The 111,468-nt window shown below is 39.8% G+C and overlaps 3 protein-coding genes across 3 annotated transcripts; 2 read left to right on the forward strand and 1 right to left on the reverse strand.

Moving 5' to 3' along the window:
- The first annotated feature begins 23,502 nt into the window (after positions 1-23,502).
- srrm4 (serine/arginine repetitive matrix 4) lies at positions 23,503-89,759 on the forward strand. Its single transcript, XM_039803028.1, has 13 exons — positions 23,503-24,358; positions 64,507-64,641; positions 76,101-76,187; positions 76,326-76,406; positions 76,503-76,529; positions 76,828-76,878; positions 78,899-78,982; positions 80,476-80,641; positions 85,071-85,387; positions 85,574-85,768; positions 87,298-87,399; positions 87,522-87,677; positions 89,014-89,759. Exons 1-13 carry the CDS (start codon positions 24,156-24,158, stop codon positions 89,270-89,272), a joined length of 1,863 nt encoding a protein of 620 aa, XP_039658962.1. The 5' UTR covers positions 23,503-24,155; the 3' UTR covers positions 89,273-89,759.
- Positions 89,760-92,303: 2,544 nt separating this feature from the next.
- On the forward strand, positions 92,304-103,559 carry hspb8 (heat shock protein b8). Its single transcript, XM_039803030.1, has 3 exons — positions 92,304-92,996; positions 96,756-96,819; positions 102,249-103,559. The coding sequence occupies exons 1-3, from the start codon at positions 92,570-92,572 to the stop codon at positions 102,421-102,423; spliced, it is 666 nt and encodes a 221-aa protein (XP_039658964.1). The 5' UTR covers positions 92,304-92,569; the 3' UTR covers positions 102,424-103,559.
- A 464-nt stretch (positions 103,560-104,023) lies between these two features.
- On the reverse strand, positions 104,024-106,997 carry si:dkey-1k23.3 (heat shock protein 67B1). Its single transcript, XM_039803940.1, has 5 exons — positions 106,927-106,997; positions 106,437-106,835; positions 106,051-106,114; positions 105,664-105,784; positions 104,024-104,722 (listed from the first exon to the last, which is right to left on the reverse strand). The coding sequence occupies exons 2-5, from the start codon at positions 106,801-106,803 to the stop codon at positions 104,192-104,194; spliced, it is 1,083 nt and encodes a 360-aa protein (XP_039659874.1). The 5' UTR covers positions 106,804-106,835; positions 106,927-106,997; the 3' UTR covers positions 104,024-104,191.
- Between the last annotated feature and the right edge of the window lie 4,471 nt (positions 106,998-111,468).

Below are 111,468 nucleotides of genomic sequence, written 5' to 3' on the forward strand. Positions count from 1 at the left end.
ACACACATCTAAAGTTAGTAAATGTTAGAACCATTTCCTTCTTTTCACATCCAATATTCAACTAAAAATATGTGATTTATTAGCAGGGAAAACAGGTAATGGCTATACAATAATATATAAATAACAAAGAGAGTGAGAGTGCATGTCGGAGAATAGGACGACACGCTTCACACCGCGACCGGGCCGATCACGTGCAAATCGCCCAATTCGGCAGGTCACCAGCCGGTCAATCGGTGCATCTCTAGTACAGAGCTGCTGCTACAGCGTGACGGGTGACGATAGGTACTTACAGCCTATTGTGTGCTGCACATTGTACACCAAATGAGCTTTGCACAAGCAGACCTATAGTTTTGGTTTGGTTTCACCCGATCCAAATTTGGTGTCGCGAAATGACGTCAAACCCCTAAGTATTTTTATTATTTTTTTACATTTTAGTAAATGTATATGCTTGTAGTACATCAGCAGCTTTAGCTACTGAAATTCTAATCTCGGAGAACTTAATCAATAAAAAGTCAATCCAGGTGTGTAATATGTGTGGAAATCTCCTACCTCTGAATGAACTCCAACGACCATGCAGCATAGTCCTGGTATTGCAGGTTAAAGTTGTAGAAAGTTGACATTAGAACAGCAAGCCCCAGCACAAAGGACACCCTCACTGACAACCTAGCCCTCCACGCTCACAAACCACCGCTGAGCAAAGCTGGACCTGAAAAAAATATGAATAGTTAATAGAAATGGCAACAATATGATTTCACTGTTCAAATTAATTTGATCTGAATTTATTTATATCCACACAATTTGATTGTATGTCTTCATATGTATGGCCAGGGGTTCAATTGCGATTTGTTATGTGAGGGTGCTCTCCCTAGGGGGGTCCGGGGGTATGCCGAGAAATTGAGTCTTACATGATATGTGCAAAACTGTAATGTTAAGAGCCTATACTATACTCTGCATTGTTGTAGTATCAACAGGTATTAGGGCATTTAGCATTTACATTACTGTTAATCAGTCATCACTAATGATTACACACTGTATTACCTTGTTATGATATAAGAAGTGACCCATACAATGTGCCAAACATAATGTGCCACATGAAGAGACAGTGCAGCATATGACAGTAGCAACAGCTGAGAAAAAAGGAGAAGGCATTTTATCTGTTAATCCTACCAACGTAGACACGTTGGCGTTATGTAGTTGACCCGCAGTGGTGAATTGTCTGCAGTTCTGGGCAGCAATATCATGTTGTCAAAAGCATCACTTTCATCAAATTGTATGTGACATATTTAGATGGTATGTGCCGCGGCTGAGCCCCGGATCCCGCCCGCAATGTAACCCCCGCGTATGGCTGTGGTAGAATTAGACTTTGGTGACTAGAAATATAAAACAAAATATTAGGCATTGTGGCTTTATCCAACAAATACAAAAAAGAAGAAAAAATGCCTGTTAACTAAAGTTAGTTTTAGATGGGAAAAGGAGCAAATATGAAGCCACTGAGTTTACAATAGAACAGTTTCAAATGTTCGTTAACAAAAAAGTCCGCCAAATGTGTTTTTGAAAAAAAATTACAAATATGAAGCCACAAAATTGACAATAAAACCGTTTGAGAATAGATAACACGTCAATATTATATCTTCGTTTGCACAAAAAAAGTCTGTAATCTAAAGTTATAGCTAGTTTTAGAAGTAAAACTAAGCAAATATGACTAAACAATGTTCATTAGCAAAAAAAGTCCGCCTAAAGTATAAAAAAAATTACAAAGATGAAGCCACAAAATTGACAATGAAACCGTCCGAAAATAGATAGAGACACGTCAATATTATAACGTCCTCTTCTTTTGCACAAAAAGTCCGTTATCTAGCTAAAGTTATAGTTTTAGGAGTAAATATGAGAACACAAAAAAGTCTGTAAGGTTACAGTAACTTTAGTTTAAGAAGAAAAAAAGAGCAAATATGAGATTCAGCAGGGTTGAGGATTTTTTTGTTTTATTTTTAAAGATCACGCTCCAAAATGTCTGTACAGTCTAACGTTAGGCTCCTTGATTAAATCTTCTAACGATAACTAATTGTGTTAGCTAGTGGTAACGTTAGTGACCGTGACCTGTCAGCTAACGTTAGCTAACATTAACTGATGCTTAACTTTACTGGCTAGCTAGCTAGCTTAACGTTAATGTTACTGAGTGATCTGCTGCCATATCTGACAACAAATAAATCGATAAAACTATCCTTAATAACATTTCAAGGCATGCAGGCAAATAAAAAGATTTTGAAACTTACATGAATGTTGAAAAATCGCGTCCTCTTGATGCAGCTGCCACTGTCCATGCGTTTTCCCTTCAGAGACTGAATGATGATACGCATCACCGAACCGAAGTCCGGCCAGTCACCGTGAGAAAAAGTTCTTCCCCTCCCCTCCCACACGAATACACATACAAATAATAGACACACTCTTTGCCGTAAGATATAGTCCTGTTATATAAATATATTTCTCACTAATTATTAGCTGCTAATCACACTTTTTTCCCTTAAAGCATAATTTGGAAAGAGTAGCAACAGTGAAATGTGCTGCATGTCTTAAAATAGACTGGTCAGAAAAATAAATATGTTCAAATTCAAAGTGTAATTCCCGCTTTTTTCTTTATTTTCCCGAGATGCACTGCGATTAACAGTAAATCCCTGTAATCTGCAACATTCTGGTGATGGTGCTGTAATATCATTATTTTCTCCCAGAATGCATTGCCACTTACAGTATGATCCTGTATAACATTAAAACAGTAATTTTAGCTGTAAATTTACATCAAAGGGTTACAGTGTAAAGCTAAACTCTGCTCAGGTCTTACTCTTAATAAAATGGCCATTTCTTTTCAAAGAACATAATACAAAGATTTGAGCATAATATTCTATAGTTTGAGATTCAAACTATGTTCGTTAGTGTTTTTTTTTTATCCTTGTGACTCCATGGATATAGTTGTGCCAAACCCAAAAATTAACAAAATACAGTGTTTAATTTCCAGATTAGAAACTTCATATCAAATCCATCATACTCAGATTTTTATATTCAGTATATGATCTTATTGACAACACAATTACAACTCATTAATGAAAAAAATATATAAAAAAAACTTGATATAAATCAAATTTTAATGTGCATGTGAATGCACCCTGTGTTAGTATATCCAATTTATAAATGTCAGATTGGCTGGAGGCACTAGCTAGCTGACTTGTGTTTGATCTAAATGATCTCTTTAAAGATCAGATTCCTTGTTAGTGTCATCTCGGATGAATTTTGAAACCGATAGAGGCTTGAATCATGTTGGGTCGTGGCTGTTTAATAAAAATATATTTATTATAAGTCGCATGTTAGAACTTCAAATCCTGAAAACAGCAAAATACATTAAAAAAAATTTAATTTATCAGGCTATAGTTGTGATGCTGTTGATACAACGTTACACATTGAGCCTAAACTGTTGTTTTTAATTATTATGATGATTGTTGTTTTAATAAAAGTAAATAATTCCCTCTGTCATTTTACACTGTTTTTGTATTGGCAACTATTTCTTAATTTTTCACCACAGTCATTTTTTTTTAAATTGGTGAAACAGCGCCCCCCTTGATTCTAGCGGTTAGTAAAGGTCAGTTTGTGTGGTCAAATATGGTATTGCGCTCCCACAGGAAGCTCACGTCTACCGAGTGAAGCTGACATCTTCTGATTAAACAACAATGAGTAGATGTCATGCTACGGCCAGACCGTAAATAGTAAAGTTAAGCTCGCTGCTATAATGGCCTCAAAGCTAGAAAATTAGAAACATCATGAAATAACCGAGATAGTTAGCTTTTTTTTTTTGACAAGTTAGCTAACGTTAGCTTAGTAGCGTTGGAAAGTGGAAAGTGGAAAGCACCAACAGCAACAAGTGCAGTGATATACAGTATGTGACCTGGATATTGACCACTTCACCTCCACCAATGAAGTAATGGAATCTAGAAATTGGGTGAGTAAAATACATTTTTGCCTGGCTATTTATCTGTCTTTGCGGCATATTTCTTATGCTGTAATATATAACAGTTAACTTGATGTCGTGGACAATATATTGCTTAAATGTGCTTGGTTTGATTGGACACTGAGTGATTTTTGTGTTATGTGTATGTGAGTATGAGTTTTGGGCGTGTTAAATTTGAAGTTACACAATTTTGCGTTACTTACTAGCAAGTAATCCAACGTTACTCACCGTGTGTGATATGAATGTTGTGTAGTCTGTGCAGAAAGTAGTTGTTTGTTGCTTTTGTTTTTAGGCAAGGCAAGGCAGCTTTATTTGTATAGCACATTTCATCAAGAAGGCAATTCAAAGTGCAAAAAGTTTAAAAACATTAAAAATAAAAATAGAAAAACAGATAAAATACAATAAGAAAAGTTACAGTGCAATAGGCTATAAGAAATGCACAATTATTTAAAACAAGGCAGCATCAAAACAAAGTAATGAGCTTAAAAACGCCTTTTGTATGCCAAGTAAAGTAAATCATATTGGATACATGCATTAACGTTTATAGTATTTACTCTGTACTATAAGCCTAATATAATCTTTACAAAACAGTTTAACCCATCTGTAAATATATATGAATGTGTGTCTATATGCAAATATATATATATATATATATATATATATATATATATATATATATATATATATATATATATATATTATCAATCTGTTGTCTCAATGTAATCCTGTGGTTTATTAATGTTAGATGTTTCAACATTCAAAGATGCTAAAAATTCAAATATGTTATACTTCATTTTTTGATGGCACATCTCACTTAGCTCAATGGCACAATGTTTCCCTGAATCACACCATGCTAAAATGAGTGTAAAGTTTAAGGGTTATTTTAACTGGCACCTCTAAAAGAACTGTTGGCCCCATTCTGGCCCATGTGGTTTAAATTGTCCAGAACTGCCACTGTCAAACTCTCCAAATGGTGATGGCAGCTGTGGTTAGCTGGAATCTATGCTTCAAATGGATTTGTTGCATGGTAAACAGAACAACACTTGAAGCATAATCCTCTTCTCTGAATTGGTACTATTATTATTTATTCATGAAACATATAATGCATATACAACCAAACACCTATAATATTTAGAATAAATGAGTACTGCATGCACTGGACCTACTCATTGTGTGCTGTTTGGAATTCATATGAACAGTTTTCACTTAAAGTGGGCGGAGGTATGTTTAGTTAGTAATTTGAATCCATTTTTCTCCCATATCTTTCATGTGGGCTCAGTGGTATTCTTACAGAGTTGTCTTTTATGGCAGCACGTCTCTGGGACGATAAGTGCCAGAAAGTAAAAGGACTGACTCATCATTTTCTGCCTTGCTGTGTGAGGACATATGGGGCCAGAAAACAGTGTCATAAACAGGTGTTTGATACGTAGCAGGAGTTCCTGTAAGACTAAACACCTTTCACGGTTGATTTGTGTATTGTTGGCAAGACAAGGGTTAGGATCCAGGCTAATTTTCATATTCGGAATCTTAAGAAACTCAGGATGTGAAAAGAAGACAGCATAAAGATGTCTTTCAAGTGACAATGCTTTTTTCCTCCAAATGTTCAGTTTTTATCTCTGTGTGAAGCGGGAACAATTACTGGAAACACTTCAAAGTCATTTTGGGGACCACAGTTGGAGGGGCTCGCTTCAGGGAGGCGCTATATACCTCTACCTGTGCTACATGAAAAACAGAGACCATTAAGGTTTCCAATCTTCAACATTGCAATGTTTCCAAATAGAAGCCCTGTTTTGCTCTCACTCCATGAAATAATAGCAGGTTTCTAAGACATTTTAATGGAAAATATTGCAGGCAGGTAGCAACATTTGCTTTTTTCTACTACACCTGCATCCAGCTGGCTCAACCCAAAGGCACTGCCATCGTTCTAGTTAAAGACTTTCTTAACTGCAATAGTTTTAAAAACTAAAGGCTATATAGTATTCAAAACCTGCTATAAATTTTGTTTCAGTCTAGAGACCGATCTTCTCAGCTCTTCCTCCCCCTCTCCCGTTTGAACTTCTCTTGATGATAAAAATCACTTATTTTGCATTGCCTGTCTAGTTTTAGTCTTTTTCCATTTGTCTATTGTATTCTGTGGGTCGTAAAATTCATTTCAAAAAAAAAATTCAAGTCATTTTAGCTATGTTTCTAGTTTGGCAGTATAAAATCATAAAAGTTTGACTTTGATGCCTGACGGTCTCTGACTGAAGTGTGTTGCAAATTTAATGCTGACAGTGTGCGAGGATTTAACGCTTTCTTTGCATTATTTCATTTTCATATGCATCTTTCCAACCAGTTGTGCATTAGACAGCAGTTAGAGTCTAGAAACAACCAAACAAAGTGTTTGTTGATCTTTACATTTAACCGTTTACCTTTTGGCATTCCATCAATTTTACACATGAAGTTAGGTTTAGTTGTAAATTTGAGTTGTAAATGTTACAGTTGATTATTCCACAATATTATTTTTCACAAAACATTCTTTACAGTCATTTACTGGTGATTAACATGCCAGTATGATCCAATTTCATTTGCTCATTCTTTAAATGGGCAGTTAGTATCATTTTTCTACCATGAAGAGGTGGGCTTACATTTTTGTCGAAATAAAAACAAAGCAATATATTGCATTTTTGTCACAGTATTTGCATTGAGCTGCATTACTACTAGTACTTTCCGTTGAATATTTGCTGTGTTTAGCCAATTTAATTGCATCTAACGAAAATGTCCTTTAATTGTTGGTACTAATTATAACCCACTGTAAATCAAGAAGGGGGAAGAAGAGGTGAAGAAGATGCCGGAGACGTATTGTTGTAGTTTATTCAACTCGCAGATTAATAGGATAGGAGTTATAGATCATTTAATGCCCCTTTAATTACACAATAAATTATACAATGGATTTTCTTCTTGGTTCTGCAGAGTAGTACCAACAATTTACTACAATTTGCAACCACAAACATCATAGCTTTTGTTGTATGTGCTTTTACTTCCCCCTCAGCCCATTCTCTGTAAATGTGCTGAGCGCCTGGGACAAGAATATTTTAATGCACACCGTTATTATCCATGAGAATAATAGGCACCCTGCTAGCCTTCTGTATCTGTATTTAGACCTCAAGTCGTGCAATTATCCATGCAGATTGGAATAAGCCGAGCAGGCAGGAGATCTGGCTTTCTTTCTTTTTAAAAGCTTCTAAGGCACTGAGGGAGGTGGAAATTATATGTGCACATTGGAATTATTTTAAATGTTTTGGATGATTGATTGATAAACGTCTACCGTCTGCCAGTACTGGCCAATCTGTGTCATAATTGTCTATAGCTACCCCTTCAGACTTCAATTGCTGTAACCTGCATGATCTAGCAAGTGCAAGAGGGAGGCAAAGGTGTCAAGTGTTGTATTAGGAATGAGACAATACTTTGTGAAATCATGTTCCTTGGTAGAGGTATTTCTGTAAACAGGGAAGTGCACATAGCTTAATAAAACCCATTAACCTCGGCCCAGTAGCATTTTTTTGTTATGGAGTCACTGTTTCACCCAAGGGGTGCAATAAACAATACTGGGGGAAAAAAAATATGAATACTCTACACAATAAATAATAGGATTTATTAAAAATAATATGGATCAAAAATAGGGTAATCAAGTATACCCCTTTGTTTAAACAGGGTTTAACTGCGACACTGATAAACATTTAAATCAGTATTTTGCTTAAGGTCAGCTTATGAGAACTTCATTATTCATCTGTATCTAGAAACCCAGAAACCCTGTTGCTGACATTGCTACATTGATGTGATACATAAAATTACTTTGTCATTTTTCTTATCATTACATGTAAAAGTGGAATTATATTTAGTGGTGAATGAAGTTGTCTGCTTGAGGTAATAGTGACCAACATGTGGAAAGTGTCGTCTAACAAAGCTGAAAATATCCGCTATCTAAATTGATCCTACTGATAGCTCTCAGGCTCCTAATTAGCTGCTGAGCTAATGTTAGCAAACAACATAAATGCACAGACAAACAAGCTGCTGCTCTGCTCTGAATGTCCAAGTATCCGGATTATGATTTGTATATTTCTAAGTATAACTAAGGGATTCTGATCTGCTAGTGTCAGCTGTCGGTCAGTACTCGACTGCTATAGCTACACCATACTGAGCTGGATTATGGCAGTCAGCTATTGTTAGGAGTCGTCACTGTGGGATTGTTTAAAACAATCTGTACAGCTGTGATGATCTTATACACACACATTTTTCTAGCCATTCTTCTTCCGTCCCTATGTATCATAGATGTAGCGAGGTATCTAATGAGTTTTTATCTAGGAGGATGAAGTACCCATTCTTAATCTTAAAGGTCCCATTACATGGTGCATTTTGGATGCTTTTATATAGATTATATATATCTATATATATATATAAATATATATATATATATATATATCTATATCTATATATCTATATATATATCTATTATATATATATATAGATATATATAATCTATATTAAAGCATCCAAAATGCACCATGTAATGGTATCTATCTATACTATTTAGACCTTAGTGGTCCCCTAATACTGTATCTGAAGTCTCTTTCCTGAAATTCAGCCTTGGTGCAGAATTACAGCCACTAGAGCCAGTCCCACAATGAGCTTTCCTTAGGATGTGCCATTTCTGTGTCTGTAGCTACTGAGGAGGAGAGAGGGGGGGGCAAGGTGGAGGGTGGGGGTGTGGCCTTGACCAACTGCCACTTTGCTCGTTTGAAAGCCATGATGTCTCTCTCTCATGGGTGGGCCAAATTCTCTGGGCGGGCAAAGCAGAGAAAGGGGAGGTAACCTTGCTCCTTATGACCTCATAAGGAGCAGATTCCAGATTGGCCCATCTGAGCTTTCATTTTCTCAAAGGCAGAGCAGGATACCCAGGGCTTGTCGCCATTTCTAGCCACTGGGGGACCATAGGCAGGCTGGGGGAATGCATATTAATGTTAAAAAAAACTCATAAAGTGAAATTGTCATGCCATAGGACCTTTAATTTTGATCAAATCTGATGGTCAGCATCTGGAGGTGGTTTCTGGAGGTGGTTTCATCTGTTATTGCACATCTGCTGTGCCTCATCTGTCCGTTAGCTGCCATTGCATCCTGTTTATCACCTAATCCAATCAGGTGCCTGCAGTGACAGTCACTACGCTGCTTTTCACTTTCCCCACCCAGATTTATCCTGCCGGTCCAGGGGATTGAACCGACAACCTTCCGGTCCACAAGCTCAACTCTTTAACCTTTTAGAAACCTTCTTTCCATTAAAGAGCCAGTACTATCAAGTCAAACAATCCATTTTCTTTTTTTTTTCTAAGTCTCATAAATGTCAAATCCAGTGCCCACTAAAGTTTTTACTGTCCTTCTCAGCCTACCAGCTGTAAACAAAAGTTGCTTATTGGTGCTAGCAATCAAATACTCCAAACTCAGTTACCGTATCGATTAGTTTTATTTCATTTATTTATTTTTATTATAATGTATTGATATAATCAATAATCAATCACACTACTAATACAGACAATAGTAGATATAACATATTTAATTCTTCTGTTTTTTCTTCTTTTGTTCTTTATGGAGTCTAATGATGAATATATTAACATGATACTTTATACAGTGTAGCTATTTTTCTTCTTTTCATACTGCCCTTCCACATCTGAAAACCTATGCATGCTTCTTGAACCAAATGACAGCTATGTATCACTGTATTACAGATTATAAGTGTGAGGTAGAAGAGGCTTTCATGGATATATGCTTTGACAAGCAATAGCCTTCTGTACATACTGTAGATTCTTGACTGTAATATGTTTTTACAGCACTGCAAGCTCATCTACTCTGACAGTCTAGCATATCGTGTACCACAGTCTGAAGTCTGTGAGGAAGAGGCTGTGCTTATAATAATTTGTATTACTTTGCTTGAAAGAAAGTGGCTTCTGTGTCATCCTGAGTCACTGTTGGCATATATTTGTGACATTAAACCTACTGTTTATTGTGCATTTGTTGCAACACCTGCTATATATTATATTTATATTGTTTCTTTGCATGCAAGCCTCATGAAAAGCAGTTAACACCAAAGCTATCCATCAATGAAAAAAAACTGCAAAGCTGCTCGAAAACACTCCAATTCCTTCACGCCCTCAGAGAACAGAGAGGCAATCTAAAGCTAATTATAATGAACAGCGTGCAACAATAGCAGTGTTTTTTTTTTTTTTTTTTTTCACGGAGCTACAGCATATCATTAATCCCACGGCAACTGATGCAGCTTCAATGTGAGGCTCAGCAGGTCCCCATTTGTGCCTCTGAACCAATCACTACACAACAGTTGAACTCAAGTAAATCCCTTCCCGGCACAACAAGCAAGTAAAATTAAGTTTCTTCTCTTCACACATACAGTACAATACTGTCTGTAACTCTGGAATATTTTAACATTGGGCCTCATGCAAGTTTCAAGTTTTGTTTTTTTTAAGCTATGTACTGTTTCAGTTTTTCCCCTATATGCATTCAAAAGCCATGCAGCGCCACTTCTATAATAAAAATCTCCACGTGCACTTGATTGAGACTGTGCGCACAGACACACATACAAGCACATACTGTACGCACTCATGCCTCAGGCCAAGGGACCCATCAATTAGAGTGGGTTCAGTCCAGTCATCATCTTCCTCTTTTCTTTTTTCTACCTCAGTGCACAGAAGTGGCACAATATGGACTCTCAGCCCCTCTGAGCGCTTTAAATCTGGAGCACTTGCATAAGAGTCTATTTTATAGGCATGTAAGCGAAAATAAATCCCAGATTTTTTATGTCAAGGAGGGAAGGTGTGAAAGTCAGAAGGGTATTTTGGGTAGCAGAGATTGGCAGAATGAAGCTGAGGCCATCAGATCGTGTTTGTCTGCTGGTTTGTGTTTTGCTTTGTACCTCTGCTGTTCACTGTCCTCTAGACGAAGGCTGTCGTGCTCGTCAAGGAGCTACATTTACCTTGTGCTGTCAGATGTCATCTCAGGATGATGTTGGGCACAACACACACAAACACACACACACATAGGGCTGTCTTTGATTTCAAGTCCTATTCACTATACAAGCTGTACCACTGTGATGTGCAACTAGAGGAAATTACCAAGATATATTGTTGTTGTGTACCCTGATGTTGCAATTAAATGGCTTTAAACTCAAAAAAGTTAAAGCTGCACTAAGCTAGTGGTGGGGCTCTGCGGCAATGTCTGTCAGTCCAACCACTTTGTTCAAAATTTTCCGAAAAAAATCAGCAAACGTTTTATGATGAAAGAAATGCATTCAACGCATTTGTTTGATGTCAAGGATACACACAATGTGTTTTGTGAATAACAGTGGATGTAAATATCATTTCTGTTTACAAGAAAACTCAACAGGGCACCTTTGACATTGTCAAATTGCTGATGTTAGCATTTAGCTCAAAGCTATGCTGTATAGCCTCACAGAGCCGCTGGCGTGGCTGTGGATTCCTATTCTTGTTTAAATATCAAAATGTATTTGCCTTAGCAGCCTAAATAATAATGTAGAGTGCACATTCAACATCTAGTTTCCCTTTCTTTACTCCCAGTAATGTATGTTTACAACTGGTTTTGTAAGTGAATACACTGATGGACTCCTCTGGCCCGGGGTCAGGGCAGCGGCCATATTGATTTTGCTGTTTACAAAGACAGTAGCAAACAGGGCAGACTCTGAATGCCAACAGGAGTGACTTGAAAAAGGCATAGCCTGGAGGTATTTCTGTTTTTCCCGTCTCTGCCTTACTCTCTGTTTACCTTGAATGCATTTTACGCTCTCTGTGTTCTCACCATCACTGCCACTCTTCTGTCTGTGTGTGTATGTGTGTGTGTGTCTCTCTCTCTCTCTCTCTCTCTCTCTCTCTCTCTCTCTCTCTCTCTCTCTCTCTCTTTATCTCCCATCCACATATTCTAATCTGCATGGATGAGTCATTTTTCAATAAGATAAATAAGAATTGATCTGACAAACACAGCTGTTATGAAACTGAGGTCCATAAGAGACAGTGTTTGTTGTGGAGAAATTCTTTGCTGTCCAGCTATGGATTTCTCTGACAAGTTGATAAGTAATGCAATTAAATGGACTGCATGCCGCAGAACAGGGATTATTTATTCACGGCTAAAGCTAATTAAGTTTTAGTTACAAAAGCTTCCTCTGGGTATTTTTATGGCATGTGTGTTGCGTTTTATCTCATTTCTGTGAGTTCCTGAGGATTATTGGCAGTGTGTAAATTATTGCATGCTGACTATCGTGTATTATATGTTTCAGGCTCTGATTTGAAAGGAGGTTAGATTAACACAGAATAGATGCAACAAAACTTGCTTCCAAAAACACAAAAGAAACATAAGCAACCTATCTACTCGGGCTGTGTATGTATCTACCTGTCTATTTGAAACGTACGTGTGAAAGATACACAGTCCACAATCTGAATCTGCAGCTACCCCCTCATTTTTCCGCAACAGCAGGTAGCTGTTTTTTTAGTGAAAAAGCTGTAAAAACCCTCTGTACACTACTGTACTGTCGGTGCACATGTCGCCTTGTTATATGAGTAGTTTGAGGTTTGTGGTGCCACCGGCATATTTTATTATACCACTGCACATTATGAAGACTGCTTATGCGCTGTGCTGTATATATGTCAGACAGCGGTGGACACAGCGGTCCCCACATTGCTTTAAGTTGTAGATGTCTTGAAGAAGGGTGTGTGAGGGGCGTGTTAAAACACACACACACACACACACACACACACACACACACACACACACACACACACACACACACACACACACACACAAACACTGGAGGCACAGGAGTACAGATAAAGCAGATAAAGGAAAGATGCTTTTTTGACAGCTGGATAGAATAATTACTTGACCTGTAATTGATTGACTGAATCCCTCTTATATATCTAATTAACTATATCAGCAAGAATGAATGACAAAAACATTAGTAGTATTTAAGTATTTCTAATACCCTGTTAAAGCTCTAGAAAATGTAATAGAATATGAAATAATAAGTAGGCTAATTTTCTGTAAATATGATTTTGTTTCTTGGTTGCAAAGAAAAAACTGTTTATAATCAGCCTGCCACTTTCCTCCAATACATAATAGAAATACTGACGCTGAGAGTGACAGAGCCTTGGCCTGTGTTAAAGTGGGTCCTCTTGGGGCAGCAGAAAGTCTCGCTCTGCGAATGAACATCAGACATGTGGCATCACCTTCCACCTTTTCGTAATTGCCAACGGTATTTAAAGACAGAGGACTCAGCCATGAGGTGCTGGGGGGCAGAGCTGCAGATTTTTGCCATCTGTCAAGGGGGCTATTTTTCAGAGCACTTTTGGGGCCATGCTGAGTAGGACGTGTAAATAAAGGTAAAGAAACCACAACAAAATGTATCCAATACCTTATTAATTTGGCTCCGGCAACCGGCAAGCATGTATTTTTTATGTATTAATTAAGTATCAATGCATGCATCAACAGGAACAATAAAACAAGACTGCAGCAGTTTTGGGTGAGTCACCAATCGTCGTAAAGTAGGGATTCAACTACTGCGAATCATTACTGGGCCATTAAAAAGCAGCTGTTGAAACTTCCAGAATTATTTTTTACCATACAGAGACACAAATAGTTTTCTCCCTTTTGTGCCAGAGGTTAGTAAATTGTGGGTGAACCTCACAACATGACCGCTGTCCTCTCAGATGACAGCTGACGAGGTGACCCTCAGCTTATCTTTAGGGGCTCTGCGTAATGTTCCGCGGCCTGGCACGCAATCACCACGGATGAGCGTTATTCTGTATCCTCGGGCCCCGGGAAAAGCAGATCTGCTACACAGAGTCGTCACCCCCAACCCTACGGTTTATTTACCCTGATGGAGACTCGTGATTTAATTTGGCAAGATGGGAGTGTCCTCTTACCCTTGCCCTGTGCAGCTGGGACTCTCCTTCACATGGCCCTCCCTGGCTGCCTCTTCACCTGCCTGGCTTGCTTACATTGTGCCGAGTCACAAAGTAAAATAATCTGCATCAGTCTGTTATGTAATGGTAGGAGCCAGAGAGGGACTTGCAGATGTTTGTTACCCCTGTTTAGTTCTCTCTCCTTTCACCGTCCCATTTGACTAAGACCTAAATCTGACAGATATTACATTTTTTGCTTATGATGTATATCTTAGTGTAAGTAATGTTGCGATATGCATTTTCTGTGTACAACACTATCACTTTTTTAAAAGCCTAATGTAAAGGAGTCAAATGAAATGAGCGGTTACTATTAATACTGTAATTGTTGCAAACTAAAGGTAACTGCAAACTCCTGGGAGAGGAGACTAAATAGGCTAAATAATTTGAATTGCAGCCCAGAAATCTTGTGGTCTGTCATTGCCAGGTTTACATGGACTTTCAGTTGGTTTTCATGGACTTTCAGTTGGTTGTCATGGACTTTCAGTTGGTTGTCATGGAATTTCAGTTTGTTTTCCCATTCACAGTCATCAGCACTCATCATTCACACCTGCACTTCATCATGCCACGTCATCAGTTCACCACCTGCGCCTCATCAGTCCACCATCAGCAGAGGCACATTCACTCTTTATCTGGTCTTGTGTTTGTGTCACGACACTTAGACTCGCTCTCATTAACTACTTGTTGTACCTGTCGGTGTTCTGCCTGTTGACCTGCTCCCTGTTCCTCCTGTTGGATTGTGTTAATAAAGTTCAGCTTCACTTACCTCCATTCTGACTCCTGTGCATTCCGTGACAGTCATCAGTGAAGTGAAAATGTACACTAATGTTTTTAATTTTGGGAGGTGGCACAATCATTTTAGCAGTGCATGTGTTTATCTAAAGAATAAGTGCAATGTCATTACTGTATCTTGGCAAGCACAGGACCAAATAGTGCTGCTCGATTATGGAAAAAAATCACGATTAGATTTCGATTTATTGCACAGCCCTAGGACCAAATATTGGTCTTTTTTTGCAGAATGCTGCGGGGAAAACATCTAGATAGTTTTTTTTTTTTTAAACATTTTAAGACTGACTGCACTTAATGCACAATCATCGTTGTGTAGATTATACAGACTTTTTGCTTTTCCTCAAAACTTGTAATACAGTTTGGTATGATGGTTGTGATTTAAGTAACCAAAAACATGAAAGTTTTTTTGATAGTAGTAGAGATGGGACGTGAAAGGTCCGACACCAACCTCGGTCACTCTGCACAGCCATCCATCCACTCCTGCGCTATACTGTAAAAACATCACACTACCTTTGCATCAGAGAAAAGTCAGTTATTTGCTCTCATCAGAGTTGAAATGCCAGCTTCAACAAAATTAACTAAATAAATTATTACTGCTGCAAACGTGCTTGGTTAGGACATAGAGCTGCCGTACAGCTGGTGAATATTAGATACACATAGGCCTGCACGATTCGGGGAAAAAAATGAATCACGATTTTTTTGCTTAGAATTGATATCACGATTCTCAGATTTTTCTCATGAAGTGTAATGTTTATTGCACACATGAACCATGACAAAACAAAACAAATTGGCAGTACCAAACATAGATTTTTTTGGCACCTATGTCATATTGCGCATCACCACAAGCCTGTAAACATAGAGGCTTCAATGAATAAAGAAAATAAAGTACATACTGGCCATTTAAGTACAGTAGGCTACCAAACATAGTGACATACAACACATTGAACTAAATATGGCTCTATCTGAACTCCTTAAACATGTCTTTACATAATTAAAACATGTCAATCAACATTCTGCAGCTACAGCTTCAGTCTCCAGAGAAATTGAGTTTGTCAATGGCCAATTTAAGTACAGTATCAAAAACATAATGATTTCTTAGCACACTCTTTAAATGCTCGCCTTTTATGTCTTCAGCTGTACTATCAAAATAAAGGCTGAAAATGCCCCCCCCAAAAAAAAAAGAAAAGAAAATTAAATCGCGAACAAGGTTGAATCGAGATCACAATTTCATAACGATTTATCGTGCAGGCCTAGATACACAGTATGTAAAAATCATTCCAAAGCCATGCGCTTGCTGTCATTGGTACTGAGGAAATGTGCTTTTAAAGATTACTAACGGTCATGTAATTTGAATGGCTGCAGTGAGTCTTTCAATGTGTTTACCTGGACAGCAATCTTTGCTTATCAGGGAAAAAACATGTAGTGATTACTGATAGCGTGTGCAGATGTGAGTCAGAGGACGAATATGTAGGATACTAAAAATCTTAATAGGCAAACCTTTTTATAGATCACCATCCCGGTTTTGTCTTTTGGTTTGTTTTAGTTTTGTCGTTCTTTATATAAAGTAACTTTTCATTCAAAGCCCATAACAACTATAATTCTTTTGTTTAGTAAAAGTAAATCTGAGTAATTTTCACATCTGTTATCATAAACAAAGAACAACCTTTTAACTTTTCACTCTGTTATTTGCTCTTTGGTTAAAGTACCGATTAAATTGGACAATTTCACATTCTTAATAACTTTAACATGTATTAAGCTCCGAGTTTCTATGGTGACAACCAGCACTGCGATGCAGAGTTAAGCTGTGTCTGAGGGATTATCTTTATTTTATCTCGTCATGCACCTAGGGGGAAAAAGAGGAGCTTCGGCATGATGGGTAATTACACTGCTAGATTGACTGCTTTACTGGTTTTATTAAATCTCTCTAAAGCTGAGACACTTTTGCACATGTATCCGACCCTCTGTCTGTGACAGTGCTGATAGGAGGATAGAACTGGGATGAGAATCCATTTATATTCAATTCTAATAGAAATATTCAGTATAATTCAACGGATCCTATTACATTTCCAGTCAGTCTGCACTGATCATTGTTATAGCAGTGCTGCTATTTATCTGTTTGGATGCTGCAGTACCCTGTTCAGTTTAACAAACATACCAACAGTATTATCTCCCCGAGATGCTGTATTCATTGTGCGGCAGTGTCAGAGTTTGTAACTCCCCTTATTTGTTATTTCTACTTTTATCGGCCATCCTCCTCACACCTTGGCCCCCCCAGTGCCATGTCACACAATAGAGTCAGACCAGGTCTATTTACTTCCCAAAATTGCAGTTGCCTGAAAATTAAATATCTTATCATGTTTGAGCAGCCTGAGCCGAAGCACCAAGAATTTAGGGTTTACATGTTAATGAGGGGATTCTGAGTTAAACCTATCGAAGAGCCTGTGTCTTTGTTGGAAGCCGCCCTAAAACACAGTAACAGTGCGTGTCTGGGTTTAATCTGTAATGTGTTTGTCCTACTTTTAAACGTAATTTCTAGTTTATAATTGAAAGAGGAGCCTCAAAGTTTTACTAGAAGAAGATTAATTTTAGTCCTGTCAAATATTTCAGAACTCTGTCGGTGTCACCTGGAGGTGATGGACCACCTTTTTAAATGTGTATGCATTTATTACCCGAGTGGACAGTTACATTATCATGGAGGTACCAATTTGGATAGATACAGCTGCTGTGATCAAACCAGTAAAAAATATGTTAAAAATGGTCTGAAGCATTCGATTAATCATTCCGACAACAACATGAAAAACACACATTTTTGTTTAGAAACCAGAAATTGTCAGAAATGGAAAACTGCACATATTTTATGGCGCTTAACGCTAGTACCAGCTCTGCTCGGCTTGGCTCGGCTCGGCTCGACTCGGCCGCGCTGCCCCGTCCTCCATTTTCCATTGCAGATTTAGTACCACCTCATGTGTGAGGCGAGCGTGCCTGGTCGTCATAGCGACGCCACAGGAAACTGCCGTGACCTAACACGACACACACACATAACGTCGAAGGTGTGTTGTTTTTGATTCTCCGCATGTGAAGACAAATTTTGTTTCAAAAGAAGCTGGAGGCAGCAAAAAATACACTGCTGGCTAAACTATTTAAAAAAAAAATTCAGGACACCCCCGTCTGTCGCTAGCAATGATGACGCAGTGATTAGTGACAATTCTCTCTGACCAATCGGTAGTCTGCAGGTTTTCATGTCACCTTTTGGTATCGCCTCAGCTCGCTTGGAACCTCGAAGGAGGTGATACTAAAAAAAAGTACCTGTTAGCAGGTACCAGGGACTTTTTTCATAATGGAAAAAAAAATGAGGCAAGTCGAGCAGGTACCAGGTATGTAATGGAAAAATGCCATTAGTTCCACATTTCTTTTGGTTTTCAGGGCTCATTAGCTAAACTATAAAGTTTACAACTACATCCTAAACTTATAACTAAACATACAGTAACACTACAGACAAAAAGGTAGAGCCAAGAACTGTTATTACTGTCATACCTCTTCAAAACTTAAAAAAATAAAAATAAAAAAGTAAGCTTGGCTCTCCTGAAAGCTGTGGTGACAGCTTATCCCCAGATAATACCAGCGGTTGATTTCTCTTGAAGTTATGTGGAGGTGTGCACACTGAAAGTGAAAATGAAAACAAAAAGACAATGCTATGAAAAGAAAATACTGCCCAGCGAGTAGCTTTACTGTTTGTTTTTTTATTCATGTGTAACCAGAACAAAAATAACTTTCACATTTTTCATCAGTGGCAGAAGTTGCGCAGAAAGAAAAGTATTGACTTGAACTCTGATTGGTGAAGAGATAGGAACATTGCACTGCTGAACAATTTGCCTCTTCCTTTTCTTGTTGAATATATTCAGACTTTAAAAAAAAATCTATTTGGATAAATCCATCTGCGCTAACAACTGCAATTACTGTCGGCTTGAGATCCGACAGTGCAAAGCCATTTGAGCCTTTCCAATAACATTATATATTTCCTTTGCTTCTTTTTAAAACATTCAACAGATTAGTGATGCTCTTTGAATGGATGCACTTGCTGTGGCTGTGTATCAGCTAACCCAAACAATTGATTCAGTTGCCTTGTTAATAGGCTTGAAGTTGCTGATGAAGTCTAGAGCTAGATTTCTCAATTACAAATTATTTTAGCATTTTGATGTCATATTGATGTGATGTCTTTACCTTAGAAACATTTATAGCACCAATTACGATGAATAGTAGTAAGTCTCTTATACTGTATGTGATACTATGTAACACTTCAAAATCCAGTTACTATCACTAGTTGCAATTATCTCCGTGAAAACACCAAGGCTAAAACATGAAATTGTCCCTCAATAGTTTGGAGATTTTTCCCACAACAGCTTCTGTCTCCTTCAGCTCAACTTCCCATATGAAACCACTGCTAGCGAGAGCACTTCATAAAAACACTCAGCAGGTGGAAGCCCACCCCATTGCCCTCAGCACAGCCCTCCAATATAACCTGGACTTCATCTCACCGCATAAAACAGCTGTTTGATATTCCCCACCATAAATGAAACCTACTCTGTGTTTTTGCAAAACCGGCTCGTCTCTGCCCTCTGGTTTGATTCGAGAGCCTCTGCTCCATCTTTATGCAAGGCACACTGATGAAGCAGCCACTTATCATTAGGTTGCTGCCATTGTTATACATCAAGGTTTCATGTTATCAGCTAATATATGCATTATTAATCCAGACGAGGTACTGCGCTATGTCTTTATGCATACCGATTAGAGGTGGGGATATATTAATTCCTTCCCACGTCTGGGTCTGTAGCAATTATTACATAATCGCCTGATCACGATTATTTGAGCTGACAGTGATCATTTTGCAAAATCGTTTGATTCCACGATCAATGGAATTTAAAGGCAACGTTACAAAATGTGGTGAAAAATAGAAAGTGAATTAGGTTCGTATTCATTCGTTGGGTAAATAAAATGTCTACCTGAGCACAAGGTTCCAATGTCAGTAAAACAAAAAACATGGACGGGGCGGCCTCTAGCTCACCCAATGGGAGCGTTCGCTCCATGTTGGCTGAGTCCTTCAGCGGCGCAGGTTCAAGTCCGGCCTGCTCCCCTTTGCTGCGTGTTGTCCCCCATCTCTCTCTCCCCTATTCCAGTCTATCCACTGTCACTGTATATTAGGGGGAAAAGCCCCAAAAAATAATCTTAAAAAAAAAAAGATGGGCTGTCTAGATCTAACTGCTGTTGGACAGGTTCTTCTGTTTCAGCTCATATGAGACCATATTTGTTGCTTTCCAACTAAGGAATATGATGACAGAGAGTTGCCAATACAGGTCACTTGATTCATCAGAGAGTCTCTCCTACAGGTGCAGCAGTGTGTTTGACAGCTCTGGAGAAAGTTGTGCTGGAATTAACGCTAACCATCCATCTTTTTTTCACATAAAATGTTCAAATGGAAGCATGGTGTTATAAGCGTAGCATGGGTCAGCTTAGAGCAGAGAAGTGTTGGTGATCAGAGAAGAGAATAAATCAGCATTAAGTTGTCTTGTAGTAGTAAAAACTCTGTGTAACCTCAAAGTGAACATGAACCGCCCAAACTCGGTTAATGGAACGGTTAACACAGGCTTTGTATGTTGTTTGTAGTACGCTGTCTACAGAATATCATAACGTTTTAGATGAAAGCTTTGGCATCACGTCATATGACTCTGATGTAGAAATGTATTCATAGTTCTTCGCCAGATTTCAGCCACTGATTGCTGTAGTACCATCACATCACTTGACAAATTTGTGCTCTATACAGTAATTATATTCCCACAGTGGTAGCAGAAATATTCAGATATTTTACTTAAAGGTCCCATGGCATGAAAAATTCACTTTATGAGTTTTTTTTAACATTAATATACCTTCCCCCAGCCTGCCTATGGTCCCCCAGTGACTAGAAATGATGATAGGTGTAAACCGAGCCCTGGGTATCCTGCTCTGCCTTTGAGAAAATGAAAGCTCAGATGGGCCGATCTGGAATCTTCTCCTTATGAGGTCATAAGGAGCAAGGTTACCTCCCCTTTCTCTGCTTTGCCCGCCCAGAGAATTTGGCCCACCCATGAGAGAGAGACATCATGGCTTTCAAACGAGCAAAGTGGCAGTTGGTCAAGGCCACACCCCCACCCTCCACCTTGCCCCCCCCCCCTCTTTCCTCCTCAGTAGCTACAGACACAGAAATGGCACATCCTAAGGAAAGCTCATTGTGGGACTGGCTCTAGTGGCTGTAATTTTGCACCAAGGCTGAATTTCGGGAAAGAGACTTCAGAAACAGTATTAGGGGACCACTAGGGTCTATATAAAAGCAACCAAAGAGCACCATGTCATGGGACCTTTAAGTACGTAGAAGTAGCAATACCTCAGTGTAGAAATACTCTGTTACGAGTAAAATTGCTTAATTCAAAAAGTTACTTAAGTTTAAGCACAAAAGTATTATCATAAAAATAAACTCAAAGTACCAAAAGTAAAAGTACTTATTATGCAGAATGGGCCATATCAGAATAATGTACATTATGTTAATGCGTTATAATTATCAATCTGTTATATGAACATTACTTTTTTCTTTCTTGTTTGCTTGTGAATTTCACCAAGGGATCAATCAAGTCTCATCTTTATCCAAATGAATAGACCGTGATTTATTTGGTGATTACATTTCGTATTATTAATATGAATCTGAAAAGTAACCAGTAACTAATGTTGTCACGTAAATGTAAAAGGAGTACAACGTTGCGTTGTGTGAAAGGCTGCAAGCAATTCCAAAAGTCTATAAATAGTATTTATCCTTTAAAGTATTACACAGGCTGTCTGTTGTAGCCTTTAAACAGGGTGGCATCCCTTTAGTAGTCAATAATCCCTCCCAAGATTTCAAGGCAGAGTCCCGCATATTACAGCAATGGCAGGCAGCAGCTGATTCGCTGCATTAGAGACAGAGTGAAGAAGAGAAAAGGGGAGGAAGGCAGGGAGCGAGGGTTGGGGTGGAGATTGTTGAGCTGTTGCTCCGTGTTATGTGTCGTGTAGAAGCAGACTGGAGGGAAGAGGAGGAGGTATCCGACAGCAGAGAAAAGCTGAAAACCCCCGGGGGCAGGTTTGTGTCAGCCACATGCTCCGGCCGGTCCTCACTGAGCAAGGCCTTTTGTTATGCTGATTTACTCAGCCTTTTGTCCAAGACACTGATGGAGTGTGTGTGTGTGTGTGTGTGTGTGTGTGTGTGTGTGTGTGTGTGAGAGAGAGAGAGAGAGAGAGAGAGAGAGAGAGAGAGAGAGAGAGAGAGAGAGAACAGGACAAGAAAGAGAGACTCAGAGTTTACAACATATGTGTAGAGTAGACAAACCAAAATTCACATTCAGGGCATAGCATCACCTTACAATATCTTACAATCCTATACAATACTTACTCAATAAATACAACCCATTCACAAAACTGAAATTATAATGTGGGGGCTTTTCCCTTTATTTGAAAGTGGATAGATATGAAAGGGGGAGAGAGATGGGGGATGACACGCAGCAAAGGGCAGCAGGTCGGATTTGAACCCTGCGCCGCTGCAGGACTCGGCCAACATGGGGTTGAACTCGCTTACTTGGTGAGCTAGAGGACGCCCCTTTCTACGGTTATTCAATGTGCGTTAACTTTGCAGATGCAGGTGTTAAGAGACGTGTCGTCATGATGATCACATTTATTGTTCCAGCTGAAAGACTTGTTCAAATCAGTCCTGGCGGTGGTGGTCACTGACAGTAGGTTCAGTATAATAGACAAAAAAGGCAGCAACATAACACATTACAGAAAGGTTCACTGGAAGATGCAATGTTTGGGAAATGCTGGAGGTAGCTGAAAGGTCTGACTCGCAAAGAAAATAAGGAGGCTTAAAACATGCTAATTTCTGTCCAAACATTTTTGAATGGTTATTTTGTCTTTACTTTATGTAAAGAAAATGCTAAACAAATCAAATAAAGCAACAGGTTTCAATTTTGTATAATAAAATATATTGAGAACAGCTAAAAAAACTTTCAATTTCATTCAGGTAAGCATTATTTATAATATATAGGGCTGCAAGTAACGATAAAATGAAAATAATTTTATTATTGATTAATCATTTAATTGTTTGGCCTTTAAATGTCAGAAAATAGCACAACAATACACATCGCAGTTTCCCAGAACGGACGGTAACATCTATAAATGTCTAAAACCCAAATTTACAAATGATTGAAAAACAGAGGAAAGCCGCAAATCCTCACATTGGAGAAGCTGGAACCAGAGATTGTTTGGAGCTCAAAAAATGACAAACAAATCAACTGTTGTAGCTCTAGTATTTACTCAAAATATAGAAATGATGAAAGGAAAGAATTACAGAAGGGACAAAGGGAAAGAAGGACAGAAGAGGAAGGAAGGAAGGAAGGAAGGGTGGAAACAAGAAACAGACAAAGAATGAAAGAAACATAAAGAAAGAAAGAGAGAGAAACTGATGCTGCCACAGGATGCTGCCAAGATGAGAAGTGAACCTAATCAAGATTATAGTAGAGTGAGAGTGTAACAGAGAGAGAGAGAGAGAGAGAGAGAGAGAGAGAGGGGATGACAGAAGGTGTCCCTCTCCCCATTGTCCATCCCCCAACTTTGACGTCACAGGCTGAGGACACACAAAACAAGCGGCTCTCAGCTGAGCTCCTCACTTGATTTCCACTTGCACACTCTCCAACGCAAAATCACGCCTGTCCTCAGACGCGTCGCGACACTTGCCTTCACACCCGCTCAGCCCTGAGCCGGTGTGCGTAGGCGTGCAATCATCTCTACACCAAAACATTGCACTCCAGCAACAAGAAAACCACTTGGTGGCTCACTCCTCTGGACCTGAAACAGGCTCCGTCCTCTTGTGAGTGATGCCTAACTCCGTGTGAGGCTTCCCGACGGGAGCAAACGGAAGAAAAAGGAGCGCTCCGACTCCCAACCCCGAACTCAGACCCACGTCCTAAAAAAGCAGCAGATGTGACAAAAGAGGAGAGGCGGAGAAAGAGAAACACAATCTCCCCCTCCCACCCCACCCCTCCTTCCCTCATCTGAAGAACAATACCCAGCCTCCAGTTGGAGAGGGTCAGCTTTTGTCCCTCTCCCCACGATCCCGTTGGAGAGAGCGAGCAGACACGCTGACACATTGACCTGCTGCTGTGAGAGGAGAACACGGTGCGGAACAGTTGCTACGCTCGGCACAGTTTTAATTCAGTACTTGGACAGCTCCTGAGAGACGACCGGCGCAAGTGTGCGTTTCCATGAGCGAGTAGACTCTACTGTTTTGGTTCGGAGACCAAGAACCACAGATGCAGCCCCCGTGTGCGCTCCAGCTCGGCCCCCGCGGCCCCTCTCCATCCCTGGGATCGCAGAGCGGCACCGTCGGCTTCCATCAGCTGGAAGAGAAGCAGCTCTTTGAGAAGTTTTGGAAGGGGACTTTCAAGGCCGTGGCCACCCCGAGACCGGAGAGCGTCATCGTGGCCAGCATCACCGCCCACAGGAGGGTGACCAAGTGAGTTCTCTACTTCCAAAAAAACAACCAACCCCCCAGTGGTTATGTAGTGATTGCCAAGAGGGACAATGTGTTTTACTGACGCCAGAACGACTACAACTTTTTGTGTCAAATACAGTATGTGTCCTTGTGTGCACGTTCCCAAAGGTTCTAGCATCTATCTCGCACACTCCGTCTAGCCATGTTGGTAATTTACAGAAAAGCTAGTTCTCCAGTTGAAAAAAGTAATATTAGATGTCTTAGGTGGCATACAGCTATGTTTCAGCAGCTTTTCTGTGACTATTCTTTAACACGTTCGCTTTGATATAGACACCTTGACATATTTTGATCCGCACATCTGTGCTTTCTGACTCAAATAACTCAAAATATGTCTTTTGGTGTTGATTTATCACCAAACATTTGTCAACATTTGTATATATTCTCGCTTCGCCTTTTACGGAAAAACACAGCTGGCACGAAGAGTGTGGCGTTCAGTTAATTGTCCCCTTTAAAGGTCACATGGCAGCATCTTCATGCCTCTAATTTCACTGTCGTGTCCTCTCTTTTCGCTTGTGACATGGCTTTGGGCCAGAATCCGTTGAAGGAGCAACATGTCACGTGTTTGTTCCTCCACTTTCATCCCTCTGACCAAAGGTTAGCTGCAGCACTTACAGCCTAAGAGGGGAGGAGAGGCAAGGATGAATATCTGTTGCCCTTTCTCCTCCTTATCCATTCTTTTTATCCCATCTTTGCTCCCGTGTGTGCGATCTTGAACTTTATCTATTGTATCATGCACTGCTCTGCCTGCTGTGTCGATTCGCCGAACACTGCACAACAGAGGCAATGACACTGCTTTGCCTTTGAGAAACGCTTACAGTATATGAAACAGAACACGTAATGAATGTTCAAAGATTTAGAACATTTACACAACCACACTTGCAGAAATACACATTTGCGCATGCATACTTGCCTTGCAAATGATGTTGCATGCTTGGATGACCTTTGAATGGTTTTGACACCCACTATCAACTTTCTCTTATGTGAAATTAGCTATGTTAATGAGGATTAGAATGGCCCATTTCATCCTACATCGGCACAAGCAGCGCAACACACTGAACCAGATAATGTGTCTTTAATGGGTTCTATTAGAGCAGGACTGTAATGCTGCACATGGCCTGGTTATAAAAGATTTCATTAGCTTGTAGGATATGACAAAAATAACACTTTATTGCAAGAATAGGACCAAATATGCCTTTTTTCGTTGTGCCCCAGCTCAGTGATCTAAACAAATAACTGCAGCCCTAATTTATCCGTCAATCAACCACAACCTGTAACAGACGATAGATTCCAAACTATTTGGGGAAGCTTTTAAGAAACGGAGCAAATTAACCCACAAAAAAAAATAACTCGCTGCCATGAATTGAGCAACCTTTTTTGAAATAGCCGTAGACTCTGGAGCGGGGCCCAGCTGTCTGTTCAGCTTTAGCTTTTCTAGGAAGGAAGCTCTCCTCAAGTGGCTTTGCCCCTCCACGGGCTCCGGGTGACAGTGACGATGATGGCAGCATGGCAGGGGCAGTCGAGAACGAACGTCCACAGAGAGCAGACATAATGTTGCTAATTCGCCCGGGTCTGTTAGTCAAGGAAGACAGCAGGATCTCAGTCGTCCACCGTCTCTGTGTATATTTGCAGGAGGATGAAATGCAGAGGGACTTTTGGGTGATACAGATTGTAAATAATGAGTAAAACACAACAAAACAAACACAACACCCAGAGAATATGAATGCATGAGGAGGGCCAGGCGTCCTTCCTCCCTCCCTCCTTGCTGCACTGTTGATTTTGCCCGAGCAAAATGCGACTGGGGACTGCTTAGACCATCAGAATGCGTGGCCTTAGGCTTGCTCCTCTACATCTTTCTCTCCAAGAGGAAACATCATTATTCGCTGTGGCTAACTGAAGGGTGATGAACAATTGCAGTGAAAGTGAGGGGGCATCATGTACAATAAGCAGAGAGGGAGAGAAGAGCGGAGACAGAGGGGGAGCCACCGCGAGATGTTTCGTGTTCAATCAGCATAGGGCTTTTTTCTGTCTGTACTGTCCTCACCCTTGCTTTCAGTTATCCTCCTCCTCTCTCTCTTTACTCCTGAAATAAAAATGTTTAAGGGGCCTGTGAGCCACAGAGGAGTAATTAGAGTTTGTTGTTCTCCCTCTGTCCTCTCTGTCTCCTCCTCTTCAGGCCAGTCACACAGTGGAGGGGAGGAGTTCACTGGCTCTGTGCAGCGGCTTTGCTCCAAACCATTATGACCCTGCAAGCTGTTTTGTTCGTGGGGGGGGTCCTCATTAAATATGCAGCATGGCTAACTTTGGTGTGTGTGTGTGTGTGTGTGCGTGTGTGTGTATGTGTGTGTGTGTGTGTGTGTGTGTGTGCGCGTGTGTGCGTGTGCACCCACGTGCATGCTTGTGGCTGCAATGTTAGTGGGGTCTTGTCCAACTCTGTAGCAGATGGCAGGCTTGAGAAAATGCAAGGGAGGGAGGGAAGTGTGTGTGTGTGTGTGTGTGTGTGTGTGTGTGTGTGTGTGTGTGTGTGTGTGTGTGTGTGTGTGTGTGTGTGTGTGTGTGTGTGTTTTAGGGGTTTCAGGCCTCTTACCTCAGCAGATGCTGGTTTAACGAGGAAGAGAGGAAAAGGGTTTGAAGGGGCTTGTACACTGACAGCACCAGTGGGAATATACAGTGGGGTGGAGAAAATAACAGGAACACCTTAGAACAGAATGCAGTGCAATCCATCTGAAATGGTCTTCTCAAACACAGGAATACTTACTGCTCAGCTGTACAGTTTCAACATGCTTGTACCGTAAAACCAACAGAGTAAACAGTACTGTAAAAGTGCTGAATTAATTAGATTACATGAAGGATTTACAAGTACAACACAGAATATGAAAGTAAAACAATGAAGAGCACAGAAAAATAGATATAGACTTCTTTAAGAGAAGGCTGTGTGTGAATTTTAATAAGTGATTTAAAAGATGCTACAGTGTTGACTAGCCCGAGTACTTGGCCTGGGAGTGACAAATCTGAGGGGCACAGACTGAAAAGGCCCTGTCACCTCGGGTAACAAAGCAAGTGGTTGGAACAACTAGGAGACCCCTGCCCGAGGATCTCAGTGGGGATTAACATATCAACAATACCTAGGGGCCTGACCATGCAAAGCCTTAAAATATACAAGCAAAATCTTAAAATCTATTCTAAAACCCACAAGAAGCCACTGCAACGGGGGCCCCTGGTTGGCTCGCTTGGTGGATAAAAAAATTTTTTTAAAGCCATTTTTGGATGAGCTGACCCTCAAATTATTTGTCTCATCACCATTACTTTTTTTGCCAATGTCGCCAAATGTTGCCATGTCGCGATAAACGAGAATGTTTTTGTGTCCAACCCCTGTGTGGTTGTAGTGGATACGATTTGTCTTGGGTTTGGATTTCTTTTTACGGTGGCCACCCCTTTTAAAGAACACTGGAAATTGTCCACACATATACACAAATACGGACATAAAATGTTCTGAGAGTGGGAATAAATTAATAGAGAATACAGAGTCGCAAAAACATCAAGGAGTATTCCGCCAGATCTCCCCTGCGGACAAAGCATTTCTCTCTTTCGTTCTCTTTCTCTCTGCGAGAATGGCAAACATGATTAAGTGACGGACGAGGGGCTTGTCTGCCGTTATATATCTCTGTCTGCGCTTCTGCTCTCTTAATCGCTGACTATCTTTACTCGACTTCTCTCCCTCTCCCTTACACCCGTATCTCTCTCCTTCCTTCTCTCAGCATCTTTTCATTGTGCGTTAACTCGCCCTCACTGTGTCTGTGTCATATTACTCAGAGCACACAGGATGCGGCTGCTGAGGCATGCTGACAAGAGAGTAGGAGATGATGCCGACTCCCCTGGCAGGAATCAGACTTATCACCACAATGGATTCACATTCAATATTGATTCCCGCATAGCCAATCCATTTGAATCAAACCAGTGTCTGCGGCTGAACACTTTATACAGTGTTCCAGTGTGTTTTACAGCATGATGCATTTTGTCTGTAACAGGAATACGAGCTTTAACAGAGATGCTAATTGGTGGAGATGATTTATATTTGGCATTGATTTCTACACAGTGAATCAACAGGAATCAAGCCAGTGTCTCATGATTAACACCTGAAACACTGTAACGGCGTGCAGATTAGGAGGTATTTAAGGAAACCAAGACAAGTTAATAATAAAAATAATAAAAAGTTAATAATATTTAAGTTTATTTATGAAGCACGTTTTAAAGCCAGAGTTTACAAAGTGCTGTACAAGGAAAAAAGAAAATTAAATACACATACAAAGTAATATCACTTTGTCTCCCGGGCAGCTTTGTGGCAGCTCTCTCCATTTTTATCTTGTAGATGGGTTAAATGGCCAAGGTGACTTGTTTTGCAACCTCTACTTCTTTTATTCTGTTTACTGTCCGATTTCAGCCATGCATAGCATATAGTGCCAATTTCTTACGAAACTACACCGTAGCATAGTTTATTCACTCCAAACCAGTTGATGTTTTTTTTTGCAACATTCAAAAGTTAAAATTTGACCGTTAAATGAAAACATGGCTAATGATGCAGTATTTAGGGAAGTTTAGCAAAATGTAGTTGAAGAAAACCAATTTGTTTCTCCTAATTGCCATAGGGAAGAGTCATAACGTCAGTGAACTGATTCAGTAATGTCCATTATACAGCAATGGTTACCTAATATTTTATCGTCAAATAAAGTTAGCCGCCTTAAGCTACTGGTCATACCAGGCCAATTAAAGCTATAGTAGCAAAAACTGAGTATTGAGCAAGGATGGGTTTTATTGCTAAAGAATTGACCTTTTTATTTGTAAGAAGTATGTGTTATTTTTTCTTTCAAAACGTACATATTCTTGCTTTAATGGAGCAGTAATGTGTTTTATTTATCACATAGACTTAATGAGTCGAAGAAGAAAATCCTTTTCTATCTATCACTTTAACTCACCCGACAGGCTATCATAAATACTTTGCTGGTTTTTAGTGGAAATGAAGTGATGCTGTCATGTAGTCTCCGGCGAATTCAACCTGCAGAGGCCAGCCAGTCTGACTGCTTCTACCTTTCCAATTAGCAACACTGCGACCATTCATATTTCTCTTTACCTGCAGGGTACTCTTGTACCAAGTCTAATCTCACTCACGTACTGCTGCAAAAAAGACTGGAGAGCTAAAAATGTAAAGTTCCCTATATTGTTTGTCTTAAAAGGTGATATTTCTGTCTTTTAAAGTTCACATTGACATTTCCAAATTTCACTCCTCTCTGGCTCAACCTGGTACTGTGAAAAATTACTTGAGCTTTAATGATACTCCCATTGGTTCTGGGAAACGATATGCTGCACTTGAGTGCTGACTGATAAGTGCTTGATATAGCCTAAGCATGATGGGTAACAAAAGTAGCAAGTCTATGTGAATGGGGAGCTCAAAAGACTCTGGTATTTTAATCCATACACACACTTCATGAACAGATGTAAGGTTAAGTTGTGGGGGTTATGCATCAGAGCATGGAGCTGCTCTGTGTAAACACACATATACTGTATATGCAATATTTTTAATGTATCCTGTGGTTGAGTGCATCAAATCCCCTAGAGGCATCAACATGCTAGCAATGAAGAGGAACATGCCTTTAATAGAATCAACACATTAACTCATACAAATCTGTGTGCATTCATTTTTTCATGATGTTCATTGTTTTTCTCTTCACGATAGGCAGGCAACATTAAGACAATATAAATAGGTGGCTGTAACATCAAAAAAACATAAATAGAAATGACATAAATTCAGAATAACAACAATAGCAGCGGTGAAAGAGCGACAAAGACGGCTTGGGAAAATGTGAGACTTTAGAAGCAGTTTGAGTCTTTTATAAAGACGTAGACAACCTTTGATTTGTTCAGGAAGACATTTTATTTTAGAATTGATTATTAAACCTTGCCTCTGAAAAAAAAAAAGCAATTGGCTAAAAAATTAATAGAGACACTTTGTCACAATTAAGAACATTAGATACTGATTCTGCAAAGATTATGGCACAGTTTTATTCTTCAAACATGCATGTTGCAATGAGCCAGTCACTTTGGAGGATTTTCCTCTTTTGTCTCTTTTTGTTAGGATATTTGGTCCCTATAGGATCAAATACAACAGAATGCATGTGAACAAATGGCTTGCATGTGCAGGTACCTTTCTATATGAACATACAGTATATGGACATGCACAGTACATATGGAGACTGACACACATTGCGCCATATGGGTGTTCAACATGATAATTCCTCCAGAGCTGAACAGCAGCAGCAGCATTTTTTGAAGATGAAAGCAAAGAGCCGAGAGTTAACCCTTTCCTTCAAACATCAGCTCAAAGCTGCTGTGAAATGTTCCCTCAGGGATCAACACTCAGCCTGTGGTCCACCTCTGTGAGGAAAATGCCACACACTGCCTTCCTCCTGCAGCTGCTGGCTACTGTGAGCTCTCATATTCTGAGTAGCAAATGTGCAACATTTTCATGCAGTTCAGAATTCCTTTTCTAGTTAGGGGAAAACAAACTTTGATTACGAATCTGAAGGTCAAGTGCAATGGCAATCTGACAGGAGCAGGCCCGTTTCTTGCCGTTTTGGACATCAACTGGCACACAATTTTTTCATGCGTTAATTTGCACGTCAATATATTTTTGTACTTAAACACAAAATGCGAATATTAACTGGCGATAAAGTAATTGAATTTATTTTACTCGGTTTTAGATTTTTCTGAACTTAAGCACCGTGAATTAAGGCATCAACCAATCACCTTGTATTGTTTACTTATTATAATTAATTAACACAGAGTCTGTCATCCAAACTTTATAGACGGCAAACTTGATTACTCCTTTCAACCCTGACAAAGTTTCTTTTCAGAGGCACTCTTTCCGTTCTTACCTTTCACAACAAAGCCCTAGACATATGCTACAGTCACATCGCTGCTGCTATGCATAGTTTTGACACGAAATATTCACATTTTACATTTTCGTGTTGTTTATTTGTTGCGCTCCCAGTGTGTAAAGGCCTTAAAACATAGGACAAGCATGTAATATGTCATGTAAAGAGAAATGTTCTGCTCCAGTGGCAGAGAAGGGTGAAAAAGATGTAGTTTGAGCTTGCATTTTTTTATGCCTGAATTAGTTTAATTCCATAATCATAACAAGGGGGAAAGAAACATTAGCCTTGTATGAAAGTTACTGTCTTGTACTCTTGCTCATTGAAATTTGAACTGTTCATGTATACAAATCTAGACTAAATTACAGCAGTATGGATCTGTTCTGTACCTGGTTGCGCTTACGTTATGTCAAAATTGAGTGCGCTGACATTTAAAGACTCATGACATTTAAGTCCATTAACATAGTAAATTGTGTTTGCGTGTGTGTGTGTGTGTGTGTGTGTGTGTGTGTGTGTGGTTGTGTGTGTGTGTGTGTGTGTGTGTGTTTTTTGTGCTTGTCATTTTGTCAGTTTGCCAAGTGCAGACTCTGCAAGAATAAATGGCGGGGAATCCTTTTCAATGCATAAAACAACTCTGAAATGTAAAAAAGTGAAATATTTTCTCAGTAGTTTGGTGTACACAGACTCTGAGGGTCTGTGTATTTTGCAGAAACTGTTCAGGATCACTAGCTTTATTCTTTCAAACTTTATTAGGGGTTCCTTATCTCTGTGAGCGTTGGCTCTGTGATGTTCTGGCTATTCTACTTTATTTGGAGATGATAGTAACACATAAGGACAGATGATGCCTCAGATACGTCACTGGACTTTCAGCTTTGTTTTCTGTGGCTCCTGCATAGCTTAACCTTGTTCAAATACTTCAAAAACTGTTTGACTGTACTGTTTGACATTGACGAACAAGTACACAATGAGGTTAAAGCTGACTCAACTATAGGCTAAAAAAAACACAGAACACAAACTTTGCTTTAGTTTCTTACATTTTGTCTCATACAGAAATGTGTACACATTTGAGTGAAAACTCCACTGTGGATTGTTAAGAAAGTGTCCTGCAACAAGCATCTTCATGTAATTGTCGTCTGTATTTTGTGAAATAAACAGGGTGAAGGAAAGAGAGAGAAATAGTTCATTTCCAATACAGAGGTGGGATGGAAATCAGTATAACAGCAGTGCAAAGTATGACTGTAATAACTGTCTGAAAGAAAGAATGATGAAAGGTAAGAAAGGAAATAAAGAAAGGAGAGAGACATTTTGAGATTGTCCATTTCAAGACACTGGAGCAGCCAAGGTTATTGCATTTTACTGAATATCATAGACCAGCCCATGAATAGAAATCATTTCTTGAGTCTTGGCTAAAGAGAATTGAATAATATGGAGGCACATAATGTACAACATTGAATAAACTCATAATAGACGATGAGAGAGAAGGTGAAACACTCCTTTGTCCTCTTACTGGCTTTACATGAAATGGACAGTATTAATCTTACTGACAGTAAGAGATGACCTATTCCTTTGAGCGATTCATTAGCAGCGAGCGTGGTGGCTGAGAGAGGGACGGCTCGCTCATTATGACCTATTAGATCTTCACAAACCAGGGATGTCGCTGGACATGAAAAAGATATGCGCCAACTAGCAACTTTAACTGCTAGAATCTGGCCTGCAGCAAAGAGACCATTGAAGTAGAAACAATAATGTGCATTGTAAGCAAGCCAAAGAAGGTGTATTTTGCTTCTTAGGGTCTTTTACACCTGCCTCAAAACAATGTTTTTATTGATTTTTTTATTGCAATTACAATTACAACTTTTTGTAGCCTAAAAAAACGCGTGACATCGCTTAGAGCACCTTTAATCTCTGTTGTACTATAACAGCAAAAAAACTAAAATATATGATATAATATATGCACACTAAAACGTATGATATCCTACGATATCCTAATTAGGAGCGGTCTCCTAATTAGGAGACTGCCAGTTGGCTACGAGCTCCATGGCGCCGAGCTGCAGTTGCTAGATGTTTAAGCCACTACAGAGCTTGGTGACACCGACCACAGACCTCCGTTGTATTAGCGGTAGTTGGTGGTTCAGTTACCCGAAAATAGGTGACTTTGAGCTGGGTGCAAAGCACCGCGAGCTGCCGGTCTTTTCGGCGGACATTACAGTTAAATTTAGTCCATACAATATGACCATTTTGCCGCAACGAAACCAGTTAAGTTTAGGAAAAAGATGTTTATCTGTGTTTTAAGCCCCCAACGTCTCCTGGAAGGCACTAGGATTAGGCAATGGTTATGGTTAGGGTTAGGTTTGGGTTAAAACAAACCTGGTTAGGGTTAAGATTAGGGTTAAGTGCCTTGAACGGTAGCAGCGCTGCCTCGAAGGAGATGTTGGGGGCTTAAAACACCACTGAGCGAAACAAATCGTGGTTTGGATTAAAACATTCCTAAGGAACACGCATTTCCTGGGTGAAAAGGCTTTAGTGTTCCCTGGGAAGCGAACTCCGCTCTCTGGCTGGAAGGTCCTATATGTTACTGCCCACCCATCAACCCCGACCACCTCCCTAAGCGGCCAGCCGCGTTCTTATACAGCAGCCGTCAATGTAGTTAATACAGCAAAAACAACGTGGAATGCTTACGAATTACAGTGCTTAACTTTTCTGAGCTTTTTGAACGAATGGTTCATGAGAACAGGCTGCAGTATCACATGTACAGAATGAAACAGAAAATAATGGCACCTCCAGCAAAGCCATGATACGCACTAATACAAAAACAAACAAGAATTGCACCTCTGCTGTCACCCTCCAAGACATGTCTCAGTCCTTTTTCCCCTTCTGGGGTTCACAACTTGTTGAATTGTATGTATCTTTTCCTGCATTTACCCTTTGTAGAAGCTCCCACACCTGCCTTATTTAGTTTGGCTGAATCTCACTAGATTTAGTACTTGTGCTCATTAAAAGTGGACCAGACAAGCGGGTCTAACATACAGTATGTGGTGTAACTGTTACAGTAAGTTATTTATACCTTCTTACATACAACATACAATCAACATACGCTCCTGTTTGATGGCCTTCGTAGTTTGTAAGAGCCCCAGCATAAATTATATAATGCGACAGGTTTTGATTATACAGCAGCTGAAAAAGTCATAATCATAATAAGATCAGTGGTGCTTTGGGGGAGAGACAGATAGTTATTGCCTCATCCAACTGGAATATGCCATGAGGAATCACAATCACTCATAATGACAGGAGGCTGAAAAATCTAAAAGTCTAAAAATCGTACAGAGGCAAAAATCCTGATTAAATATGCATACACACCCCAGATTTGGCATATTGGAAAATCTGAAAAATCCTACATAATAGGGGGAAACCATTTCCCCCTGGCAGCAAATTTAACTCCAGAGTAAAAAAAAACTCCCAGGAGCTTCTTATTTTACGATAGATCACATGTGTCAAACTCAAGGCCCGCGGGCCAAATCCAGCCACATGCTGATTTTGATCCAGCTCGCATATTAATTTAGGTTCATAATACATTTTGGCCCAACTAGTTTTTGTTGCTTTATCTGAAGTTTTTGTCACTTTTGCCAACACTTGACATTTTTTTCAGCATTTTTGCCACTTTTTCAGACGTTTTTGTCGCATTTTTTGATGTTTTTTTCCCAATATTTTTGTGTCGCTCTTTTCTTTGATGTCTAAGTTACATTTTTTGAGGCTTTATGTCGACCAAGCTGTAAGTGAGAAGACTATATGAGACATGCAATAATGCAAATGTTTGACCTTGTTCGATTAAATAAAGCATGTCAATAAAATGTACATGTCTGGCGCTTGATGTAATTCTTTTTTTCCAGTGTGGCCCTTAGTGAAAATGAGTTTGACACCCCTGCAATAGATCAACACACACTAACACACAAAGGACATTCAGACAATGAGCCTCAGTTTTGTCTTACAGTGACTGACTGTCAACCTTGGTCTACATTTGTTTTTCCTTTTTTGCCAAGTATGCTTCTTCTTTGTAACTGGACCCCTGAAGCGGTCATAGTATTCATTATTAAAATGCAAACTTATCAAAGTCAACTCCTCATTGCTTGAATTTCAAGGCTGACTTACTCCCACGTCTCAGCCTCCTCCTCCATTTTTCATTTTCGCTTCTTGCCCATCCTCATTTCAGGAAGACAATCTGCCATTCATGTGAAATTGCCACCATTTGCATAACTGATGCATGGGTAGGGGTACGAACTCTGGCAGTGTTGATGTCACAAATGCAATTGGAGATGGGAGCGGAGGAAATAATTGGCCCGCAGCATTACTCCCTTCCATTCGCTATCGCTTTCACCTCTGACGTCGCTTCCTGACACGAAATGTCATGCAATGACAAGCAATTCCAAAAGACACCTTCAAGATTCTCACCAGGTGAAAGTCAGGTTTGCTTTGTATTTGGTACGCTGCAGAAACTTTGCGGTGAAGATGTGTCAAAGAACAGCTGCTTTATTGAGAGTCTGAAATGTTTGTTTTTAGCTGCTTTGGCCCTTTTCAGTCACAAACAGCCACAAAATAACTGCATTAGGAGTTGATGCCACTAAACCTCTTATGATTCCAGTTAAGTAGTCCTAACGCTTTAGTCTCATTATGTTATTATTCCTGTTTTCAATATTCAGTATAAATAATGAATCCATTTTGCCTTGCGCTTTACCATTCTTATATTAGCATAAAAATGTATCCAGCGGCCAGGATTCATGCTGTTTTAAAGCTATAATTTAACTTTTACTGCCTTTTAGCAGTAACATGACTATATTAAATATGAGGGGTTGTTGATCAATACCAGTGTCTCCTGATTTTAAGACACTCTCAGCATATAACAACTAGTCATTAGTGCAGTTATAGCCACTCCAGGGAATATTTTAATGTAATAAGGACACACAGTGTCACAGACAGCTAAGCGCCCTTCACAGTTTAGCATTATCAAAGAGAAGTGGTAGCCCACATAAATGATCCTGGTTCAATCTGTTCAGTTATACATTGGCTTGTTTTTACAAAGTGGAGCTTAAACATTTACAATGTTGGCTATTATTCTTTGGATAGAAGCTCTGTAATACTCAACATGAAAAATAATGACTTGGTATTGAAATGGAATAGGAAAAAAAGGTAAAAGGCATCAACATGGGACAGGATTGGCAAAGGGAAAAAATAACAGGGCTGTGATGAGCTCACAGGATTCACTCTTATCTAACCTCCTCTCTCGCAGTGAGAAACTGCTCCAGACAGTTAGCAAGACAGGAGTTGAGCTAATGAACTTGCTAACTCACAGCAAGCTAGCTGGATGTTAGCAAGCTAGCTAGCTTGGAGAGCCCCCTTCCCTCCCTCTGCTTCAGTAACTTTCTGAAATGAAATGATTTACATTTCTGAGAACTAAATGTCAGAGGGAACTAAATGCCACAGTACAGAGAAAAGACAAAGACGTTGGTAATGCAAATGTGGATTTACGTTTGCATTACAATTGTGAGACGGGGCATGCCATGCCAGAGGTCTGCGCTCTCCAAGTGCCCTTGTTGTTAACTTTCAATTTCAATTTTAGCCCTTGTTGCCATTTTTCACCCACGTGAATAGCTGCCTTACAGAGCTTACAGTCAAATTTCAGAGGCACACGCTCTCTAATGCCACATCAGATGAACATAGATCAGGTACGCCAAGCAACAAGCTGATTCTGAGCAGCTGAAGACGTTGGCCATGTGAAGGTCAACATCCTGGTCATCAAGTGACAGTGTAGCAGGTCGCGAGTTGTGCACAGAGGGCACAGACTGTTCAAAGGCTCATCTTCCCAGTTTTCTACTTGCAAGTGTAAGTGTTATTCCCAATGACATTCCAGTAGCCAGCACAACCCACTGAGAACTGATTAGGACAAATGGAGCTGACAGGTTTGTCGCTGTTCCCGGAGTTAGAGAGACATGCAAGGCAGTTGAGTAGAAGTCTCCCTGTTCTGTCAGGCCAGATCACACAGAGACGAGATGGGAGATATGATCCTTTTGGCAAACTTGGATCACCTCTTTTAGACTATTTGATTGTACAAGCTTTTATTATTTTGTCATACAAACTGAGAATTTCTTAGCCATCACCACCTTATAACAGCCCTAGATGACAAACAACAAAACCTATTTGCTTCTCTTTGTCATTCATAAGTGGATGATTTCTCAAATTATAATTACCTCAGCAAAGTATAGGTCTACCATGCAATTTAATATTTGCAGACTACAGAAAATCATTAAAAAAAGTTATCATTTTTACATGACATCAGCACACTGCCCAAACACCAGAAGATTGGAGTTTCTGTTGCTTTGGTTTCTGGAAATGGCTCATTTCTTTCCTTAATTATGTTTAGCAACAGCCTTGTGGTTTGCTTAGTTATAAGACGTGTTAAATGTGGTCAGTGCAAGCGATGCGGTAGCTACGGATGCAGTATGTTTGAATCTCAGATTTTAGGGACGTGCACATCTCCCCCTTCAACAGAGCAATGCGAAAACATCTCTCTAGTGACAAACTTTGCACAGATACAAGACAGTATAGTCAAGGGCACATTTAGGTTTTATTTTTTTTTTAAGCCCCCAGCGTCGTCTTCCAGGCAGCACTGCCTGCAAGGTGCTTGGATTAGGCAATGGTTAGGGTTAGGGTTAAGGTTAGGGTTAGGTGCCTTGAAGTCGACGGTCGCAGCACTGCCTTGAAGTCGACGTTGGGGGTTTAAAACTCCATCGAGCGCACATTTAAGGCGACATAAACATAGCAAAAACATAATTTTGAATGAAGAGGATCTTTAATTTTAGTTTTAAGTTTTATACAGACATAGTGGTTCCCAGACTATGAATCCTAATGACTTTGGTGATCGCCTGACCTTTTCCTCTAGCATTTCCATGAGGTTTACATTTGTGGTTTTGAGTGAAAGGTCTTATTTATAGGATTGCCATGAAGTTTGGTAATGACCTTTGTCTCTGTGTTACTGTTCTTGGATTTCAACGTCTTGGGTCCACGTTGGTAAAGGAGTTGCCTCATTTTATTCTGTAACATGTTGTCATGTTTGTCTTGTAAATCCATAAATAAAGGAATTAATTAAGTTGAGTGCAGAGGCTAGTCCTTCACAATCCAGGTTTAATTAACTTTAAAGACAGCTTTTTCCTCATCATGGAGAGGTGGGTCTGTTATTATTATATTCAGTGCCAGTAATGTTTTAGCTAAAGGCAGCCTTCATGATCAGATGAAGTCATATGCATGCCTGTGAAATGCTACTATTGCTCCATGTTTTGATTCAGCGGAAACCCCTCAGTTTAAAAAATGGCCCTTCAAAAATAATTTGTCATTACAACATTGAGATTAAATCTACTATACAATACAGGTTCCATCGCCTGCTATGATGAAAATTTGTCTTTGACCATACCTTGACAGTAAAACAGTACAACCCGAGACATGTACCAGCCTGAGAAGGATTGCTTTATAAAAGATATGGACACTGCATGTGAAGTTTAATTTGTCCACTAATTAAATTTATCCAGCAGGGATCGGGGTGATCTGGGGATATTCTACCTAATTATAAGAAATATAATTAATGTCTCTCTCATATGAGCTAATTTCCACTACTTCCTATCACTTTTGATAAAAGCGAGGAAGGCTTTTTTTTTTTTTTCTCCAGTTTTGCATCGATGAAAGAATTAGTTATCGCACTCGCCCTGATTCATTTGGAAAACATGAAAGCCTCTCCGATAGCCACATAATTAAACGGTTATTTTGGAGCATTCAATTTAAACTTGGGCTCAGCAGTGCCCTTGTAGGAGGAATAGAATCGCTTTGTCTCAGCACTCTCTTTGACTCTGAAGACAGTTTAAGGAAATCTAGTCGCAATAAAGCACCAGATCTGACTACAACACTAGGCTCAGAATTAATGATTTGCCTTTGATCCGACAAGGGCAATGCAAAAGGGCCTTTTGGCCTCATCTAAATGAGTTCCTAGTTCTGTGGAAGACTGCTAAATTATTAAGGCTGTGCTAGAAGTTAGATTTTTCTTTTCTTGCATTGCACCAAGGGAACCTTTGGCAAAGAATCCAAAGATTTAAAATAGAAAGTATCTGATCTAGGTTTGCAATAATCAAGATGCCTCATAGACTGAAGTTGCAGAATGTCTGCCTAATCTAATCAACTTCTTCATTAACCTGCATTGTCTATATTTGGATAGTATTTCTGAATTTTCTTCTGCAGAATACAGCACACTACAGTGTATCGTGATGGACATTGAGCTGCCGGCTACAATTTGACTGTAGGACACCCTCATCTTGTTTTATATATTCAGCCGAGGTGAGGGGGAGGGTTGGCCTATCAAGTGATGATTTGCGTAAACAAATAGATCCTGACTGGTGGTATAATCCTTCCCATGATGGCCAAAGGGCAAATTTAATGCACGGAGATATCCACGTCAAAGTCAAAGAGCAGAATAGCCTATTTTTAATCCACTTATCTGAGTCCTTGATTTTCTGCACATTTGATTTCTTATTCAACCTGATGAAAATGCTTTTGAAATGCAGTGCTTTTGAAATAAGGTGGTGCACATGAATCAAAACCACTGGGTGCATGTATGTACTGTATGTGTGGTGATAGGAAATATTTTATTTAAACTCATTCTGAATAATAAGTGTCCAGCAGCAGACAAGTATTCTGGTGTAGTAACAAGACAGAATAAGGAAGAGAGTTGGCTTGTTGACTCTCTTCTCCTTTTCAAGGAAACCTCTTGACACTTCGAGTGATTGACATATTTACCCCTAAAGTCCTCCACCATTCCTTTCTCCATCTGTCGCTGCCCTTAACCACACCTCATCCTGTTGAGAATGGGCCGACAGAGGCAGGAGATTAGGGGCTAATATGGTATTGGAAAGGAGGAATAATCTCACCCTATCTTTTCTCATAAACTCAAGAGGCGAGAGGACAGTCCTCCAGCCTGACTGACAGACTGCTGCACTCATTGACTGACAGCCGCCAAGGTTAGGGTACGTCAGATTGAAGTCAAGTTTAAAAGCCAGTTAGCAGCGTACCGTCTTAGCCTCAGGTCATCATTGTGGATGACCGCCTGTGCTATCAACTCTAATCCTGGCCTAAAGCCTCGTTCCCCATTCCCACAGGACCAATATTACTCTGGGACGTGATATGGTTTTGCAATCATTTCTTAGACGTATGGTGATTTAAATTCTTTGCAAATCTACCACGTCTGTAATATGTAAAGTAAAAGTTTGAGGGCCAATTCCTGTCTGTGTTTAGAAGGACAGAGGTCTCAGAATAGTATTAATCCATTGCAAATCAAATTCTGCAGTATTGTTTCTCCTTTTGAAACGAACGATTGCTCTGTTCCAACCCTGTCTCCTAGAAATTACATTTATTATACTCCTGATTTGCAACAGCAAATATGTGTTGGGAGATCAAATAACATTTTTTATCAGCATAATGAAGAAATGTTTTTAGATGTATTTCTGCCAAGTCGCAAAATATTCATACTGATCATGTCTGCAAAACAAACGTGTTTTAATGCATGATTAAGAATTTCTGATAGTTTAGGGACACTAGGAGCTATAAGTTTAGGGAAAGATTGTGGTCTTGGTAAAACATTTAAAAAGTCAACAGTGGCATGAAGCATGAGATAGGACTTCTTTACTTAATTAACATTTAAATGAAATTACAACCTTTCCCTAACCGTTGTTGCCCAAACTTAACCACTTTCCACACCCACCACCTCCCTACAACATCTGAAGAACATAACACTTCTTTCTTAACTGAAATTCTTTTTTTTGCCAATTAACATAATCCTGCCTTCCCTCAAAATGTATCCCTATGAGACAGGGTTATCTGTTCTTACTGTTATTAAAAATGCAGACAGAGGTGGAACAAGTTATTAACTGTGCATGCACTTGAATGACAAGGTTGCTGTCAATGTTTTGCAACAACCGGATTTCTTAAATGTCAAGTTAATGAGAAAGCTAGTTACTCGAATTTGAATAAAGGATTTGATTTGAGAAGCCTTGTTAACACATCAGGATATCTGCTGGAAAAACACTATTTCTTAGCTATGTATACATGGAACTGGGTTTGTAATGGGTTTTTTACAAGAGCACATGAGCATGACACAGAAAGGGAAACGATGTGGCAGTAGTACAGTAAGATTATGGGCAACCTCATTAGATCAGTACATTCATTTTTTCTGAATAATTCAATCTAAAATTGAAACTGACACTAAAATGAAAATCAGTGTCTTACAGAAGTCTAAATAAGTCAGTTTACACAGCCAAACAATGGACTATTTGTTAAAATCGCACATTCAATGAATCATTATTATAGACTGTCCACTCACTGTGCAGCCCATAGACCTTCAAAAAAATAAAATGGAACAAAAAAAACAAAGAAATCAGCAAGCTTTGGTTCAAAATCTGGTTAGTTATAAATCTCATTCTTAAACAGTTGTTTGCAAACATTGTTTACTACAGTAGTCACAACTTATATATTTAGATGCTTGGTTGACAGGGTTATTCATTCATTGTTCCCAACAAACTGAACTGTAGTAGCCCCATGTGAATAAGGCTTAAGTCACTTTTCATCAGGCCTCTTCTGTTTTTCATAATCTGCTTCTGCTTAAAACGCTGCAGGATCAGACTCACCTTCCTTTAAACTCTGTCTCCTCCAGTTCCCCTGAGAACAGAGAGTGGACTCCCCACTCCTGAGTCACTTTTACTTCGCCCTTCCCTCGCTGTTATTTCCTCTATGGAAAATGTGCTTATAGGATTTCAGTGACAAACGGGAGAGATTCAAGTTTACATCTATTTACACACTTCTCAGGCAACGCTGCTTTTCATGTTCACTCAGAGAATGGATGCGTTTGCCATGAAAATGACAAAAAACATGCTGTCAAGACGCTGACGACAGGCTTTGCGCCAGATGCCTCATACATGCCTTAAGGGATTATTTTTGAACATATTTTATTTCCCAATATGTCCTGCACAGTGGAAAATTATATAAAATATGTAATGTATAATATTACGCCTGTTTACCTATGTTATGAAGCAGTGATGCTTTTCAGAGAGCTCTCAAATAGACCAGGATTCAATATGCTCAGTATGCCTACACACTGCATGTCCTGTTGCATTGATGAAATATATTTTCACCTTGAGAATTACTGTAATAGTACTTTAGTTTAGTATATAGTTCTATAATCATCAGTTGTAATGAGCAGACAGCTGTGAACCCTACAAACTACATTCATTTGGTTCTATACAAACTACAAGAAATAAGCAACAGTCCAAGACCATATGTGCATGTCACTTTACAGTTTATACCACTCATTACTGTATATCTACATTAATACAGTACAGTATTTGCAGCCTGACTACACTGCATGGTGAATCCTTTAAACACCACCTTCAACTTTGAGGGGGATTATCCTTTAATAAGGTTTAAGCCAAATATAAGAAGACTCTTTAATTAAGCAAATAATTTTAAGCCATGTGGCTGTGATGCTTATCAAATATATGTAATTGTTTTATGTTTGTCACATCAGCCTCCAACCTGAAATAAAGAGAAAATTGAGGACAGTGTTCTGGTGCAGATTACTGTACATTTACATGACTGGACAAAAATAAAATTTGACATATTTAAATATTTTTTATCTTCAGTACAACAAAGACAGTAAGAAAGAAAGGTTGTTTTTGTTTTTTGTTTTTTTGGTAAAGTAAAAGTAAATTATAAAACCAAAGTTGCATCTATAACAGCTTGATAATAATGATGTCTCTCAATCTGAATGATGTCTCTGAAATCTAATCTGGAGCACAGATCCACAGAAACTGCATTACAAAAATACAAGTACAATTTGTTTAAAGAGGAATGCATTCTTAAAATCAATAAAAACAGCCATGAGTAAGCACGATGGAGCCTATTTGTGACTTTTTATTTACTCTCATTGTTTCCTCTTGAGGAACAGAGGTTACATAGCTAAATTAATCCCCTCAGGACCTTGATGGCATTTGCCTTCCCACATATTAAAGATAATGGAATAATTCACTCGCCCTTGAGCCGCCCGCCATGCATCCATACAGAACTCCTTATTGGGTCGCCAGCAAATTGAATGAACCTCCTTTCCATAAAAAGGTAATGGACTCCCTCAGATAGCCCTCTAAATAACATGGACGGTAGGGGAGGTAAGATGAACCAATTTATCATCTAACTTAGAAGAAGGTGCAAACGGAGGGCAAGGTCACACTCTCATTGATTACCGCTTCCCCTGTAGGGAAATGATAATTATGTGTACCAACATGGACCGGGGTCACCTCCAGTCATCACCAGGAAGGGTTAGAAATCCTCCAGGGAGGAAGTACAGTAGGGTTCTGTTGTGGAACATTATTGTTTTAGCTTACAGGATTTATGGCACATTTAAACAGTTCAAAATTATGTGATAGCATGGTTGGAGTAATGTGCCAACATATTCTACTCAAACAGATACATTGATAAACACTGAAAACTGACACTAAAAAGAAATGTAATTAACAAAATAAGAAAATACACCACTTACGTATACCATGTTAAAGGTGCAGTAGGTAAGACTTATAGAACTAAGTTTCTGTCATATTTGCTTAAACTGACCCTATGTTCATGTAGAACTACATGAACCAGGTCATTTAAAAAACAAATCTGGGTCCTCTGGCACCACCTACAGCCTGTAGTGTGATTTGCAAAAATCCACAGCTCCCTGTTCAGATGCACCAATCAGGGCCAGGGGGGGTGTCTAACTGCGTGTCAATCACTGCTCATACACACACATTCATTCTCCCTTGTGGGGGAAGGGGCTTAGGAGACCGTTTTGGGCTTTAGCGGAAAGGGGGGAGGGACTGAGAAGTTGTCGATGTTAAAATCTTTTGACTAAGTCCTGGATCTTTACAATCCTACCTACAGCACCTTTTAATTATGCTCTTTTACACTGATACTTGTGCCATATCTTTTCCACGTTGTGCAAAAAGGACAGGACATTAGATAATTTAAACTAGAAGCTTAATTTTAAATAAAGAAATCTTAATTTTTAAGTGAAAATGGCTATACGTTTGACCAGTTTACAATGAAATAAGCAAGTTTCTTTTTGTGCATTGTGGCCTATAGTTCTAAGAGTCAACAAAATGCATACTGTCTTACAATATGTCATGGAAGACCTGCAGTAAACATGCTTGTTATGCAAACCCAGTCTCACCAACCTAAATCATGATGTTGGGCTGCAACACAAATCTGAATTAATTGAGAGGCCAGATAGGTAGTTAAAATTTCCATCCGGCATCTGCATCTGCTGGTACAGCTTTAAGGAGAAAAAAAAACACCTAAAAACATAGGATGTTGCATAAAAAGATCACTGGACCACCATGCTACCTCTAGTTATAGTATATTGTGTTGACTGCTTTGCTCATCTTTCACACGCTAACGGCATTTCTGTCTCAAAAGCAGATCAAGTCTAGCCGACAGCCAACAGCACCCACACTGATTAGCATCGAGGGGGAGAAGTGGGTGGAGGAAGTCAGATTGATTGCTCTCTGTAGTCTTTACATTCTGAATGTCCTGCTCCTTTTTTAAGATGATTGATTTATATGTGAATGTCAGGTTGCATAGCTAATGTAAAGTCTCCTCAAGAGCCAGCAGTGATATGTCACGCTTGTAACCGACGCCTGCACACACTCCTACATATACGTACGTACATACATGCACAGTCATGTGTAGTGGGCAGCGTGGTGATACTTATTCTATAAATGTCAGCAGTGGTTGCTCCTGTCGAATGGTGTTGTTTATGAGTGGTGGACATGGTTGGGCGTTAGAAGGTAATAGAGAGATGATGCAAAAGGTGCTGTGAGATTTCTGCAACAGACAACATATACAATGATTTCTCTAAGGACACTGGAGTGAGATAAGAGTATATATATGTATGACATAGATATAGAGCTAGAGATAGAGACAATGTGAGGGACAAAGAATGCAGTGAAGTAAACGGAGGAAAAACAGAGATGGAGAGAGAGAGAGATTAGATTGAGGATATGACACCCGTGGCCCGTGTAACAGCCCACAGGGTGTAGCAGCAGACGTGGGAGGAGGTCATGACTTTGATACACTACAGACAGCGGGTGTCACGGGAATGTGAAGCTCTACTCGCAAAACCAAGACTCTGCTTCTTGGACGAGACTCAAATAGACAGAGACAGGAGGTTAAAGCAGCACAGAAACGAAGACGAAACAAGCCTGGAGGTCTGACACAAGCATACGAAGGCAGTGGGGAGTGAGTTGGCTCGAGATTGGATATGATGCCATCCACTAAGGTACATTTATAGCATCAAAATGGTGGTCGATCTGCTGGATCGTTTGGATGCTGCGCCTCCATCTGCCCGTGTGGCACACCTGGTAGGTGGCGAAGATGGAGCTGTGATGAGAACATGAGGGAGGATCATGGGGATAGTTTACCTGTTTACGTCTCCAAGCCAAAAGCAGCGTGATAATTAGCATAGGTGAAGAGAAAAGGACAGGTGTCAGGTAATTCAAGCAGTTGTAGAACCTGAAAAAATAGACATTATGGTGCTATTTATGTCTTATGTTGTGCAAATTCAGTGTTCATTTTAATGATGGTGCTGTATATTTAATTATTATTTTTGGTGCTTTTCTACTTTAAAAAAAAAAGTGTCCTGAGCAAGTTTCTTCGTTTGAAAAAAATGACTTTACATCTATTTCTCTACCGTAGGCAGGCAGCTCAATTTTGGGTATAATTTAGAACAAATTGAATTCCATGAATCCAATCATGAACCTCACCGTTAGCCATTTTCTGGCCAAGACATAATTTAATATAAACATGCCTATTTGTAATTTATATGGGGTAGTGTAGACACGACATGAAAGAAAAGTGAGAAAACACATTGTTATCCAAGAATACTTGTGACATGACTTTAAGCCTCACCCCCTCCCTGACAAATTGCACTCTGCTCTATGAGGGCATCTCAATCAACAGGAAGAAGAGAAAAAAATCTTCTGTTTTCTAAATTCTGAACCACATTCTCTTCTACTGACGGTGATAATCTAATGAGGGAACCGATACTGTGAAAGATGCTCATAAGCGAGCCTCTGTGATAATTCACTTGGCTATAATGCGTTGGAGAGGGCGTCACAGCTGAGGATGTGGTTGAAGAAAAAGAAAGTAAGGAAACATGATGGTCCATCCTGAACTGGTTCTCTAATTACCAGCGTATATCTAGATCTTGTCATGAGTTCCCTCACTCTCTCTCCTGCACCGGGGTGTCGATTGGCCCATTGAGTTTCATTCCGCCTGTCCTAGCCTGCTGCAAACCTGTTATGTTTACTGACACAAATTAGTGTGGAACTCCAGCAGCTCATTAAGGCAGGAGGGTGAGATCGAAATAGCAAAGTATACTGTAGGGTCACAATCTGTTCCCACATCGAGGTCTGTAAAACGCTTAAGTTAATGCTATGAATTATTCCCATAGAGCAACTTCAGGGAAACGTGATGGTGGATAATTGGAGGCAGAAATGGGAAAAGGCTGCTCAGAGGGTCCTTGATGCACAGAGCTATGGCTGCTGGTCTGTCAAAGCAGAGTCTAAATTAGCTTCAGTGTCATGGAAAAAGTTTTTTACCGTCTTCTTTGCAGTTGCTTGTAAATATTACTTGTTTAAATGTCAGTTTTCACTATTAATTGGGATAGGTGTGCTGCAAAAGTTGATGATGTTTGTTTAGGTTCTCTCAACAACAACAAAATAGGCCCAAAACTCGCACTCAATATGGAGCAACTGAAATGCCAAATCCTGAAACCATCTGTCAGCTGCTGTTTGAGTGAGCAAATTATTCTTCATTGGGAAAAATAAGACCCCTTTCACAGCATAGACTTGCAGGCCCATTTCCCTGATCCAACTTTTTTTTTTGAAAGGCTTCACTCTTTGTCTTCTTCTTTGGTCAAACTCTGCAGAAACACCTTCTGCCAATCATGCACAGGCTTTTTCCTCAGCATCTTCCTCCTCGCGTGTTCATCGCTGGTGTGATAGTGATAATTAAACGCGGGGCGTGTGCGATGATTATTGCTCGCTGCACTCCACATACATTAGCTACATTAGCATATGCAGAAGGCCCTTCAGTAATCTCCTTCACACAGGAAGAAGTGCAATGAGGAAGTGCGCCTCACAAGCTGCTAATTAAACCCAACTATGCCTGCCTCCCTCCCTCTGCCTTCACACAAAGAACCCTCTAATCACTTCTAACTCGATGTGGAAGCTAGTAATTGATGCACACGTAAGGTTTATGATGCGTGAAAGAGGAGAAACACAGTTTAGATGTTAACAATCTGGGTAAGCAGGATCATGTGACGCCAGAGTTATTTCACTTCTAAATGTGCCTGAAATGGCATCATTAATTATGACCACAAAGGGCATAGCGGCGATGATAATAACAGTGGTGATGATGATGATGATGATGATGATGATGATGGCGGCAGCAGCACCACAGTGTTGGCATTCGTATGAGGTTTCCGGCTAATCAAGAGTTAGACTAGCTTTGTTGTGAATGTTGCTGTCTGCTGGGGGTGCAGTCTTTATTCCCATGTGAAAATCCCTTTTCTTTTGCTCCGCACTCCACACTGGAATAAACTTTGCCTAACGTTTTGCTTCTCAAGCCAAAGCGGCTTGTAACAGGAATGAAATGTAAAGCAGCAGCCACAGGGAATGGTGCCATCTTTGTCAGAGCCTCGGAGCTTCAGCCTCCAATTCACAGGGAAGTGCTGCTGCCCTAACTCTGACATGAGCTCACTCTAGCAAATAGTATTACCATGCAGACAGCACTGACACATACATGTAACGATATCTGACATGTCACCATCCAATAAGACAATTTCTACTCAAATCACACACGCTGTGCAGCCGCAGCGTGTCGTATGTAGACGTTATTGAAATGTTGACATTCCTCAACATCCCCTCCTACGTGATCTCCCCTCCTCTCAGCTCCTATGAGTAACCACAGAGCTAACAGCTCTTGTGAATCTGAGTACTAGCACTGTGATTTGATTTTAGCTCTACAGAGAGTAGGCAAATAGAAAGAGCTGCCAATAGAATCCAGCAGGTTTGCCCAAGTCAAATGAAGCCTTTAGGCTATGATTCACTGGTTAAAAAAAAAATTTAATTTATTTCCAAAAGGGATTCATCCTTTAGTTGATATTGCAGTTGTCATTCAAATAACTCTGGAGAAGACCATCTATTTCCTCTATTTTAATTTGAATTAGATGTTCGGACTTTAGTAATAATCAGAATCAGAATACTTTATTGATCCCCTCAGGGAAATGATTTAGTTGCAGTTGCTCACACTCAAATTCAAGGTAAAATAAGAGTGAGAAAAGAGCAAGTCAACAAGTGTATAAAATAGCTACAATATGAAAGAAATAATAACGTTAAGTAGAAGTAAGTTAGATCAGGTTACAAGTAAGATTAGGTTAAAAAAGATTGTTTCAAATGGATTGTACAAATTCTATTGTAGTGCAGTGTCAACATAAATACAGTTCTAACATAAATCAGTACAGCGTGGATATAAGTAGCAGCAGTGAATAAATAAAACACCCTGCACATGTAGCTGATAAATGATTGCACCAAGTAATTATTGCACATAATTGTCCAAGAATATTGAGATGTGATGTGGAGTAGAGGATGGATTCACGACCCGAGCCCGACGGGCCGGGCCGAGTTCGGACAGATATTTAGAAATGATGTTCGGGTTTGGATCGGGCGCGGTCACATCAGCGCGATAAGGCATCGAACATTTTAAATTTAAAACAGCTTATTAACGTTCGCTTGTTGCCTCGTGTGCGCTGATGCGCTCATCTGTTGACATTTCCGAAGGCCTTCCTACAGTTGCTTAATAAAAGCGGGCTTTCCACACAAAAAAAAGTACGTGTCATTAGTATGAGAATTTTTTTTATAAATATCTTAATGCCTGTCGGGCTCGGGTCGGGTTCGGTTACTGCTCTGTCGGACGTGGGCCGGGCTTGGACAGAAAAATGCGGCCCGATCTACACTCTAATGTGGAGATACGTGATGTGATTACCAGTTTTGACACTAAGCGTGTAACACAGGGAGGAGTTATATAGTTTGATGGCCACAGGCAGGAACGACCTCCTGTGGTGCATCGTGGGTGTCGGAGTCTGTCACTGAAGGTGCTCCTCAGACTAACAAGTGTGTTGTGGAGTGGGTGGAAGGAGTTGTCCAGGATGGATTGTATTTTGGACAGCATCCTCCTCTCTGACACTATAGGCTCGTTCGAGATGAGAAAGGTCTGCGCAGAATCGATCACCAGAGATCGGCGCCCAATGCATGCCGGTTAGATTTGTGTCCGACTTGATCCCGACTTGCTGCCGACGTCGTGCACACGTGGGCAACGATAACCTCACGAGATCAAGGCGGCTGCGGGTTTGAGACGCAGGCAGCGCAGTTGCTTTTCACCGACTGCAAGACCCAGGCGGAGCCAGGGCATGCTGGGAAACGCCTGGCTCTCAGCTGATCTAACAGTCTAAAGTCTTTTTCTGCACAGAACACATGTTGTGTGGCTGATAGCTACATTTAGAAATTAGCGGAACTAAATCCGTTCTGATTACGGATCATCTACAGTATGTTGTTTATTACCTTCAGCAACAGATCGCATGTAGAGCATTTTGACAGCTACTATGTCATAATAAAAACAACTGGAGACTGTGTACAAACTGATATCTGGGTCTGATAACATTGTATTAAATCGGAATCAGACCTAACAGGATGTGAGTGTTTCTGTGACTTCCTGTTCAGCCTGAAGGCTGCTGGAAACAGCTGTAAACTGTCCGACTTTACCGCTGCTTTTTGTCACCGCCCTCGGCTGCTGCCGCCTGCTCTCGTCCACTTTACAGGCGAGGCGCTGCTCGTCTCAAACGAGGCTTATGTCTTTAAGGAGTCCAATAAAGCTCTGAAACGGCATTAGGGATGGATGGGGTCTGATTTTACTGACGCTCTGATATTTTTGTGGTGACATTTTTATTTTTCCAACATATTTAAGTTATTACTTTGTAAAACCTGCATGTTTTTCCCTTTTTTTTTTTTTCTCAAATCATAGACTCATTCTTTAACACACAGTATTTTAGGACATAATACTTGATTAGCTGGAAAGAGACCTCCAGGCTATTAATTTAAAGAAGCAAAACAAAATTCTAAAGAAGTTCAGTAAGGAGCTTCTATTAATGTTAACAAAGTATAGTTGTTTCCTCAATAATAAAATTGTATGCCTAACTTTGGAAGCATCCTACCAAACAACTTGATGGAATTATTAACAATATTTTTATGTTTACGATATTAAATACTGATTTATAAATGTTTTTGTCCTGTGGGTATCTTAAAAGGACTGCCAGGGTTAACTGTGCGACTTACAGTGTACTGTCTTAGAATTGTTTTGAGTATCGATTTAGGTAATATCTACCTTCAACATCCAATTTGTGCATCTCATGTCACGTTAAATTGCGTTCTTACCACTGAGCTAAGCATCTGATTTGGCAAAAAAATAAAATACCTGGAAAAACCCAGACGGTCAATAAATAACACTTCCTGTTGTTGTGGAGGTATTTCCAAAATCCTCAAAGACTCTTCTGACCATGACTAAAAAACTATTCTGTCTTCAGTTACAGTAAATGTAAAAAGAATCATTGGGAAACAGGCTAAAAATAGTTTTCATCATGCAGCAGACAGAAAGCTTTCTCATCAGATCTGGAAATACGTTCAGAACAGTGGCAGATGTTGTTGAGTGATTTTCTGGGTGTTTTTTTTCTCCAGGAAAACAGATGCTTAGCTCTGTGACTCGGATGTTATGGTAATACATGACCTGCACAAACTGGGGCGAATCTGGCTTTAAAATGTCCACCTGAGATCTGTGAACTGAACGTACTGTAGCTTCATAACATCTGTAAAACAATCAAGCAGTGATTTCTTACATCCTACTTATGAATTTCATTAGAATTTAATACAGAACATATATTTCAAGTCATGAAACTTCAAAGTCTTGCCAGTGCCCTAATGAGCAGCCATGTTAGGACTGAGTGCTAAGGTCAGAGGTCACAGTTTTCTTCCTCTATCGATCCCTATCTGACCTAACCGGCAAGAGAGCGTCTCTCAGTCTCTGTTGACCAATTGTACCTCACAGTACCAGTGAAGAGAACAAAGTGTAGTAAGCCCCTTTACCCGTTAGCAACTAGTCCATATCCACGACATTCCACTTCCGGGATTGCTCCGGTGCCGCCGGAAATTCCCCTGGATGTCCCTCATTTCAGCCGGATGTCCGTAACCTTCCGGTTTCTTTGTGTTGGCATTTTAAACTCTGGTCGATTCATGAGGACTATGGTTAACTGCTCGTCAAGTCTCTGCAGGGTAAATCCAGACAGTTAGCCAGACTATCACTTGAGTTTTCTGTTGCAGGACTTAAACAAGTTTTGAACGTACACATGTTCCACCAAAACAAGTTCCTTCCCGAGGCTATTTTGCAGAGGCACCGTTGCCCAAGACGATTGTGATTGGTTTAAAGAAATGACAATAAACCAGAGCATGTTTTTCTCCCATTTTCTCCCATGCTGTGTGGACTCGTCATACCCTCCTCCACAGTGTTGTGGAGGAAGGTCTGGCAATGTGAGACTAAATAGCAACATTTTCAACTGGACAGTCCTGTGACTACACCATCGATTCAGCTTCATATAATCGTTAGGAAATTAGCATTGGGAATACATCTCCGTGTGTGGTAAGTGGTCGTGGATGTGATTGGAGGTCATGGAGTTGCTCATGCATTATCATGCCTTGACATTTGACAGCCTCACATTTACACAATTTTCTTGCCTGCCAGTCGTCAAGATTGTCGCGAGTTTTAATGGCTGCTTCAGGCGAATAAATTCACTGAGGTCCTGTACAGCCTCGCTCACACTGGCATTATAAGTATGCATACACAATTTCTTTTAATATTTCTGACATTGTTCATAGCTTTCTAATCACCCTGAGTGACCTTTGCTTGGAGTTACAGTTATTAGGGAAACGCTTCCTTGGCCGGAGGCGGAGGTCTGAGCCAATCAACTCATTTGTTCTGTGTGGAAGTGATTGCTGCCGAGTGGAGGCTGCTTTAATTTGATGGATGTGTGGTTCACCAAGCGGTGGATTTGGTTGTAATTACTCTTTGTGCTCACCGTGATAAGGAAATTAATCAAGCCATTATGTTGTTCCCATTTTATCATCAGGACACAATAATTGAATAAACCAACCTCACTTGTCGTCAATGTCACTCTGGCTGCTTGGCGTGCCTTACCGCTGGAAGGGATAAAGTGCTCACTATTGCTGGGTGGGGGAGAGGGGGGGGAGTGTTTTTTTTTTTTTTTTTTTTTCTTTTTTTGTTTTTTTTTCCCTCTTTCCCCCTCCCCCCTCTCCCGGAAAACCAAGTAATGCACTTGGTTTTCAACAAACAGCATTAAGTTCATTGTCAAATGTATAAGAAGCATTCATGTATTCTCGAGATGATGATGATGATGATGATAATGGGGTAAGAAAAGGGAAGAAAAACTGTATCTAATCTTTGTTTTTTTGGGGAAATATTTGATAATTTAACCTCTTTTGGCCTGAAACAGTTATTAAAAGGAGAGCATCAGAGAAGTTTAGAGGTAAACTCTCTCGTTGGTGGAACCGCGAACAACCTATAGACATCTGAAATGTGACAAGAGGCTCCAACTGCTTTTCTTGTAAGGAGTCACAAACTCAGGATGTTGGAAACCACTGCTTATCTTGAACAACATATTTTTTAAGCTTATTTGTTTTTTAAGTTTTTATGTAAAATCTTAATAATTATAGCTGTAAAATAAATGTAGTGGAGTAAAAAAGTAAATTTTCTTCTGAAATGAAGTAGAGTAGAAGTATAAAGTAGTATGAAATGGAAATACTCAAGTAGAGTACCAGCATCTTAAAATTGTATTGTAGTAAATGTGGTTAGTTACTTCCCACCATTGCTCTTTGATGCTCTTCAGTACAAATTGTTGAGAAAATTCACTTACAGAGAATTAATTTATAGATAAATCATGAACCTTGAAATTAAAATAGAGAACAGAAAACTCATTCCCATCGTTACATAATTACAGCCTAATGTACTGTCAAAGCTTAATGCTGAAGTTGGATGTTACATTTGTAGCAAAATAGCAAAGACAGGAAATTGCCTGGAGCCACTGACACCTCCTAACTGCGGCTGAACAGCCATTAAATCTTTAATGTTCACTTCCATCATTCCTTCCTCCCATCATGCATTGTAAGGAAGAAGAGGCAGCCAATTTGGGGCAGAGCTCAGCCGCCCAAAAGGATTTGCATCCATCCTTGCAATTTATTCTAGCAGGAGGACTCTAAAAAAAAAAAAAAGTCTAATTATCCTAAATCCTAAATTTATTACCCATCTGCGTAAGTTTGGGAGAAAAATCGCCTCCACTGGGGGGCATTGATGGGGTGATTTTCTTACCCATAAGAAAGGAAACCGCACTTTTACATAAAAAAAGACTTGTTCCAGGGAACATGACAACACCCAGAATGTTTTTCACAAGTGCAGCTATGCAACCTAGATTGATTTCATGGCAAACGAAAGTGTTGAGTAGTCAGATATCTTAGATTATACTTTACGAAACATACCAGCTCATTCACAATTCAAATTTAGTACAGTTTTGATGGCAGCTTCAGTGATAAAGTGGTTGAATCTTTATGTGCCTAGTTGATTGGGACTGCTTGATTGCATTGCCATGTTCGTGTGGGAATGATTGCCTCACAATCTCTTAACATCTAATCAATAACACTTAAAAGTATCCACCTTGCATTTAAAAAGTTGGAACGGGTTTTAAGTACCTTACGAGTTAGCCTTGTGCGGGATGCGTTTGATTCACTTAGTGTGCATTTAATGGCTCGTTTGTGTCCTTTGGTTTATGATAAAGTTGTTCTTGACTCAAGTCTGAAACTTGGATAAACACTCTTGGTGTAAATTAAAGTGCCTTGGGACCACCCTGTTTGGGTTTTAATTGTGGTAGTAGATCATCTCTTTCCCTGGTAATTATCTCAACTATCATCACTCCTATAATAACTATAATCAATTGCTCCTGGTGGCTCTGCCAGGGATAATGAAAAGTTTATTAGTCTCCCTGAACCTCACGAGTGGCGGGGAAACTCTTAAATCATCTGTGGAAATTGGGAGAAAATATAAAAGCATCCTTTTCTGCACACTTCACTGTCACACAAATTTCTCCTGAGAGGATGAAGGTCATGCGAGTCCTTCCTCCATCTCCATTGTCAACTGCGATAGCCTTGATGTGTTTACAAGCTTGTAACTTAGAGCAGAGCTCCTTAAGCGCTAATTTGCACAATTTGGCAAACCTCCACTTTGTATAATCAGGATGTTTGGGTTTTTATACTGAGGGCCACTCCAGTGTAAAGAGGAGTGACACTGAGGAAATCTGTTTTCCACTATACTTTAGGTAGAAGTTTCTTAATTATTTAGCATTATTAAACGAACCATCAACATTTGATTTGTATTTTCAACATAATTTTTTTTAATTGAGTTTTACATAATATGTGCTTTACAAATCCAGAAAGAAAATATAAAATTTTCTTGGTTTCGAAATTCTCCACTTATCTTGTTAGGACTTCTCAAAGTGACGTATCATCCATCGATCCCCTGATGTTGTTTTCCTGTTGCTTTAGGGATAGCTGTATTGATCCTTCCATATATATCCCCTAACTCGTTTGCCACAGTTTGTTATTCACTTGCTCTATTAGGCGCGAGTCTTCTCAGCAATCAGCAGGACAGAGCACCTGTGAGGGTGGCATGGCAACCAAAATGACGCAGGGTTGACCAATGTGTATTTTTGGAAGCTGGAACTTATATCTGTATTTTTTTTTAAATGAAGTCACCAAAAATAAAAAAGTCACTTATCTTCAAATTTTATACAAAACATCTGAATTTTTTATTCTTAGTAAAATGGAAAAGTGTCTGAAACACCGTAAAGCTCGTGATTAGACTCAAAATCTTTCCACTTACTGAAACCAGTACTAGTGAAAGTCCATATAACTAGCAGATGACCTATTTAAATATTTGGGTCACAAGATGATTAAAGGAATTAAAAAGAAAAAAAGTAAAAAATAATGTTTGTATGTCTTTATTCTATTTTTTTCTGAAGACCTTTACCTCTCAGACCTCGGGCATTACCTCAGAAGAAACTATCTGAAAAGAAAAGTGTAGTCACTATTTGGTTGAACTGTTAATTACTTATATCCACACTACAGGCCATATACTGTGATGTCGAGTCACAAGCACATATTGCTTAATATTAAAGAACACTTCAGGAAATAAACACGGGCTTCAGATGAAGAGATCAATACCACACGTCTGACCGGTAAATATGAATATGCAGCTAGTTAGCTTAGCACAAAGACTGGGGAGAATCAGCTAACCTGGCTCTGTCCAAAGGTAACAACGATTTGAATACAACACATCTAAAGCTCACTAATTAAAACGTTATATCTTGTTTCTTCATTTCTGTGCAAAAACTGAAGTGTAAATAAAGGATACGTACAAGGGGTTACATTCCAGGCCAGGCGCATTAACTTCCTGGAGTCTCTGCTGGTTGCCCAGGCTGCTGGACATAGCTAGAGTGGTGTCAATCTCTTATCTAACTCCCTGCAAGAAAGCATATTTCCCCAAAACTATTCCTTTCAGGCGCCACAAGCCAAAGAGTGAAAACCACTGGACCATTCAATAGTTAAAAGCAGGGATCTTCAACGTTTTTTTTTTAGGCCAAGGAGCCTTAACCTGAAAGCGAGAAAGGGACCCCCTAGTACACATATTGTATAAAATTGAGTTGCACAATAAACTGGGCCTGCAATAACATGTAGGGCGGCCTAAAGCCTATACACATTATTTTTATGGTGCCCTACAATACTAAGCTAGTATTAACATATTAATATATCATCATGCTTTAATGTCAAACATACATGTGGAAGGCACAGTAAATCCATAAGCTTACCTGAATCATACGTAAGCGTATCATCAATGTTGTTGAGTTTGTTGTTGTTTTTTACAAATAGCTGATTTATCTTTGCCAGTAATATGTTGGATATGTTTTCATACTTATTTTAGGTTTTGGGGGGGTAAGTATTAAGACAATAATTTGGCGGCCCCCCTGCAGTGACTCTGAGGACCCCCTGTTGAAGATCTCTGGTGGATAGAGGATATAATACCACCTTTAAATAAAGAGTATGAATTGAGAGGTTGTGGATAATCCAGTGTACACTTGTGGTGCAAATGTGTCTAATTAAACAAAATCCATTGAACTAAGTAGACCCTGGAAGCAAAGTTTGTGAAGCTACACGGATTTACGCTGAGACAGCAAAACACAACGGAGTGCATTTGTCCGTTTGTGCTTTCAGGAGCAGATGAAATCACAGAAAATGTTCGAATGGCCCTCGAGTGTCTCTTAACTCGATCTTGTAAGATCTCGTTCTGTCACGTCAGGGGTATCTATAGACACAAGGGTTAGAAAGGAAAAAGTTGCATTTGAGTGCCGTGTGTTTTGTTGTGTCCCCATTGATCTTCTTGACTCCTGCACACACTGAAACGCCCCAAAAGGCTTCCTAAAGCAAATTATCAGACAGTTTTCTTGGAGTAAACACTTAATGTGAAAAAGCAGAATGCAGATGAAAACATGTCTTGCAGAATGTAATTAATGCAGCTGAGAATGCAATCTGTGTTAATCCCTGGAGTGATTTTGACACGTTTTTAATGCAAACACCGCTAGTGTAGCACTGTTTTGCTGGTTAGTTAATGGCTGCCTGCATGCTTCTTGCACACCTGTACGATGTCAACTAATGTTGTGAGTTTGAGCCCCCCCCCGACAGCGAGCCAGTGTTGTGTAAAGCAGCTGGCAGATTACAGAGCAGCTCCTGGCAGATATTGAGGCAGTTTATCTCAATTTAATATCGTAAATGGGGTGTGGACAATGAAACTGTACACAAACTATGATGATCCTCCTGTGACTCTGGCAGTCGATGATGTTTTATGAATACATCTGTGCAAAGCTGGAAGTTCAACAGACGAGCAGATGATTAGATAGAAAAAAAATGTAAAGGCTTAGTCTTTTCTTCTCTTTCATCTCATTTTTTTGGACCAAATAGACCCATTAATAATGTGACACGTGCAATCCTGCACTAAATAAACCAACCCTGTCTCCAGCACACTACTTACATATACAACTCATATAACTCATTTACTCACAACTCATTTAAAAAGTTATCTATTCATCTGGCAATATTTAATGAATTGGTCAATAAAATGTCAGAAAATTGTAAAGCATTAGCATTCACCAGCATTTCATGTCAAAAGTGACATTTTCAAATTGCTTGTTATGTCTGACCAAAAGACCAACATCCAAAAATCATTTAACTAAAAGAATTTATTAATTATACATTTTCTGGAGATTGACTAGAGCTGAAACGATAAGTTGATCAATTGATCAAACTCATTTGCAATCACACGCGTGTCACTAAGAAATGTAATTTCCTTGTGGAATCTAAAGCAGTAATACATTTTTATGGTTATGTTTAGACAACTAAAGCACTTGTTTAAGGTTAGAGAAAGATGGGTTGTGCTTAAACTCAGAAAAAAATCAACAGTGACTTGAAGCACAACATGGGACATATCATCTGTTTAAATATTTAACCCTTAACCAAAATCTTTTCCCAACCTCAAAGGTTAAGTCTTGCTATATTCTATATTTTAGTTTTTGTCAACAAAACGTATGAAGAAACTAAAACCGACAACGTTTTAGTCCATCTCTCGATACGTTCCCATTTCTTTCCTACTGAATATGTAAAGAGACCACAATGGAAATAAGCCTCAGGGCTTTATTGTGTTATCCTGACTTTGTTTTGTTTTTAATGTATGGTGCATAGTTGTATCATATTTTATAATGAAATGGGCAAATAAAATCAATCAATCAATCAATCAAAATCATTAAAAAATATATAAATTAATATCTAATAATTTTAGATATTAATTATTCAAAAAGAAGTAAGTAATTTGTAGAGCCCGACCGATAAAGGATTTTAAGGCCGATATCAATACAAATATTTGGTGATTTAAAAATCCGATATTCCGATATATTAGCCGATAAAAAAAAAAATCCAGAAACGCGTAACAAAACATAAACAGATTATTAGAACGTTATTTATAAGTCCTCACTAAAATAATATGATAATGCCGTTTAAATATAAACTTATTTGTTTTTATTGTTACAACAGAACAGAGGAACATCAACATATATTAAAGTTCTGATAAATAAAATGTATAAAAATACAAACTTAAGATATGAAACTTAAAGGGTTAAACACGAGTGTTGCCAACAGGGGCGTTGTAGAGCGCCCTCTGGTGGACAAACTATGCAACGCCAACACTCATAACATGGTTGAAGGTCTGTCCGTTTTTATTTTATTTTTTAAATATTCATTTATCGATCATTGTAAATGCCGATACCGATAGTTTGGAAAATTTGATGGATTTGGGCACCTGGATGGTATATTTGGGATGGACTCAAAATAAAACATTGATTGTTTGATGTAATTTGTTAAAAAAGTATATGAACATATTTTGTAGGAGACAGCATTGGCACCCACACATACCCTGTACTGCACCCATCTATCCATCTAAATTTGGAAACAGAGGTGAAAATCTTATCCTCACCCTCTTCAAAAAAGCACTGTCTCTCTGTATGCAGTGTGTTTTTGGGCACCATCTGTCAGTGTTTGTTACCTGTCCACGTGACAGCGTTTGACGGCGCTGAGGAGCCCCACGTTGAGAGGAGCGAGGCGCTCCCTCTGTGACAAAGACCGAAACAAGAGGTAGTCACAGCATGGTCACTCCTCTCAGCCTCCAGAATTACTCATCGCAGAGGGAGCTGTGCTGAAGCATACATGTGCACTATGACAAATATGATGAGAGGAAGAGGTCAAAAAGTCAGGAAGTGGGATGCTACCATAATCTGAAGCGTTGCAGTACACAGACAATAGCTTCAATGAGTGGCATTCCCATCATCCCATATTTCAACAGAGAGTGTAATGCAGCTGATCCCAGCCTATGAATTTTACCTGTTTTGTGGTAAACAAATCCAGTCAGGATTTTGGAGGATTAGTGTCCACGTAATTCTTCGTCATCAAGTACTCTCACTTAATCCACTCAGTATTTGCATTCATTTAAAGGTCCCATGACATGGTGCTCTTTGGATGCTTTTATATAGACCTTAGTGGTCCCCTAATACTGTATCTGAAGTCTCTTTCCCGAAATTCAGCCTTCGTGTAGAATTACAGCCACTAGAGCCAGTCCCACAATGAGCTTTCCTTAGTATGTGCCATTTCTGTGTCTGTAGCTATTGAGGAGGAGAGATTGCGCAAGGTGGAGGGTGGGGGTGTGGCCTTGACCAACTGCCACTTTGCTCGTTTGAAAGCCATGATGTCTATCTCTCATGGGTGGGCCAAATTCTCTGGGCGGGCAAAGCAGAGAAAGGGGAGGTAACCTTGCTCCTTATGACCTCATAAGGAGCAAGATTCCAGATCGGCCCATCTGAGCTTTCATTTTCTCAAAGGCAGAGCAGGATACCCAGGGCTCGGTTTACACCTATCGCCATTTCTAGCCACTGGGGGACCATAGGCAGGCTGGGGGACCGCATATTAATGTTAAAAAACCTCATAAAGTTAAATTTTGTTTGGTGCTTTGAATTGCCCCTTTAAATACCTTCAACTGCTGCCCGGATATGAATTGTGACTACAAAAAAAGCTGTGTGTGTGAGAGAGAGAGAGAGAGAGAGAGAGAGAGAGAGAGAGAGAGAGCGAGAGAAAGAGCGAGGGGTGTTGTTTGACAGATAGAAACAGCCCATGAGAAATCCAGGTGCTTACAGCTTAACAAGCCTCTGCCCTAAATTGCCGGATCAAGGGAATGTGCATCCGTGATGGCCAAATCAATTTCATTTAGAAATCATTAACCACAGCTTATAGAGTGACAGCAAATAACAAAAAGCAGAGAGGGTGGCCAGTTCAGGGAGCTTTGGGCCACTTTCCACTCCGGCTTTGTTCAGGGACGTGGAGCGTTCAACAGCAACGTTTTAACCTTTTTTTGTTCTCCTGTGTCAAGCAAATTGCTTATATTGTCAGTTTTTCACAGGAAGTATTACCACTGGCTGGATTATCAATATCTTTTGTCACACTAAACGTGTTCAGCAGTCAAAGACCTTTATATATACATATATGGTCTGTTTATGCTGTGAATTGAATGTGATCTCGCTTGATCCTTGTTTTAAATTGGATTTTTTTTTTTTTTAACCATGAATCGGATTAGTCAAAAATGTTGTTTTGGTGGCCGGTTAGCTCACTTGGTAGAGCAGGAGCACATATGCAGAGGTTTGATCCTTGACACAGAAGGTCCAGGGTTAGAGTCTGACCTGTGACGGCTTTCCTGCAGATCTTCCCCCTCTCCCCTTTCATATCTCAGCTTTTCTGTCAAATAAAGGCAGGAATGTTTTTATATTTTTATAATTTATATTGGTCTGAAGGAATGACACATTTGCAAGGTTTCAGATGGTTTCCATATTCTGCTTTGGTTGATTAGGTTGTCAGATAGATATTCAATGAACACCACACATATGGAAAGAAACATTTGAAATTCACATATATCTAAATGCAAATACAAGAGCAGGAGGGGAGGTGTAGGTGGAGGACATAAATTGCTGAAAGCAGGCAGCAGTGTAGCGGCAAGATGTAGTGCTGCTTATTGTTGGTGTGTATGGATAGAAGGTGTGACTAAATCACCCTATGTGGACTTCTTACTGTTTGCTGGGATCAGTCTAGATAATATTTTTGGTGACCCTTTCTTATCTACTCTCATGTCATCAAAGTGAATGGAGCAGTAACTGCTCCATTCACATTGTAGCCTATATATTCTTGTGTGTCTCATTAAACCTTTAGAACATGGCAAACGGAACCATTTCCTGTGTAGCTTTGTTCTCCCAGCTCTTAACTGCTTTCAAAATCAACTCTCAGAGGTCAAACCAGTAGACAATAGGATACAAACTGAATGAATGCAAAATGAATCGCAATTTTATCGAAACAGCAATATGGACTAGTGCAGTATCCAAATCACTGGGGGGCGCAATATTTGTTAAAGGCAAAATATGTGTCAAATAGAGCTGGGCAATATATCGATATTATATCGATATCGTGATATGTGACTAGATATCGTCTTAGATTTTGGATATTGTAATATCGTAATATGGCATAAGGTTTTTCCTGGTTTTAAAGGCTGCATTACAGTAAAGTGATGTTATTTTCTGAACTTACCAGGCTGTTGTAACTGTTCTATTATTTGCCTTTACCCACTTAGTCATTATATCCACATTACTGATGATTATTTATCAAAAATGTCATTGTGTAAATATTTTGTGAAAGCAACAATAGTCAACACTACAATATCGTTGCGGTATCGATATCGAGGTATTTGGTCAAAAATATCGTGATATTTGATTTTCTCCATATCACCCAGCCCTAGTGTCAAACCATTCTGAATTAAGTATTGTGGTGCTGCAGAGACGTCCCGGCCTATAAATCCTATCCTACAGAGTAGGAGGTTTTTATTTAAAATTTTTCAGTGAAAATGAGGATAGTGATACAAAAATGATCACTCCCTCCAATATGATGAATCCTATCGCAATCACAATATAAGTCAAAATAGATATTTTCTAGGGGTGCACGATTCAGAAAATGTCACGATTCGATATAAATTTTTAGGCTCAAGATTCGATTCAAAATCGATTTTCGATTCCGAAACGATTCTCGATTAAACAAATGATCCACAGTATGTAATTGTAGTTACTTTTCCCATGTGATTGCAGTAGACATACAATTTAAAAAAATTATAATAATAATTTAAAAAATCTCTCTCTCTCTCTCTCTCTCTCTCTCTCTATGTATATATATACAGTACAGGCCAAAAGTTTGGACAAACCTTCTCATTCAATGCGTTTCCTTTATTTTCATGACTATTTACATTGTAGATTCTCACTGAAGGCATCAAAACTATGAATGAACACATATGGAATTATGTACTTAACAAAAAAGTGTGAAATAACTGAAAACATGTCTTCTATTTTAGATTCTTCAAAGTAGCAACCCTTTGCTTTTTTGATAACTCTGCAAACCCTTGGTGTTCTCTCAATGAACTTCATGAGGTAGTCACCTGAAATGGTTTTCACTTCACAGGTGTGCTTTGTCAGGGTTAATTAGTGGAATTTTTTCCCTTATTAATAAAAAAGCAAAGGGTGGCTACTTTGAAGAATCTAAAATATAAGACATGTTTTCAGTTATTTCACACTTTTTTGTTAAGTACATAATTCCATATGTGTTCATTCACAGTTTTGATGCCTTCAGTGAGAATCTATAATGTAAAAAGTCATGAAAATAAAAAGGAAACGCAATGAATGAGAAGGTGTGTCCAAACTTTTGGCCTGTACTGTATATATATATATCTATGAATCGATTTTTGAAATTCTATGAATCGATTTTGAATCAGTAGAGCTTGAATCGCGATACGAATGTGAATCGATTTTTTTGCACACCCCTAATATTTTCCTCATATCTTGCAGCCCTAATACAAACACTGGCAGTCGGATTATTACATAACACGGCTGAAATGCCACTGACATGTCACTCTGCTACACAAATGTAAAAACCAACAATGACAAAGTAAGATTCATGATCTATCAAGATGCTCTGTGAGTTTCAGACTTCATCTTAAATAATCAGCCACTGTTAAAAAATAATTGTGAATCATTTCTCAATTTCTCACCTCAAACAGAATAAATTGCATACAACTATACACACAGCGATATACAATAAGCTGACCTTTATTTGAGTCTCCAAGAACAATCGAAGAACATTAGCCAAATCACTGGGGTATTCAAAGGGTCCTTTCCCTTCAGCCTCCTTGATCAGACTAATCATCCTTCCGGTGGCTGTCTTTATCCTCCCTATCAACCCTTTCAAACACTCGGTCATGTTGGAGCACTCAGTCCGCTGTTTGACATTATTAGTTCCCTGCCGGGGGCGCTCCCTCTAATGCAGAAAAGCATAGGAAAGCGAAGGTGAGGAAGATAGAAACCGACGGCTCCTGCCTGCTCGTCGCTGTGGGGGGGGGGGAGAGGAGGAGGCGGCGGCGTTGACGGCCTCATCTCTGGCTCTGATTATCTTCTCATTACAATCAGACTGGAGCCACTCGAAGAAGAGGAGAATGTGTAATTACGCTCAAATCTCCCATGACTAAAACATAAGATAATAAGCAGGGCTAGAACTATGTGCTTACATCTCATCATTCAGTTTATTTAGTCATTCGTTCTGCAGCCGCATTTGACTGTGAAGATTTTTTGGGAGGTTCACGTGGTAGCTGTTAAATAAGTAAACACCTGACTTATAGCAGCATTGTTTGGAAGCCAGAAATAATTTGCCTTCATTTTAAAACTGCAGAAAATGTGTTTAAACATGAGGCTGAGTATGTGACTTTTGGTTTTTCTTGATTTAGCTTTTATTCCTGGGTTAATATATGTTGATAACTAAAAATGTATAAGCTCTGGTTTATCAGAAAAAGTTCAAAGAAAACTTCAACTGTTCTTATAACCATGCATCACACATGGCTGCATCTGCCCAGCACGAGATAGAATACACCATTTCCCAAAATGTCAGGGCGACTGAAGCATGTAAATAGCTACATTTCAATTGACGCTGCGATTTGAATGGTAAATGGCTGACCTCCAATTTTCCCAGAGAATGGCTGGCAGGGAGAAATGGAGGAGAATAAAACACATATCCAGTAGACCAGAGGGAATCAGGTTAACCAAGCATGCTACATCCTCCTCACTATTGTATTGCTGAAGCGTTAACTGTGTGGACAACTACAGAGATCACTTTAAAAAGTTGTCGTGAGAAGATGCAAGACTAAAAAAACTAAACTTTTTTGCTCTCCTCACAGCTTAGAGACAACCGCCTGCCAGCCGCTCAAGACTGATGAGAGGAAATCGGCGGACACCAGGGTGGACACGGCGGACAGACATGGCTGCATCAAAGGAAAAAGACGCAAACACCACAGTCATCGCAGGGCCAGGAGGTGAGTTAGGCTTTGCGTTTTCACAAATGCCGAGCAGGAGCACTTGGAAATCATCAAGGAGAATTTTTCTTTTTAAAGATTTTTTTTTTTGGCATTTAAGGGCCTTTAAGTGATAGGACAGCTTAGACATGAAAAAGGGGAGAGAGAGGGGCAATGACATGCAGCAAAGGGCCGCAGGTTGAAACCGAACCTGCAGCCGCTGCAGCGAGGACTGAGCCTCCATACGTGGGGCGCACGCTCTACCAGATGAGCCACCCAGGTGCCCCCAAGGAGAGTTTTCTGATCTCAAAGAGCGAGTGCTTGGGAGAGAAAGTTGTCGGATTGTTGATCCTCTTGAAACATTTCAGATCATGAAAGGTTTACGTTATTTGTTTCCCGGTGCTGATGATGAAACATTTTAACAGTACACCAAAAACACCTTCAGGGCTTGACTCTCAGTGAGAAAACAAGAGCTAATCTCTGTATTCTAGTGTGGGGGAATGTAAATAGTCTTATCAGGTTGGGCCCAGTGGAGAAATACAAATTGTTGTGAGGAATTCCACAGCACCTTGAACCAAAAGTCTCCTTCACACAGTGAGATTAGTTTTCAGGCTTCTTATTCTAAGGTTGGAGAAATCGATTCAGGCAGATTTTTTTTTAAGAAACCTCTCAATTAATCTGACATTTTGAAAGCATTTTGCCACAGCAGGGAAGCAACCAGTGATATGTAAAACACGACTGAAGCCGCATCGGAAGGTGATGGAGAGGATCATAAACATGAATCATAGGGCTGGGCGATAAAACGATAACGATATGTATCGCGATAGACACGTAATCAATATCAATAGAAAATGCGTTCGATAAAACGTTCGATAACTTGTTTTTTATATATATTGTTTTTTTCTTCTTCGGAAGAAACCAGAAGTTGCAAAGCAAGTTTGGTTGCATGAACAAAGGCACTCACTCTCTGGTAACCTATCAACGTAGGGAGTGACACTCTAACAGCCAATCATGTAACAGTATCTTTTTGGTTGCGCCACATCGCTGTCTCGGATTCTACAATAACAGAACCGGCGGCGTGGAGCGATAAGTGGAAAGTGAGTGCCGCAGCGAGCGAGGAAATTGTTGATAAAACAGGAAAAGTCAGTATGGCAGTTTTGGGGATTTTATAAGTCTGACCGTCGTCCCCACCAACACTACCGCAAACTTGTTTTACCACCTTAGCCGCGCTCACACTTTGGAGCACAGCCGTATTCGCCAGCAACGTCCAACATCTGCAGCTGCAACACCGCACAAGCAGCAGACCGCCATGGAGAGGTACTCTGCATCAGCGCCTTACTAAACGCTACAAAGAAATAACGGAGGCAGACGTGCTGAGCACTGTCCAGAAGCCAGGTTACCAACCTAGCACTAAACCTGCAGAAAATAGTTCTTCTCAGGTTTCTCTATGTTTATATTTAACACTTTGCACCATTTTATTACACCTTATTAAGCAGTTCTTACTTATTCTTTCTTCACTGTGATTTTAGACTTATGTTTACATTTTAATTATTTGAGTGATTTCCATGGTTGTGTTGACATTTCTGCTTTTATAACTGAGGGGATTATAATCAGAGGAAGGTTAAGTTTAAAATAAATATGTTTAAATTTAATATATTTTTCTCCTGGTCTTTATTTTAAATAGGTCATAAAAAATATCAATAATTATCGATATCGACCGATATGAAACACTTATATCGTGATACAGTTTTCAGCCATATCGCACAGCCCTGATGAATCACTTCTCTGTGGATGAACTTTACCCGGCGGCTGCTTCTCTTTGTTTTTGAATTTAACAGCAAGTGCAGAGAACACGCAGGCATGAAGGCTTCTGTTCTGATAATTTTTCTGGTTTGTGCGTGCAAGAAATCTGATAGAAAATTCGGTAGTGTTATCCTTGAAACTAAAAACTTTTTCCGAGTTGAAGTTACACTAGAGGACTTCAGTAACTCCAAATGGCAGCGAGATGTACAAAGTCGGTTGAAACTTACTGAGGAATCACAAGAGATGTCTTCAGTAAAGTGGACACAGCGCAGGAAAGGAAGGGATATTTTAAGCGCACACCACAGTCATATCTCGTCCTTCATGCTACAAAGTAATCTACCAGGAAATGTTGCCTTGACACAATGCTTTTTTGATGCAAGATTGTGGGTTTGAACGCAGCCTAAAAATACAATAAATTCAAGCCACCCGCCAGTTGAATACTTTTTGAATATCGTAATAATAATCACAATAATAATAGTCAATATAAAGAGCACTTTTCAGGCAAAAAGCACAAAGTGCTATTCAGAGTTGGAAAAATAAAACATGTTGACATAAGTAACAGCTGCATGAGGTAGAAAATGGTAATGAATTGTATAAGAAAGAAAAAATAAATAATAAACCCACATCATAATAAAACAAAGAATATGTCATAGTTGTTTTGAAAGGCCGTTCAATAAATGGGTTTTAAGAGGAAATTTAAAAGCAGGCCTGATGCTAAGTGGAAGGCTGTTCCACAGATAATGAGTCAACGCAGCAAAAGCTTGATCACACAAGTTTTTAACCTGACTTCGGGAACAGTTCAAATACCCAAACTGGTGGAGCTCAGGGGACGACGAGGGGTTAGAAGTTCATGCTCCGGCGCCAGACCATGCAAAGTCTTGTTTGTGATTAATAGCACATTAAAATGAAATCTTACAGAGATTGATTGTACAAATCCACCAACTCTCTGAAACATTACCAATATTTTAACCACAAAGAAAATGTCTCTAAAATGTTACCTTTGTCTATGAGATTGTAATCATGTATCTGAGGATCTGATAGTCAAGAGTAATAGACGGAACAGCAGCTACAGCCACAAATATTTCAAGCAAATATTTAATGGAACAAAAGTGGCCAAGAATTGAAGAAATGCATGAAAAATATTGTTTGAGTCTGTCCATTTCCACTTCATAAAAAGTGGCTAATGAGGTGGATTAATTTCCAAAGTCTTTGTCTAAGTTACAAAGCACTGTGAGTTGCTGCCTGAGAAAACTCTCCTCTGTTGAGAAAGACCTTTGTTCTTTCGATTTTTATCTTGTTAATTGGCTGGCAGCAACCCAATTTAGCAGAGCAACCAATGTTAATTATAACATGAAACCACAAGCTACTGACAGCAACTTGCTTCTAGTAGCGGTTTGTTAGCTACAGTGTTTTAGAAAGTGTTTGTTACCAAACCTGGTTCATTAGAAAAGGAGCCCCTGAAATGAAAAACTTTCATTTAATTCTGTTGAATTAGTAAAAACATGTAATTACCTAAAAAAACCTGATCATGACTGCACTAAACACAATAATAATAATAATAAGATGTATTAATTTCATTTGTATGTATTTCTAATGTATGTATTTCTAATTTATTTATTTTCTAACCCTCCTCCCCTTTCCTTAAGTAGCTATGCCACTTGTCAGGCCACCATTGTAAATAAGAACCTATTCTTAATGACTTGCCTGTAAAAATAAAGGTGAAATAAGAATAAAATAAAATTAGGACAATGCACATTAATCAACATTTCTGTAAAAGTGCCATTTTTAGACAGACGGCTTATTTTCAACCATAGTCCTAATTACCTAGCATGCATGTCTTTATGGTGGGAGGAAAACGGAGCACCCGGATGAAACCCACAAAAACACGGGGAGAACAAGCAAACTCCACACAGAAATAGGGTTGGGTACCGAAACCCGGTTCCAATATGGAACTAAATCCTACGCAACCGGTAGGAATCGGACCGGATTAGAACGTAAATTTTGGTTCCTCGTTTCGGTTCCACTGAATGTGACGACTGAAATATTTTCCCTCTGTCGATCCGAAACAGACGTAAAAATATCCCGCTTCCTCTGTAGTCTACCGTTAGCTACCTACCGTAAATGTAGGCTACTTTTAAAATGTCATATTTCCCCTCTGGGCTCACCGAAACGGACGTAAAACCATACATTTTTCAGTTTTTCAAGAATCGGTTTAGGAATCGGAATCGTAAAAATCCAAATCCAACCCTACACAGAAAGGCCCTGCCCGGACCAGGGATCGAACTCTTAGGGCTGGGTATCGTTCAAAATCTTTCGATCCGGTACCAATTTCGATACCTCAGTTTCGATGCCGGTTCCTAACGATTTATGGTATTTTTTTTAATACCATATGTTTTAAAATCCATTTCAACATCAACAAAAATACATTAAACACAAAGCTTTTATTTTCCACCTTAATTATGAATCAAAACAGTTATCAAAATTAAAACAATCTGGTAAAACTGCTCACTCAGAGTAACATTAATAAAAGTGCATTGCCTTGCAAGCTCAGCCTGTCAGTCCGTCATCAGGGCAGAGAAACCACTGTTGTGCCTGCTTGTCTCAGAGGAAGTGTAACGTCAACAGCACCGCGACCGCTTTCAGCTCGCCATTAATCTCATATCGCAGCAAACGCTGTCTGCGTGAAGTTTTGAAAAACTGTAACCACACTTGAAAACAACCGTGACTCTGTGACTTCAACAAAACTGCAGACAGTTTACTCCGTCCGCACCTCTCCGTGTGTGTGTGTGTGTGTGTGTCGGAGCTCCGCTTTGTGTCAATATGCAGAGAGGACAGATAAGCTTGCGCTTACGCGCTCAGACGCTTATGGAACCGAAATTTGCCACCGAAAGATTAATCATTTTTCGATACTCATAGGATTGGAGTATTTTTTCCGGTGCCATAAAAGTATAGACGTTCGGTACCCAGCCCTACGACCTCTGCGGTGCCAACTTACTGTGAGGCAGAAGTGCTAACCACTGGGCCACCATGCAACCCAGGGCTTGATGTCAACCAAGTGATGCATATCTAGGTCTAGGATGTAGTTACACGTCTACATTTATACACATTCCATGTATCCGTGCATGATTGCGGCCGGGGAAGAAAGCAACATGCTCTTCAGAAAAATAGGCTGCATTCACCATCAAGCATATCATCAGATGCCCACAAATCCCTTTTTCATACACCATTGTTTCGCACAATCACCATTCCCAGTGTATCGACTGCTTTTTTTATTCTTCCTTTCATTCCCTCGACCTCATCAAAAGAAACAGTTTCTGCTGGAAAGGAAAAATGCAAATGCTTGCCTTGTGCTCTCTTTCTACAAGGCCCAAATGGTAGAGGTGTTAATGAGTGACAAAGCGTTCTCATTACCAGAAGAGGGTACTTGGGTTTGGCCGGTCTAATCAGCCCTAATGCATTTCAGTTCTTAATGCTCCCAAACTGCCGACTACACCAAGCAGGGCCATTTATTATAGCAAGACAGTCTTCTGCAGCCAATGAAACAGGCACAAAGTCTCCAGAGCTCTGTGGTCGCATATATCAAGCAGGAGTGCAGTTTGTCCCTGTCTGGGTCAGTTCTGATCACATTCACCTGTTAGCGTGACCTGCTGTTTGTGCAACATAAAGGTACATTTCCTTCAATTTTGACATAAATAGCAAACGATTAACCTCCAGTAAGCATGAAAGTGCTTAAAAATGTGCCTGATACAGCTACTGTTTGCAAATATTTGAATGTATTCTGTCCAGAGTCTAATTGTGTGCTATGAAAATACAAACCTCAAAAAGGATTTACCCATTTGTGTCATTAATGAGGTGAAAATGAATTTTTACCTGAAGAAATTGCATTTCTGTAGCCTCACTCTTCATTCAAAGCAGCAGGTGATCGTGTGCCTTGTGGGTTTGATTGCTTTGAGGCAAAATTTAATTTCCATGCATCGTTTTCCTTATTCAAGTCCCGTAGCTAATTTAAGTTATTGGGAAGCCACTGATCTCAACAGTCAGGTTTTCCTTTATTTAGTTTAAAGTTCTTTTATGTTTTTCAGAGGAGAAGCAGCTATGTGCTTCTGTTTAATGAGTGAATCCAAACGAACATGATTGGTTGTCATTCCTGCGTGTCCTTTAATAAAGCTGAAGCTTCCTCACCTTCCCCATGGCTTTGAGTCACGGTGGGCGGCGCCACATGTTTTTTTGAGGAGGAATATATAAGTGTTGAAGGCGTCAGACCTCTTTCTCAATTATAATAATATATTAATATCTATTTTGTTGATTCACAAGTCTCCTCCTAAACGACTCTTGTAATTGGATATTTTCCCTGTTGGAGGAACGACTGAGCCAATGAGAGCCTTCGTAAGTTGGGAAGATCATCTAACTGTACCAGAGCCATAATATGTGGATGAAATCACTACAGCTGCATATACCAATTATTTTCAGTATCGGTTAATCTGCAGTTTTATTTTTTACATTGGAGAACCTGAAGCTCATGAATATTTGGTGTTTTGCTTGAGAAAAAAGACCAAAACAGTTGCACATTAACTTGCTGTCGTTTGATTAAGCGACTTACTGCTTCAGTTCTAGCCTGAATGCAAAAGAAATCTACGTATTGAAGTCACTTCTTCAAAAGAAAGCTGCCACAGAAAAACCCATGTTTTTGTCCTTCTTCCCTATGGGAGTTTGGAAAGATTTAATATGTCTGGTACTTGATGAAATGGGTTGGAAAGACTCAAAGGTTAGTTGTTTTTAGGACTGGCCTGACAGCAGGTTGGAGTGCACAGCAACATTGAAATAGAAATGATTTAGTTAAAGGAACTTGACGTTTTACAAATGGCACGTTGCTTTGATTGGTGTGATAAATGCTAAGATAGCTGCCTTTAGTCGCCATAAAGGCTTCTGTGTAGACTGGAAATGATTGAGTGGATGGATACATCATTCTCGACATCAGCTTTAATTATTAATTCATAAAACAGTTCAGTGTGCATGTACCCATTTATTTCTCTGTCTGTGTAAATGGGCATGTCGGTGCAATAACTGTAGTACCTCATGACGCCATGCCACCTCCCTCCTCTGTCTTATTTACCACCCTACAATTAATGATGTAAACACACTTTCACTCCTACATGAAATTCACATAAATTCTGGTTTAACCTACACCAGACAGCCTTTCCAGTTTTCCAGATGAAGCTTATTTTTAACCTCATTGTCAAAGTTTCAGTCAAAATAATATTCTTGCACATCTCTCCTTTACATGCTCACTCACACCACCCGCCTGTCTTTTTCTTTCTGATGAGATTCAGTCGGTCTGCTCTTCAAAGTGTCATTCACTGAGCCTGTGGTTCTTCAAAGGCCCTCGTCTCCTTTTTTATACATCAGTCATTTTCCAGAGAGCAAATGAAGTGGACCTCTGGACAGCAAACAAGCTGTTCAACAGATGGAATCGGAAACGTTTCTTTTCTTTGTAATGATGAATTTACACGTCAAGAGGAGAATGGACACAAGAAGAAGAATATCTCAGGCTAGCATGAGCATGTGTGTCTGTGCACATCAAATTGTGTGCTGGTGTGTCCAGTGTCCAAAAGTGGCACCATCTTAGAGGTCCATTTAAGAACTAAATAAAACAGGTTTTTGTTACTGGATTAAATCTTGACACTAAACTGCCGGAGGACTCCTTTTAAGATTAAGAATGTCCAACACATACCTAGTTAGTCTAACAAAAATCACAAGAAGGTTCAGTGTGAATTAAAAATGTGTATTTAGTTTTGTTGAAACAATCAAATATAACATTCTTGAAGGCAGTTAGTTGTACACATGCATTGCTGCTGAAGTGAGGTTCTAAGGGGTCAGTGTAACGCTTATCAGTTAAATTTTCTAGGCAGAAACGGAAAAAAACAACAGAAAAATGAGTTCCAATATCCAATTTTCTGTTTTTATTCAGAGGATCAGAAATTTAGAAAATTACAAAATTGCGTCTGGGCTCCAATTATTCAATACTGCAATGATGTTCTCTCCCTCATTCTGCCTAGCTACACCCCGCCCCTCACTCGAAACCATCAGTTGCAAGCACCTCTGACCCCAAAGTCTATCAGTTTTTCATTTTTCCATATGCAGTTAGTGACCTGCATATTCCGCAAAGTAGAGGAAGAGAATACCATTGCAGTATTGAATAATTGGAGCTCAGACGCAATTTTGTAATTTTTCTCAATTTCTGATCCTCTGAATAAAAAACAGAAAATTGGAAAAACAGGTTAATTAAGATCCAATTTTTTAATTTGTCAAGGTGTAAAAAAATTAAAATTTGGATATTTGATCCCATTTTTCTGTTTTTCAAAATGTATGTTTGTGCTCATGTCAAAAATGTGACAAAAAGCATACAAAAATGTCAGAAAAAGCAACAAATTTACAAAAAGGTGACAAATGTCTGAGAAAGCCACAAGAAAGTCGGAAGAAAAACAACAAAAATGAGGGAAAAAGCTACCAAAATGTAAAAAAAAAAAAGTGACATGCGGTAACAAAAGCACGTCAATAAACTCTACAGTGTGGCCCTCAGTGAAAATGAGTTTGACACCCTTGCCTTACGTGGTCACTCACCAGTCATTTGAAACTGTGAACATAATTTATACAAAGCAGGACTGAATTAGGGTTGCACGATATTGACAAAATGTGATATTGCGATATCGATTATGAATATTGCGATATCAACATTAATTTCAATATTTTTAAACATATGTAAAATTACAAAAGTTACGGGAAAACGCATCAAAATAGATTCATAACAAATTAAACAAGTTTTCTTACAACACAAGGTTTATTTCAACTGACGGTCGTATTGGACTGGTACAACATGAATAAATAAATAAGGACCGTGTCTACAGAACATGGTTGTACAGTATAAAATATATAAATAATGAGAACAGGACACACCTTTTCTTTCGCGTCTGTGATTCATTCCATTTGTTGTCTCTATCAATTTCTTCACTTACACTGTCACTCTGTCAAAATATGCAGACACGTGGTACACTCCATAGGGTCTGTCACGTAGTGGACCCGTGCGCTGATGTGCACTAACGTGTGCAAGTGGCACGGTAACTGGCCAATGAAACATGATCATTACAGCATTTCAAGCGGGCTCTAAATCAAACACAACTAAGCCACGTAGCCAACGGACGGGACGCAGCGCTCCACAAAATAAACAAAATATTGCAAACTTGTTGCGACACTTTCGATATATTGTGATAACCATATTGAATCGATATATCTTGCACCCAGAGGTTAAATTGGGCCGGAGCGCACCGGAGCGCAGCTCCGCCTCCTCAGGTCCACTATACACCCTGCCGGAGCTCAGCTCCGTCTCCTTCAGCATCAAACATTTTGCCGGGGCTTCAGTCCCAAATGTATTTTGAAAAGTTGACTGACAAATATGAAACTGGACGTCGCTTTGTGCCCAATCTCGCTGTAAAAAGCTGGGCAGCTTCAGGTTTATGGATGCGCTCTGCTGGCGACATGCTGCGGCAAATGTGTCGCGTTTGTGCGCAGCATTTCTGCCATAAGTTTCGGGTTTCCACCTCCGATGTAGAGCAGCGTACAGCCACTTCCCTAAACGTCTCAAACGGCGCTCTGTGTCTGTCAGACGGTCTGAGATCTACCGTATCAGCAGACCAATCACGTAATGCGCAGCAGACCACGGTGCAGGTAGATTATTTTCTGAAATATAGTGACTTTATTCTTGTAGGCTAATAGCCTATTATAACTTTATTTTTCACAAAATATCACGACTCCTCCAAATCTCAGAGAGCACAGGTGGGATGAGTTATATTTTGAATGTGCACAAAATTTTGGACATGAGCAGAAATCTTGCTCAAACATCTGAAATATTACAGTCCAGGGATTTATTAAATGAATAATGTATCACTGAGGTGAATAATTGTCATATGCAGATTTACAGAGGTTACTTCCCCAACAAAAGATGCAAAAGAGGGAAGAATAAATTAGGCCTAAGCTACATGTGTGCTGACTCAGATATAATTAGAAAAGTCGATCTAAAGGAGAATAAATAGATGAATGCAATACAGAATGCCTGACAGCCTTACTGCAATATTTTCCATTATGTTTTTATATTTGGATTGTAATGTTTCCCTTTACATAAAGATATTTCAGGCATATTTATTCAGAAAAAGGTAGAAGTAGGTGCATACAAATTCACCAAAATGCAGGAAATAAAGTGTTTAATGCTAAAAAAAATTCTGGGGGAGGACCCCAGACCCCCACATCATAAGTCAGCACACAAATCTGGAAGCAAAACCTTGGCCTTTGGGTTGCCAGTTATGATTAGACCAAATGTTGGTGCCATCTAACAAACTGGAAGCTAAAATGAACATACACTGGCTATTAACAAGCTGGGCAAGCCAATCACTGTTAAAAAAGCTATAATAGTGGTTTCTGATTCTCTTAAATCAACATAATCTTGTTTAAAAATGTTCAATTTCATACATTTTCCAAGGGTGAAATCCGTTGCCTGCCTGTTAACATTAGCCTATAAAAGGTAAGAAATAATAATAAAGTAAGTGAATTGTAAAGTATTTCTCTTTGTTTGAACTAATCAACCCTACCTTACACATTAATACTGGAAAAAGTGCCCCTTTGGTGTAAAAACACATTAAGTCATTTTACGGCGCGATTTTGAATGACGACCATTCACCGTAAATAAGGGCTCCCCCTCCCTACAAAAGCCAATTTAACCACTGCTTGCACGCCTAGTTTGAATCCCACTTCTGACACATACATACATTTTCTTAGCCTATTCATGTCATACTTTATATCATAGCACATTCATATCTACCCCTTATTGTTTATTCTACACCCTGTATTTATTCTATATATTCCTTTGCACTTTACTGCTTTTTACACTTATGGTTAGTTTGTTGTCTCAAAACGTGTGGAGGTGAATAGAATTAAAGTTTGTGGTGATCACAGGATTGAAAAAATACATTAAAATCAACAAAACACGCTGCCATCTGTTGTCATAGGGACTATGTCTTCAGTAGTTCCAATTATAGCCGCCTACACATGATAAGCAATTTGCTCTCCGCTAGGTAGGGCGCAGAGAGCAGAGCGCAGTGCAGGTCTTTGTCATTGAGGGTGGCAAGGAGGCTATTTCCCGTTGCTAGGTAATGACAACTGTTATCTATTTGGTTGCGCTTTAGAAAGGTCAGCGGCAACTAGGTCAAAGTTCAAATAATTTGACCTTTGAGTGCAGCGCAAAGCGGCTAATCCAAGCGGTGTGCGACGCCAGGGGTAGCGCAGCGTTTAGTTGGGCGCCACCGCTCTCCCCATAGGAAATCAATAGAACGGCCAGCGCAAAGCGGTTTTTCCGCCTATCATGTGTAGGCGGCTTAAGACATCTTTCAACTCTCATTTTCCGATACTTTATGCACCACCAATGAAACTCAAGGTTAGTTTTTTGTAATTTCGGTGGACTAACCTTTTAACACTCAGCAGATTAACTATATGCTGTAAATCAAATTCCAAAAGTCCAGATATTAGGATTCAGAAGCTCTACGGTAACTCTTGCTGCTGAGATTTCACATTTCATATCCCGTCACTGAATGAACACAGATGTGTCCCATCTGCTCTGTCTCTGCTTGCAGCCCCTCCTTTGATGAGGAACTATCCCCCCGGCCCAAGGGGAAGAAGAAGAAGAAGAGAAAGTCTGAACGGAAGAGGAAAAGGAAAAGGTCAGTTACCAAAATGAGATGACTCTGCAGTGAGGTGTATTGTTAGGCGCTTTTTGTCCTGTTTCCTGAAGTTAATAAACTGAGGGAGGAGAATGCTTGGTACTTTAGATCTCGTGTTTATTTGCCTTCCGGCTTTAGGTCTCCTTCCTACAGCCTGTCGCCACTGAGGAAGAAGAAAAAGAAGAAGAAGAAGAGCTCCAAGAAAAGCAAGCGGCATAGGTAGTTCTTGCTTACTACGACAATATTTACAAAATGGCATGACATTTATTTTTAGGTGACTGAAATCATCTTTTTTTTCTTTTCTTCCTGTAACAGGTATACCTCCAAAAAGTCAAAACACAGGTATGTGTGGGATTATTGCAAAATTTTGTGCATCATTTCAGTGTGTCTCGTGGCTGTGGGTGTGTCATTTCTAAAGGTTAAAACATTTCATTAGAAGAGCTAACTTTAAGGTTAAACAGTTCTCACCTGGATATATTTCTGTCATAGATGTGGTAACCATTTGGCGTCTGCTTTCCGTAAGATTTCCGACTTAAAAGCCATTTCTCTCTACGTCTCAGTAAAAAAGCAGGCTGTATGTGCAGGCTTTGTCTGTCTTCATGCGCCTCGCTCATGATTCTATTCTCTTTCATCCCACCAGCTCTTCAAGTTTAAAACATAAGAGGAAGGATGAGCGCAAGCACAAGAAAAGGTCAGTCTGATTGCTGCATCGGAATCATGTACTCTCCAAATCCTACACAACTTTTTTTACCCCCCCACCCCCACCTCCTCTTCCTTCCCCATGGTAAGCCCATCCACCCATTTCACAACACCAATTGCTGAGGAAGACAGAGCATCCTTCAAAGTGCTCTCATATAGGGGGCACGATGGGTGAATACAGAAACATGCAGGCTTTTATTTTTCTGAGCAAAGCGTGAATAAACCATCGTAAAAAAGGAAAACCGTTTGAAAGCTTGAGCCACAAAGAGAGGCAAAAACGGGTGAAAGAGGGTAAGAGAAACCAATTTCATGCTGTGATCTTGCAACATTTTATAATTTGACTTTGGATGAGCGGGCTGTTGTTTGTAAGCACAGAGCCAAGTTCAGTTGCTGTTTACTTCAACAGAAACCACTGCTTTCCAGCTTACTTCAACTCTCTCTTTTGTGCTCTTCATGCCTACGCTGTCCTATTTTTCAAACACGGTTCATATACATCAGAGAAAACAAGATCCAAACATTTGGCAATGCCAACAAATTAACATAAATTGTCAGGTGTAAATATCTGCACTATACACACTAACTTCCAGGTTCAAATTTGACCTGCCTTACTTTGTGCAGTTGCACACAAACACAATTATCCCATGCACTGAGGGATTATAACAGACATTTGGGTACACTCATTGAGTTTTAAATAAAATAAATGGTTTTGATAATCTAGCTAAACTGTTAGCCTGTTTACAACCTGTCTGTTACTCTGACTGCTCATGTTTCTTGCACTGTTGAACTTTGTGGTAGCGATTTTGCTATGTTTCCTAATCTCAGCAAATTATTTAGTGAATTATGGATAGTTTTATGTTGGTAAAAAATGTTCTAAATCTAAACATCTTAAAGTGTATGTAATCTAATTTTATGTAACTTTTAAATGTTTCTGAAACTGTTTAATGTTCCATTTGATGAACATAAATGACCTGTAACAGCAAACGAGACTAACAGTGAAAAGAATGCTATTTTTATTAATGCCTGAAGAACAAAAAAAAAGGGAACGTGAAAGACAACGGGCGTAATCCGAGTCACACACTGTTGGGCTTTCAACAGATGGAGACAATTACGGCATTGTAAATGATTTAAAATGTTCCCCAAATTGGCCCTCAGGTATGTAATATGTCTATTTCATTCATAAAATAACTTTAGATTGCACAATGTGGTTGTACGTCAGTAGCCGACATTGAGTTTTATTCCCTTTAGTCCGTGTTTGTGTTGGCCTATTTTCTTTTCTCTTGTCCCCCTGTTCTTGTGTAAAGCGTCCTTGGGTTTCATGAAATGCACTATATAAATCTAAGTTATAATTACATTGGTTGCTACAACCTGTAGGGGGACCGAAGAGGGAAAAGTTACATAGTGTTGCTTTAATGCTTTGGCTCGTGACACAGTGACAGTGATACCAGGTATAGCTCACGACACATCCAAAGTTGGCTAAGTTACTGCAACACTAGAAATGCAACGATGCATCTGTAACGTATTGTCTTGTTGTAAATGAATGACTTTCTGTCTGAGCAAAGCATTCATTGCGACTATTTGACCTCCCTGTAACGCTTCTCCTAGACCTTTACGACAGCAGGTGTGGTAAAAACACACATATATCCAAAAAGGCCACTAAAATCAACACAAACTGGGAGTTACATATAGCCACTTTAAACAAAGACAAAATATTGAATAAATGTCAGAAACCGATTAAAGCAATGACCAAAGAGATGTAGGCTGAAGGTGGAGCTTAATACGCCTACCCTTTACACAAAACAAAAAGAGTTTATGGGACAAACCGTATGTACAAACTACAAACGTAATGAGTAATATATGCAATGGTATAGAACGTATGAGAAGCTGGAATTGGTACTTAAATAACATTCTCGATTAACTGAAAATTGCTGTCAAGTACTTCCTGTTGATTGATTAATCATAGTACGCTTAGCCCCTTATCCACTCGTGTCTTCTCTCCTCATCACTTCCTTCAGTTCACGGACTCACTCGCGGCGGAGGCGACGCTATCGGAGGTCAGAGTCGGACAGTTCTTCTTACCAATCTTCCACAGACGACAGGTAGGAACCCATCCCTCCCCCCTTCTTACTTCCCCTTACTCCCTCAGTTTCTCTTATCAGCTCGAGGTGTCTGCCGAGTTCCTGGTCACGCCACAGCGATGACTGATAAGGCGGAGGTGACTTCCTGGTCTCAGGCACGACCAGCCCTTATCACAGCTTCACAGGAAGTGGCCCCATATTCACTCCACAGATCGATGCACTCAATTAAAATGACATATTGCAAAATCTTGAAAGATGAAGGATGTTTTTCACAGGTTTTAGGGGTTATACTGAACAGAGTTGACAGCATGATGATCTCTAGTAGCCAGTAGAATAACTGGACTCTTCCCCTGGTGATAGTTCATCTTTAAATAATCATTGCTCGCTGTTGAATGCAGAATATTGCATTTAGAGTCAGAATGGCATCCTTAGGAACAGCTCAATTAGTGAACTTTGACACATGTGAATCGGTAAGATTCCCTTCAGTTGAACTCAAATTGAGGTCCAATTTAAAAAATTTAAAATTCTAAAATAAACATTTTTAAATCTGTCTGGAGCTCTTTATTACTTACTCATTACTATGAGTTAGGGCTGGGCGATATGGCCTAAAAAAAAAAATCTAAGATTATTTAAGATTAAAATCGATTTTTTTTCCCACCCTACTTAAAATATATCTGCAGATGGAAAAGAAATTGTTCAAAACAAGTTTTAGCTTTATTTTGTTTTGACTCATACACACGCACACACACGGGGCATGTATACCATTATGATTATTCATGCCAATTTTGTGGAAATATAAATTGGTTTGAGTGTTTTCCCCTACCATTTTTTGAGGGAAAGAATGACAAAATTATATAATTATGCTATAGCTATATTCAACAACAACAAAACGGATGCGCGAGATAAAGCTGTTTTCACACATACAGGTAATTCACTTCTCGTTCTTCGCTAAAAGTTCAAATCATTTTGACTTTAGTCACGCAACCTTGCCCCTGATCCCGTTTGGAACTACGGGAGCCCAGAGGGGAGCGTCGGCGGATGTTAAGGAGAAAAGCGATTTTCATTTAAACAAATCAACGTTAACTACACATTCGAATTAATCGATAAAATCGATTTATCGCCCAGCCCTACTATGAGTTCATGGGATTTTAAGAAGAGGAAATCACAATTAAAAATCAAGATATATTGAGCTTTAAACTCCTTTTTATTACACAGCTGAAAATCAATCCCTTATCAGATAATCTACACAGGCAGAATAACGCTCAAGAAGTAATTTCTTCTTTGGTTTTTCTATGATTACACAACAGGTTACAGTTCCTTTTTCAAGATGGCCAAAACAATACAACAACAACCAAAATGTTTCTGAAGTAAATCCAGATATTTCACTAACATCAAATGGGCATGAGTGATACTTATTGTCATGTTCTCTGGGGTGCCGAATTGGCTGTAAGGGAAAAGAAGCATTTATGTCTCGATGCTGTGTCATGAAAACTAAATCCAGCATTTTCCCACAGACACCATCTGCAGAAATCTGTGGTACATCAGGCATTAGGAGACCTGGCAGTTGTAGTAGAGGAAACCAATGGAGTGCTTGACCACACGGACATGAAGTGGAGATCTGCAACCAAATCAGTGTGTAAAACGGCTCCAAAATATCGCTCCATCCTCTCCACTGCCACCGTAAGTACACTTTAGGACTCTAACAATGCTGCGGCTGGTTCAGTTTGATTTCTCAGTGATGGCCATGTTAAACAGCTTATTGTTAGTCAAAATAAAATGCCTACAGTGAGGCGGTTGGGTTTGGAAAAACTTTAGCTCACTATTAGGATTTGGATTGGATTGAATTTGAATTTGTTGAAGATTATATGTCCATTCAGCTGTCCTCTAAAGGATCAATATTTACAAAATCCAAAAACTATACATGGCCTGACTGAGCTCATTTTATAAATTCTTTATTTGCAGTCATTTTGTCAGTTCTTGATTTTCTGTTTTTAAAACTAACGCCATCGGGTACTTGGTGTAGAAGCCCCCCCCCCCCATAACTATAATGATACGGCTGGAAAAACACATTCTCTATATTATGGCAATATGCATTTAGTGTTTTGAAAGCTTATTTCCCTTCCTGTTGGGAAATTTCAAATTTACATGAAAAAGAACACCAACAACACATTTTATTTTCAAGAGCTATTTCTCACTACACATTTTTATTGCTTTATTAAAGGTGTTATTGCAAAGTTTGTCCGGTGATGATGAATATTCCGTGCCAATATTTTTAATGAATTACTTTAACAAACTCTGTGCATCTCAACCATGGTCAAGATTAAGATAATACAACACTTGGTTACAGCTTCATGTGTTGACCTTAAAACTGATCATGTAGACTTGTAGTCGACTCCTACAGGATGTATAAAAAGCCTGTGGTGTAGTTTAAGACCTGTCTGTCGCATACTGCATAGTGCACTGTTGCTGCAAGCAGCAGGAAGGAAGGGTTTTGTTTGTTGTCTTCAAAAGTGCAACACGCTGTGCTTGGTCAGTACATAAAGCTTAAGTTTAGGGACGTTGGATGCAAATCATGTGCTCATTCAATGTCAGCATTATGTCATTAAGACAAAAGCTGCGGTCGAATAGTCTTTTTTTCCCTTAGGAATGTTCCATTCTGAGGGAAATGACCTGGAAGTATCTAAGTGGCAGCCATGATAAGAGCTGGTCGTATTCTCTAAATGCTTACGAAAGGTGCTTCAATCTCTTATCTTCTTTAGCATAGGATACACTGGACTATCCCTTACCATAGGAAAACAGATAATGTCGCCCCACAATTCCTTGCAGCAGTATCATTTAAAGTGACGCACCATTTGGCCGTTAAACGAAAAACAAACAATATGAATATCTTGCATAAATTTAACAATTGTTTTCATACAATCCTACTTATTGGGATTTATGTTGATTTATGTTGAGTGGACAGGAGGGTGAGCGTGAGCAACCATTCTACAATGCGCCAGCCATTGCGTTTCATTTTTGTAACTGATAGCCTATATTTCTTTTATTTATTTCAATTCCAATCTTGGCAATGAAGTAATATTTTTCACCAGGTTGTCCACGTTTATATAGTCTGCATGAAACAACATGGTAAGAACACACAGGGCGAAGTATCTAAGATTGCGTCTTCGGAACTTTGTAGGTTCACCACGGCCGATATAATCACTTCAGTAGCATCTGCACATTACATAATAAAGTAGCCGAGTTTAAATGCATTCGGTATTTCTCTGAGTACCAAGGTTGTCTTTTCCTGAGCAGTGTTTCCCCTACCATTGTTTTGGGGGGCGGCCCTCCACCTTCATTTTGAGAGTTTCGGTTTTTATTTCTTGTTTCCCTCACCTGCGTCCTCTGATAACAGCTGACAGTAAATTGACGTTTTCACAGCGCTGTGCCAGCTCCAAAAAACGGAAGAAACAACAACAATCCCAAAGCAAAAGCTCTCCGTCTCTCCTGTGACTCACACAATCCTACGCCAAGTGTGCGCAGCCGGTGTAGCCAGTTAAAGGTGCCATAGGTAAGATTGCGAAGATCCAGGAATTAGCCAAAAAATTTGTACGTCGACAACTTCTCAGTCCCTCCTCCCTTTCCGCTAAAGCCCAAAACGGTCTCCTAACGGTCAAAAATGATGTGCACTAAACCATAATTGTGCTAGTGGTCACAGTGTTTGGACACCCTCATAAATCGTTGTTTCAGAGTCACCACCCCCGCTGGAAAAAATCCTAGAGGAAACACTGTCCTTGTGACCCTTCACATCTTTCCTTAACCTCATGACTTTGCCAGCAAGGTCAAGGAAATGTTTTTAGGAAAAGACATAAGACATATATATATTTTTGACTCTTCGACCGCAGCCCAAGATAAAGAATGATGATACATTTTGGAATTGTTAGCATTTTCTTGCCTCTTTGGACTAATAAAAACAACGGAAACGCACGTCACAATTTTTTTGGTAATGCAATTGACTTTCTTGTGCTGATCTAATGAAACCCTTGTTAAAAAAATAAAAAAGAAAGACTTAGAGACTCTTGTCCTGCTGTCATGAGAAGCGGGGGAGGGGGGGGGGGGATAAAAAATATGTCCGTTTCACTTTGGCCCTTCTCAGTCCCATCTGGCCGTCTGTTATGACTTGTCTTCCAGCAGACAGTTTCAATTGTTCAGATTGTGGATCTGACCTGCAGCTGAAATGAAACCAGGAGAAAACATCCTTAAACTGTAATTGACAGCTTTTACACGACAGACTTTGAATTTTAAAACTGTGCGGTTTATGGCAGGTTTTTTTTAAGTGATGTCCTCCCAACGAGCCTCATAAATACACCCATGTCCTTAAACTCATTGTCTCATGCTTATTGGAGCATGAAATACATTTAATTTCTCTCCAGCAATCATTAAATTATGGTAATTGCACAGACAAATGTTTTTAATTACCCACCACAGGGTTTTAATTGAAATTCAATGAATTAATCCATATATTGAATCATGCCTGGTATTCAATAACCCAAAGTCTTTCAGGAGGACTTCAGAGTTGGTTGCCTCAGAATTATTCAGTGGTGTTTGCATTTATTTATGGGTTTTGATTTAGTAAATAAAAACATATCATTTCAAAAGTAATGCAGAATGATCTTTGCTTAATATTTCTTTCCCAAAAAAGAAAAAGCAAACCATAAAGGGAAAGGTAGGTATGACCGGACAGAAAACCCCTCAAAAATATGAATAATCGACATGAATGTGGTTGATTATAAAATATGTCAACCTTTTCTGTAAATATAAGTGGTGAATTGATACATTTCTTTTGTGGTGTAAGCATAAGAAAAGTTGTGGCAACAAAAGGAAAAGAAAGCTCAAAAGAACCTTTTGAAATGTCAAACTATCTCCAGGCGACAGTGAAGAATGTCTCTGATTAGAATTTGTCCTTCTGTAAGTGAAATCTTTTACTCCTGAGTACGATGCGAGCGTTAAAGAGGATGGTAGAAGAACAAAGATTTGTTTAAATTTTTCCTTCTGTTTTGGTCCCTTTTTTTCTTCTTTTTTTTTTTATTGTGCCCCTTTTCCCCTAAATAGGAAACCTTTCCCTTTTTTTTCTCTTTTTTCCCAACAAATGAAGAGAGATCATAATTTAATACGATTAGTCAGGTATGATTCTCGGAGAGTCAGTATCTCTTTCCGTCTGCAGTAAAAGAAACAACAACAACAACAAAAAAACGTTCTAGTTCAGTGTGCAGTAGTTGTACTCGCATACAAGCACACTATTAAAGTATTCTGGGACTTTTTGCTCCCGAAAAATTCCAAAACAATGCACCATTAAGGAAAGAAAAAGGAACATGCCAATATAAGTCTAACTGGCTCTGGGTTTGAAGAGAGGGTTATTGTCTTTTTCTTGCAATTTACGACTAATGATGAACTTATGTTGCCCGCTCTTCCCTTTTTCTTACACCTTACCTACTTAAGGAGGAAATCTTGATTGGTAAGTCGATGCTATCCGCAGATTTAGGGATTTACTTGTAGGTCGGTGCAGGCTAATTATTTACTTCTTACAGGAGAAAGAGCACAGTCATCTGTCCCATTCTGAGGGCTTTTCTTAGTTAGACTGATGGGATCTCTCTTTGTCTGCAATCCTTTTCATTTCTACATAATACCCATTTTGTGATGTTTGTTCAATGTTCTTTATACGAGGCTTTTCAATGGGGCTATTGTTTACTCTTTTTCTCTTCGAGTTAGAGCCGGTAGATCTTTCCACGCATAGTTTTTCTTTCTTATCTGCTCTTTTGTTGTTCCTTTCATATAGTTTTTTTAGTTTAGACTTCCTTTATCTCAATTTGTTTCTTGTTGATTTCTTTGACTTTAGTTGAGTTCAGACTTTGTTTTGGGGTTAATCGCATGCTTCAAATTTGCATGATGTCTTTTATCTTTCAAAGTTTTCTGTCCCGAGAAAAGAAAAGAAAAATAAATACTTCTCTGTGTTTTCAAGGGAATATGTGCCGTTGTACTAGAGTATTCAGAGTGCATCAAAAGCAGATAGCAGGTTCCATTCATCAACACACGTTTGGTTTTAAGCTGCAGCCTCTTTGTCTGTTTGCAGATTTTGTCGTCAAAACCTGGAAGCGAGCTTTTACACGGAAAAGGGTCTCAGCATTTATCGAGCCAGACCGAAGGTCCGCACGATTACGATTCTGGGAATGACACATCTTCGCCGCCGTCAAGCAAAACTGGCGTTTCTCAGGCAAATGTCACTGACAACAAGAAGACCCACTGTAAACGCCTGGCCTCGCCAGAGAAGCTGAAGTTCAAAGACAATGCCTCTGATTCAGGAAACTCTGTGACCAGCTACGCTTCCCTGTGCAAACCTTACATGGAGGACGGCTTGTCTGCAACCCTTTTCAGTGGAAACGGCAAGAGGTAATGTTGTGTTCATAATAAATAATCCATCTGAATGAATGCTTCCCAGGAAAATTGCAAGCTGTTTATCTTCTGTTTCCACGCTCTGTTTCCTCTTTTGAAATATGAAAAAAGGGAACGCATTTTTTAAAAACAACCCAGTTTGGGCTTTATCACTCAAAGCAGTGAAATGGGTTTTCTTTGCAGAGAGCAGATAACCTTAGGGTGTCGGGTAGAGGTTGTGAGATCTCCGAAGCCTTCCAGCTGTTCACAGAGGATGAGCGAGTCGTCTCGAAGGCGTCTGAAAACCCGGTCATCCAGCAGCAGGAGCAGGAGCCGATCATCGGGGAGCTCCAGATACTCTGGGCGCTACTCTCGTAGCCTGTCGCTGTCATCTTGCACGTGGGTTAACTACTTTTATGTTGTACATCACCAACATCCAGTTGTGGAATGTAACTTAGTACATTCACTCAAGTGCTGTACGTGCCACTTTCTACTTCTACTCCACTACATTTCAGAGAGAACTATTGTACTTTTTACTCCACTACATTAATCTGACAGCTTTAGTTACTAGTTACTTTACAAATTCAGATTTTTGCACACAAAACCCATGTAGGTTATAAAATACGTTACAACAATATAACGGCCTACAAGTACAGCTGAAATGATTAGCCGATTCAACACAGAACTGTTTTGATCGTTTCCAGTTTTTAAATGTGAGGATTTTTACTTTTAATACTTTAAGTACATTTTCCTGATGATACTTTACATTTACATGTACATTTCCACTCACATGCAATTCAATTTGCACATAATGTGGAAAACCACTTTGGTCCAGACTGTTAAATGGATTGCTATGAAATGTGGTAGCCTACAGATATCCATGGTGCCCAAATAATGAATCCTAATGATTTTGGTGATCCCTTGACTTTTCCTAGCCCCACCAGCAGGTCAAGGTTTTTGCTTATCTTGAGAAATATCTCAACATCTACAAGATGTGTTGGCACAAAATGTATCACAGCCATTGACAGTTTTCCAGAAGATGTATCCTCACGACTTTGGTGATCCCCTGACTTCCTGTAGCGCCACCATGAGGTTTGCATTTGTGGTTTTGTGGTTTTGTGTTCCCCTCCGCTTCCGGGATTGCGCTGCCGGAAATTCCGCCGGATGTCACTCTTTTCGGCCGGATGTCCGGTACTTTCCGCTTTCTTTGTGTTGTAATTTCAAACTCCGGTGGATTTATGAGGACTATGGTTAACTGCTCCTCAGATCTCTGCAGGGTAAATCCAGACAGCTAGCTAGACTATCTGTCCAATCTGAGTTTTATGTCGCACGACTAAAACTACTTTTGAACATACACATGTTCCATCAAAAGAAGTTCCTTGCCGAGGCTATTTTGCAGCGGCACCGTGGCTCTGTCCTGCGCTTAGCACAGCCAAGACGGTTGTGATTGGTTTAAAGAAATACCAATAAACCAGAGCCCGTTTTTCTCCCATCCCGGAGTGCTGTGTGGACTCTCCAGACAGCTAAAGTCTGGCGAGTCTAAAGTTACACGTCATAGAGCCAGGCAGGAAAAACTCTGCGTTACGCACAGACACGGGGCTCACGTAGTAGGAGCTGAAAAATATCCGAAAAGATTTGTGCCTTAGTGTTGTAATTTATTTTTGTTTTATAAAATTGGTATCTGAAAAAGTATCATTTAGGAACCGGTATCAAAGTCACATTATTGGTATCGGTACCGTTATTGAAAATGTTTAAATGATACCCAGACCTACTGTCATGATACATTTGCAAAAGGAAGTTGATGGAAATATGCACTGATTCATATTTTATTTTGCAGAAATAGTTGTGCAACAGCTTATACTGTACAATCGTAACTACTGCTTCTTTGCTCAATTCCAGGGGATAATTGTTGTTTTTCTCATTGCCAGCTCGTACTCACGTTCACCGAGTTATTCAGCTGACCTGAGGCGACGAGGCAGCGTGGCCAGCCTGAGTTCCAGAGGAAGCTACTCCAGACACAGTGCTGACAGGTGAACTTTGCGAAATGTTTCAGCTGCTAATGACTCCTCAATTATTGGTGTAGGAAAACCAATACACATTGCATTGACCTTGTTGGTGACAACAGTTTCACATTGTCATGTCTGCTTCCCAGACTACGAGACAGAAAGAGAACGCATAGCTCCCGAGAGAAAGATGTGAAGCATGCACATAAGGTTAGTGGGAAGAGACAAAGACGCAAATCCTACTCTCCTATGAAGAAAAGGAGGAGAGACTCGCCAAGCCATCTGGAAGCACGCCGAATCACAAGGTACAGCTTTCCCAGCCGGGTTATTTACAGCTACAGTATACATTGTTATGCCTAAATGCAGCAAATAATGAAAAAAAAATATGTACTGCTGGTCACACCCTCCGCTCCCTCAGTTGGTCAAGTCCCCACCCTCAAATCTTTCTCCTTGTGTCGATGAGCTGTGTACCTTGAAATGGCATTAAGCCAGACGATGAGATAACCGTCAGCTCCAAAGCCACCACAGGTGCTGACGAAGCAGATGGTGGAACACAGGCAATCTGAAATGTAAAACAGAGTTAGCTTTACTTTTCCTTCATTTCATACTGCTCTTTGACAGCAGCAAAATGATATACACCCAGAAATATGCACAAAAGAACACGACAGCCACAGATTGCTTTAGCTGCACTGTTCAGTATATGAATTATAGGCCAAATGACTATGTGAAAGGTTCATAGTAGTGAACCCACGAAGAATTGTCAGCCGTTTTAGTGTCTATCAGCTCACTGTTTTGGTTTTGCCTACAGGACATGCCTGTAAAATATGTTTTATTTCAGTGAGGCCTTTTCCTGGTTAATGAAGTTACATATATACAGCAGACAAATAGCATAGTGCAGCATTTAGCAGCTAAAATAGGTCAACTATTTTTCTTGGAGTTGGTGGAGTTGGTGGAGACCAAAACCAGAGCTAAAAGGGGAGTATATATTGGACCAGGTGTCCAGAGATGCTAATGTTGCTCTGTGTCAGCTGGATGTGTTTGGTAACACTTTAGCTGGAACAAAATTGTAATGGGATTTCTTTTTTTGTGATATTGCCCCCCCCCCAATTGACCATATAGGGGCAACACAACAAAGCTGTATACACAACATTTACAAATTACCACCCTATGATATTGTGACTGAAACATGTTGGCAAACGTTTGCCTATTTACACGTCCAGCAGACACAAAGCAATGTTAGCATCCATTTGGAGTTGTGTTTCTGGCCAACTGGCTAATGTAAGTCCATGTAGGTCTCCTTTAAGTTCTATTTTTAAGGAAATAGCTGGTTAGCTATAGTCGCTAACATTGTCTGTCTGCCTGTTTGGTGCTGAGCAGTGAATTTATTAAAGCTGTTTTGCTGAAAACAGCTATCTCTTGAGAAGGACACTGATGAGAGTGGTGAAAGTGAACCAAAACGGCAAAATTGCTGCTGTAAAACGAAAACAATAAACTGTCAAGCTGATGTATTATTTGACACATTGTTCATATGAAAACAATGATGAGTGCAGTTTTAAGGTTTAGTAAAATGTACACCTTGCAGCTTTAATTCTCTTAATGAATGTCAGTTTCACACCACTTACCCTTTTTGGCTCTTCCCAGTGCCAGGAAGCGACCCATCCCTTACTTCCGACCCAGCCCTTCAAGCAGCAGTCGGTCCACCAGTGTGTCGTCCTGGAGCAGCCTCTTCACCCGCAGCCGCAGTCGCAGCCCCATCCACAGTATTAGCCGGAGCCGGAGCCATAGTTACTCCTCCTACAGGAGCTTCAGCCGCAGTTCATCCTGGAACTCAATCTTTGGGACCCGCAGTCGCAGCCGGAGCCGCGGTTCGTTGAACAAACGCAACAAAACAAGGCATTAGGTTTCTTAGAGCACATTAAGGGACGAGAGCGGGTGCGGTGGATGTTGGAGCAATCGTCTGTGTCTCTGTGCTCCACTTTGACACTTGAGTGGAAATGTCCCCGCAAGGGCTCCGACCACGTCTTTCATTGAGGCAGTCTTGTTCGCTGTCTGCTTACAGAGACCACTGGAGACCGAATGTCTTTTTGTTTGTTTTGTTCTTGTACTGCATTCTCTTGCATCAGCACTCACAATGGCCTGAGACTATTTATCTCTTAGATATTTACTATAGAAAATGCACATGGGACATAAACAGTGTTCCTGTATTTGGTCAACAAACATCGCTGTTCCTTATTTTATGTCCATGCACTTCCCATTGAATTACTATCCTAAATAAATGCTCAATATTTATTTAAAAATTGATTGTTCTTTAAAATGGTGCATAATGAGGCCTGAAGATACTAAGAAGAAAGTACTTAATTCCCATAAGTAATTAAGGGGGGGGGGGGGAATATACAGTAATGTGTTAGCTAATGCAAGAGCAGATGCACCAGCTGAACAATTTTAATGTTTCATAAGACATCGGCATTTACTATTCAATGTCCAATGAAGTAGTTAAGTATGGAGGTAACATTTGAGCCGTTTGATCTGAGTGTTAACAAATGGCTTCAGAGGGATCGTTGTCAGGAAAAAGGGAAAATGTTTATTGCTCTGATCTCTGCACTTCACAAGGTGGAGAACAAACGCGTTTCCTCTGAAAAATGAAACGGCGAGGGTGGCCTGACGGCGAGCAGCTGCCTGTCAGCTCAAAGGTCAAATTAATTGATCCTCTGATCAAGTGGAAAACAATTGAAATGTCAGTGCATGTAATACAACAGAGAGCGATCGAAACATTGGGCAGGGACGGGGACGGGGGGGTCTTTTGACAAAATCTTCACGTGTCAGAAGAGGTATTGTCTTTGACAGCTTATGACAAATGAAACGTAATGAATTTGTTATGGGGTGGGGGAAAGGATACTTTAAAGGTTAATATAATGCTTAAATTGTCATCTTGGGCCGTCCTATACATACATACATATATATATATATATATATATATATATATATATATATATATATATATATATATATATATATATATATATATATATATATATACACACACACACACTGAGACTGAGTTTTTATTTGATACTTATGATTTCAAAAGATGGCACAGAAAGAACAAGTTGTACCTCATTTGGTGGCAACATGTTGACAATAAGTCTGAACTTGTGAATAGCATTGATACTGAATTTACTTGAATAATGTTTTCTTGCTACAACACTGGAACCAAACACATGAATCAACTGTGTTTTTTGTTGACTTATATCACAAGAGGAAAGGCCAATTGTTTTAATTGTGCAGCGCCATCCATATTTATTACTAATTTAATATTTATTGGTTTGTTGTCCCTCTCAGTAGTAGTCAATCTTTCTATGCAACACTGTCAATTTATAGTTATTATGTCACTGTTTTAATTTATTTTATGTTTTTAATTATTCTTGGGTTTTGCCACCTCACTCACTCATAAACCTCAAAGTAGAAGCAGATGTTCTAAAGACGGAGGAGCAGAAGCTGAAATGGCAAGAAAGCGAAGAAACAAAATGTCAAACTTTTTCTTTAAAGTTCATTTTCAAAGCTGCTTTGACTTGAGAGTTTGAATCTGCGAAAGGAAGTTTGAAACTGCATTTCCACGTAATTAAGACTTATAGTTCTCAATCATTTCAAATCTATCATGCTGTCTGTGCAACTGCTCCAGGCCTGACAGACTGCTCTCTATGCACTCAATACTCTCAGCTTATTTCCCTGAATGTCAACTAAATTGGACGAATGAGGGAAATATGACGCTGGATCTGGAAGGGACTTGGCACAAAAGTCACCCATAAACTATAAAGTGACGATGACTCTGTGCCAGTAGAAAATGTGTGCAGTCATGTTAATAAACTTTTTAGATGGGTGCCCAGGCTACAACAGCCCTCTCCCCATCTCACAATGTAAAGTTTACATCAGTTCTTGTGCAAGATAATTTTGAATATGTAATTACTGTGGTGTACATATGCATCTGCATTGTAATGATTATACAAAATGTGATAATTTGATTTAAAGAATGTGATTTGGGCCTTGTTGGATGTTAAAATGTTTGAATAATTATGTATTGACCAGTGGAAAAGGAAAAGACGACAACATGCCCATCAGGCATCAATAAATGGACTCTAGATGTCTTTGTGCTAAAGATCCCTCCGATCATGTCTTTTGTTATTTAAAAAAAATCCCATTAACAAAGTCATATAGCAATGGTGATCGATTGTTTTCAGTGATAAATTATGCATACTCCCCCTGTTTTCCATATGAAGGAGCATATTGCAAAAGCATATGCTTTTCATACTGTCACATTTTATCTTGTGTCAGTTGGAACTCCACTTTGTAATGACGTGTCATCTGAATATTGAATTGTTCCCAGGAAATCAACTTTCCCCTTTCACTGCGTGTTTAAAATAAGCTCTATAAAATCATGTTCTGAATAAAAAACGTTTCTGATGACACACTTATTTTCCACAGTAAACACACTCCACCTTCACAAAGCTGACTTCTTAGCTGTTTTGTTTTATCCGTACTGTGACATCAGTGTGTTTGACCTGAAGCTCTGCGTTATTTTCTATTAAAAAGCCAGTGAGTCACCAAGAGCTCCAACTCTGTATGAGTGACATGTGGACAGTTGCTTCATTTGGTAAAAGGGAGGCTCTTTGGTCAGCTGTTGCGCCTTCACTGCAAAAAATATCCACATCAGCAAGTCATTTAATGTGAATTAAAGTCTTCACTTGTTTTTTTGACCCTAATCAACACCTGGAACAGTTGATTCGCAGCAGAGCGTGCCGTTATTTCATCCTGTTCTCTTTACTTGAAAGATTTGAAGACTCTGTTTGACTTCTTGGATGGATATTTCTTGCAGTGCGGCTGCTTTCCAGATCCTCCCAGCACTTTCGACACTGCTCTGTGCCGACTCATCGTCTGGGAAACCACCGTCCAGTATAAAACCCACAGCCAGAAGGCATTGACTTTTTCAGGAAAAGCACTGTACACTCTTCACGTTTGTTGTTGGATCAACTGGTGACCGGTTGCGTAACTGTGATGCGCAAAATCCAACATAGATCAAGTTTTACGACACTTAGATCGAAGTAGTTCTGGGTTTTGTTTGTTTTTTTTAAAAGAAAAGTTTTGGTTCGGGATTGCTTGAAACAAAGAGCAGAACTTAAACTGGTTTAGAACTCGGCTGGACATGGCAGAGGGAGACTTCTACACGATGGGAAGCCGGCAGAGGTTTCCCAGAGATCCGTTTGGAGAATCACCGTTCAGGGATCAGTCTCCGTTCAGGGATCAGCTCGGCTCTCGGTTTATGGATGATGAATTTGGGATGCCACCTTTCCCCGAGGATTTGTCAATGGATTGGCCGGGTTGGGCTCGGCCGGGTCGGCTCAGCTCGCGCCTCAGTTCTTCGCCCTTCAGCAGTAGTTTACGCACAGGTTTCCCGTCGCGCCAGTCCACGGGAGGCCCAACGCTGTACACCAGCAGGTACGGCGAGCCTTCCTCCCGGAGCTCCCCCACCACCACCGGGGGGGAACCGTGGAAAGTTTGCGTGAACGTCCACAGCTTCAAACCAGAGGAATTAAACGTCAAAACGAGAGACGGATTTGTAGAAGTGTCAGGTGAGTTGGGATGCTGTTGCAGAGGCCCAATGCACTTTTACGTTACTTTATTGAAAAAAATTTCTGGTACAGGTTATACAATCCTCTACTCTAGACTCCCAAAACAAACATATATATACTTTCACATTTTAACATCTTATTTTCATAAAACACAATCATTTCATAATTGAAATTTTCTAACAATTCATAAATAAGTTACATAAATTACAATAATCAAGTTCATTGGGTATAAGGGAAAACTTTTTACTTTTGGTATCAGTGTCTGGAGGACAAAATGAACCCACCTGGTAGGCCTAATGTCCCACTGGGTCAACCATCAGCTCCGTTATATTTATAGAACACCTTTAAAGACAACCAATGCTGTCCAAAGTGCCTTTGAAATGGGGATTTAATCGGTCAAATACATAATCAGAATGAAAATAATATAAAGGCATATTGCACATAGAACATTAAATAGAATATAAACAAAATTAATTGGGCAAATAGTATCATCTGCTTGTGAAAAACACACAGGGGTGTAGCCGCTTATGGGAAATCTTACATCATATGTTTTTTTTTTTTAAAGGTGTATTCTGCAAATTATCTCAATAGGCTATCTATCAATATGACTTTTTAGATCAACAAAAAACTAAATCCAATGAAGTTATATTGTTTTATATCTCCAGCTTTGTTGAATTTGAATTCACATTTTAAGCATTTAGACCTTACATTTAGGAAGATAAAAGTTAAAAGAAAATACAATGGAACACTTAGGGTATATTTTAACAATATAATTAAATCATAAGCTTTTTCAGTGGCTAGCCTTTTTCTTAGCAGGATGGGAATTTGGACTCCTTACCTCAATCTTTCTTAAACCTCTCACTTCAGCACTGCTTATCCCCTTAATATATATTTTTTGTTTTTATTGAACTTTTCACCAGGTAGTCACATTTAGACAATATATCTTAAACAGACAAGACATAAGAAAGCATAAACAACACCTTACTGACTATCTCAGGATCCTCAGTCAAACCTGGCTAAGAAATATCAACTCTTTAACTTTGGCAGCAGATTTGAAGCAGCACAATGAAAGCCTCAGCGGTATAACATGGTCTCAGCGTTAATGAGTCTTGATATGGAAGCTAAACAGATTTTGGGGACTGGGACCTGCACGTTGGCAGACAGATCCTCAAGCTTGGACACCTGTTTCAGATTCCTGTAGAATCACTCCCTCAGTCACCCATGAGCTCGATTTAGATTTAAGGCAAGGCAAGGCCCGTGACAACAGTCTCTGTTTACAATAAGACAAGCCGCTCGCTGCCATTAAACAAGGGAGAGAATGTTCTGGAAATAGGATCCCACTTGTACCCAGCCGTCCTCGTGCAGGTTCTGTCTTCTCCTGGTGTATGTTCAAGCTCAGTCACTGATTATGGGTGTAAGTTGTAGAAATTGCAGCCTCATGTCCGTGCTTCAATAGACCGATGAATTCCAGGGATACCCGTGGCTGAGGAGGGCACAGAGGACAGCAGGCCCCCCTAACTCTGAGTTTTTTATAAACACATTGTTGGTATGCCAGTTGGGTCATTCAATCAGCGCCATGTTGGGCCTGCCTGCCGCAAGTGACTCAACCCCCGTTCTAAAAGTGTGACAGGGAGTGTGTGATACGAGCATGTTTGAGGTGTTCAGTACACGAACAAACAAATGTTTAACACCGAATCGTCCAGATGAACCAAGCGTACTCATCATCGCTGTCACAGACCGAGTCAGTGACTTTGAGTTCATCATGAGTGTCACCACGAGCATGTCTCTGCCTGGTAACATTCACTGAAAGTATGATTCAATTGTTACTGGAGCTTACTGAAAGTTGGTCAAAAAAACAACAACAAATGAAAACAAGTTGATTAAAATCTCACTAAAGGATTCTAACAGAATTCCTGAAAGTTAGATTTTAAGAAGCTAAATTCAGTAAAAACTGTCAAAATTTGTAGTTAACATTATATATAATAGGGCTTTTATGGGCCCTGTTCTGTGCTGAACTGAGCTAATCGAACCAGCAACAGACCAAACATGTAGGACATACATGTTGTGGTGTATGTCAACATAGGATCCAACATCCAACCCATCCAATCCCCGTAATACCACAGCACTTGGCTTAAAGCAGTATTCATTCATATTTTTGGACACTTAGGGGCAATGGAACAAGCTGCATTTTAATTATTCTGTTTGTTTGTTTATTTATCAGGGACAGCACATAATTAAATAGTTACATAGTAAGAAGTAATGCAACAGATGTCATGTAAATATACAGCATCTACTACCAGACACAGAACATATAGCATATAGAGCATATAGCATACTGTATATATAGTTTTATCTGTGTCTTTAGCTGCTAAATGCTCCCATGTGTTCACCAGCTAGTTGCTAGTCCTTCTTCATGTCTCCAACAAGGGTGACTGCGCCTCAGAGCTTTTTCCACCGAAAATAGCTGACTAGTGCAATTGAAAATGAGGTAGATGAGAGTGAATCAAAACAGTAAAGTTGTGGGTCATAAAACCAAAACGTTTACGCTAAAAAACGCTGAAATGCTCCGTTGAACTGAGTGATTACTCTCTGGGGGGGTTCGTCATTACACATACCTGTAGTCAATTGATCTATTGTTATGTAAAACATGTTAATTAGTGCAGCTTTAAAGAAACTAACAAACTATGGCTCGCTGCATAGACAGAAGGAAAACAGCGTATGCCTTTCACCATGACACAGTAACAAAATGATAAAAAAAAAAAACATAGCCCTGTCCTTCTTCCTCAGAAACACCTTTTTAGTACGTTATGCATGACGATAAGATCCCATCCGCCATCTGTCCTCCCGCGACATTCAGTATTCTGAGCATTGCATAGAGCATCTGGAATTTGGCATCTCTGTCATAAGATACTTAAAATCAAGGAGAGGCAGCGCCTTGGACTGCTCTCTGACCAAAACCTCCATTATTCATGACATGGGACCCAAGTCTTGGCGAGGTTTAAACAATAATGTTATGACTTCACCGGTGATCTTAGCACAGTTCTCTCTGGAGTTTTATTCCACCCTCTCGATCCCTGGTGCAGTCTGGCACTTTCAGCAGGCAGCCACGTCACTGTGGGGGTATAGGGTAGCGCATAGTCAAGCCCAGAGTGCAGACGGGGGTCTAGGGGTGGAGCAGGCCACACTGCTGGCTGGCGGCACTGATATTCAGCAGCCCCAGAGCAGCTGTTAGCAAGCCCGAGAGATACAACGGCCATAAACAGAGCTAGGAGGAGAAGGTGGAGGTGGATTGAGGGGGGGGGGCTTTCCAAGCTTAGCTTTTCTCCCCAACTTCAGGCCAACATGTCCTGAGTGTCTTTCTGCAGGAGAATCATTCTTGTGAGAAACTGAAGAGACTGAAAAGGGTGTTTCCATGATTTCAACATGATCATTGCAACCCACCCAGAGGTCTCGATGGGAAAACACAGCTGGGGTTAAGGAATGGAAAACTGTGTGTGCCAAATGAAATGTTATGATCTCAGTGTCACCAGCTTTTTAATTAACATCCATTAGGAAGCTCATTGATACACGTGAACGTTTTAAAAAGTCATGAAATGCGCGGCATATCTGATCAACGTCCTGTTGATCGGGAGATGAGGACACTCCTGTACGATCCATGACGTCGCTAAACTGTTGCACAATGTTGAACTTCATAATCTGAGGTTATGTAAAGTTAGTCTCCACGCACCCACTTATTTGTTGGTGTTTCTTTTCAAACAGGAAAACATGAAGAGAAGCAGGAAGAAGGAGGCATAGTGACAAAGAATTTCACAAAGAAGATTCAGTGAGTATAATCTCCGTAAACTCTGTATCACAGTGAATGATAGCTGCACACTCGCTTATTGTCCCCAGCCCCTCATTGCTCCGAATAAGTGAAAAAATAACGCCAACATGTTCCTGTTTACATGTTGTGATTTGTATAGTCACAGGGTGTACAAATAACGAGGTCACTATGCTTTTACCATCTAGTAATTGTTGACTCTATTCCTCCAACTCTGAGCGAACTCCAGGCGACTCTCTGCTCCTCACCACAGGGCTTCAGGTGCTGCTAGCAAATCACTCCGCCCAAGTAGCAGTGCTTCGCCTTTCTGAGAATATAGTTCCCAGTTCGTATACGGTTAGAAGACGGCTGTGTCTCATATGACCTCGTTATTTGTACATCCTGTGACTATACAAATCACAACATGTAAATAGGAACATGTTGGTGCTATTTTGTCACTTATTCGGAGCAGTAGGCTAGTTGGAACCGGTTATTTCCAGGATCTGTGCTAGGCTTAGCTAGCGCTGGGGGCGTCAGACAGAGTTACAACACGCATGGAGATGAGAAGGGTATGTATGGACTTGTCTAACTCTGGGGGTTACAGTGAATAAGCTGAAGTCCCAATAAGTGTGTGTGTTCCTTTTTAACCAAACCAAACGGGCTACAGAAGTTTCCACAACCTTCCCGGCTCTCTGCCTTTAATTGGGCAGCGAGAAGACGTCAAACTGCAGTGCTAATCACTGGTGGGAATCGCCGTCTTGCTGGCTCGCCGCTCCAGTTCTGCTCATTTCCTGTTGGCTAATTAGTAAGCAGTTGTGCTAGCCCCACACTGTTCATATCACAGTCCTTTTAATTGGAAAGCCCTCACATCGGCTAAACAAAACCTGAAAACATTGACAGACTGAATAGAGAGGGGGGTTTCTGGTGGTGGAGGGAGAGGGGGAGAGGGAGGGGGTCAGATATAAATAACTGACCTCGATACCCAAATCCTCTGCTTATATGAAACAGTGAGATAGCACAGAGAAGTCACAGGAGCCTGCAGTACTTTTAATTGATGCACTACTACTTATATAGGTATGGAAGTAAGATGAGCAAAATGTACTTTAAGGAGTAAAAGTCCTCGTAATGCAGAATGGTTTCTTTCAGAGTTATATATTCTTATATCATTGGATTATTATCACAGATGCAGTAACGTGTAAGTATTAACATATTTTATGACCTAAACCTATGTTTTATATTTAAACCCCTCATCTGCAAAGTAACTAAAAGCTCTCAGATAAATCGAGTGGGGTAAAAAAACAAATATTTAGATATATACCCTCTGAATGTAATAGAGTAGAAGAATAAATAAGCATGAAGTGAGAATATTTTCCTATACGTACAAGTGAACAGAAAAAGACTTTGCACATCTATTAAAAGACCGGTGCATTCGTGGGAGAGGGTCAAAAGGGGTCAGAGTAGGTCAAAAGTTGTGGCTGGGTTGGCTCAGTGGGTAGAGCAGGCGTACATATACTGAGAGGTTTATACCTCGATGCAGAGGTCCAGGGTTCGAATCTGACCTGTGACGAGTTCCTGCATGTCTTTCACCTCTCTCTCCCCTTTCTCACCTAGCTGTCCAAATTAAAGGTGGAAAAGCCCAAAAAATAATCCTAAAAAAAATAAATAGGTCAAAAGTTGCTAAGAAACTCCCGCACACTAACTTACAAAGGTAAATTTAATAGCTGGCGTTTCAGTACTAGACCTGATTAAATTTACCTTTGCAAGTTAGACTGTGTCCGGGAGTTTCTTTGCAACTATACGTACAAGTACCTCACAATTAGACAGTAAATATAGGCTATGTTACAACAAATTATGTAATAACACCCACATTTTGTAATAAAAACCTGAACCCAATAGTTAATAAATTTCTCCGCATTTTGTAATAAATGATTACATAATCCAGCGGTTCTTACAAAATGCGGGGTTGCACTTTTTTTAACGAGATGTAATATGGTGCATTATGTAATAACCACCCAAAATGGATTTCTTTTCTTTTTTTTTTCATATATTTTATTAGATACAGCATTCAAACAGTACAACATAGTATAACATAAGTCTCCATTTTGTGTTTTCAGAATGAACAGTTCTTCAAAACAAATGTCCTTTCGTGCTTTCATCCTATATCCCTCCAAAGAATGGACAAAATCACTGGAGTTCTCTCAAAGTTCGTTTTTACTTGCAAGTAGAGTCAGTTTTACAACACTTCAGCGCAAGTACAGAAAAATGACTGAAGATTGTTCACAACGTTGTCTTTTTAATGGAGTTGGGAGTCAAGTTAGTTATTCGGTTCATGCAATCAGTAGCTTTTCTTCTTATCTCTGGTCAGGCCTGGCATCTCCTCCTCCACATTATGCACTCTGCCCTCAGGGATACATCCTGTGCTCTTTGCAAGGTCACTCAGCTTTCATGATTAACAAATTAAAGACAGAAATACTGAAACAGCACTTTGGATGCAAATGGTTTAACAAAGAAACTGAAGCAAAACCGTAATAATTTTTCTAACAGGGTTATTACAGGCTTTAAAAATCTTACTTCCCAACTCTGCATTCATTAAACGTTGGGGTAACAGCAATATAAAAGCAAAGTAGATGCTTTTAAAAAGTAAAATATCAACAGTTCATTACAGAAATTATTGATAGAATACACTGCTGATGTACAGGAAACAACAAGTGCAACAGGGTCCAAGGGTAGATTTTTCTGTTAAAATATGTAAGTTATTAACCAAATGTGTTGTTGTTGTTAAATCAGTTCTGAGTATAAAGATAGCTAGAAAACGCCAGGTCAGGAACTTATGAGATACATGTTTTACACACTCCATGAACACACACTCAGCCTGTCTGGTCTCACTGTCTTGTGTCTCTCTGCCTCAGCATCTCTGCAGGGGAAAAGCATATTGGACAGTGTTTGGCAGCTGGACAAAATCAATGTGTGGGATAAAATGTGTGCTTGCCAGAGGTAAATAACTCCCCGAGCTGGACCGATAAGGTTTCTGCCGGAGTCCAACGCAATAAGTTGGCTGAGTGATTTGACTTTGCCAGAAGGGGCAACTTTGCTTCGCAGCAATTGGCTCCTTGAAGGGAGGAGTTTAGTTTACAACCAAATACCTGCAAAATGCAATGCAATACAGCCCCACTGTACTCTGTGTTTAGTGCTAATTTACAAATGTAAGCATGTATGTTAGCAGCACTCCTAGCTATGATGGTAAACATTGTAAACATGATTGCAATGGGATAAAATAGGTGCTGTAGTTGGGGGGGAAAGGGCAAAGAGACGAGACACAGAGTCCAACCGCATGATTACACCTGCTAGACACCAACATGTTAGCGTTGTAGGAAAAAAAAGCGAGGGCTACAGGACATTCTTATTCTAAACCCAATATATTTCTACAGCGTGCATGTTAAGCATTTAACTCAATTCAATTTTATTTATAGTATCAAACTCAAAGCACGAAGAACTAAAGCCTGACGGAGTCTCAAGCACGGCTGTAGATTCTTACTCGTTTCAGTATTTTGATTGAAAATATATTATATTGCACAGGAGCGTCAATACATTTTCATAGTACATTTGCAATTTAGTAGAATGAGGCGATTTAATTCCCTCTCAAATTTTTTTTTAAAGTTGATGACAAAACTTGCACTGTTTTTTAGAAAACCCTGCCATAAAAACGAGTGAGTTTGATGCTGGTGTCTTGAACATATGCAGTAATCTACAGGAGATCTACATGACTGTTGTCAAACCTCTGGGCCCCGTTCACTTACCCTCAATCCAACCCCACACTTACCTGACCGCCCTTGGCCTCGGAACCATGTTAAGACATTTTCATATACCGACTTCCTGCTACTTATCTCTTTGGACGTGTATTGTATTGTTCTTATTATCTTACTATCTAAATTGGATTTACTATAATCCTACTGTATGTACTGTCTATTTTCTTTTCTAAATGCCTGTTTTGTACCTAAGGCTCTTATTGCATCCCTAGCCATTTGAAAAGGGGGTGGGGTGTGTCTTTCTTTTTTTTTTCTTCTTTTCCCGTCCCAAGTTTAATCCAGTTTATTTCCTTATCTTTGTGAACTTGGGTCTGGTCCTGGAGGTTGTTGTTGTTGCAGTGGACCTGTAGAGGTCAATGAGACACTGTGTGTGATATTTAGCAACACAAATAGACCTGGCCTGAACTCTCTTGTCTGTCTGCTTCAGTGTGGTGAAGGTTTTCAGTCCCTTCTGGCTTGTATTTCTCAGTGGAGTGGGAAGCCAGTGGAAGGTCCTCTCTAATCAAATGGAGGGTAAACCCACAGTCTCCTCGTCTGAACAGAGCAGCCTGGTGTTTATATGATCTCTCAGAGACACTTGGCTGCTCACACAGAAAACCTACAATACCCATATTTGGCCACACTGTCTGGACAAAGAACCGAGTTTGCCTGGATCTCTGTGTTTGCCTTTACAGCATGTTTTGGAGGACTTTCATTCCAAAGTGATGTGTATTATTTATTTATTTTTAAACTCGAAATGAAGTTGACTAATAAACACCTATCAGTTTGATCATGTAACATCATTAAATATCATTGTACCTAAAGCAAATGGAAAGTTTATGGAAGTAAAACTTCAGCTTTGGCTGATTTTTCATCTCCTTTTATCTACCTGCAAGTTTTGGAAGCCAATTAACCCCCCCCCCCCCCTCCTCTTCTCTGGCAAATATAACATTTTACAACATGAGAAGAGAAGTGTCAAAAAGTTCAACGAAGATGCAAAAAGAAATGCCAGACACAAAATTAGCTGTTGTCTATATGACAGATGAGAGCAGCAGATAAGTAGGGTATACATGTACATCGATGGAAATATACAGGTGTTAACTTCTCCAGACAGACGCTCTCCTTAATTGGAATCAGGTTTCCCCTTTACCTCACACCTGCTCCACTGTGTTTTCTCTCCCACGTCTTTGTCGCAGAGCTGGAGGAGTTTTACTTTCAGTTCATCTCCTGGGTGTGAGATCGTTTTTGTGAGTCTAGAATGAGTGCTAGCCAAGGGGTGAACGTTTTTAATAAAAGTCAAAATCCCGAGCAAAGACTTTATTTTTATTTTTTCCAGCGCTGTGATCACTCGACTGCAGGCTGTTTATTGGTATTGAGAAAGTGTCAATAAAAAATCCTCGCATTTAACAATGTTTGCACGGCTGCTCTTACAGAGGAAAATGTCACAGTTTTGCATGACCTCCAAGCAGGAAGTGAACTGTTTCTCTAGGCTGTTTCTCCTCGCCGCGCTCCTTATTTTGTTCCTCCCACTCGTGCTTTTATGCTGAACGCACACAGCGGCTTACAGATTTTCCACCAAGTAAACTTCTGCTACTCTAAACATCTAAACTTCTATGCTTGAATAAAACTCTCTCCCTTTCTCACCCCTCTTCTCCTCTGTTTCATCAGGATCCCGATAGATGTGGACCCTCAGACCGTTTTCGCCTCCTTGTCCCCCGAGGGCGTCCTCATCATCGAAGCCCGGCAGACGCCTCCGTATTACCTCTTCAGCAACGAGGGCTCCCAGGGTGGAGACACACAGGAGGTGGAGGCCCTTAAGCTCGAAGAGGCCCCTATGGTCTAAACCTCCACCTCCTCACAAACCTAACAAATCGTCCTGCACAATTAATTACAAGTTTGATACAAAATGTGTGGCCTTCAGCTTCATGTTGTTAGACACCTGGGATTCAAATGTGTAAAAGGCAAATAGGCAAGTCCTGTTTGATGTCCTTATTAAAGCTGCAGAAAGAAAAGTTATGTATAATAAGCAGAATGGTGAAAAGCCTCCTCTCCCTACTGACACAGATGCTATAGATTTGCCCCATTGCCCAAATGAAATTTGGGTACCATTTCTCTTTCATGTTAGATGTAAACCCAAAATCCCAATGTCCAGAAGAAACTTAAGAAGTCTATTTTTAACTCCATTGTGTCTTTTCTTACAAAATGATTACAGACCAGCAGGTTTGATAAACCTACAATTTCATGTATATCTTCAGAACAGCACTTAGTGTTTTTTAAATGACCACCTGGATTTTTTTAAAGATCACAAATGTTCAAACCGCTACAGCTTGCGGAGCCCTCGGTGTGTTTAACTTGTTTGTGCAGCTTTAATATTCTATATGGGTATATCCTGAGGTTATGCAACAGCTGTTGGGCCACTGATGCATTACATGTCATAGCATTTTCAATAATCAGTTAAGTTAATATGACGCAGTATGTGAATCAAATTTAAAATGAACATGCAATTAATTTTGTTTAACATTGCATCAATTGTATTATTATTATTATTATTATTATTATTATTATTATTATTATAAAGACAAATGTGCCTTTATTTACTTGAGTGCCTTGACTTCCTTCAGTGCAACAGTTGTTTATCTTTTGAGTTAATGAATGTCACATAAACTGACAAGAAACGAAAGTGAGTTACCTTTTGTGATTTCATTAGATGCTGAATTGTGTGCATTAATACTGTATTCTACCAAAGTGTATTGTAAATATACTTCAATATGTGCCAATTCATTATAAATATTAATCTGAAGTGTTCCAGGTTTTGCAATATGGTTTGCATTTGTTTCTTTTCTATCTGAGCATTCAGGAAGATGGCTGCATGATTTTTGGAGCGGACAGACTGACTTGTTTGCCAAAGACGTTTTGTTTCCTGCCTTTTTCTGTCTATGTCTTTGTATTGGCTGATGCAATAAAAATGTCCAGCCAATCTCCCAGTGTGTCTTAACATCTGTGTCTTTTAGTGAGAACAGTGCCACTCACTGGCCTGGTACCAGGGATCCAGGGGGGCCTGTGGTGTTATTGTTGGATAACAGAAGGAATTGGGCAGCAGATTAGCGGAGGGTTTAGTGCTGGTTCAGATTGGCACTGCTGTGTGCTGCAGAATGGGCCGAACACATGGAGGCAGCACTGCCAGAGCTTTTGTATGCAAATACACAAATTGGGGCAGTTCCTTTGCATGGTGTGTGATGCAAAATAATGTAATCTTCTCTGTGTACTGGAATCAATCAAAATGGATGATCGGTTTGAAAAAGTTTCCAAACTGGAGTCACACGAAACAACAAAAAGGCCGCCACAGTTTTGGCTGTTCATATGTGTCGCTTTTTTTTTATTACATTTTTTTAAAATTTTTTATTTATTTTAAGATTGAGAGGAGGTAAAAACACAACACAGTATTTAACATTTTCATATGGCATTGCTTTATTGACGCTTCAAAGACAGCATGATTATATGGCTATTATATTTATTGACTAAAATGCATCTGTAGAAATGGTGCAAGGCAAGCTGTGCAGGCGGTTTCAGTATTTTGTCAAAATGTGGTGTGTGCAACGATATTTGTGTTTCTACTCAGTGTGTTCTTGTTTTATGTCGGGGGCCTCCAGCTCCTGGCTTGGGACCTCACTTAGTGGACTCTTGCCCAGGGCCGTCTCCTCGGGGTGGGTGATCTCCTCAGCAGCCTCCCCTGAGCCTGCCATTAACTGGATCTCGCCACCCACGGCTGGTTCTTGTGGTTCGTGCTCTGGCTGTTTGGACGTATCTGTGTCTGGGTTTTCTTGAATTTCCTGGGCTTCATGGTGCTTAGAAGAATCTTGAAGACTCTCCTTGCCTTCGCCATCTTCAGGTGCTGAAGGGCGGTAATCTCCAGCTGGCTTTTCATGGGTCTCTTCCTCCTGTTCCCTTCTCTCTTCATTCTGCTGAAGCCCAGCTGTGGCGCTGCCAGGGAGGGCCTGATCACCATGGACCTTTAGTGCAGACTCTTCCCCATCATCCTCTGCAGACGGAAAACATGGGGCCTCTGGTGCTCTGCAGCTATCTGGGTCTGTATCAGGGGCTTCTTCTTTCTCCTGTTTTTCTCCAGTCACATCCAGCTCCACCTGTTTTTGTGCATAAATATGTAGAAAATGTCATAAGTCAAATGAAATGATTAAAGGTTAACTAGCTCAGCTTTCATTCACAAACCTCAATACTGAACTTGGATGCCAGTCCTTTCATAAGTTGAAAGTCAAGAGGGATATTGAATTGGATGCAATCAGCAGATATTGTTCAGAACTTGTTTTGAAAATCTCCAGTATAAAGAAATAGCTTGACATTTTGGGACATTTGTTTTTTGCTGAGAGTTGGATAAAACGATCCAAACCACTCTCATGTCTGTCTTGTAAACTGCCAGCAGATGGTTAGCTTAGCTTAGCACAAAGACTGGAAACGGGGAAAGAGCTCGCCTGGCTTTTTCCTTAATTCATCTACCAGCACCTCCAAAGTTATATATTGTATTGTTATCAAAACAAATGAAAAAGTGAGTGAGTAAAAACTATAGTTGCAGCTTTAGTTGTGAAAGCTGCTCTCGATCAAGAAATAGTCCGGCACATAACCCCTGCAACTTGTTTTTGTATGGATTAAACAAAGTATATATAACATGTTCATATGTGAGTTTACAGGTACTGGGAGGCCTTCTGACAGAGCCAGACCAGCTGTTTCCCCTGTTTCCAGTCTTTATGCTATGCTAACTGGCTTTCCAGACACATATCGTAAGTGGTATTGGTCTTCTCACCTTACTCTTGCCAAGAAAGCAAATAAGCATATCAACTAAAATATCAAACTGTTACTTTAAAGGTCCCATGGCATGAAAATTTCACTTTATGAGGTTTTTTAACATTAATATGCATTCTATGTGGCTGTAATTTTGCACCAAGGCTGAATTTCGGGAAAGAGACTTCAGATACAGTATTAGGGGACCACTAAGGTCTATATAAAAGCATCCAAAGAGCACCATGTCATGGGACCTTTAAACGTAAATAAGCTTCCCAGTTGTGATCACCTTTATGGGAATGATAATGGCAGCAGGAACTGAGGTTTCGGGAACTGGAGCTTCCACAGACAGGATACCATCAACAGAAAGTGTGGATACGATTTTGGTAGCATCAATCTCAGCTGGGAGCCTGAAAACAACAGGATCCTGTTTACAATGTATCAACATACAAAGTGCCTATTTACTTTTCAAATAGTGAAATAATTTTTTTTAATTTTTCAGATAAGTGAGAATTTTAGAAATTGGATACTGTAAAAAAAAAAGAAAATAAGAAAAAAATAAAGACCCTCAATGCTACATTCTTGGCTGCTGACTGTGTTTAGAGTGGCTTAAACTGTGGGTGTGTCATTGTCTCCCGTTAATATCAGCATTTACTTACCTGTACATAGTACATACCTGTATTTCCTTGAAAAACATCTAGCAATAAATCCATGCTCATCTGGCCTCTCCTCGTGTTTCCCTGGGGATGGATTACCATTTATGGGGAAGAATGTAAGGACAAGCAACACAGAGAAACCGCTCAACGAAGAAATTAATTAATAATTAATTTCTGCTACAAAGCTGTGATTTCCCTGAGCACATTAAGCAGCTTTGCGTAGTTTATTCAGTGAACTATAAAAGAAGTCTATTTACTGTGACTCTGTGAGATAATAGAAATAAAAAATAGGTTATTAATACTCTATTAAGAGAAACTATCCTGTGTGTAAAAGTTATTAACAATGCTAATAAAGTGATCTTTTAGAGCTTGTTAATTAAGAGAACTGTAAGCCAACACTCTGTACCTCCAACCTCCAGGAATCCGTCTCTGATGCTGAGAGAAATCTCTGAGGGAAAGAAGTGAGCCACGTCCAGGCTGACCCTCCACTTGTACAGCTCCTTGCTAATCTTCTGGCTGGGCTGATGCATCGACCCAGAGATGTAGGGCACAAACAGTGGAGTGGGTATGTACCCTGGCCAGGAGAAGGCTGCCAGACTCCTCTGGAGCCGGTCCACATCCATCCACCGAGGGTCTCCTGGCTCCAGGAAAGGCGGCAGGCCAACATCTTGAATGAAAAGCCTGCTGGACTGCCACCATTTTCTCAGGGGGTACCAGGGGACAGCCCCGCCGTACTCCCCGCATGACAGCTCTGTTTTGGCCTCTTCGCTCATGATTCAAGAAATAAAATTACACACAGAAAAACCTATGGAGAAGATAAAAAAATAAATATAATGGCAGCCCTTTTTTTGATAACAGTCAGCAAGTAACTTTTCTGATTGTCGGGGTTGACTCACTGAAATTTCGGCAATTAAAATCTCCTTAATGAGTGAGGGAAAGTTAAGGGTGGTGAGACTGAGAAATCTCTGAGGAGCCTTATATACGGCTCTTGTCTGTTTTAGCACTTATTAAGCACTCATGCCGATCCCATGAGAAGAGTGTGTGGGCATGGGGTGATGGGTGTGGAGGCTGTTACCTCTTGCTGGCCTGAAGAAGGCAGCAGACTAATTAGTTGTATTTTTAACTTTTAAGGGCGCGATGGCAAATAGCTAGCAGTTGGCTGGGGCTGGTTTATGTTTGAACTGTTGCATCTGTTGCCTGAAGACAGTTCTTCTCACATCCCAGTGAACTCTATTCTGTCAGTGGTGACTGGGCTGCTCAGTGTTGTCATGAAAGTGTCTCTTCCACTTGTGTTTCACCCCTCAAAGGACACAGTGGCAGTGGTTTGTCTGGAGCATGAAATACCTCTGCTAGTGGCTGAGAAGGACACAAAATTATCTGTTTTGTGTTATCTGAAACAATTCTGAGGCATGTGTGTGTATTGAGTGTACAAAGCTCCCTTCCACTCCATTTTTCTTTCGCTCGGCAGGTTCAACAGGATTATTATTGTTCCCTCTTTTATCAAGTGTGACAGACTTGTCAGTGTTTCATTTTAAGAGCTGTGTGCCCTGATATCTTGGCATTCTGTCCAATGGAGCACAAAACAGATTGAACAGATGTTTCTGACACTTTGTGTGATGCCTCAGCCACAGATTCTGTCTGTAGGATATGCTGTGAGAGGTTGAATTGGGTTTCTCTGCTGCTGCTGCTGGAGTCGCCTGAAAAATTGGTTCCTCTGTTTCAACCATCAATAGCGACTTCCATCCTGTTCACATTAAAGGCACATATGCCCACGGTGCACCAAGATGTCCATGCTACTTTTCAAAACTATAGTGGGGAAATGCAATTTGTGAAAAACTGAGTGAAAGATTCAACTTTATTGGTGAGATCATTGACAAATTATTCTAAAATATGTCAGTTCTTTCTCAAATATATGAGTTTGACCCATTTTCACACTTAGAGGCTATTGTTTATACTTTTTTAACCAATTTTCACTAAATAATGGCAAGATTTATGAAAAAAAAAGAAAAAAGAAACAGGTTTAACCGTCTCCCCAAATGTTATACTAATGTTTTTAAAGGTTAAAGTTTTTCCTGCTGCTAAAAGATGCTCCACCATTCATCAGTTTACAGTAGACAAGGACATCTTGATACAAGAAAAGCACAAAATGCTTCCATTAAATGTAAACAAAGGTAATTAAAGGCAATTGAGCTGCTGATTATGCTTTAAAGTGAATACGATAACATTAAACTACCAAAACTTTCGGCCAGTCATGTTTTTCAGTGTTAGGGACCCATTTTTGGAATGATTTAACAGATCAAGTGAAATAAAAACACAAGCCAAACTGAAAACATTTAATAGAAAGGTGAAACACTGGCTAAAAGAAAACCAAACATGTAGCCACTAAGTCAGGTCCATAAATGCAGGAGCAGGTTCACGTACACACACACATGCACACACTCTGTTGGTCCTGTTTTAATGTATTGTCTGTGCTAGATGCCTGGCTGTTTGCGCATGGCTGCCAAGGTTCACCCCGCGGGGCGGGGTCTGGGTATGGGAGCCAAACATGTAGCGGCCCAGGCCCCTCACTATCGGGGTGGGTATAGGTTGTGTGCGGCTGGCTGCTTGGGGTTTGTGTTGTTATGTGACGAATCTGTGAAATGTTGATGTAATATATTAGTATACAATGTATCTGCTGCATGATTGTGTAACTCACACTATGTAGTTCTTTAAAAAAAAATAATAATAATAATAATATTTGGATTATCTTTTTAGAAAGGCCTGACCAGGGACTGGAGTTGCAAATTAACCTAATGGCTAGAAACCTTTTATGCAACACATCTACACATATTATTATATACCAACCAATATACCAATATATTACCAATATACCAATATATTATATACCAATATATATATTATACCAATATATTACGCAACAGCGAGGTTGGTAAATATAAATATAAATAGTATTATAATAGCAGTATAGGTTTTGTGTGTGTGTGTGTGTGTCATCATGGCAAAATCGCAATAGCGTCACAACTGTGCAAGAGGCAGTCACAAAACTTTACAGGTATGTGGTTAAGGTCAAATGAAGGCCGAGTTTGAAAATGGGTGTGGTTCAAGCAAGGGCGCCGGACGTAGGTGGGTAAGAAGTAGGGGGGGGGGCCCACTTAACGCCCCTGGCTTGATTTGGCGTTTACAATACTAGCAGTACATACTGATTTTGCCAAAATGTAGCATATGTAGTATGCAGTATGCAAACAAAAGCTAAATCTGCAGTATGCCATAGGCCTACTGATTCGGAAAAAATCTCCAGTATGCACTAGACCAGTCTACCTCACCTGCTGTGTCCCACAAGGCAAAGCGCTGGAATTTCCACTTTCAACACTAAAAACCAGCTAAGCCTGACCTAGCATATTAACAAAATAAATCGATTTAACCGTTTCATACTGCATACTACCGACAAATGCACACTGCGTTTGTCAATGGTATGTAGTAGGCGGTTTCTAATACAGCCATTGTGTCCGTCTATCATGTTTTCCAACCCTTTTTTCTTTGTATGTGTATTAAAATAGATAATTTGTCACAAGGTGATTAGAATGTAAATGAATGGACCGTAAGGAAATTATTATTGATTCTGCAACATTATCTTGATTTATTAATTTGGATTAATTGCCTGCAGTCTCACACATCTGTGATTTTGACAAAGCCAACTATCATAAAAGCTTTGGCTCACTTCAGCCAATATCAATAAAGTCACAATATTTTTAATGTGATTGAAGGTTTCATAAGAGATATAAATGTCTGCAGAAAAAAAGGTAATGCAAAGGAGAAGTATGAAAAGTAAGGAAGTAAGGAAAGTATGCTTGCAGGTTGTAACTCTTACAGTAATGAAAGTCTTTTTTCTTCCTTTATTCATGACAGACATTTTGAATAGGGAAAGTACAGACGTAAATAATCAAAGTAATGATGGCTGAATTCCATTTAGCTGTCGCACTTTCAGGGCCTGGTATTGTGCACGCTGGTTCACTGTCACTATTGAGTACATAGGCTACACGTACACAGTGGCACTGTACAAGAATGTAGCCATAAACCACCTCTGAATGTGGTCTGACTAAATGCGTCCTCAATGCGTCCTGGGTGCATTTACACCTGTACTGAAACCTTGTGATCAGATCACTCAGATAGGATTTTAAGGCCAGGGGGCCACTATCATGGCTTGAATAGAACGGAGCCATGGTAACAGCTTTTCCTATTATGGCCCTATTTTGACTTGTGATGGTAAAAAATTACGCAGGTGGAGTTGATAATATTAATAGCAATCCATTTAGGTGTGTCACATTCAGGGTGTTGCCTGCTGTCTCATTGGTGAGGCTTACTGGGACATTTAATGGAGCAGAGCCATGTTATTTATTTTACTATTAACCTAGCTCTTAAACTCTGTTTCGAGTTACCATGGCTTAGCATGATGTAATTTTCAGTTTTTTAGTATTGACAATTACCAATTATCAATGCAAAAGCCTCAAACATAATGACATGGTTGATACAAGCTGGGGCTGCCTTATATGCAGTAACATACAAGTACATTTGGTCAGAACTGAGATAAGGCTTAAATCTGGCATTAATGTTTTACAGTAGGCAATAAGAATGCTATGCTGGAGCCACACTGATATCAAACACCTCTGGATTAGAGTCCATAGGGAGCACCTTACACCACTACAGTGCTACTGTCAAAAATTTGACCTCTTTTACTATAAAAACAATATTATGCCATATAAATATGTAATTTAAAACAGTTAAAAATCCAGCCAAACTGCAGTAAATGCACTTTTAACAATCAACTAGACTAAGCAAGAAGGCTAAACACTATAAGTGCAAGGTAGCGGGTGAGATAGCTGCGGCTAGCCTTAGCTAGAGCTAAAACAAAATTGACTTATTGATTTTTTTCCCTAGCTGTTATCTGTAATTGAAAAGTCTTGGTTATTCAGTTAGTTCCACATAGGCCTAACCAATGAATCAGCAAATTAAACAATAATGATGATGCAAAATAAAAATCTAAAGTTAGTGCTAAAGTTAGTTATCTTGTGATATCTCCGTAGCCGCTAGATTTAACTTTTGCTTTTGCTGTGCTTTTGATTCCAAAAAGAACACATTTTGCTACTGTGTTTTTCTCTATCAGTCATTTTTGTTGGTTTTGTGTGGCTATTTGTTTAATTCATTGTGAAATGACCAGCCCAGAGCCATAGAGAGAGAAACGTTTTTTTCTTTGAAAAATGTTTTTCTCTATCACTCTGGACCAGCCTAAAATAAAGCATTAGGCCTACAACCTTTTTATATGAAGTTACTAGGTCGTGATTCCACTACGGCTCTGTATCACACCAACTAGTCAGACTTTCATCCACCTGTTAGAATCCTTCATAATAAAGTGGTTAGAATCACATTCTGCATATAATTAG

Source organism: Perca fluviatilis, chromosome 6, assembly GCF_010015445.1.
Source record: "Perca fluviatilis chromosome 6, GENO_Pfluv_1.0, whole genome shotgun sequence".
Taxonomy (NCBI): domain Eukaryota; kingdom Metazoa; phylum Chordata; class Actinopteri; order Perciformes; family Percidae; genus Perca; species Perca fluviatilis.

Excerpts from the sequence above, each read along its gene's own strand:
- srrm4 (XM_039803028.1), top strand. The coding sequence starts at position 24,156 with ATGCAGCCCCCGTGTGCGCTCCAGCTCGGCCCCCGCGGCCCCTCTCCA. Across the intron at positions 76,530-76,827 it reads TCCAAAAAGTCAAAACACAG|CTCTTCAAGTTTAAAACATA; the intron begins GTATGTGTGGGA and ends TCATCCCACCAG. Across the intron at positions 76,879-78,898 it reads GAGCGCAAGCACAAGAAAAG|TTCACGGACTCACTCGCGGC; the intron begins GTCAGTCTGATT and ends CACTTCCTTCAG.
- hspb8 (XM_039803030.1), top strand. The coding sequence starts at position 92,570 with ATGGCAGAGGGAGACTTCTACACGATGGGAAGCCGGCAGAGGTTTCCC. Across the intron at positions 92,997-96,755 it reads CGGATTTGTAGAAGTGTCAG|GAAAACATGAAGAGAAGCAG; the intron begins GTGAGTTGGGAT and ends CTTTTCAAACAG. Across the intron at positions 96,820-102,248 it reads AATTTCACAAAGAAGATTCA|GATCCCGATAGATGTGGACC; the intron begins GTGAGTATAATC and ends CTGTTTCATCAG.
- si:dkey-1k23.3 (XM_039803940.1), bottom strand. The coding sequence starts at position 106,803 with ATGAGCGAAGAGGCCAAAACAGAGCTGTCATGCGGGGAGTACGGCGGG. Across the intron at positions 105,785-106,050 it reads TGTTTTTCAAGGAAATACAG|GCTCCCAGCTGAGATTGATG; the intron begins GTATGTACTATG and ends TGTTGTTTTCAG. Across the intron at positions 104,723-105,663 it reads CCATTATCATTCCCATAAAG|GTGGAGCTGGATGTGACTGG; the intron begins GTGATCACAACT and ends GCACAAAAACAG.